This window comes from Melospiza georgiana, chromosome 1 (assembly GCF_028018845.1).
Source record: "Melospiza georgiana isolate bMelGeo1 chromosome 1, bMelGeo1.pri, whole genome shotgun sequence".
NCBI lineage: Eukaryota > Metazoa > Chordata > Aves > Passeriformes > Passerellidae > Melospiza > Melospiza georgiana.
This window is the reverse complement of record NC_080430.1, coordinates 107002613-107130876: the sequence shown is the minus strand read 5'-3', so window position 1 is coordinate 107130876 and position 128264 is coordinate 107002613. Positions and strand designations below refer to the sequence as shown.

The 128264-nt window shown below is 41.6% G+C and overlaps 1 protein-coding gene across 1 annotated transcript; it reads right to left on the bottom strand.

Annotated features, from left to right (window-relative positions):
- Nucleotides 1–17534: 17534 nt before the first annotated feature.
- COLEC12 (collectin subfamily member 12) lies at nucleotides 17535–109211 on the bottom strand. Its single transcript, XM_058027465.1, has 10 exons — nucleotides 109126–109211; nucleotides 97701–97751; nucleotides 33432–33554; nucleotides 27188–27286; nucleotides 23669–24715; nucleotides 21768–22256; nucleotides 21521–21657; nucleotides 20691–20800; nucleotides 18861–19006; nucleotides 17535–17673 (listed from the first exon to the last, which is right to left on the bottom strand). Exons 1-10 carry the CDS (start codon nucleotides 109130–109132, stop codon nucleotides 17654–17656), a joined length of 2229 nt encoding a protein of 742 aa, XP_057883448.1. The 5' UTR covers nucleotides 109133–109211; the 3' UTR covers nucleotides 17535–17653.
- Nucleotides 109212–128264: the final 19053 nt, after the last annotated feature.

The window sequence follows — 128264 nt, the reverse complement described above, 5'->3', positions numbered from 1 at the left end:
ATGTGGCTGTAGTTAGCTTTTGTACCGGGAGAGGGAAGTGTTTGCCCAGAAAAGGAAGGTGCGGCGGGAGGGGCAGCCTGAGCCGCGCTTGGGGAGCTGGTTCCCGGGGAGGTGGAGGCGCCCTGCCAGCCCAGCGTTTGTCACCTCCTCTATAGCTGAAACCATTGTTTGACACGGCCTGGAAAATGTGGGCTATGCCAGAGCCGTGCCAGTTCATGTCAGACCATGGGGAAAGGGGGCTCCATAACATTGGAAACGGGCTCCACACGATCTGTCTGTCTGTCTGTCTGAATGAGTCACCTGCGTGTGCTGTGAGACTTGCTGAATGTCGATCATTCAGGCTTGGGAGAAAGTTGACTTCCCCCCACCACCCCATTTCTCATCTCTTACTTTATATAAATTAGATCGTATTATCAGCTGAATAAAGGGACACTCTGAATAATTTGAGATTATTCTAGCCCCCATCTCTTGCTGTAAGAAAGAGAACCAAAGAAGAGCTCTCTGAATTGATTTTAAAAAAAGCTTTAAAAAGATGGTAGAAAGTGAAAGCAGAAGTGTTCTAAGGAGATACTGCTAAAGCAAATTGAGTCTCTCTTTGACTGGAAATATTCCTTAAGCCAAAACTAATGTTTTAGATGAACAGAGAGAACTGCCAACATACTGAAAAAAGCAGTGCAGTATGTTTGTTAATGAGTACAACACGACTGAGGAGTTGTTTTTTCTTGGTGTAGGAACAGATAAAGAGTAAGAACAGTGTGATTTAAGAGTGATTTATATTTTTCTATACCGAATTTTTCCTGTTTGGAATGGTGTTTGATGCTTTCTCACAGAGAGGGGATGAACGCTGAGCTGTTAGTGCCCGTGTTGGTTTGTGGGCAGATGAGGCTGCGGCGCCTGAAGAAGTTCTCGCCCCAGCAGCTGCTGCACAATCCGGGCAGGGACCGCCCCTTCCACTGCAATTTTTAGTCAGAGCAGCTCAGCAGCGTGGCACCTCTGCTTGCCACGTGGTGGAGTCACCGTGCAGCATCTGACAGCATCGCTTGGGGCCGTCCTCATCACCTCCTTAACAGAGGTGCCAAACCCTGCTCTGGGCTGCCGGGCAAAATCTGGCTCTGGGGGTCAGAAACTCAATCAGAGGAGTAGTGCTGTGTACCTGTAAATTAAAATGCCGCAATTATCCTGGATACAAAGAGGAGCCAGTGATATTATCAATGGAGCTAATTATAAATTAGATAGCAGTATGTTAGAAAAAGCTGTGTCTTCTAGTATGTGCTAGGTGGGAAGCTAAGGGGGGAAAAATGAAGTAAATATTGCTTTCTGTAAAAGTATTATAAGCAAAATAATTTTTCAGCCCAGATTTAAAGCTATCAGCAACTGAAAGCTCAGATGGATGAAAGCAATCAACAGCAGCAGTATCTCAGGACACCTCTGTACTCAGAGGTCAGTTGATAGAACAGGTGTTCTATCATCTTATGTCAAGAGGCTGGGTAGATTGAATTACAAATCTTCACCCAGATGCTGTCTTTTGGAGTAAAATCCTGTTCCAAGACCAATCTGAGTTTCCATTTTAATTTCTGTTACCATTCCTGCAGAGTGGAGACTCTGAAGCCTCCCACCTCTGAGGGCACTGGGGCTTAGTGCTTTGTTCTCACTCCTTGGTGCCAACCCTCGTGTTTAAGTGCTTTTCTTCTCAACCCACTTCCTTCCCCACCACCTTGCACACCCTCCAGTGTAGAACTACAGGCATGAAAGGTGGATAAATTGCCTTAGGAACCTGGTTTAAATAGCTTACCTGTTATTTCCACAGCAGTCATGGGAAGTTGCACAAGGCAGTTTTATCTTTTAAACATTGATGAATACAAGGTGTCCCACCTTAGGCACTTAATTTTAAGGTGGCATCCTGCCAGCCACTGTATCTTGTTACTGACTGTGAGATACAATTAATAATGTGTGGACTGATGAGGGAGAAGCTAGATTAACACAAAGCACAGCCCCTCAGGAAAATTTAAATAACATTTTAATAAAGTGAATAATAGAGAATCTTTCTGCATTTTATTAGTGTATTACACTTTTCACCAGAATATACATATAAGTTTTATGTTTGTTGAATCTCATGGTGATTTTCTGGTGCATTTAATACTTTCAGGATTTTCTCTTGATTTATTGAATGAATTGCTGGGGATTATATACCATATGATCCCATTCTCTCATACCAGTTACAGCAGAAATATTTTACTGATATATTTTGTATTTTGGTGTCATTTTTCAAATAATTTGATAAGAGTGCCTAAGAAGGGTTCATTTATCTGGTTTCACCTAGAAGACTGCTTCACATGTGAATCTGAGAATGGCTGATTTTTCTGCTGCTCATCTTTTATCTGGGACATGGGACTTGCTGGCATACAACACCTGGAATATTGCCAGCTATTATACTTTATTTATATCAATTTATAACTGCAGATAGGTGGAAGTATGGTCACAAACAGCAATGATTGTCAAATGGCCCACTAAGGACTTAAAGGACCAAGACCAGGGATTTGACCTTAGAGACAAAAACTTGCATAAGTGTTTACTGTATATTGTTTTTTTTTTATCCCAGTGCAGAGAATGTTGGGGGGGGGGGATTGCCAAAAGAATTTACTAAAATTCCTATCTGTGTGCTACCAGGACAATGGAAATCTGGCATTTTTTCAAGAGCAAGGTCTCACAATATAGATGCTACTCACAAAAACCAGGCTATCAACAACTCTTCCCATCATATAGCAATATTTTTTGGATTCTAACCTAACTGTACTACTGTGATTTCAGCAGAGAATTTGGATTAGTTGGACATTTTTAAGCTAGAATTTCCTTACAATGTGCCTCTCATTTTGAGCATAATCTGACATGGAACCCCTTTAATTGAATTCATGAGTGCATTATAATGTCAAACTTGGTTAATAAAGAATGCAGGAAGACATCTTCTGGACCAGATATCGATGCTTCTATACCACAAGTGCCTGGGGTTGCTTTCACATCTGCCAGTGGTATGAATTCTGAATGAATTCTGGTATGAATATTGTTGTTTTGTGATTATGCTACTGAAAAATGATACCATTTTTGCAAATTCAGTTCCTGTGGATCGCCCTACTGAAGCTCATTCCTTTTTCCTTGTCATCTTCTTTTTGACCTTCCTTGTTAATATTCAGAAAAAATACAGCTCTGCCCCAAAGAACTTCTAGTTCAAACATACACATAAAAAAACATACAAAAGCCAGTGGAAGAGGTAGGCAACTAATTCTGATCATAAACTTTTGAAAACAAGCTTTTCTTTGACTATACATTTGAAAAGAAAGAGCAAAGATACCCAGCAATCCAGGACTGGGGTAATAAGGAGGAAGTCAAGAAAGTAAGAATAAGAAGAAAAGAGAGGGAGAATCCCGGAAAGATAGGTGAATGGAGGGAGTGTGATGACCCACTCTTAAGGGGAAGGAAGTGGGAGTAAGGGGTAAGAAGGGGTCAGAGTTATGAGTGCTGGAGGGTGAGCTCAGTGGAGAGGGAGAGAAGGAACCCTTGGAGGAATGAAATAAGCTAAAGCAGGGAGAGCCCATCTTAACTCAAATGTTCAGCCTGCTTTGGAAGAAATCCACCATGCTGCAAACGTTTTAATTTGGGTGCCCAATAGTTCTCTGTGTGGGGCTTGGTTTATGAGGAAATGGTCCCCACCAGTGTTTAGTCCAGTCCAAATAACCTCTGACATGCATAGGCAAGAGGAAAAGAAGGAATCAACTCTTGTATTTCAAGCTACAGAGGTGCAATCAGGAAAAGCCCTGCTGAGGCTGCATAGCAGGAATTCATCCAAAAATCTCCCCAGACGAGGAAAACTTTCTGGGTGAAGTTTTTATATCAGAAGTTTTTGCACTCTGCTGTATCTCTTCTGTAGTTCAGCACAGGGTATAATTTACAAGAGGGGATCCTCTAGAGCAGTTGCTGCATGATCACTATGCGCTGTTCTCATATGTTGGATCTCCTTGACAAAGAATAAAGAAAGAACGGGAAAATGTTTTAAAAATGTAGTGAAATTCAGTATAGTATCTTAAAATATGTAAGGTCAACAGGTAACAATTTTATTAAGATACTTGAAAAAACCCCGAAAAGCATAGGGAGGACCAGCAGCAAATTGCACACGTTACATCTCCCAGCTCACTTTATGAATATGTTCCTTTTTAGTAAATCTGTGTTTGGGTTTTGCTTTGGGTTGGTTTTTTTCAACACTGCAAAACCCATAAGCTCTCCATACCCAAATGGAAGTTTGCAAAGTACCTTGCTCTTTGGGACCTGTGTTTCACCTCAGCCTCCTGCTCTCTAAATGTCATTTTAGATTGTCCATGCATGGGGGTTTTGTGTCCCCCTCTCAGATGGATTGTGGCTGGAAACTGCCAGCCTACAGCAACTGATGACATTCTTTAAGAGCCATCTGAAAACAAAGTGAAAAAATCCAGCCATGTCCATGTGTAAATTCTAACTAAGGCATGTGTCATTGATAAACTTTGCTATTGGGGCTCTCTGTTATACTTTATTTATGTCAACTTAAAGCCTGAAAGAATGTTGCTTTGGCTGCCTTTCAAAACCTGAGAACTGAGCATATGTGGATTCATTGAAAGTGAAATTAGTCACTCTTATTGCTTTAGAGAAACCAGTCACTTCAAAATCCCTGCAATATCAATATGCCTCCCCATGATATAAATGCCCCAGAGGTTTTCCTGTTTTGAACATTCCCTTACTGCAACTATCTAACTACAAAAACACAGTTCACCTACCGAAGTATGGAAAGGCATTTGGAAGTATAGCTTGTTCAATCAAAACATCTGAACGGACTTGGAATCAGTGGAGTGTTTACATTTTTGTCAGTTATCTCCAAGTGCTTGCTGCTATTAGAAGCTGTCTTTTTCCAGGCAGCCTTGCTTGTCATTCATTACTGGAGAAAGCTCATGGAGAGATCCAGTGTTCTTGAACATTGCAATTTGTAGAAAACCTAAAGCTGTTTACCCTCACTCTCACATGCATATTCATCCACACCTTTGCCAAGGTGAGCTGTTTCTCTAGGTGCAAGAAGACAGTGCAAGTCCAGAAGATCAAGTGTTATTACCATGGTGCAACCCACTATGGTGATGCAACCAAACTCCTTTCCAAGGGCTCCTCGTATCCTGTGTGACCATAACGTGTGGCAAGCAGGTTGCTGTAACTCTGTCATGGAAAGTCTTCTCTAGTCTCCCAGGAAGAGAATCAACCCAAGTGACAACAAACAAAAAAAAGGGAATGCTAATACCCATGATGGCAAAATGGTAATGGTTGATAGCAGAGCCCTCTTAGGCTCTGAGACTGCTCAAAAGATGTCCCTAGTCATTGCTGGGCAGAATGGTACTGCTGCTTTTTTTCTTGGGTCCCTCCTGGATGAAGAGCCTTGAAGCTAAGCTCTGGAACATCACTCCTGCAAAAGATGTAGGAATGGCAGACTCCAATGCGTTGAGATGAAAGGTGAGGGGTAGAAGACCTACTAATTTGTATTCAAATTTAGGTCTCATAAATAGTATTCATTTGTATTCAATTTTTAGGTCTCATAGATAGCTCTGTTCCTTCAACAAAGCCAGATCCCTATCATGTGTGGAACTAAGTGAGGATCCCAGTCTTCATAAACTCATCTTCTGATAAAATAAAGGGCTCTTTCAGGATTTAGGCGAGAAAGTGACACTGTGGTGGTCTGTTGCCCTTACAGGGGGCCTAGGACAAGTATGCTTATCTCTTAGGCACTCACTTAAGTACCATAAATTAGATGGGATGGATCTCAATGACAGAAATAACTTAATGATCTCCTCTACTTCACTTGTGCTGTGTTCTGGCAAGTGGAGCAGACCAGCACACTGGCAGGATGCTTGCACACACCCACCCTTCAGCAGGCTGCAGCCTAGGAGTAATGGCTAAATTGAATTGCTCAAGATAATCTCAGATCTGTTGCTTTTCCAGATGTCTGCTGACCTTAGATGCTTCTTACAAAACTGAAGAAAAATTTGATCAACCTTCTCGCTTTTTCTGGGACTTGGTTATGGTCCTGAGACAGAGAACCATGAAACCTGATTGCAAACTGCATGTATCAAGAGATACATCTAACACTGTAGTACCTGCAATGTCACTGTGATTCCTCTCCTTAGTTGGCTGGTTCCTCATACTCTCACAAGTCTGGATTCTTTCACAATCATTATATTAAAAATTTCAGTTTCTTCACTACATTTGGTATTGAATTCTTCATAATGAGACTTAAATTCTCTAACTATTTTAATAGTTTGGCATAGTTACTGGCCACTGGCCTTTTTATTGTTGAGGAATTTCACAATTATGTGATTAAAACAAGAATGTTTGTATGGCAGCGTAAGAAACTGAGCCCCTGAGCTATGGTTTTGGATTTTAGACCAGTGGTTGGAGCTTGTGCTCAGAGGTGTGACAGCAACAGATTTGTAAAAACAATTCAGGAACAAGATTTCACTAGATCATTGTTAATAATACAGTCTGCTAGCATATACTTTAAGCATGGAGGTAACTCCTAAGAAAAATTCCTAGACAAGTTCCTGTGCTTTCCTGAACTTTGGGATCTGGGCAAACAGCTGAAGGAGAGCATTCGCTACCACACAGAATTTCCCCTGACTCTTGGGGAAGAAGTTGAAGGGGAAGGAGACTCTGGAATTAGTTTCAATTTCTTTACTTTCCCTTGACTCTAAGTGCCAGTTTAAGTGACATTGTGGTACATTTTCTCCTTGTTTTCATGTTGTTTTGCACTCCTTAAGAGAAGGTGGGAGAAAAAAAAAGAGAACTCATTGCATGGAGAAATATGTGCAAAGAGTTGCCTAACATACAAAGTCAGTCCACCAAACAAAATATATTTCCCCCTGAATTTTTAGGTAGGATTGGTAATCTGAGGTGCCCCTGTACTTCACAGCAGTAGGGATGCTCAGGTAACAGTGTGGTTTCTAACCTGAAAATAAAATACCCAAATGACAAAATATAACACCTGACTACAGCTTTCTATCAATCACATTGTTTCATGTTATATATAACTCACCTACTTAAGTTTCACATATAAATTACTTCCCTGGGTTACCCAAGGGAACAGTAATAATTTTCCAAAGTACTCACCTGAAAGTTCCTAGGATTATTCAGATATCTATTAGACTCTAGAGAAACTAAATATAACCACATGGAGTCTTCCTTTAAAATCCATGTCTGGAAGATTAATTTCTGTTTCAACAGCAGGCAGCAGGGCCATATTCTTGGTGAAGCTGTAGATCTAAAAAATGTTTTAAAACTTCTGTGCCTTCTTCACATGAGAAAAGTGTAAATCAGAGAAAGATGTGTTGCAAGAAAGCCATCTGAAGCAGAGCAAGCAGTACACACAAATCTTATCCCAGCTTTTTGAGTTGGAGGCATTTGGCAGAGGGGAAATTGGGAGGTGCTGCTGGTGGGATCCCATCTTCCTGGAGCAGTGGTGATGCTGTCTGCAGCCAGTCAGTGTTGCCATATCTCACTACCCGTGCCCTTGTTCTCACAGGTAGGGGCTGATAGACCACAGTTTTGCAGTATGTATGGCAACAATGCAAGCTCATATTTTTCTCTACGGATGCAGCACAACATTTTTGCTGCTTTTACAAAAGGAGGCATAGAGTCGACCTCAGAGAGTCCTATTCTTAAATCTACCCCCTAAATTCTGTCTACCTACTCAGTATAGGCCTTTCATGTAAGGAGAAGCAGTAATTGCTTTGGCCAGCTGCTGTCTGTTTTGTAAATGAGGCAAAGGGTTGTTTTCCTTAGTCAGTTACAAATACCTTGTGAACTAGTGCACCTTTTCTGTGTGTTTATATTTCTACTTCATCTTTCAGCCAACTTTCTTAAAACATTTTGCAGGTGTTTCTGTGGGAATACTCACAAACCTGTTCTTTGGTTGAAAAAATTCACCAGCATCTGTAGTGAATAGTGAGGGAAACTGGAGTGAAGAGTCTTTTAGACATTGATGAATAGGACCAATGATCTGTTTAAAGCCAAGCAAAAATTTAAGTGATTTACCACACCAGGTCTTTAGATTTTTGCCAAATGTCATCAAGAAAACTGATGGTAGTACTCATATCTCCTACAACTCTGCCAGCCTCAGGCTTTATGGCAAACTACTGTTTTATTTAGTAAAAAAGAAATCTGATAAGCAAGAAAGAAAAATGAACTGTTTTTGTGACAGACTGCTGTACATAGAAATCTTGTGTGACAGTGGCAGGATTTAATCTGGTTGACTGCCCTGGAGAAAGGACTCTATAGCCTGAGTGTGTTTGCAGAGAATCTGGGAATAGAGGGATGGACATCTGCTGGGTAAATCCTCTGTTGCCAGGCTATAAGAGTTTTTAAAACACAGGGCAAATTCCACCTGATTTCCTGGAAAAACATTGAGATACCTCTAATTTCTGTCGCCTAAACTACAATGGCATTCAGATAGGGGCATGAGACAGTCTATTTTAAATCTCACAGCCATGGTATGAGCACTACTAGAAAAAACTGCTGCTCCATTAAATTCAAATTCTGAAGTTAAGTGTTATACTCACCACAATGCTCTCCAAGATTTTTCCTTCTCTCTCTGGATGGTGTGTAAATGACAATTTACATGAGAATTTGCTCTGATATATATATTTGCTATGCAACTATATATAGTAGCAGGATTAGAAGGCAACTCAAAATATCCTTTAGCTGATGCTTCAATTAATATACAATTTCAAGTGCACACACTTCATGCTCTAGAATTTCATGTTTGTGCCATTATATAGTTGTTATTATATGAACCACACCAAATGACATCCAGGCTGTACCATGCCCTTGGCAGTGGGAGAAGATAGCCCTGAGCAGTAAAGCACCAAGGAGTAAATGTCTGAATAAATCCCTTCCTGTTGGTTTTTCATTCTCAGGCAGCAATGCCTTTTGAACAGAAGCAATGGGTCTGATTCTGTCCTCCCACAGGTATTATACTTGGTGTCTTCTCCGGTGTGTCATCTCATGTGAAGGAGAAGCATGTGGTGTGCACTCCCTCCCAGTGCCTGACAGCCCAGGTCACACTGACAATAAATTGCAACAAATACTTTGTTTTCTCTAATCTCTACTTATCACATATTTTAGCTAATGATAAAACAATTTACCTGTTCTAGGTTTGGTGTAGTTTCTATTTTTGTTTTTGTTTTCCCAGCAGAACTTCATCTTCACCTGATTTCTTCAACTTCTTTTTCAAAACGTTCAAAATTAGGGCTGTACCTTGCAAGATGCTGTATGTGCATTGGAAAGAAGCTGACCCAGTGTTATCTGGGGTCCTTGAGCATGGGAACACCTCTGGCTGCAGCATCAGCAGTGAAGGGGGAGAGCTGCCTCCATCCACTGTGGTACAAGAGCCATGTACTTCTCAAATGGTGACTGAAGTGTCAAAACAAGGCTTGCCTGGGCTCCAGGAAGCTCGTTCTCCATGTGGAAGCACTGTCATTCCTCCTCCCATACTCATGGCGTGAGTAGCCCAGAGCATGGCCAGAGTGCTGTGGGAGCCAGTTCCAGATGGATTTGTGCAGCCCATTACATGGTGTACACTCATTTTCACTGTCTATCTGTGCTTGGAAAGAGAGCAGTATTCCTGGCTCTTTTTCCTGCTTTCACAGCCGCATATTCATACAAAGTTTTTACCCTGGCTGGTATGATCACAAAGGAAATAGTGCAGTAGCCTCTCAGATTAAGGGAAAAAAGCAAATCAAAACACACCAGTCTCCTGAGCCAGAGTCCCAACTACCAGAGGGTTGGGAAAAATGCCATGCACGTGATTTTGCTGCATGCTAAAATAAAGGGAAGGGAAATGAAAAAATATATCACCATGTCCTTTAAAAAATTGTACCTACAGAGTTGAAGCAACCACAAACTATGCTGTACAGATGGTTTTTCTCTTGCCAGGGAGAAGTGCAGTGAGGCCAGAGTCTTTTAATCTGTCATATATATAACTGAAGATTTGCAGTTGGAATCAGACTTGAAAATGTAAATGGCTTTTCAATTGCAGAGTCTGGTCCTTCATAATGGCTTTAATTCAAAGCTTTGTCTGGGTAGAACAACAGCTGTTCTGCCTGTGGTTTTCCTTGCCTTATTTTATTTTTAGAATTTCCTCATATGTAAGATGCCACAAAATGGATGCAGACTGGGAGACCTCCTAAGACCTGAAAGAAATAAAGTGCTCTCCTTCTCCACAAAAAGAGTTAATTCACCTAGTGGAGAGTCGTGAACTGGACTTTTGACCACCTTCCCTCTCCTAACATGGCTAATCTGGATAAAATGATTAGGCAGAGATCCAATCTGCCTTTGAAATTAGGGTTTTTTTCCATTAAATCATCAGCCAGTGACTGCTGAGAGTCCCCAACTTTTGCATCTTAAATTTAAAAATTGGGGAAAGTCAGTGATTGGTCATTTAAAAATGCTACCATTAAAGCAAATTCAAGGGTATTTAGAATTGAAGTGTCTCTGGTGTTCAAATTCAGCAACTGTCTGTTTTTAAAAATGAAGGTACCTCCTCTTTGTATCCCCTTTTTCAGCATGTGTACATTTCTGCAGCTCTTGTTTATTAAAGATCCATGTTTGATTTCATAAAGTGCACCTGTTCAAATGTTGATACCAATGAGAATTTAGTATAAAAATGGGAGCTGCAAGTCCAAATACTGCTGTGGACATATTTTCCACTGCAGACAGTGTTTTGTTGCTTGGAGACCTACTGTAGGTTCTTGCTTTTGTTCTTTCTTCCAAAGTTGAGTTTTGTACTTCTAATACAGATGGAAAACTAGAAAATATTCTGTGTTTCAAGACTTGTGTAGGAGGAAAAGGACACGTAGGAAAAACCAACCAACCACCAAAACAAAAGCCTCAACCCAGCTCCCAGAAGACCTGGAGCCACCAGGAATTTTTGTTTGTGCTGGGAAAGTATGACATGACTTCAGGCACCAACTGAATGACATGCCTCTCTTGCAAGGCAGGGATGTGTTCTTTTCACAGCTGAGAATGGGAATTACGAGAACCATGACACTGCCCCTGTTATGTTGTTTCTGAGAAGAGAGCTCCTCTGTGGCTGATCTTACTAGAAACCACAATCAGGGCTCATTATGCTCCTCAATCATTCTCTGTTTTTTTTTTCTTCCACTCCCTGAGCTGTCCCTTTCTATTTTTCTCTGTTCCCCTTCTGTCGTCAGCTCTTCTCAATTGACCTTTTCTCTTTCTTATCTCCTGCAGTTTCTTTGAAGCACAGCAGGAAAGCAGGGTTGCCCCAGTCTGTCAGATGATGGACCAGTGACAAGGCTGTGCCTGTAGGTAAGTTTGCTTCTGCCAGCAGATAGCATGAAGCTGTCTGTTGTTCAGATAGCAGTTTGTGCTGTTCTCACAGGCAATAATCCAGGAACATTATTTGCCTGCTACAGTGGGATACTGCAGTGCCAAGGATGCTTTGTCTGATTTTAATTTCCAGGCTTTTATTTTGGCATAATAAACCAAAGTGGATAAAAATACATTGTTGCCATTCAGAAAAATGATTCATCATCTGTTTTATATGAGTGTGGGTAATAGAGATGGAATTAAAGAAATGTCATCTTTGCAATATGCCCAGACTTCTGAATGAGAAGGATTCCTAAACAAAATCCTTCCAAAGTCACATTTCAGAATTGTAGCTTCCATCAGCAGGACCTCTGGCAGGGCTGACAGGAGCATGACTGCAAACATGGGAAGTTTGGAAGCAATCCTTTGAGCCTGACACTGATGCCTGAGCTGGGGATTTGTGCCTTGGCAGGACAGATAGAAAAAGTAGAAGTCACACGCTAATCTCTGAATTGGAGATTTTAATCTGTTGAAGAACAAGGACCTAGGTATCACTTGAACTTAGATTCTGCTCTGGTGTAAACCCAGAATAAGTGTGCTTAAGCTCAGATACACAGACTGATCTTTCAAATGCCTTATAAAATGTGTTACTGCCTTATAAAAAGCCAGGCACTTGTAACCTGCTCTAATTCAGTGGGAAACCACCCTTTATACCCGTGTTGTTTCTCTCTGCTCTCCTGCAACGCTAACAAAAATGAGTATGGAAACTTCCCCCATTCATCAAGATGCCCAGAGTGTCCTCAGATAATCCCTTGTGGGGCTGGATGGTGGGATCAGAGCCAGGCTCTGTCATCAGGGCTCCCCAGCTGGTCAGAGGGACGGGTTTGTTCCCAACCACCCCTTACTGTGTCTCCAGATGAATGGCTCCACACTGACCACTACAATTACTTGACAGTCCCAGGAGAGATGCTGTTTAAGCTGAAGGACAGCACTGGAACCAGAACAAATGTGTCTAAACTGGACATAATTGCATTCACACTGGTTATTAAAAGAAGATTCCTAATAAAGTTTTTGGAGAGCAGACAAAATTATTAAAGGGATAAAGCAACCCATAATTATTTTTAAAATATAAGTTGGTATGATTTTGGGAAGATTTATTGAAGTTGCAGAGGAGTCAGAGGTCTCAGCAGTCCTTTAACCTTCTTGTTTCTGACTAAGGGGTCTCTTGGTAATTTAGTGTCTGGTATTAACTCTTACCCACACAGGACATTGCTCTGCTCTGTTGCTATTCTTCTGCTGTGATCACACTGAGCTCTGCTCTCCAAAACAGCCCCAGAAATTGCTGCCTCCCGTGTGCAGGGTGGTGGGGGAACGACAACCCTCTGTTTAATTTAGCATTGAAAAGCCCACTCCCCTTACTAAGGTGTATGAAAAATAATTTGCTGTGTGTCAATGTTGGTTTCACTGGAAAAAGTCACTTCTAAAAACCACCTACCTGATAAACAAAACCAAAATCTCTAAAATGAGACCTCAAAATGAATCACATTCTTGAAAATCTCCTTGTTCTTCCAGTCACAAAATGGGGCTGGCAATACTTACATGCCTCTGGGAAGTTCCCTGGGTAAGAAAATCATCATGGCATGCAAGATCTTCTCCAAAAAGGGCATTATTTGCCTGGTAATTTGCTTTTATTGTTTTGGTCTAAAAAAATCCCAAAACATCTCCACACAAACTTCATAGTGTTACACTGAGTTTATTTTGAAAAAGAAATCAAAGAATGTTTTTCCATCTCTGAGCCAGATGGGAAGAGAAAACAAACGTATTCCACCATATGAAAGAAAACAGATGAGAACTTCCAAAAAAAAATTTAGCCAAGTTTTTTTAGAATTTTTTTTCCAGTAAACAACATGGAAAAAATGCAGTGGAGATGGTGAATGAACAAATAGGCTCTGGTTTTAGGAAGGCCTGGTTTCTGGCGAGCAAGGGTTTTGTCTGTAAGGCAGTTTACTCTCCCATTTATAGGTGCCCAAGGTATCTCTGAGTGTGGGTAAGCACTGGGAGCTTCCTCCTCCAGCTCCTGCCCAAGCCCAGGGGAGCCCATGGTGTCCCAGCTGGGGGCAGTGCCAGGCATGGGCAGCTGTCCCACTGCTGGCCTCTCACCTGGGTGAGCCCCAGCACCTGCACAGGGCAGTGCAGAGCCTGCTCTGGGGACCGCTCATGGAAGAGCCATGGAAGAGCTCTGGGGAACACAGGCACCCACAGAAGTGAGGGAGGAAAAGCAAAGCAAGGCTGGAGACTGCGTGTTCCCTTTGGATGCTACAGATGTGTGAGCTGCTGTGCTCTTGGGCAAGGAGCCTGCACTGGGGAAAAGTGGTTTTGTTTTCTCACATGTGAATGGACTCAGCCACCCTGCTCCTTGCAGATCAGTTTGTTGCCACAGCCAGTGGCTGCCCTCTGACCAGCTCCTTGCCTTGCCACTGACCAGACACCAGTTCCTGCTACTTGCTAAAAGCAGGGTAGCTACTTGCCAGGAACAGAAAATTAAAAGAGGAGGTCAGCTGTCTGAGAGAGAGAGGAATAGCAAGACCAGATCAGCCATTATAAACAGATAATTTAAGCCATCATAATGGCTAATGTGGGGGCTGATGTGACTTAGTTCAGGACATCCCTCACCTGGAGGCTCATATGAGGTGTTTGGTGTGCTAGGACAGTAAGTAGCAAAGGGCTTCAGCCCTTCTTAAAGGTCTTGTTCAGATTAGACCTTTCAAACCATGTTCCTATCCCCTATGTGCTGCAAGAACAAGGCAGTAAACCTGCAATTGCAGGATAAGATAGCCCCAGACATGCTCAGAACCAGGGTGATGTAAGTGAAAAAGAAGGCTTTAATGGAAAAAAGCTTCATCAGTTTGATTTTTAATACCTGTGAATGCTCTGGGTCCACATCCCTCTGATTTCCACATCCCTCTTGGTAACACACACATGCACAGAGTTAACAACATTAATTTCTGTGTTTTCATTTAGTGATTCCTTTATTGGAACATTTGCAAGTATTAATTATAGACAACAAAGGAAATGAGACTTGAGATTTATAAGCTCTAATCAGCTGAAGGCATTTCCAAATAAATTAATGAAACAAGTCAGAAATGACATTAAGAAATCCAGAACTTAATGTAAATCACAATGACTTTGTACCTTCTCTGACTTTCCCTCTTTTTCTTCCAACAGTCCAGTGCTTGCCAGGGTATATGAACTTGTATTTAATTTTTATGTAAAACAAGAAGGATGATGGGAATGTGTGCTCAGTATGACAAGTTACAATACTTATGTATAAGAAGGAAAGCAAAACTCAAGCTGGGGCATAATAATTTGCTATCACTCAAAAATTTCTATAAAATCTGCATTATTACTGAAACCATACAGAAAGATTTGATGAAGATGTTTTCCTATTAAGGAGTGGCAGTGGCTTTCATGACAATTTCTTGGCCCATTCTGGTGTCCTGCTTGTGCTCCTGCCAATCTGTCCTTTCTGTGACGTGTTTCTGAGCTGTCTTAATACTCTTGGTCCTCTCAGTGATTTCAGTTCTTGCTGCCATTGGACACCTCTGTTTCCTTCCTGCAGGAATACTAGGTCAAAAGAATGGTCTGTCTCAGCACGTCTGGCTGCTCAGGCCATGTTTTAAGGATGACTGGCCACGTCAGGCACGCAACTGCAGCATCCCTCTTGATCCAATTTTGTCTAACAGCTGCAGTGTTTGATTCAAGTGTGTGAACAGAGGGTGTGAGCCCAGTCACGTCTCATTTCTCAGTGTCCTCAGCTTGTCATTCCTCTGGCTGGGGAACACTAGATAACTCTTGGATAATCTGATCTCGTGTATGTACCATCACTGCTGTTGCTGAAGGAAGAGAAGGATGAAATCTGGGCAAGGAAGCAATACAGCTTGGGCTTAAACAGACATTTCTCATTCACTTCTTTTGGTGACAGAAGTCTGTGACATCAATAGAAAGCATAAGGAATGTAATTTAATGTGGTAGATGCTCAAAACAGGCTTATTTCACCCAAATAAGACAACATTCAGAACAAAGGTAGCAGTCCTTCCACTTCAGTGTGGCTCTTCAAGGCTCCATTCACCAGGGTTTGTGAGGCTCTCTGGGCACACAAAATACTAGTTTTGTACCCCATTATCCAAAAATAGCAGTTTAACATTATCTCCACAGACAATGTGTAAATATATATGTAAACACTGCAGCATGTATCTACACACAACTCCTTGGTACAGCATGACAGTGCATAGCAGAATCAAGTTGTATTCAAAACCTTGTGAAAAAGAAAAGGGTCACAAAATCCAGACAAGCCCTGCCTCCACGATGGTGACACAGGGTTTCTGCAGCTGCAATACATAAACCTTTTTATGTAATACATATACCAATTTTCGTGTTGTTCTTGTCTCATATCTAATTTGTAGTCACAGGACAGTTTCCCAAATGTATCATTTTGTGTATTTTGAAAAAAAATTATAATTGAAATTTAAAACACTTGAGGGAGTGAGAGATGTAGGGAAACAGCAGTCTTTAATTGATTGATCTTAGGAGCAGTATTTGAAAATCTGAAGTACGGAATCTTGTCTCTATTTCCAACAGAGCTGGAGTATTTCAACAAACATATCTGCATTCAGCCAAGGTAAATGGCAGATCAGGAGGCAATGGAAAAACAGCTCTCCTTCCCAAGAAGCCAAAACAACTTCCTTCATTGTAGAGCATGTGGCCATGAGAAGGGTATAAAAATTGGAAACCAATACCAAGGTTTCTGCTAATGAATTAACCCACTAATTTTTAAAATTCCTGATAAGCTGCCTAGACAATGGCTCATGGGACTGTGGAAAAAACTGTCTGGGTAATGGTATAATCTCTTTCTGCTTTGCAGCATATTTTCTGTTTTGTTTGGGAGAGAAGTACCAGTCCAAAAAAACAGACAGATTGATTTACAAAGCACTTTGGAGAAGTGCAAGTTTATTAGATTTTTCTGAGTATGGCATGTTTTTCTCACCAAATCTTGAAATCTGTCTTAAAAACAAACATATTTCAGTGTGTGCATGTTCTTTGTTTCTCTTTTCATAAAGTCTTTCATCTGGGCTTGACCTGCAGTATGTGTGGCAACTACTGGGGTAGAATTCCTTACAAGAAGGGAGAAGGAATGAAAACATTTCAAAATGATTATTAAAAATTGGAGATTTACTTCCATGGATTTTTCTCCTAAGAGGGAGGGAGGGAGGGAGGGAGAGAGGGAGGGCGGGAGGGCGGAAGGAAGGAAGGAAGGAAGGAAGGAAGGAAGGAAGGAAGGAAGGAAGGAAGGAAGGAAGGAAGGAAGGAAGGAAGGAAGGAAGGAAGGAAGGGCAGGCTTTTATTAAAATGGTCTTTCCATAGTACCCCAATGAAACACTGGCTGTGATCAGAGCTATAATGAGTATCTAGTCCTTAGTCAACTTAATTGTTACACATGCAGACTAGACTGCTTACAGTAAGGAAAACACTATCTAAAATCTGCTTTAAAAGTTATTTAACCAGAACAAATCATCTGGGAAAGTAAAAATATTTCTAGCTGGAAAAATATTTCTCTATAGCTGAGCTAGGCCTGATAGCAAACCTTAATGAATTATTAGTACCTTTATTGTTTTCTTTGGCCCCTGTGCACTATATTTGTAAAAAAAGTCAGTAAAAAAGAGAACAACTGTAAAAAGCAAATATTTTGTACAAAAATACAAAGTTTTAAAAGCTCTTAAAAGTATATTCCATATTACTGATAAGAGTTGGACTATATATATATATTTATATAAAATCTATATATTCGTGTATCTGTATAATTTTCCTACATTTGGGATTTTAGCAAATTAAGCAACTGTTTACACAGTTGCTTTATATGTTTTTCTATGTGAGTGACCAACAGTCTTACTCAGATTTATAGAATGTCTTTTCTCAGAAGACACAAGCTGGTTATGGATGTGGTTACTGGTTGAGAAGAAAATCTAAAACAGAATTAGTCCAACAGTATTTCCTGATGCTGAGGGTCGAAAGGCCTTAAATAATTACAGGATGCTGGAGAAGAGTTATTGCTGCATTCCTTGATGCTTTTAAATCAGTTTTCAGTGCTTGCCTTTTTTCTGTTTTCTTTTTTTTTTTTTAATTTTGGAAGTCAGTGTTGCTCTTTCCCAGGATTTTCTTCTTCTTTACATAAATTTCCTTAATATGAAGGTATCTGTAAAGTTACAGCCTATTACACTCCAAGAATTTGCCCTATAGTATGAGAGAAAACAAGAAAAACAAAGAGAAAATGAAACGCTGTAAAAAGCCTGTGAAGATTAAACAAATTTCAAAAGAGAAAACTTACAGAGATCAAGGTATGGAAAAAATTTGAGCGGACTCATACTCAGATCCTGAAAGTCCTGGAGGATAAATATTTGTAAACCTTTAAGTTTTCTTAAAATAACAAATGTATGTAGGAAAACCAGGGTAAATCTTATTGTTACTTACACATGGTCCTTCACTCTGGACATCTAAACAGAATTATACATACAAAGCTTGTTCAGCACTTAGTTGTGTCTTAGGGGACCATGGATGGGATGTAATTTTGGCTCTGGCTGACATTTATGTCTGCCTTCACTGAAATCCAACCAACACGTTTCCAGTCGGAGGAGCCAGGCACCCTTGGCAGAGCAATGTTTAAACAGGTTGTATGGAGGAGATAATGTTTCAGGCAGAGCCCCAGCATGAACACAAACACTTTTGTGCCACGTTTGACCACATTCTGTGGCGATGGGGCCGGGCTCTAAGCGGCCATGGGAACCACCTGCCCTCTGCTCCTGCAGAAATGCCTGTGTCAACAGAGAGAGATGCCCTGTGGCAAACACCTGGCTGTCTGCTGGCCACACCAGCAGCTTATGAGCCCTTCACTCCAGCTGCAACGGATGAGCTGCTGATGGCCTATGGACCCAGCTTCTCAGTCCCATGGGACATCTCCTGGCAGTGACGGGAATTTTAAGATCTCCTCAGCAGTCACCAAGTTTGTGCCTCCTATTGCACAAACTTTCAAAAGAAATATTTTCTGGTTTTTGAAGACTGACTCCTGAGCCACTCTAAGGCCAGCTTTCCCTGTTGTGTGGCCACTGAGCCTATAAAGGCAGCTTCCAGCATGGGTAGGATCTGGAGCATGTGCCAAATCATGCCCAAAATTTTAGGCATGTGTAAAGCCTACAGGAAATGGTCAAGATTCTGGGCATTCCATGGCTATAGCCAGCTTCGAGGCTGCTTTTTCCAAGTGCAATAAATCCAGCACTTGCATCTGGATCTGAGTAGAAGTGCCTCACATGTGATTCCCCCTCTTCCTCAACAAGGCACTGTAGCATTTGGTGAAGATCTCACCTCTAGCTGCGGGACATTTATTACAGGCAAGATGGAATAATCAAACCAAGGGCCTTGCTTACCTTTGTCCATGTCTTTTTCACAAATGAAATTGTTAGCATCTTCACAGTGGAAGTCATTCCAGAGCCCAGCATAGATCAACCCAGCACAATCTTCCCCTGGCCCGTGATTGTGATCCCAGTTATCAGGCTGCCCAGGTTTCCAGTTTCTTTCCACAAAAAAGCAAGAGATATGATTGCACAACACAGCACACATGGCAGGTTTTCACCACAAGAAATTAACGAAAACATCATGAGATCTGTTCTGAACGGGAAACACACATTGAAACAAACAATACATGACTCTTGCTGAAAATGGAAAACAGATGTATTACAGAGAAGGGAATCTATTCGGCCTCAGGCTGCCAAAACTCAGAGACCTAAATTTAGACCAATGAACTTTATTTTAGTTTCTGAGCATACATGCACACACAGTGGGAGTGCTCCGTGCTCCAAGTGCATTGCTTCAAGCCTGTGAAACCTGCACAGCACATTCCCGCTGGCAGATGGGGCTCAGAAGAGCCCACGGGCTCAGAGGTAATGCCAAGATGGCATCAGCCTGCCCTCACTCACTGCAAAGCTCTCTGACTGCACCAAAGGTGGGCATCTTGGGAGGAACAGCAAAGATCCATGTGTTTTAGGGACACGTGCTCAGATGGGAAGGGAATTCTATTGAGTTTTAAGAAATCCACACACAGTATATTTACACACATCTTTTGAGATCGTTAGCTTTGATGGTGAAATTGAAGGTAGCAAGTAAAAAATCTTGCAGCAAGTGTTTCCTCATCCTGTTTTTGTTTAACAAGTGAGAAATGCTTCCAAACTCAGGATTTAAAAGCTCAGTTTTCCTGCAGAAACAGGTTGCTGAAGGGAGCTTGTGATTGCTGGCTGACACAGTCCATGCTCAGCTAAAAAACATGCCTGCCTGACATAGAACGTCCAACCAGGCACCTGGGAGGACACACAGCTTTCCAGAAGTAATGAAATACTCCAAAAACCTGTAACCAACAGCTCTGAGGTTATAACAGAACACCTAAAACCATGGTGCAGTGGAAATCTACTAAAAGCAGCACCTTAAGTAGGATCAGTCACAGTGCTGCCATGAAGAGGAAGAAAGATGAAAATGGGAAAGGAGAAAAAGGGGAAAATATTACGGCTCATTTGAAATGAATGTGACTTTTTCCATGTTTTTCATCTAAATGAACACCAATGAGATCATAGCTAATCATTTCATAACATCTGACTGACTGTGTAGCCTGTTTTTCTGAAGCACAGCATGTTAACATCTATAAACTCTTTAGTCTACTTCTCAGTATTAAAAATTTGGGTGGTTGCAATCTGTTCCATTTAGGACAAATTAGGTGTAGCCCTAGGATTCCTGGAAAGCTGCCAATTCAGTTCTCAGCTGGCCAAAGCATAGACACCCTCATTTCATGCATTTTCCTTATGCTGAATGCTTTCCACTTGGATTTGGGCTTTATCTAAAGACTGGTCATTTTTTATTAGAATGAGTACTCTATTTATAGCCACTTGTAATGCAAATAAGGAAAATTCAAACCAAAACAGTAAAACTGTGCTTTCCATCTCAACTTTGTAATAAAAGTCAGAAGCAAAAGTTTTGGCAAGAAACACTGGGCTGCATAGTTATGTGATTCTTTCATTCAACATTCAGTTTTCTTTCTGGCAAGGAAAGGAATCCTTGTGCATGGAGAAGGCAGAGAGAAAAAACCCCAGCATTGTCAGTAACAAATTAAATTATTGGCATCTACAACCATCTGGATTCATTAGATAATGTCTAGATGCTGCTTTTAGAAGTATCAGCAAGAGCGACAGCATTGCTTTCTATTTACGTACGTGTAAACTGGTAAAGATCCATCCAACCATCTCCATTCATTTTCCTTCTCTGTATCTGTTAGTCCAATCCAGAAGCTGCCTTTCCCAATAATCTGCCTTTTTATCCATTGCTGTGAAAGAAAGAGCTTAGTCCATAACAAGGACAATGGTTTTTGGCACCAATAAACTACACTGGTTTCATAAGCCTCTTGTTATGACAATACAGTGGGCCAGAGAAATTTTTCTTAGCTGAAGATATGTTTCAGGAGTTGGCCTTGAGACCCCTTGCCCAGATTAGAATCCCTTTCATTGTTTGCAATGAGGTAGAGAGAACTAGGCATGAAAATTGGGTTGACATAAAGCCACAGCTAATATCTTACAGACACAAATTGAAAAAAACCATAAGAGTAAGGAATTGTATCTTGACATCTCCACTGCCATGTTGAATAGTATTTTAAATATAGTTAGATTAAAGATACTTTTGGGTCATACTAGTCTTAGGCTGCATGTATTAAATCAGATAATTTAAAATTACATTATATTCACTGCTGTGAAAAATACTTTGATAGTACACAAGGCATAATGGATTCCATCTTCAAAGGTTCAAAACTCCTACAGTTCTCAGCAGCTTTTCTGACTGCTCTGTCCCCACCACCTTCTGCTCACACTACCCTTCTGCACAGGGAGAAGCTGCTGATCAGGCACAAGAGGGTGGACTAAAATTCTGAGTCCATGTGTTTATTTCTACTATATGAATTCATGGTGCTCTCAGCTTCCCACTATCTTGTGGTTTCTGCATGTTAAACAGCTTCAAACTTCCTCCTTGAAAACCTGCAAGAGAGGGTAATTACTTGCTCTTCTTTGTCATTGATGATAACCAAGCGTGATGCTTTCTCTTCACAGAATAACTTTGCGTCTTCAAAAATTTCTCTTTCCGTTGAAAAGTAGTAGCACTTTTCTGTATAGTTCTTCCAACGGGGGGAACAACCTGTGATGTGAATTTTTTTTGTGTTAAGCCTGTTATTGGTAACTCAAGGGAGCAGTGATAAATGGAGGAACCCATGCCCCTGCACAGCATGCAGTGTGGTGATGGCTTACCATTAGCCTCGGGCACGGGCGTAGGCTGGCTCTGTAGCGCCATTGGCATCCCTGGGCCTGGCGGCCCCGGTGGGCCAGGCGGGCCCTTCGGACCAGGCAGCCCAGGGACCCCAGGGAGCCCAGTTATTCCTCGTGGTCCTGGTAACCCTGGGCTTCCCACCGTTCCTTGCAGGCCTTGAAATCCAGGTGGGCCTTGGGGCCCCGGTGGACCATCCTTGCCTGGTGGCCCTGGTGGCCCTGGGTCTCCATTTGGTCCAGGCAGACCGGTCTTGCCAGGAGAACCTCTCTGACCTTTGGAGCCAGGCGATCCTCTTGAACCTTTCCCTCCTTTTTCTCCTGGTGGCCCGGCTGGCCCAGGTGGGCCCTTCTCACCTGCAGGTCCTGGTGGTCCAGGCTCTCCTTTCTCTCCTTTTTGTCCTTTTAGGCCAGCGGGGCCAAGAGGACCAGGAGGGCCTCTGTCACCTTTAGGTCCCCTTGGACCAGGAGGGCCTGAAACAATGCAAGTGTACAAAGTGGGGATATGCACATAAAACAAAACAAAAAGCCCACGTGGGGTGGGCTTGTTTAATACATCTCAGACCAGCGCCACTGGATATTTAAAAAAACAGAAACTGGGCTAACAGCTGCTTTCATCAGTGCTTGTAATAGTGCAGCTGCTTTCCAGGTCCTGTATGCTGTTGTCCTTTCCTTGACCTCCACAAAATACAAGATACAGAAAATACTCTGATACACCCAGCCATGTGAACTGGACAGTGACACCGCGCCCCGGGTGACCAGGCAAGGTGCCAGTCTCTGCAAAACTCTGTGCACTTGTCTATACTGGTTTATGCACTAATGCTGTGTGTTGTTGGTCCTGTTCCCTCACTCTGCCATGCTCCCTTCTCCTTCTAGTCTCATCACTCTGCTCTTAGTGCGAGGACTCTTCCTCCTGATCCTCGTTGTTTGTCTGTCAATAACAGGGTGTCAAAAAGAGACAAAATGATGGATAGTGAGCAAAAGGCCAACTATGGGAAAGACTGGAAGTTGCAAATTGGCCAGCTCTAACAAGACAGGGGACGATAACTCACAACAGGAAATGGCAATACTGTGACAGCAATAAACAACAAAACAGTTTGGGATTCTGTTCATGGATGAGCAAACCCCTTGTCACTACCTTCCCACCCCCGGCACTAATGTACATAATTCAAACTCCTCCAGAGATAGATCACCAAGCTGGAATCATTTAGGCCTGGTTGAAATGAGAATGGTTAAGGTTACTGACATGTAATTTTGGCTCTAATGCAGCCTTAGTTTATTTGGAGCAATGGATTTATATTTGTGATTAGAGGTTTAGGCTGATTCACATCTGATTGGAAATATGAGTGTTGTTTTCATTTGGGATAATATTTGGCTGGGAGAAACCTTTTAAACCTGATGCTATTTATTTCTGGAGAAAATAAAGTATCCCAGAATTAAAAACTAAGCAAAGTAGGATGTTTTCTGGCAGACTAACAACTGGCTTAAAGTGAAATAGTAACTTGTTTTTCAGTAAGGGTGGACCTTTCTGGGAATAGTCCAACATATAATTTTTTTTAGCCATTTCCTCCTTACTGAGGATTGGTTTCTTGATGTTCCACACCTTCACACACTTATTTTAGAAACTAAATCAAAAGCAGATCCAGTCAGTCAGTCAGTCAGACAGAATAAAATTCTGCAAAGTCAGAACCTTCTTTCATAACATCCCCATTTTAGCTAGAAAAATTAGTACGGAAAATTCAAGCTACATGTTCATTTCCAAAGTTTAGGATTAGATAATGGAAAACCTCAGGACTCTGTACCAGCACACACTAACTTCCACAGAACTAAAGAAGTAATGCAAGCAGGAATTCAGCACACACACCATCATTAGGGAAGCTGCATACCTTGTAGGATAGTGAAGTTCTTGATGAGCTGGCCATGTCTGGAATCCACCAGCTTCATTTCTTCCATGATTACTGACAAATTAGCGACTTCAACATCTAATCTTGACCTCATCAAATCCTGTTGCACCTTGAGAGATGCAGAGTCTATGCGAATATTGGCTAGTGTGCTGTTCATAAAAATCAGCTCATCCGAGTGTTTACTTAAGGTGTCCGTACAAGTTGTCCTGACCTCATTGAGATTGCTCGTCAGTGTCCGTAGGTGATGAGCAGTGTAGCTGATGTTGTTGATGATATTGACTATATCAGTCTCAAAGACCTGGAACCTTTCTTCTAGATTGGTGAATTTGGCAGCAGTTCTGTTTTCATCTCCTTTATGCTGTTCCTGGAGATCCTTTAGACTTTGTTCATTGGCTTGGGCAATTGTGGTGATGTTCTCCATTTGCCCGCTGAAGGAGCTGAGCTGACTGTTCATGTCTTCAAGTGTATCATTGTTGGCTTTTGCCATTGCTGAGTTGTTGGCAGCCAAGGCCTGTAAATTGTGCACTTTCTCCTTAAGCCAGTCAGTGTCCTTCCGAGCCTGAAGGACAACCTGCTGCAGATTTTGAAAGTCATTCTTGATTCTTAGAATAGCTGAGCTTGTATCTTCCATTGACTTCTGTAAGACACTGATAAGATTTCTTTGCTGTATTTGAGTCAGGTTTAAGTTGTTAAGGCTCATGATGACCACACTGTGAGAATGCTCTTGGCTTTGCAGGGTTGCTTGTATATTACTTGTGTCTTGTTGGAGATTGTTGATATAGCCAGTATATGCCTGAAGTGTCTTATTGACACTGATGATCGTGAAAGTGTTACTATCTAAGGCACTTTTCATTTGGTTCTGCCTATCATCTAATACATTTCCAGACTCTTGCAGCTTCTCCAGTGTGTCTTTGTTTCTGCTAGTTTTCTCTGCAATGTCATGAAGTTGCTGACGAAGAGCCAGAATGTCAGATCTGAAGCTGGACAGTTCAGTGTTAGTATTCAAGGCTTTTTGTCCAGCTTGATCATCTGTTGTACAGGAAAAAAGAAAAAAAAAAAAAAAGGAAAGGCTTTAGGTTTTTTCTTTAACACAGTATGAAACAACACAGTGTATTTTAAGAACAGTCAGGTTGTCAAACTATTCAGTAGGATTTTTATGCTATCTTTTCCAGAAAAGAGAAACGACTAAACAAAGTTCTGCCGCTAGACAGAGAAAACAAGCAAAGAGGAATTGATGGAGACCTTGTGTCTTGCTGAGGAGAACAAAATGGTGATTCTGTCATCACAAATGGGAAAAACTATGGTTGGAAACTGATGAGTATATGCAGTGTTCTGAATGAAAACTGAATTGGAAACAGAATTCAAAACATTAAACAGGTACCAGCAAGTGTAGGTTTTGAAGTTACAACTGGATTTTGCTGAAAGACCAGAAGTTTATTTTATCTGTTCATGTTTTCTTCTTTCTTTTCATTGCAAGTGGAATACCTTCATTGTGATTTAGTACATAGAATTCTAATTTTTAAAATCTTGGGTTTAGTTTTCACTAAGTTCTCATACTTATTTTAAAGCAATCTGGATTAGAGACAAAACTTTGCCAGCAGGCTACTTCAGATATGTCAGGATAAGATATATTTCTGGTTTTCTCTCTAATACATTACTATTGCTTTTAATGACATTTATTTTGCCATTATTGTTGCCTCATGTTCTGAGTTTGAGGAAGGCAAAACCTTTAATCTTTGAGGAACATCTCTGCCTGTGCTTACATTGCCCTATGGAATACTTCTGGAAGCTTGTCCAAGTATGATGAAGCATTTGAGACTGCACAGCCTATCATCCAGGACATAGAAACCAAGGAAATATAGCAGTCAACACTTGCTCTCAGGGAAGACTCCCTTGCTTGACCTCAATCACTTCACTATCCTGCTCACAGTCCATATATTTTTGTCTTCATCTACGTGTAGCTATATTTATGAATTAGATAGTCTCAAGTCCATTATTTCAGATGATGCCAAGAGAAAGCAGTATGGTTTTCATAAATTGCAGTGAATACAGCCGTGTATGGTGCTTTTGTCTGGTGTGATTGAATGTCATGATGCAAACGTCAAAGGATGGCTTGTGAGACTTCAGCCTGAAGTGTTTATGGAGTCTTTTGTGGATGGATATCTTCCTGAGCACAGTTCCTCTCCCTGCCATTTCTCTCACTCCCAGATCTTCTCAGCTCTGACTCCATGTTTACCTCTTGGCTATAGCTCAAATTATACAGTGTTCCTCACACAGCTCTGACAACTGCCAGGTCCTCATACAGCTAATCCCTGAAGGCCTGTCTTCCATTCACCACACGCTTTTATCCTTCTGGCCCTACAGCACTTCTCTTACTTTTATGTCTCCTACTCAAACTGCTCCAGAACTTTCCTAACTTCCTCCATGGCAAGGCCACCTAAATGGGAATGGATGATCCTGAGCATCTCACTGAGCATCCATCCAGCAGTGTGCAAAAATATGTGGCCATGAAAGAAGCAAAGGTGCTCCAAGTCATGAAAATTTAATCAGCATAATATAATAACCCAAATAGAATCCAGAAGGTTGCACAAGCAACATTTACAGAAGTGTAACATTTACTTCTGTAGGTGTGTCAGTAAAAGAACATCTCACTGAATTACCCCATGTTTTTGAACTAAATGTAGTGTACAAATACTTTAGAAGCCAGCTCCTTTTTGAGAGAAAAAAGTTGTAAAAATTTACAATCAAGCTGCAAGCAAAGAAGTTTTCCTAGAAATACATGTCTCAATATATGATTTACAAAACTAGACCAAATTTATCTCAAGAATCACATGCATGTATATGTATATTAATACTTCTACAATAAAAACTGTATGTATATGAAGAAAAGTAAAAATGTACACTTAGAGAGTAGAATCTTTATCCATGATTTTTTTTTGCATCTTCCTGAAAATTGAGAACTTTGATAGTGCTTGGGATACCCAAACACATAACAATCTTACCTCCTGTATTCCCTGAGATGATCAAGAAATAATTTATGGAAGTAATACACTTGCCTCAGACATAAGAATTTTGAATAGCTGATTATTGTGTACCTTGCAAAATGAATCTTAATTGCTAAGCAGCTTCAAGATGACTGGGTGACAGGTGCTCATTTTATGTAGAAGCTTTTGTGCTGTAGAACAACTTCTGTTATGTTTTAGATCTCTACCTCAGAGAAGATTCTCTCCTGAGGACAACATTTAAGTGTTTATTTAAATATAAATGCTTTCAGAGTGACTTCAGTGGGAACTGTAAATTTTGAAGTATTCTTAAAATGCTTTTCTAAGTAGAGCTGATCTGAACTATTTCTAAGTACTTTCCCAAGTACTTGAGAAACTGGAATGGAAGTGCTGTATCTTGTCATAGGCAGAGATTTTTCAGACAAATTTCCTGTCTCAATCTGCCAGGAGAACACCCCAGGTCCATAATACAAAGGGGCTTTGCTTGTGGGTAGATTACCTAATTTCTTCAGATCACTCTCCACTTCTGTGAGCTTTTCTGTGTATCTTCTGTGGGATGTTTCCAGGCCACCTGTCACATTGTCCATTTTTTCTACAACTAGGGGAGAGAGAACAGTGTGTTATGAAAAGAAGAAAAGGCAAATTATGAAAAAAGACTAGTAAACAATAAAGCAAACAAAACCCCATACCATTATCACCAAACAGTAAAAAAAGAAAACATCTTAAAATTGCCTTGCTTGCCATTACACACTGCTGTTGCTCTGTGAAATCTTGGAAGGATGAGCTCCTATTTGCTGGTGGACCCAGAATTCTTCTACTTCTTCAGTCTGCCAGCACTCCCTAATGATTTTTTTTTGCCCATGAGAAATCTCTCTCCTGAATGAGGAAATCCCTCTCTGTGGGTTTTCCTCACAAACAAAGTAATTTTCTTTTAACAGTATTTCCATGCTTCCAGCACAGTGCTGTGTAGCAAAGGAAAATTGATTGCTAAAGGCTCAGATGTATGAATGAAACTTCCTTTAATTTTGCTACGAGCCATTTCTCCTTAAAAAGAATTCTTTTTTTTCCTTCTGCCTTTTCATCAGTAAAAGGCACCACCTGGATAGTAAACTTAGGACTGAGATAGGAATTACTAAATGTTTTGGGGGGTTTAAACATATTGATAATGGTACAGATCACTCAAAGCAGTCTTGAAATGATTCTGCCTCATTAAGATTGAAAGGATGGTCATTCAGGAAGTGCAGATTTATGACTGATGTGCCCTTTATTTTGTAATGCCAGAGTACTTTTATTGTCACTGAGATATTCAATTATTTGATGAAATTAATATGGCAATGGAAAAAGCAGAGCAACAAATAAACAGCCCGGGGTGGCTTCCAGTGGCAAAAATGTGAAATTCTTGCAAGGCTGGAGGTAGCCAACAGATTTCACAGTAGACTTTGTCTAACAGCCTTTTGCATTCAAGCCACAACTAGGAGTAGAAATTGCTTCTCATCATGAGATTATTTAGTCCTTTTGCTACACTGGGAGCAGAATGGGTCTGTAATAACCCTGGGAGAGGCTACACAAGTTATTGTGCCAGCTCCTTTTTTTCAAACATGAGAAATAAAGTGTTTCGCATTTTTTGAGGTTCTGCAAACGTGTGGGATAGAGGTACCTCTAACTCTCTCTATCTGTGAAATGATCTGCAGCTAGGAAAGAGTCTCATAAAAATGTTGCTATGTAAAGGTTTGGGTTTTCCCAAGAAGCGAAATTTAGGAATCTTTTGCTGCTCATGAGCAACCACACGAATCCCAGACCTTTAAAGTGTAGTCCATCAGATGCTCCTTCTTTATTAGCATTTACATTTGTTTTTCTGATTCTGGGTACCACAGTTACACTGGAGGCTTTTACTGCTTCCCCAAAACCAACATAAGAAAAACAGACCAAGACTATCTGATGGAACATCACTGAGGAGTTACAACAGAGAAAAAGTCTCAGGGTCTTCAGAGAGACCATACAGCCTTTGGTGAATTACCTGCCTGCTCCTTTCTAGGCTGCTAAAAAGCCAGTAAAAGAAAGACTCTGCTGCTTGTGCAGAGTGTGGCTTTCTGTATTTGAGATGATGACAGATTGCTTGCTAAACACCAGACCCAGACTACAATAAAGGCTTTGCTTTTTCAGAGAGACAGTTGCTCAATATCTTCAGCTTTAGAAAGCATTTTTCTCCCCATTTATAGCACTAATTTTTCACTGGTTCTTCTGCCCAATTAAGTTGTCAAAATGCTATATGCCATTTTTCCTAAATGAAACCAGAGTTGATTCTCTGTTTGTCCTGCCCTGCTGTCTTCCAGGCTGGAGCCCAGATCAACAAAGGTCCTTCAGCTACTTCTGACACTGATGCATGTATATGCCTATGCATCACATACAGAGGGAGTGAGGAATTGGCTCTTCCTTCTGGCTCCTTGTTCAGTCTGTGGTGTTCTCCTTTGTCTACAGAGAGTCACTGCCAGGGCATGGCTCACTCTGGGCACTTAGAGGGACCTTATGAAATCATCTGTATTTAAAAAGCAGGCCTAATTCAAGTGTTTCTGCTGAACCTGTGCCTTGACTAGCAATGTCACATCGCCTATGGTTCTTGTTAATTCAGTTTTAGTGTAATACTCAACTGTTTCCCCAGTTATACAACACACTTGGAGTTGGAAAATGAAGATATATTATCTGTAATTAAAAGAAAAATGTAATTTCTTCCTTTTGTTGTCCAAATGAATGCTAGTTTTGATGTAGAAAAATGTAATTTCTTCTTTTTGCTGTTCAAATGAATGCTAGATCTGAAGTTTGTAAAACTAAACTATCATATAACACGTATGTTTTCATGGCTGAATGAAATCTAACACTGGAAGCTTGAGTTAAAATTTAACCCTGAAGAGTCCAAAGCAAATGTAAACAAAACAGTAGCAATCCTATCAATAAGTAGTTGTCTGGCAGTTAAATGAGACTGAACAGAAGTAATTATACAACAGCATATGCTATTTTCATTGTTCAAAGTGAAAAAACCCGAAGCCACTGAACTCCAACAGCAGAAACAAACCTGCTGGTCTCTGCAAATCTGACTGCAGGGCTGGCTCAAGGGCTAAGCTGCCATCCCATAGATAAACCAATGCATGTATTTGCTTTATATTGGGGTGGGGTCAAATAAATCATGGGTTTGGGGAACTTGATCCCCTGCCCAAACTCCTTCCCAAAGCAAGTTGTAGCTTATTTGCTTTTCTTGCTATTGCCCTGCAAGCGGAAAGGATGAATTTGGGAGAGTAGTGAGTAGCGAGAGGCCAGTGTTGTGTTTTTTGTTCTTGGTGTCAAAAGGGGTCATGTGGACTAAAGGTCCTGTTACTGGGAATGTCTTTCCTTCCCTGGTAGTAACTCCCACTATCATCTCTGGATGGAGCCTTCAGTGATATGTGTGTGTGGAACACTCTTAGAAGTGGAAGTCAGCCTCTAGTGAGTGTCCCAGACTTGAACAGCCACTTTCCACCTTCTCCAGAAAAAGGCAAACAGGAAGAACAGCCGTAATATCCCACACAAAAGGCCACTCTGCTGCTCCCAACAATCTGCCCGCTCTTAAAAAGGCAAAGCTGTGTATGTCTTAACTTGCTTTTGGTTAACTTCACCTTAATTCACAGCTTGGTTTCTCTGCATTGTCATCTCAATTCCTGACAAGATCACAGTGGAAAATGTGGCAAAGATCCTCTAAAGGAAGCCAAAATTTCAAGTAGTTGCTGACCAGAACAGTGAGGAGTGTCTGCATCTAAGCCACCATGACAAAATGTGCCATTTCACCAGGATGTGTTGGCCCCAGGTAATGGCAGGCAAACTATGTCTGGGAGACAGATAAAAGAAGCAGATGAAAGTCATGGTGGGCGTTACTCAAGAAACTTAAAAACAAGGACTGACTAGAGAATAAAAACTACCAGAAATTCAGCCTGCAAGCATTCCCTTACCGGAACGAGCCACAGGAAGGTCATTCATCTTCAATAGACTAATCTGACACCAGCTGGTGCCAGAAAAATTATAACTTTGTATTTTTAATTTAATTTAATAAAGTATGTGCAAAAATTGCAGATTGCTTTATTAGTGTTTTAAACAACAATTTGTCTTCTCAAAGCAGAAGAATACTAAACTTGACTAGTTATTCCTTCATGTTTTGTTTCCTTGTTATTCATTCATGTTTTGGTTTCAGGGTTCTCCAACATACTATATAATTTTTACCACTAGTTTGGAGGTTTGTTCTGTGTTGACTTTGCCTCCCATTGAGTTATTTTTTTGCTTGCCATATTTAATCCACTGATTAGTAGTTTTAACATTTTAAATCACAAAGGATATTTAAATGCAATGTAGGAAATGAAAGTTTTAAAAGTAGTTTTGGGCTTTATAAACATAAGTGTGGGAGGCAAATTTAATGGAAACTTAGCTAAGAGACTGAAAGAATCCCTGATGCCAGCAGAATTCCTTCTTCCAGTGTAATGTTGCAGTAAAAAAGAGAAGCCAAATTCTGATACAGAGAGGAGAGTTCAAGAACAATATACTTTTATTCTGAATTTTGTTCTTCCTTTAAGGCCTAATCCCTTCTCAACAATAAAAACTGTTGCAGTAATTAATTTGAATGTGTACTTTCAGCTGGGGTTTTATCTACCTTATGTTTATCTAACTTACGTTTTCTGCAAATTAGCATGTAGGTACACTGAAGACAAAGCTCTGAAACTGCAGGGACAAAGGGCAGAATTAATGTCTGACATATGACCATTTGCTGCATGGTGTTACAGAAGGAATACTTGGATTCAACAAGACTTTTGTCTCTTTTTCTCTTTTCCTTGGCATTCAAATGTTGCAATCACCAAGCTGGTGAGCAGTGGTCACCAAAATGTCTTAGGGTCTGCGAGCAAGATATGCATTATCCACCCTCCTACAATCCCTTTTCCATTTATTTTTTGAAGAGGGAATTCTTTTGTCCTTGTCCTGGATAGCTGTGATTTGGTACTGCTGTGGCAGAAAGACTCATCCCTGATGAGTGACTGCTCATTCAAAGAAGGAAGTTTAGAAATGAGTGAAGCAAAGTTTGGGCCTCAAGCAAAGAGCAAAGCCTGGGGAAAAGATGGTGCTAGCAGCCCCCACAGATAAATAAGCTTGAAAACTAGATTGAAATGAGGAAGACAAAATCTTTCTCCCAAAGTCTGCTGGACAGTTTCCTTATTGATTCTGCCTCCTCCACACATGTAAATCATTTGCCAAAGCAAGATAAAGAACAGTAGTCTCTCCAACTGGATAGGCTGCATCTGATGCTGAGTGAGGGCTCTGAGAAGCCCCAGAAATGATAGTTTTATGTAAAACTCTTGAGGGAAATTCTGCTAAATTCCAGTCGTTTAGTGGCTGGGTTAAGTTGGGAGAGACCCCATTCTCATCTGATGTAAGCAGATTTCTGCAGATTTATATCTGCAAAAGGCCTCCCCTAATCCATTTGACCAAATCATCTTAGATCAATAATAAATTTTTGAATCCTGGAAGGCTTTTTGTCCCTCAAAATCTGACTTCCAGAGACCAGTTACTTCAGGAGATGTATCCACATAGATGTACTGCATTTTTTTTTTTTACATTTAATGTTAATTTGCCACCTTTTGTCTGGTTTATCATGAAACAAGATTACCTAAGTCTCTCTATCTGTTCCTCACATTCTCTCTTTTCCCTGGATAAATCTTCCATCTAAACAAAACAGTTTTAATTTTCTCCCACTCAAAACTGTGCCAAATCCTCTTAAATAATTATTTATCCTTTCTATTTCTACAATTTCCTTTTCTTTCCCTGGCAAAGGACCAGAGGTGATGTCAGCTCTGCTATGAGTGCAGCTGTTGGCAGCACAGGACACACTGCATGCTAATCACATGAACATTTACTCAGCTCCTTGGAGGGGTTTTGAAGCTACTCTCAGAGCCATGCTCAGACAGGTAATTTAGAACTAGCTTGGTTTTCTCTGCAACAAGCTGTGAAGCCCTGTTATAATGCTCACAATGATGTTGTTCACTTTCCTTTCCATGCCAGAAATTCACATCTTATTTATTTAACTTATTAGAGATGTAACTGCACAGTAAGCAGGTGTTTACATCAAAACATTTTTATAAATGCCCAAGTGGCTACAGTTAATTCGTGATGAGGATTTATGGGAATTTTAAGCCATGTTTCCCAGAGTGCCCAACCAATGACTTGCATGAATGAAATTCTCTCCATTACTGGGTTGCTCAACTACCAGAATCTTTGAAATTACTGTTAAAAGCATCTAAGTGTCTTTGTTCATCACAATTATTGTGAATAGTCAATACACTGGTACCTCCTGGTTTAATTTTTCTTCTTCTAGATATTTCAAATTAATATTGATACTACATTTTGTTCCTGTGATAAATATTATATTAGTAAGATATTCCTGGCTGTTGCACATGTTACACAGCTTTGTGTCTTCCAGTACTCCTTCTTGGTGGAGGAATGATCATTTTGTTTCAACTTCCCTTTCAAATGTCTAATCTGGTTTCAAAAATTCATAGTTATTTGAAAGTCAAATTCTAATGTTGCAGTTTGTTGTTATGTACATACAAAAAGCCAACACTGCCCAAGTACTGATATTTAGGCTAAAATGTGAGAAATTGCCTGGCTAGCTAATAAGTGACAACGTGTTTGGACACTTGTCTGAAAGTGAAGTGTTGGTCTCAATGCATACATACCTTTGTATCCCAGAATGGCTACTGTGATTGTTAACAGGGCACACAAAATGTATAATAAGATGATGGAGAACTTCAGTGCCCAGTTATTTTTACACTTGGTACATTGGCTCCCCTCCTGAATACCTGCAACAGAAAATTTAAAGAAATTTAAAACAATGGCAAAGAACACATTGCTGGGTTTGTCTCCTCATCTCCTTTCCTCTGTTTTCTAAAGAGCAAATTATTTATCTCAGCAGGTGATGTTTACATATGGGGTACCTATTTGCCTGTGCTGCCAGGATAAAAATTCACAGTGGTTAGAACATCTGCTCTGTGAAACAATCACTTTGGGATTTTAGCATGTGTAAGAAAAGTAGGTTCTGCTTCACTGGACAACCTCTGGCTTTCCTGTGAAGGTGGCTATTTTCTGATTGTGCTAACAAGATTCTGGTGAGTTTTGGAAATAAAACCTTTATTAGCATCTCCTTTGTCAGGCATCACACTGCAGCAGCTCTTTCTTAGCATTTGGTATCCCTATGGGGGCAATAGGACACAACAAATGTTCTGGCAGAAAAAAACACAGGAAAAAAAGAGCATTGTGAAAGACTGGTAGGAGTAGTTCTGCTTTGTGACAATCACCACAGACAGTTACCATGCAAACACTTTCTTTCCACAATGAGACTTCTTGCATATTTTTGGAGGGTTTTGGAGAACACTATTTCCACAGAAAGAAGAGATGCTTTACTGATACAGTGATCTGTTCATCCACAGAAAAAGTGCTGGTGAATTTCTCTTTGTGGACAAGTTAAGAAAAATGGCCTCAAACTGATGAAAGAAAACAGAGCTATACTAGTCTATATTTAAACTTTTTTCCAGAACAGCTTGGTATCTTTGAGTCTATTATGGAAGCAATTTTCCTATTTTCCTCTTTTGTGCTCCTTGGGAATAGCTCAAGAGTGTTGGGAGCATGGGTTATTAATCAGAAGCACAAATGTGTAAAAACCTGAAAACTGGAGCGATGTGCTGGAAGAAACAGACGGGATTTATCCATCTTTCCAAGGTGCACTAAGCAGGCCAGGATTAACCTAACGTTCTGTGTCTGTCAGAAAATGCATTTCTTTGATATTCACTCTATTTGTGTACTATTAGGGGAGTCCCACAGGAAAGCTTTAAGCTCTAATAAATTCTATGTACCAGATTACTTAACTAATCAAAACTTGCTCTGCAGCTTTTTATGAATAACTTATATTTCCCCCGAGGCCTAACACACAGATGATTTTACTTTTCCAAACTCATAACCTTCTACAGAGTGTTTCTTTTATTTTTCTTTTCTTTTTTTTTTTTTTTTTTTTTTTTTTTTAAGAGAAAAGCACAGGCCTCTTCCCCTGGGTTCAAGCAGGATGGGTGACCAACATAATGAGTTAAGTCAACTGCATTTCTCTCTCCAATGACATTTTCCAATGGCTTCCTTTAAAGCTAAGGTACTTGAAGAAGGAAGGATTACCATATTGGAGCAACTGAGGAAGAGGATTTACACAAATTTATTTGACAAGGCATTTTCTTCAATCTTCTCTGCACTTATATACTCGCTGTGGTTAAGGTGGAAATGCATCTTTTTCAGGTCTTTTCCAGATTACATCATCACATGTTTTTTCTAAACTTTTCAGGTGTGACATCACATTCTGTTGCCATATGATGAAAGTGATGCCATGATTTGGGTTCCTTGTGGTTTAGGCATAAGACCAGCTGGGAATATCTGGTTCTTTTTTCAGGAACATTATGGGAAAATGAGACAAAGGCTTGTAAGCATAAACTCAAGAACAGAAATTCCAGAGGGTTAAGGCTTCTCTTCTGCGCATGGGGTGAGAAGGGAGGGAGCTGGCACAGAGACAGGCAGCTCCATGGCCCACTTATTGGTGACTTGGATTTGGAAGGGGGGTAACTCCTGCACCACAAAAGAAAAGGTGAAGGGTCCATATTTCGGTAGTCAGGTTTGCTTATGGATCCTGATGCATGGGCTGACTTGCTTGCTTTGGTCTCAAGGAGTTTGCCGGTGAGGAAGCTCTAACTGCTGAAAAAGCAGGAAAGGGAAAGTGCAGTTTTCTAAAGGTTTGCAATAGGTATTTAGAGACTGAAATGATCTCACAGTGGGAACTTGGTGGTGTCTGGAGCACCATATTGCTGGTCTTAGCCAGTACTAATGGGCTCATTGAACCCCTGTGCCCTAAATGCAACACACCTTCTCATGGAAGGATTTAAAATTCCAATCTAGTTGTCTTTAAGAGTCCACATATCCAAAAACAAGTTTGGGGCAAAACTCACATCACATTCACTTTCTAAATACACAGACAAACGGAAAGCTTGATCCTCCTTATTTTAATGTTAATTGAACAGGCCTAGATCCTAATCTGGGAAAAATGATGGACTGCAGAGGTACAAAACACAGAGAAAGGCAGAAGTAAAAACAAAGCCTTTGGCAGCAATTGCCAATGAAAAGTTTCACTTGATAAGTGTCTCATAGTCAGATGACTCATTTTATGACATGACCTGCTTTCTGTCATTGTACTCCGGCTTCCTGGGTAGTGTAATGAGCTGAAACTTCACCGATGTCACTGGGTGTATTGCAGTTCAGCATCAAGCATCATCTATGTTCCAGTGCTTCACAGGGATCCAGTTTCACTTGTCTCAACCCACTCTACCTCTGGTTCAATAAAACAGCACTTCAGCTTTTCAGAACTTTTTTTTTCTGTGTGTTTCAAACTGACACCAGAACAGCACCACAACAAAAGCCAGACCTCTCCATCCTTTTACAGCCCAGCACGGTTGGTATCAATAACACAGGCACATCATACTAAAACAATCATACAGGCTGGAGTGATTCCATTAACTAACTGGCCTGGAACTCTGCACTGCATTCCTTACTGGGGCTTTCTGCCTGTCAGCCTAAAACTACTTCTGATTGCCAATGAACCCCTGCTACCCTCATCTAACATGACCCAGCTCCAGGGCTGGAGTGAAAAGCCAGGGAGCTCTAACAGGCTCTTTTGTTTTCTTTTACCTGGGATACAGTAAAGTCTTTCAGAGCAATTATATTTGCTCTTTATTACAAACATGTAGTGCTTAACTCTGCTGCTAGTTTACTAAACATATAAAACTACCGCAAAAATACCAGATATAGGTACCCCTTGAAGAAGAGATTTGGAAGACTCATTCTGATGTCTTTCTGAGCAATTAAATACATCAGGCTACATGCAAAAGCCGTGAATGCAACCCTCTCTGTGTAGGGATGAACTCCAGTATAATCAGACCTCCCCAAATTCCCAAGCACACACCCTGACTTCAGCTTGCCCTGTTATTTATCCCCACTACCTCACTTAAGAATCATGCCCAAATAAGATTGTTTTGATATAGGAGATGCATTTAGTTCATGTTGTGAAGACACATTTTTATTCAAAGGTGGTTCTCAAAAGATGTAATAGCCAAAATATTAAGCAACAACAAATGTGAGTCAATTAAAAATGCTTACTGTGATTACACAAAACCCAGCAGGCTGGCATAACATCATGCAGGTTTACCACAAAAGCTGTGAGTTGAGCCTTGAAGGATCCCATGCTTGGGCTTTTATTTGGCAGAAGTTCCCCTGTTTTATCCACTAGACTGCTTGCTGTTATGACTGACAGATAAAAATGCAGAATTCTTCCAGGAGACGTATCACATTCCATCTAGAAAGCTGCAGACTAAAATGGAAAGGGAAAGGCCCTACACACACATCCCATTGACAGAACAAATGTAAACCTGCAAAAGGGCCTTCTCAGCTCAAGTGAGCTCTTCTCCATCTGTTAGTGATGCTCCTAGTGCATCACACTCTTCTCTGTGTCCTGCACACGTGTTTTCAATGCTGCTCTGCTCCCAGACATTTGTCACTGCCTTCCAAACCCAGGGAGCTGGGGTCACTTCCGCATGACGTGCATTTCTCACTGCTGATTTGATCAATGTTTAATAAATATCAGATGAGACAAAATGTTCCTCGTTTCACTGGACATATGCTTTTTTCCATTCCTTTCTCTGACTTATTTTAATAAGAGCTCTGGTTTTTCTGCCTCACTGTTGGGAAGACATCTGGCCAAACAGACAGCAACCTAGTACAAAGAGATCCTGCTGGCTCACATGCTTTGGGGACCCCCTTCTCTGCAAACCAAAATGCTCACAAAAAAATATGCAAGTGAGACATCCCCCTGTTACCAGGCTTTGTAGTATTTGTTTTTATAGCATTGCATTCCAGTGACTGAAGACTTTGTTCTCACACAGGGGGTATACATCTGCAGATTCCTTTTGGGCTCCAAGAAGAGGTTTTGCTGAAGGAGGACCTGGGTTTTTTGGGTTTTATTTGTTTGGGGGATTTTTGTTGTTGTTGTTCTTGTTGTTGCTGTTTTGTTCCATGGTTTCAATGGGACACTAGATAGCTTTGCTCTTTGTAACCACCTTACAAAACACCTGACTCCTCAACTGTATTACACTTCAGGAGCACATCTTTGAACACTGGAATGAGACATGCACAAACTTTTAAAAAAATTTTCTGAATAATTCTCTTACAAGTATTTGCCTCTCTGTTCTTTTCTTGGCTCTGGCTGCAGGATCATAGGTGGCCTCATAATATTTCTGCTAGCAAATCAATTTTGACAAAGATGCAAGGTTTTCTTCATAACCTCGACAAGAAATGAGAATAATAATGATAAGATAAAGAAATGCAGTGCAGGAAATGAAAATACATTAGTTTGGAGGGGGCTTCCCCAGTGTGATTCACTGAAAAGAGATAACAAAAGGAAGACTGCAAGCCTACTTTGCAGCCTTCAAATGATTGTTTTCTCAAAGTTAATGTTTTCAAAACAGCAGTGGATCTAATACCTATATTTAAGGGGACCTGAGCAAACTATATACATCTAATTCAGGACTCCTGCCCTAGAAGGTGGCACTGCTCATGGCAGGGAGGCTGAAACTACATGATTTTGGGTTACCTTCCAGCATGAACCATTCTGTGCTTCAGTGTGTAACTAGGAGTCAAATACTGAGATGTAATTAACGTTGCAGAGTTGCAACATGCTCCCAGTGGTGTCTATCTCATAGCAAAAAGTAGGTGATCCCACGAGGAATCCATCTCTAGGTTTACATACCTAAATGTTTTGAAAAACCTGGTTTAAAGTGCTTAAATTCAGGCACCCAAGTGTAAAATGGTAGGTGTTTACTAATATGCATGACTAGCAATTATGAAAGGAGATTTGTCTCACAGGACAGAGAGGATTTTAAGTTCAGGCATATAAGTGTTTTCATATTTACATACACATAAACACAATTATGTTCAAATATATGGAAAAGTGAGTGTATTATTTTTACAGAGAAGCTTTGGTAATGATAAAACCCCAGCATATTATATCAGCACACTAAGAAAAAGCAGGCAACAGCATCTTTGACAATAATAACTTTGTATAGGTTTGAGACTACGGGATCCAGCCAGCCACAAAATTCACAGTGAGATTTTTGTCTTCTCTTTTGTACTGTGTCACAGGTTATTAACCTATCCCTCACAAAAACAATTCCCGTGATCCTTCAGGAATGGTTTTGTTGGAGTGAACAAAACTGATGGTTTGATAGTTCCATATGCTGGCCTACTTCAGAAAGCAATTGTTCTTTATAATGGCAAAAATTGAAACTGCTTCATGCCTTTTAAAATTATTGCTTTGAGATAAAACTAATTTCTTCAGTTTAGAGTCTATTCTCACACTGTAAAAGCTGTAATTTGAGCTACATGTAAATAGATGCCCTACATATTTCCTAGCTAATGTGTAAAGATCCACACCTCCTCCTGTTCCACAGTTTTGGCAAGCCCTGTCTCCACAATGGCAGTGGTCCTGCTCACCCAAATAGTGCAGCGCTGGCTTGTGGGCAGGTGGATTGCAACAGCCTGCTTAACTTAATCATCAGATTTTTACAATGCCATTGGAAAAAATATCTAGCACAAACATGCTGTCATTTGTTCCGGAATTTGCTAGTTTTGCTTCTGGTTTTATAATCAAATAGGGATAAATGCAAGCATGCTTGCTTTGAAAAAGTTTCTGGTTATTTATTAGGAAGCAATTAAAGCAGCTAAACTTGAAATCCAAGCAGTGGGTATGTCCCCACCTAACTCGTGCCAGTTTTCCTATGCCAGCTGGAAAATTATGAAGCATGGCAGCAAGACACAGGCTGGAACAGCCACTCTATATTCCAAGTAAACACTGCAAGACACCGAGCTTCTTTCTTCCAAAATGAATAAATAAATGGACCCAACCCAAACCACTCCATCTCCACAGGTTTCTACAGCATTCAGCATAATCTGATTGCCCTGCTACACAGCTGGCAGCTGTGCCAATAACCTCTGGAGAGAAGAAAGCACACCTCAAAAGCCCGGTCTGAGAATTTGTGCCCTGTGAGGCTGTACAACCCCTGCCACAGACAGTGGTACCAGTTCCTATGATTATATCCTGAACTTCACATTCGAGATTTCCTATTCACCTGGTGTCCCTTTCTTTCCAAGTACAAGGTTGGGGCAATCCCTGGTATCACTATAGGTTGGGGCATGATCAGATCAAGAGCAGCACTGCCAAGAAGGACTTGGGGATGCTGGTGTACAAAAGCTGGACATAGGTTGGCAATGTGCTCTTGCAGCCCAGAAAGCCAAACACATCCTGGGCTGTGTCAAAAGCAGTGTGGCCAGCAGAGGAAGGAGGCAATCTGCCCCTCTATTCTGCTCTGGTGAGACCCCACCTGTGTACAGTTCTGGGGTCCCCAGCACAGAAAAGACATGGACCTGCTGGGGTGGGTCCAGGGGAGGAACATGAAAATCAGAAGTGCTGGAGCATCTCTTCTATGAAGACAGGATGACTGAGTTGGGACTGTTCAACGTGGAGAAGAGAAGGCTTCAAAGGAACTTTATTGTGGCCTTTCAGTACTTAAAGGGGGCTGCTAAGAAAGATGAGGACAAACTTTTTAGCAGGCTTCTTGTCCTAACAAGAGGAAATGGCTTTAAACCAAAAGAAGGTAGATTCAGATTAAATAAAATGAAGATTTTTACAATGAGTGTGGTGAAACAGGAACAGGTTGCTCAGAGAGGTGATAGATACTCTATCCCTGGTAACATTCAAGGTCAGGGTGAGCAGGGCTCTGAGCAAACTGATCTTGATGAACATGTCCTTGATCACGGCAGAGCATTTGGACTAGATTACTAACTTTTAGGGTCCCTTGCAACCCAAACTGTTCTATGATTCTTGTAGCTATGTAATTATGTGGGACTTTCAGGTTGCATTCTAGGAGAACAGATTCCCAGACTCCTAAAAAATAGAAGTGGGGAGGAGTTGTTCATTAATGCTTAACAGAATCAAAGACTCCACCAGGACTTTCATAATTCCACCTCTTCAGAGGAACTCTCAACACTGAGGGGGCAATGCTGGGTCTGGGGCTGGCAGGGCTCACCCTGTCCCTGCACCCCCTGAAGTGGAAGGGGTGCATTTTTCCCAAAAGCCCAGGGTATTTCAGTAAACATGAGGGATTTCCTTCTCTGGGACACTTTGGGAAAACCCAGCCCTTAATGATCAGCACACTGCAGCCCAAAGCTCTGCACAAAGGGGCCATCAAGCAAATTCTCCTCCACACAGCAGACTGAGCCTGTTGGAGGCAGTGGCCACTTCCCATAAATCAGAATCCCACATCTGACATAACAAAGAGTCTCAGAGGGCCAACACTATTATCTCTGGAAAGCTTTCAGCCTAAGAAATACTTTATTCTATGTAATGTACACAAACCCTTTCATTAAAGGAGGGGAGAACCCTCATTTTCAGCCTGACCATCATCTCTCACTTATTTATATAACCCAGGCAGCATTTTCTCTCTGGCTTTGTTCTTCTTTGCAGCAGTCCAGAGAATCACAATGAATTGTCAGAAATCCTAATTATACACTTCAACAACCACCACCATTTAATTATATAGTATTACCAAACAATGTCCTACTGTGATTAAACACTAAATATTTTAATTGAAAGGATACAAAAAGCCCAACCACAACACAGGGTAAGCAAAGACTGCTGCGTATCCGAACTGTATGTTAGGCAAATATTACAAACAGAGCTGAAGAACCAGTGTGGTAAATTTTATGAAAAATCACGGATTTGCAATAGCTTAAGGTCCAGCCATAACAATGTGGTAAGAATATCACACCAGCAGAGGGTCCAGCATCCCTCAGGCTATTAGATTTAAAGACAAACTCAAACCAGAACAAACCTCAGAAAGTGCTGGTGCTTTTAAATAACTGTCTGGAATAATAGAGATGTGTCTGTCCTCAGTTACGGAAAATCAAGTAACGGATCACTCAGTGCATGTCTCTGGAACTAAACCCAGAAATCTAATTAGGCTGTTCACAAGATGAGAGAAAAACTAGAACAGTTAAAGGAAGATAAAAATTATGTATGAATTAAAGACCTGTTCAATGACAGGCAAGACAGCCATGATACATGACAATAAAGAGCCTCTCTCAAACTCTGTCTCAATACAGGAGAATGTAGACTGACTGGCAAGAAGAAATATAGCCAGACCTATTAGGAGATTAAAGCCAGGTTTTTTGTTTGTGAAGCAGTTTCCTAAGACAACCTGAAGATATTCCATTCAATGATTTAAATAAAACCAGAGGTAACAAAGCATTAGCAAAGTCAAGGACGGGATCCCTCCCTCAGAGTTGTGCCAGATGGTACAGTAACGCCATTTTTGTCAAAGTCCAAGCCTTCCATTCTGAAATAAATATGCTTCCTAATGAAACATAGATCCTAATTAAGATTATATAATTTGATGACTAATGTAACTGATTTTCCACCCTAATTCAATTTACATTCAACTGAAAGATGAAAAGAAGTAACATATAATATACACCCAAAGTGTGTATTTTCCCTAAGATTCTCTAATTTTATAACACAGTATTTAGGTGTTAGTGACCCTAGTAATGGTGCTAAATGGTAGGCAGAAAAGTGGTTAATCCCACGCTTTGTGGCTTTTAATACATTTCTTGAGGAGGGCAACATGATCCCCTCCATGGCTGGCTGTGGTAGGTACCAAAACCACGGCAGTGCCACCTGTGCTGCAGGGCCACTCACCAAGGACATGATGAAGTCATCCAGGGCACAGATGCAAAGATGATGCTCTTCACAGAAAGCTTTCACCTGTTCTTTTACCAGTTCTGCAACTTCTAAATTTAAGGGCAATGCTAAAAACATTGGATCGCTGTTATAAAGAACAAGAAACAATGGGAACTCCAGCCATGCACAACAAAGCAACATTTCTGTATCCACTGATGTTGCCACAAAAGCTATTCCATTTAACTACAGAAATTAAATTTTTTATGTGCCTACACAAGTTAAGTGGAAGTATTTGGCAGCCATCTGTTCCATGTAAGTTTCTGTGCACACACACACCCGTGACATGGCTGAGGCAGGTCATTCATTTAAGAGCATTGTAAAATACCATGTGTTATAGCAAAGTGTGTTTTAAACTCTTGCAGCTCATACGAATCTAAACCAATTTTCACTCAGTAGTCAGAAGAACAACCAGCATGCCCTCCTCATCAGGATGTTTTCTCTCATCTACTACCTGGTGGAACTGAACAAAACCATATTTGAGTTTCAACCATATTTGACAGCATAAAACTCATATTTACATTTTTCTGTTAGGGAAAAATGCAGATATACTTTTGATGAGGTTTTCAGCGGGGAAAAAATTGTTGCCTGAGACTGAACAAGTATACCCAGAAAATCTAACCTGCAGATGTATCTGTAACTACAGGTTTTGTTATGTTCCATCTGAAATGTTGCAATAAATGCTGACATTAACAGGATTGAAAAAAATTAACCAAGATTTGATGCCTCAAATTAATATATATACCTTTATACACTCTTTTCTGGATTTAGTGGTAATGGTCCTGTTGCCTTCATTAAGAACAATTCTAATATAAAAATCACCTCTTTTCCAAATGAAAAGTTTCTCTGAGGACATTATTTGGAATTTATAAGATTCATGTGCATGAAAAAAGAAGAGGTAAAAGTTTTTCTGTCCATGCTGGGTACTTAGCAGTTTCATAGAACTGTTACTTGGAAGGTGACCCCAAAAATGAAGAGGGCCACAAGAAAGAATGCAGTAGGACCCCCCCCCAAAAAAAAAAAAGTGAGTTCAGAAAACAGTAGGTATAAAGAAGCCTGCTCTACTCTTTTAATTATGCAAATTGCCACTTCTGATTAGCCTTTTCCCTGTGATATCCAGAATCCTTGGCTGAGGTACCAATACTGAATTGAGAAGAAAGGATCCCCATAGGCACTGCACTGAACATAGCTCATGGTCACAAATCTACTGGCTGTAAATTCATTCCTAATCTCCTGAGGCTACATGCTCAACTACAGGAGAGAAATTATGTCGAGGCATAAGCACTGTTCCTCTAGAAGTGTGCTGCCTTACTCCCCTCAGCTGAATTGAGACTCTGCATTAAATCACCTCCAAAGGAGAGGAGCTGTCAGGGCCTGGATTTATTTTCCACCTCACTGCCCTTCTAAAACCACTTTCTAAAGGTAGGGCTTTTTCTACAGAAATATTGCAGGCTTGATGGCAGACACAATAAATCTTGTTTCCACCCTCCAATATAACCAACCTCCCCCTCTGCCTCCTTTTCCAGAATCTTATATTTTCAAAGTGGAAGTTTTCCCCTGTGAAGCTGGATCTCTAAGTTAAGGAATGATTATTTCTCAATGCAGCTCCCATCTTTCAGTTTTCTCTCTCTGTTCTTCCCTTTTCCCCCTCTCCTGTCTCCTTGTGTCCTGTAGCATCTCCGATATCTGAGGTCTCCCTAACCCTGGTTCATTCACACCTCACTAGCATCCAATTTCCTGGATAAAAAGCAGACTTAGAATGAATTCCTCAGGCAACCAGAACAGTTTTTTAAAACGCCTGTGCCAATGTGTAATGACTGTGCAATGAAAGGAACAAACAGCCCTGATAAATGGATTTTTTCCACCTAATATCATCACAATTTCTGGGATTTTTCCCTGGTTAATATTCACTCTTATCTAGAGAGGAAATTTTTATTCTCTAAACTACTACAAGAAATTTTCTGTACAGAGGTGGGGGCGTGGTTGAACAGAATTTGTGTTTTCCCTCCTAATAAAACACTAAGCAAATCTGCACTTTCTTGACAAATGCTGGGAAATGATGCATTAAATCCGCTTGTTACAAGTGAGGAAAAGCCCTGCAGAAGGACATCCAGAGCACTGCAGTCAGAAAGATAACGAATTAGCCAACAATTAGACAACAAGCATATTACCTGCCTACATAGCACCCACCCTGCTGTGAATGCAATCACTGTGGTAAGGAGGTGAAAATTCTACTGCAATCACGAAAATACAGAAGTTGACAAATCCATTAAACATGAAAAATTTGCTACACTTTCAACAGCAACAACAACAATAATACTTGCAAAAGTAATCATCTTCCTGAAACATACATTCCTTGCTATAATCCTTTCCCTGATAGCTTCTGAAATCATGGAGAACCAAGTCTTTGCAGAATATTTTTTAACAAAGCCTGGCAGTTTTAGGATCCCTGTCTTCAGAGCAGTACAAGGGGAAGGCTGTTGCCATGAGGCCAGGTTCTCCTGAGATTCCACATCTGCAGATGGAGGACTAAGAATCTCAGAATCACAGAATCATTTTGGTTAGAAAAAACCTCCAAATTCATTAAGTCCAGCCTTTGACCATCTCCACTTTGTCACCTACACCATGGCACTGAGTGCCACATCCAGTTGTTTCTTGAGGACCTCCAGGGATGGTGACTCCACCACCTCCCTTGGCCGTTCATTCCAATACTTGGCAACCCTTTCCATGTAGAAATTTCTCCTGATGTCCAGCCTAAACCTTCCTTGGCAGGGGACATATCTTGAAGCTGTGTCTTCTTTTCCTGTCACTTCTTGCCAGTCAGAAAAGGCCAACCCCCAGCAGGCTCCAGCTACTTTCAGGTGGTTTTAGAGAGCGATAAGGTCACCCCTGAGCCTCCTTTTCTCCAGGATAAACAACTCCAGCTCCCTCAGCCATGCCTCATAGGACTTACAAGTCTTTTAAGTTTGATTTAAAGTCTGACTTAAGTCAAGGCTTAAGTACAACTTGCTAGTCTTCAGTTTGGTAAGACTCAAATCTCACCATGCATTTCAGGCTCATTGCTACAAGCTTTATCAGGGGATTTAGGCTGACAGTAAAAGGCTTAAATTGAACAAAATAATTTTCTTACCCAAAAGACTAAATGAAAAACTTAGAACTTTTCACTATAAAATATGTGTTCTTTAATGGAGAGAAAATCCCAGACCACTTTAATTAAGAGGCAGAAGGCATAATATAAATCTATAGTTACAAGTGGGAATTGGCAAATTTTAATTCAGACAAAAAATTGTAAAAGAGACCTTGGGGTTTTTTTCCCTAGTTGACAAATAAATATATTATTAAAAGTTCTTGTGAAACCCTGTGCAATAAAAACCCCCAACCCAAATATTAGCTTGTGTTTCAGTGAAAGCAATCCCAAGGTAACTAAAACTTCGGAGGACAGCTATTCAGGGAAGAGGGAAGAAGAAAGCTGAGTTAACTCAGTCAAGATGTCTAAGCTCATTTTGAAAAATTATTCTGCCTGAAGTTAATGCCAAAGACTTTTGGACTGCAAACCTACATATCTGCTTAAATCCGATGTTCCTCTAGACTTGTAACTTTACCACACTTTTAACTCTCTGAGGAATGCTGAAGTTCTCAAATAATGGCTGTAATAATCAGTTTCCTTGTTCTGATATGATATACCACTAAAAATACAAAGAAAATAGTCCCTTTCTGTACTTTCTGTAAAAGATGGCAAGAACTTAGAAAGCTAATAGAATTGATCATATTTGTGTCCAACCTGAATTTGCATTTCCATTCTTGGGTTTTTTTTGCCAAATACCAAGATTTATTGATCCTTGAAGAGAAAAAAAAAAAAGACTGAAACAAATCTGGGGTCAATATTTGACTTCAGGGTCAATATATCTTGCCTTTTCACTCTCAAAGAGGTCAGTATCTGCTGTTATTTGTGCCATACTCTGCAGCTGCTCTTTTGAACTCCAGCAGAGAAATACATCACACCCTTGACCCACAGCCTTTCCAACTAAGTGTGGAGACACTGTAATTTATTTGTTCAAAGCAAGTGTCAAATGTTTTTAGCACTAAACTGCACTAAACACTCTTGTTCCTTATCACAGCTCCAGTTACACAAGTGCAACCTCTCTGGCTTCCACAGACTTACATGCAATTTCCACCAGTGCAGGTGTATCACTCAGCCAGGGAGCTGGAAGATGGTTTTTGTTCCAGGACAAGCTAAAAGCATAAAACAGAAGAGCAGGTGAAGCAGCCAAATTGGCAGCTCAGTAGAAGCTCTGCATTAAAAAAATTAACTCACGGTACTGTAACCTATTTAGGAAAAATCCAATAAAATACAAAATAACTCTTCCTTGTGTCTTTGGAATCCACAGGCACCAAGTCCCAGTAGTGCTCTGAGGTTTATATGTAATAGGCTGAAGAATAATTTTCACGTATTAAGAGTAAAAATATTTTCTAAAAATTCTGTTTCTCCACAGTTTTATTTGACTTGGTACATTTATTTCTTGGCTAGTTCCTACTACAGTAAGTTTCAGTCCAGTACAAATTTTTTCCATGGCTGAACTATATCCTCCTGAAAAGCAGAGGCGGAAATGTTGAAAACCATAAACTATAGCTAAAGGCACACATCACAGAAAGCAGAGTTCTCAGTGTGAGCAGAACTTCATTTTTCAATGAAATACAGACTTTGTTAAGCACACTTCGTACCTCCTCATACTTTGAATCTTACTCCAGTCTCCAAAAGGAAGAATTATTTGAACATATTTGCTGTAGCTTTTTCACTTAAGAGACTAAGAGTTTTCACTACTTTTCATGTTCCTCTTGTTCTGCACTTCTTTCCTGATCCACAAGAAAAGATGGCATCTTGTTTGCCATCTCATTTGAACAATGCATCATTCTATTTAAATAGCTCAGACAGACCTCAAAGCTGTTAAAACTAAGAGCTCCAATAATATTTTTAAGGAGAATTAATGTATTCAGTTTCTTCATACCCTACTATATGAATACTATTTTTTACTGGTGAGATCAATGTCTGTAAATTTTTAGATGAACTGTGTTGCACAGTTAAAATAGATTAAACTGCTTGATAAATGTTCTGGTAGTTCTTGTGCCAAAAGATGAGAGAGGATATGCCCAGCAAAAAGTGTTACACTCCTGCAGAAATTGGGTAGTACAATTTGTTATGCAGCTTCTTCTCTCTTCCACTCCTTGTTTTACTGAGTGCTTTGTTAAAAAAATTTAAATGAACTCACAGAAATTTCCTCTAAGTGTTCTGCCAAGGTGCATGAGCAAACTCAGGTCAAATTTTTACTGTACATGGACAGAAGCCAGAGGACAGAAGAGCACTTAATTTTTAATCATTATTTCATTAGTTAGTAAACTGCTTAGCTGCTCCATAATATTTTGGATTGTCTGAAAATGGCACACAGCTTTGCAGGAAATCCTTCTTTGGCCACTCTCAGTCGCAGACACAAACCTTACAGGTTTCCCAAGGGAGCACAAAACTTAGTGCATAACTAAAACATAATGATGAGTACAGGGCAGCCATTCAAGCAAGATGAGTCACAGGATAAGCTGGGACCACATACAGGAAAGTGAACATCAGGGTATTTGGGAGAATGGTGGAAACAAAATCACGAATCCTGTGAGCTGTGTGTGGAGAGCAGTGGCTCCAAAGAAGATAACGAGTGAGATGACAAGAAGGCCACTGTGATGTTGAGGACAAAAGGGCAGAGCCAGCTCCTTGGCTTGCTGCAGTGAGCTGGCAGCTGGACCAGCCTTGGGCATGACAGCACTGATGAGAACTCAGCTCAACACAGGGACTGGGAAAGCCCAACTCACTGCTGCAGCTTCCAGGTTCTCGTGCTGGAGACAGCACTTGGAGGCTGGACAACCTTGGACCAGCTCTACAGCTCCAGGGCCACACCAGTCACTCAAAGGCTGAGAGAAAAGGTCTCCTGGAGCTGGTGGCCAAGGGCAGCTTCTAACGGGGTCAGGAGAGAGCCACTGGCTCCAAGGCAGCCCACACTGGAGGGAGCTGCCACTGAGCTCATGACCCTGGTGTCCCTTTGTGGGGAGGCTGCAAGCCACACCAGGTGTTTCCACCACTATGAGTCTTACCAGGAGTCTGGGGTTTACAGTGAGAGCCTTAAATTGAGCCAGATGCTTTTCATACTTGGAAGAAAACAGTAATTAAAAGAAAACCAGAGGACTTGGCTGCAAACTTGGGTTCTTTAATGGAGCACTGTCACTAAAGGGCACTCTGATGTAGAGGTAGGAGTAACATATGTTCCTGGCTACAAGCTGGAGGTAGAGACTCTTCTTGGAAAAAAAGCAGAAATTGAAGCAGTGAGGGTGATTACAACTGGAACAAATTACCATCACAGGGGATTCCCTGTACTTTAATGCCTTTAGATCAAGCTTGACTCCTCATTTAAAAGATATGCTTCAGCCAAAAACAAAGTCATTGGACTTTGTACAGGAGTAACTGGCTAGAAGTGCACAGCCTATCGCACACAAGAGGTCAGAGTAGTTAAGTGCCTTGGCTCTAATCCCTACAGATGGAAATACGTGTGGCTGTGCTCTGGCCTGCTGCACAGAAAATACGTGTCTCTAGGGGAAGTTCATGGTGATGACAAGATGCCTCACTGCCCCAAGGGGGATGTGTCTTTCAGATCCAGCTGAGCTCAGAATTAAAACAGATAACCCTCCCAGATGTTTTATGGCACTGGATGGAGACAGCAGGTGATAAGGTTTAGTGTATGCTGGAACACAAGGGGGTTTAGTTTTTTTCTTACAAATCCGGCAATAAGTCTGTTCAAGAAACAAAATAAAATTAATCCAAAGGTATAAAGACTGGAAGCTAATTAGAAGCCTACTTGTATTAATAGAGGGGGAGAAACTGCTCCAGAATAGTTCATTATGTTGAATAATGGCCCTCTAATACTGCCAGAAAATGCTAAAAGCTTTGGTGAGTTATCTTTGACCTGGTTTGTTAGACAAAACTACCCTGTTGTAGCTTTTCTCCAGAGAGGGCACAGATATCCACATTGGGAGGCAACAACCAAGTCAAGTATATGTCTCTCATGTAGGGGTGAAAGGACACATTTCCCATCTTGACCTTTTTTTTTTTTTTCCTTTAAAGCTGGTTCTTCCAGTCTGACAGACTTTCTTCAGAGCTCTCAGCCAAATTCTGGAGGAAAACTCTTTTTGCGGAAGTCCAACTTTTTCCTTGAAGAGCACAGAAGTGAGTATGGAAAAGTACAAGTATTTCAGTCAATTAATACAGCTTTGGAAAACATAATTATACTAAATTTTTACTACTTTTTAGTATGAGTTACTATTTAAACCAGTGAAAATTTGCTGATAATGCTAGTGACTACTAAAAAAAGACAGTATGGAAAGTAAGGATTTAGGACTAGGATATGAAACAGAACAATTAGGACAGGCTTGTAGAAGCTGTTTACTGAAGTACTACATAAGATGAAACTCACTTGACATTCACAGAAAACTTCTGAGATGCAGCTGGTCCCTGCCGTCTCCATCCTGAGCATCCCTTCTGTTGTATTTGCCCCATTACTTCAAGAAAGAAATTAAATGCTGCATTTTGGGACAATTTAGTTACAACCAAAAAAGGATGATGAATGACACAATAAATCAAACCCTGGAAGATTTGTAGAAGTACTGGACAACCGTGCACAAAAGCTTAAGCATTAAAACTTGTTTTCTTGCAAACTTTCCTTAATCCACACGTGCTGGGAAGGCTCCCGAACTTGCAGGAGAACAGAGACAGAAACGGGGGACTTTTGTCAGCTTTTCATGGCATTACAGGCAATCAACACATCAGCCTTTCACAGCCAAGAAAACTGCCTCCCTGTGTGCTGAGCCTTGAATCATTCCCTGTGTAAGTCACAGCTGGGGGCGGCTTTGCTCTGCTTCCAGCCACGGCTGCTGCACTGGGGGAAAGGGTGAGGGAATCTCTAGGGAAGCTTTTGGGAACTGCAGTGACTCTGTCACGGAAGGGGGACAGCCATTGCAGGGAATGTGTGGCCACCTTCGCGTCAGGGCACTGCTTCAGGGATGTTCACAGTCACGCTGGGTTTCTCTGCAGCCTGGAGGTGTGTTTGTTTTTTAGCACCTTTTTCCAGCAGGCAGCAAACTGTGGAAGGCTGAGCCCCCAGATATCCTATATTGTCCAGTCTGACACTTATTAACAGGGAAAATGCCACTGTAATACTGAGGGTGCTTCTTAAATGAGCACTGTTAAACTTCAACAAGGATGCTTAATGTATTGCAAAAAGGAAGAATGAGGGCCTGTGTCTTCTTAATTCATCTGAACAGTACCTGGCAATCTTACAAAGTGAAAAAAAAAACACATTGCCTTGAATTTTCATTAAGGCTCAGTGTTTGGATTCAGTGCCAGTTGTCATTGACTCACCCCGTCTTCAAGATAAGTTGCAGACTAATCTATTTTACTTTCATACAGCACTGAGGCCAAATTACCCTTGTACTTTCTCTGGTGGAGCCTCAGAGTTACTGTCATCACACAGATAAAACTCAGCCCAAAATCTGCTGAGCTGAATGATGTCCATTCCCTGGTTTTCCACCCTTTATAGCAAAGGAAAACAGCTCATCCTTCAGCTGTGTGTGAAAACTAGCAAAGACACAAGTTCCAAAATTTGTATTTTTTATTTAGCTTGACTGGAGACTCTTTAGTGAATGTACATTTATTTTAACTGATTGAATTTGCTTAGCAGCTATTACAGACTGAAATTCAGCTCTAAAAGACTATTACCATAAATTGATACAATTTTCTGTAGTGGAAATTCACCTCATAAATCAAATCTGGTATTCATATGGCAGCACAGATGCGCCAACTCAACTTGCAGCTGCAGGCACTCAGAAAGCAGCAGAATTTGTCCCTAAATCTGCACTTGTTTGATGACAAAATGAATATATTTTGACTTTCAAGTGAACAGACTATTGGAAGATGTTTTCTAATACAGAATTTCAGGATATCTAGTCCAAAACACCACTGCTGGTAAAAACGAGGAGACTGGAGATTAAAGGGTTTTCCCAGTTCTGTCTGTACTGCAGTTTTTCAAATATATGTTCCTCTGCCTCCAACGTGCTGGTCAGCAGGACAAGCATTTCTTCAGTATTGACACACCATCCAGCTCTATGTCAAACATGGAAAAGGGTTGGTTTTGCCCCACAGGAATGCAAAGCACTTCCAGGTCCAGGGGAGTTACTAAATAAACAGCTTACATTTCAGAATTACCTGGGAACTCCTGCTGAAATTGGGACCATTCATCAAAGAGAGAGTTCAAAATTAAATACCTGGGTAGGAGGTTAACTGAAGTTGCTGGTGGTTCAGCTCTTCTGAAATTTGGTTTATTATTACTATAAAGCCAAAGGTCCCTGTTTTGAAGACTCTAGACTAATCCCACTTGCTTACTTATTTTTTGTTAATCAAAAAGTGCCTGAGATCCTGATTTTGGCTGACCAGACAGAATAAAAACCAAAAACTCTAGAAAATGAAGTTTGTCCCCTACATGTCTGGGACAAAAACAGAACTCACAACAAAAAAAAAAAATCTGTGATTCAGCAAGCACAGAAAACAGAAGTATTTTTTCTATAATTATGACATTTTTTTTCCCAACTGAAAATTCTTTATTCACAATAACTTTTTTCCTCAGATTTAGATTTTTAGCATAATCCAATTTTCAGCCATAAAATATGCCACATTGGCTATTCTTTTAAGCTCGGTGGTGAAATTTTGATGATAATATTTTGTATTTACACCCTTGTCCTTAAATACAGACAGCCAGTCCTGCTGTCCATCTTAAATAGCATGAAACCAAAATTTTACTCCCATCAGGTACTAGTTTGAAATACATGGTCCCTCCAGTGCTGAGATACACTAAAAAAAAGGTTTGCAGGTTTTCATGGAACTTGCTGTCTTTCTGAGCAATTTTTTTTTATTTCTTAACCAAAATTTCAACTCTTACACCAGTGTAAATCCAGGATAAGTTCAGTGTAGTAACTCTAGGTCTAAATTAGTACAAATGAAAACAGAACAGCCCTAGAATATGATACTGCAATTAAAATGTTACTTGTTGAAATAGACTGTAGAAGCCATGACCAAAATTTCTGGTTTTGTTGCTTTAATATATTTCGTGGAATATTCAAAAGGACTTTAAAAAAGGGGTCACCAACTCAGAACAAGAACTGTGTTAAAAATCAGCTTATATCTTCCCAGAACCCAGTCTTTCTGTAGCCCTTCTTGTTCCCTGTCAAGGCAGTGCTTCCAGGAACACCCTAAGAAACTCTGAAAACATCAATATAAAGCCTGGGCTGTGGGGAAAAACATCATTAGGAGAAACTAAAGGAAAAAGGCATCTTTTTGCAAATTCAACACACACAACTGGAATATCTCCTGTACATAAAATTCCTGCTTTAGGAAAGTGGTATATGAGGAAAATCTAAAAGCTCATTTAACAGTTTAGGATGTGATCTGCATTCAGAACATCTCCTCATTAACACCACATAATTTACCCCCATGAGGTTTAAGAATAATGGGATTCTGGCTCACATGCCTCCATCCTGACTTAGCTTCCCTGCTTCTCCTGTCCCAGGCCTCTCTTCTAATTCAGCTAGTCAGCTTGGTAGATACCAGACACTTAGGAACCAGGCTGGGATAAATCAGCCCTCTGAAACCAATTTAAATTTTAGCCAGACGAGGTAAAACCGCGTGACTCGTGTTGCGCAATAACTCACTATTCAGTTATCTCCAGCCTTCTCCACACATCCCTATCTCCCCTCTCACAAACACCTTGAGATATTTGCAGGCCTCACTTTACCTGCCGTGCCTATCACACACCAAAGCTCCCCTGGATGAACACATACACAGCTAGATATTACCCAGTTCCTGCTGGTATCCCACCTGCTCAGCAGCTCCAGCTGTCCCTGTGAAAACTTATGGAATGTGAGGTTAAAACTGCCAGAAAGCCTTCCTATAGGCACTTAAACAAAGTCTTAATTTCCCACATTGTTTCAAAAGGGTGCATATCAAGAGTTCATTCCTTGCTGGTTTATAAATACATCTCAGATTTGTAACTCAGGCTGAAGCTGTCATTAAGTCACACAGGTTCTTTCTTTAGAAGTTTCTACAGTTAGCTTTCTCCACATTTTTACTGCCGAAATTTTGAACCCAAGGTTGGCCACCCCTAGACTCAATGATTAAAATCCCTTTGCCCCTGGATTCCTTACATTTTTTTTCTGACCTCTTCCAGAAGAGCTCCACAGCAGCTGCTACCTCCCTTTCCCCCACACGACTCCTTCATATTTCCTGCATCCCTCTGCTATGTCCCACTTCCCCACGCCACAGCACACACATGGGTCTGTCAGTAACACCAGATGTCCTGGGGAGTCATCCTCCCCTAATGTCTCTCTTTTCACACCCTGGCCTTCCCTTCCCTCCTCTCACTTGTAAAACTTCTTATGCACAAGGGAATCTCCATTTCTCAAGAGCCAAGCAGCACCTGGTCCTTGTGCAAAGAGCCCAGACCTGCTCCATCACATTCTTCTCCTTCTGACTCCTCTGCAGAAATCCCTGGTGGCCTCAGGATTCAGTGGCTGCACTGCACATGAGTCTGCCACCTGGTTGCCTGATGGGTCAGCTTATGTCCTTACAGCCCTGTCCTTAACCTGGAAGTGATTTTGGACAGGGACTGCACTGAATATGTTACTGTTTGAATGCTGTGACCTAAAATGTATTACAAATGACTTGGTGGTCCAATATTTATAGCTACTTTGCCTGGAGTCTGCCAGTGAGGGCTGTTGAAACATTACAGATCAAAGTTTGCGACAAACCCACCCCTCTAAACTTCCTCCTCTCTCAATCTCCCCAAAAAAGCAGGAGATACAGTTAATCCACCCATTTTCATGGCAATACCACTTCATCAAAGGTTCAGAGGAGTAACTGCCTTCCCCATATAGCATCATGTCTTGTAAGGAGGCTCTGACAGAAACAGATGTTGACTGTATATCAGAAGGAGGTTGCCACCATGCTGATTCACTTGTTATCTGAGGGCTGCAGCTGTCAGAAGTTTTGTGCAGAGTGCAAGCCCACCTGGCCTTTGAATGAGGACACATCAAAGAGGTGCCGAGCCAGAAACAGCCTGACATGATGCCCTTATTCAGCACCACATCCTTGCAAATGGCAATATAATCTCCAGAAAGATGCATGAGGATATGGAGAGTATGTGTGTACAGCATAAAATGTCTGGCAATTGTAGTGCATTCACCAGTCTGTGGATCATGGCTGAAAGCCCCACCAGAGGACACAAACTTTGGAAAACACAGCGGGGTCAGAACTACAAAGCAGTTGTGAGGCAATTGGATTTGCTTATGCAATACTGTCTTCTTTTAAAATATTGCAAGCTAAATATAAAAGGCAAGAGCCCAGCCCCGTAGGAGGGATAGGTGACTGTGTTTTAGCAAGCAGGGAAGGCTGACTGCCTTCAGTGTGGGTAACCACCAGAGCCTGACAGTAGGAAACCCTGTAACTGAGGAGAGAGCAAATGAGGAGAGAGAAAATGCAATGCCTAAATCTGTAAGCAAAATTAGAGGTGTGGTGTGTCTGGTGATGGTACTGGAATCTGGTAACTGTGTCTGGTGATGGTACTGGAATAGTTTATGCTGTTTCTGCATCCATTTATTCAGCAACTGAGATGCAATAAAGAATTGGACAGTGCAGATGAAAGGATGATAAGAAGTTTCCTTAAAATGAGGGGTTAAAGAAAACATAATTTTACTGAGTTTAGCAAAGATGAGACTAAGCTGACTTATTCATGTTTTGCTCATAAATGAAACCCTTTCTGACAATACAAGGCTTTCAAATAAACAAAACATGATAAAAGCCAATGTGGTGGACAGTGAAGTTAAACATATTCCAGGTAGACACAAGCTGATAGTTCTTGTGAGAGATGATGATTAACAATGGGAAACAGTGAAAAATACATAAAAGGGATTTTATGAAATGTTAAAATTAGGTCTCATGTCTTTTATTAAGAAATGCTTTAGCTACAGGAAAAAAGAATGATGGGAATTGTTCAGCAATTCTGCTGTCTTGTATTTTGTAAAAGGTCAGGTTTCATTATCATGATGGTCCCCTCTAATTGTAAAGTTCTGAGCCTATGCATTTTTAAAGCATTCTATGCTCCTGAAAACCATTAATTGCACCAAACTATATGACCATAAAAAGGAATTTTGATGGACAGGCTGAAGAGGGTAGCTCACAACAGCCAGTAACTGTGCTTGTGCTTATGGAAACCAACTCAACAGCAAAGAGCAAACATACAGATGCCCCATGGATAACTTTCTGAGTACACAGAGGCTGCCCAAGATCCCATGCTGGAATCTTCTCTGTGTAGAAGATCAGAGAGGAAAGCAGTAATAATATGCCATGCTTGTTCCCTTACTGCATTTGAAGAGATGTTTATCAGAATTCAGTTTTCCTGTTGCACCAGGAAAGTCACCCCAGGTACCTCTCTCTTGCTTGTAGTACCTGTGCTTCAGCTGGGACGTGTGCCTGTGAAATGAGGGGTGTCAGGCCAGCCATGTCCAAACTGTGCCCCACAGTGCCTGAAGACCTGGCTCCTTCCACGCTCAGACACGGCCTGAGCTCCCACACAGGCATGTGCATCCCCAGGGAGCACCTTTGGCTTGGGAGCTCATACCACAGGAGGAACAAGTGCATTTCTGCTGGGAAACCTGGGACACAGCAGAAACTGAACACGACACCAGACATGTATGGCAAGTGATGAGCCCCAGTAGGCTTTGGTGATCTCTTTCCATTTCTCTCCCTCTCTGGCCCCTCAAGAAGGGTAGGAACAAACTTTTCCTCTTCTGCTGCTGTTTCAGGAAAAAACAAGGGGTTTTAAAGAATTGTGAGCCATTTAAAAGGAAACTCCTAAACATACAGAAAAAAATGTTTTTTAAAAAAATCCATCCCCACAACTATTCCAACATGTTTCAAAGAAGTCACTGTGGATTAATGATGTCTGCAAACACTTTTCTAACTAAATAGTTCACTGTCTCCTTGAACACTGAAACAGCTTTCATCTCACCTTTCAGTTTGCTGTGAACTCTTGCAATTAAGGAAAGAATATTGACATGGTCTTTGGCTTTTTAAATAATGCCAAGAGAGGCAATTTCTTCATATTACTCCACTTGTGCAGAATTAGCAAAACTCCAAACCTCCCTGGGAAAGAATGGAGAACCTGACTGGGGACACTGACAGATTTCCTTTGATGCCTCACAAATGTGCTGTTCTAGTGCTTGTGTATCACTGCTGGTGATGTGAAACACAGGGCTGGGAGCCCCAGGTTAGCACTGAACCTCTCCCTGCACTCCCAGCACCACAGCATTACTGCACCTGTCCCACTGAGTACAGCCACATCAGCTCAGCACCTTTCTTTTGTGTCCTCCTGCCTGGAATGATGAAATACATCCTTCAACACCTGGGCACCCTCAAATAAAAACCAAACCAAACCAAAGAAAAGACTTATCCATATGCAAGTTTTGAAAAAGCTTTCAGAAAGGCACTGGCAAAATGTAAAATAGATTTTGAAATTATACAACATTCCTAATCCTGAAAGGTGAGGCGCCACTTTTGTCTTTGGGTTTAAATTCAGAGAAAGCTTTGTCTACAGCTATCCCACTAGCCCTGACAAGATCTGGTTTAAAACAGCATTACCTTCATCAGATACAACTGAGTTCCTCCTCTGAGAAAAAAAAAAAGACTTTAATGATGTTCAAATATCAGGCTTTCTGAGGTCCATAAGCCAAAATCTATTTGACTTTCCCCCTCAGCCTCCCTGTCTTGAAAAGCAAATTTCACATCTGCTTGTTATCAGTAGTTATCTCACAGCATGCCTCTGAATCATTTAGAAAACTCAAAGCACATGTTTATCCCTGCTGAGGAACCAGTCATTATGATGCTATTTACAGGCCCTTGGTGACCCAAGCTCACTACATGGTGTAGAAAACTGCCAAAGATTTTGTCTCAGGGGTTCTCACTGCTGCTAGGTTTAATTACTTACCATCAGCTTTCAGCCAGGAGGCTGCACTCCCTCCTTTCAAGCTGCATTGAGGCATGCCTGTGTGAGGGCATGTGGGAAAGCTGAGATAAATCAATTAGACATATGAAGCACGTTGCATGTGACTTAAAGCACGTTAAGTCCTCATGTGGTTATTCTTATTCAGAAGAATAAAAAGGCTTTCACTTTCCTGTGCAGGCAACTTCAAAGCTGCACCATTTTACAGTTGTGGAGTGTAGTTAAAAGCAATGAGGGACTAGGAAGAGATGCCAACAGTCTGGGCAAATGCATTTAAATCTGAAAATGCAAACACTGATTGTTTAGTAATGTGGAAGGATGATATGTCCTTCTGAGACCAAATGTGCTTCTTCCAAGATGTTGTGCACGCAAACCTCTCCAGAGCCTTTCTGCTTAGATGGCCAGACAAACCTTACATTTGTCTTAGCACAAGGATAAAACTATTTCACTACAAGATACTCAAAATAAGCCTACTTTTTTGTGGGACATGAAGGTTCATGCAAGTCTGCACTTCCCCTGTCTGTTGAGGGTCAGCGGTTTTTCTCAGTATTTTCAAAATTCAAGAAAACCATTTAAAGGTCTGATCCTACAGCCAGTGTCCAGTTTGCAAGTGCTCCTTAAAACACCATAGGGGAAATCTGCAACATCAAACCCAGACCTTTGCCACTCTGGTACAAAAGGCTAAGAATAGTGGTTCCTCCTTGTGCAAAGAGCAGAAATCTCTTCATGATTCTTCTCAACCCTCTTGAAAATCTGTGCAGGGCTAGCCTCAAATGTCATTTTTCACAATTTTGAATGAAAACAGAGCCCTATGTTTTTTGCTTTTCATTTAGTAATTTCAGCAGTGAGCCATATTTTAATTTTTTTTTGGCTACAGCTGTTTCAACAAGTTAAAAAAGTTCTTTCTAAAGCCTTCACAGCACTTCAGAAACAGAAGAATCCCAATATGGCGTCCTCGTCTCATCTTGCTAAAGAATCTTTTGGAAAGGTAACAACATCAGACACGGATGTTGCAGCTTTGGCTGCTTTCAGAGAATGTCTCTGTGAGGGGACATACACAGAAGTGACCTACAATGCCAAACTCCAAGTTCTACTTGTGACAACTTGTCTGAAGCTACTTGCTGTGGCATATCTGTGTGAAGTACCAAGTACAGACAGAGCCATCCATTATAAATTCTGTGCAGAAGTTGTACGGTGTCTGTCATCTTCTTAATTAAACTAAACCCAAAACCAATAATAAAATATCCCAACCCCAAACAAAAATACCTCAGCAGACCAAAACCAGCTGAATGTCACCAGTATTTCCATTCCTGCATGTGGGTAAGTATCTGCAGCTGACAACTTCAACCACACGTTCTGCAGGCTGCCTTGTTCCACGCTCTTGGGGGCATGTTTATATATCCACTCACATGCCTTATGCTCTTTAATAACATAATATACAGAATGGGGAAAATTTAAAGAGAAAGCACTTGGCTACAGCTAGGTCCAAACCAAAGCTATGTCTAACCTAACTATGCCTCAATTCCTTGTGTTGCTGTCACCAAACTAGCATAAAATTTGATTAGACTTAACATTTCTGGCTTTATCTTGAGAAAACCATGGAAACTTGGGGTTGAAAAAAAAAAGGCTTCAAATGCACTGCAATGTGACCCTGAAAAAAAATCTAGAGGCTATAAGGGTATACAAAACATCTGTTCTGCCCTCTAAATAGATATTAAAAGCTTAATTAACATTTCACAGTGGTATGACAGAATCTTTGAAGAAATCAAGTCAGAAATGAAAAATACGTATGCCATTTATTTTGAACATCCTAGTGCCATAGGTCCAGTTCACTAAGTGTGAAGAGCCTGCTACATTACTCAGAGGTGAAATGTGTATTTCAACTCTGCCTTCATTTAAGCAGTGCAGCTCAGTTTCCTCTGCTTCTCCAGTTTCTGGCTCACATTTGGACTGGACTGACACTTTTTGCTGAAGCGTAGCTTGACTTGGGACTCAACTCCAGATGTCTACATCACTGACACTCAGGAGGGAAAGGCAGTGATACATTGGAAGGGGGTGTTTCTGCTGTTGTTGAAGACTGCCATTCTCTTCTCGTGCAAAAACTCATGATTCTGAGGTGACACTAATCTCCTGAATAGGTCCCAACACAGCACTTGCTTCACTGAAGGCTTTAGAACCTTTTGTTCAGGCCTGGCACAGTTAGCCAAAGCTTTCCACTTCCATTTAATTTTTCTTCAAGATGTAATTACTGCAATGCTCTCAGGCTTGGAGCTACCCTTGAAGATCAGTCAGAGGCAACAGCTGCCACACACTGTGGCTTCCCACTTGCTAGGAATTGCTCACCACAGGCAACGTGTCACAACAACTCTTTCAACACACTGTACAGATTTTCATTTCTCATGTTCAAAGTTGCATTCATCTGGATTAGCAGAGACATGGGGAAGCTGGCACCACTGTGCTAGCTTGCTGAGGCTGGGAAACCAAGGGCTTGGCTCACACAAAGATTAGGCACTTTTAGGTCCAATATATTTCCAGGCCTTTTAAAGATGGACCTCACTGCTTTTTTCCAGTCCTTTGCTGGTTCTTTACTCCAGGATCATCTTGGTGTCACCTCATCAGCAATCTCCTCCGGGATCCTGTGCCTTGCCCCTGTGGGCCTTGCTGTATCCCTGCCACACCAGGAGGAACTACAAGCGAATGCTCCTGCAGAGCTGGCTATCTGTGCAGTGCTCTGCTTGCTGCTGTGTCTCCTTGGACTGGGCAGGAGCTGGCAGCCTGTAACTCAGGCTGGGCATGTTACTCACCTTGGGAAACCAGGATACAGCTCAGAGAAGGCACTGGACTAAGCAGAGCCTCAGGTATTCAGTTACCACCTCAAGAGGTGGGATGTGGTTTATCTGTAAGGTGCTGTGCCAGAACCAGAGAGCCAAAGCAGCCACAGCTTCCCAGGGCTGCACTCTAACCTCCAGGTCACCTTAACTGCAGCTCCCAACAGTAAACACCATAATGGAGAGGCTGGCATAGCCATGCAGGGATAGGGTCATTCAGACTACAAACCAACCTCTTTTGCATGAGAATGCAACCATAACTGAATTTAGCTAGCCCTTGTTTTGATCAGGACACAGCCTGTTTATACTGCTTAATTGTAGTCATTCCTGTGGCTTTGTTTATTTGTTTACAGCAGTACTCCAAAGTTTGGGAAAATGTTGCAAAAGTTTCAAATAGCAAACATGGCAGTCATTCTTTAAACTAGTGTTTATAGTTTCTAGGAGGACTTCAACATGCGTTATAATATTGCAAAACCCCAGCATGTCTTTGCATAGTTTGTCAGTACAAATCTGGGGACAATTTATGCAGTGCTGAGAAACAGCTACTTCTGGTACAGCTGCAAGTTTTTGCAGACACACAAGATAAATCACCTACTCAAAGATGATGGAAACACTCCCAGGAGTTTCAAACGAGTTCACAATTAATTAATATCTACTGTCATCAAAAATCCATAAAAACAATTCTGAAAATAAAAAAAAAGGGATATGACACCACCCTCCTGTTATGTCCCCACATATTTATTTGCATAAATAAAGGACTTACAGCAGCATTACATTCTCTTTTTTTCCCCAACACAAATGGGCTTTCTGAAAATATGTTGTGTTTCTCATGCTTTAGTACATATATTCCAAAAGTGTTCCTTTTCCCAGGATTTGTCAGTCTTACTGATAAATCAAGATAAAGAATCTCAACCTTTTCATAGTCTGGTTGGAGCTAGACCTGTTCACTTGAAGAAGCAAGGGTCTGGCACCTAATTTAGCAAGAATCAGTAGGACAGTTTAGGAACAGGGAGTTTGAAGAGCTCTATGAGAGTCAGGAACTCCAGTCCAGCAGAATTTGAAGAGGGTATTTTGCTTCTACACTCACTAGGTACATAAACTTGAAAATTTTCCTTCCCTTCTGATGCAGGGCCTTAAAGGTACAATTCTGGTACCATGAAACTGGGACAATTCTTTAAGTGGGACATGTTTCTTTTAACAGCAGATAAGTGCTCTGAGACATATCAAACCTCAGGATCTTTCAAAATAACCTCCTTGTGAATTCTTTTAGGTGATATGCTCTCTCCATACTCTTTGATCCAGCCTAAATTTTATATTTACACAGCACAGACAACTTTTTGCTGTGACATGGATGACATTAACTTAGTGTGCATGGTGTATTTTTTACAAGGCATGAATATTTAATTTATGATATCTGTTCTCTGTTGCCTGAACCTGGAATTTTAACTCAGAATTGCACAGGGTTTTGCCTTGCTTCCTTTTGCCCTTTATTTTGTGGAACCTCAGTGTGCTGAGATTTGCAGCTTCATGTTCCCCCTCAGTATCGAGGACTTCACTGGCTTGTGGGGAAATATCCATCTTATACTTTCTTTCCTCTCTGTTCACATCTGGAGCGAGGCATGATGTCATCAGTATAGCATGTCATCTGCCTCATCTCCCCTGGTAAAAATAAGAAAATTTGCTTGATTTTCAAGCGTTCATTGAGGAATCTGAATGCAACATGAAGCTGCTCGGAGTGGCCTACTAATTCTGGCCAGTCTGATTAATCTGCACCATCACACAGCTCTCTGGGAGCATCTGAACAGCCATTGCCTTGTTCTGAGGAAAAAAATAACTCACAAATTCTTATTCCTCTCTGCCCTTCCCCTGGCCTCGAATCCCATTTCTGTGCCTTTAAAGGTGAATTATTTTTCTGTTTCCCTTTCATTCCAGCAGAAAGATGGCCCCTTTTCTGTTTCAATGGGACCCGGGCCTTCCTGCCGCAGCTGCTCCCTCCTGGCCAGCGGCCGACTGCCTCATCTGAGCTCAATCTTAATGTAGTTTATTTTTCTCTGTCTTAGTTGTTTTGTTCTTTGCCTTTTCTTCGGGTTGGACCTCTCTTAATCAATCTCAGTCTTAGCCCTTTTCCCTTTCAATTCAGCCTTTCTTGCTCTGCTGGGTTTGGGGTAAAAGAAACAAGGCTTCCTTAGAGTGATTTGCTTACTCTCTTTTTTCCTGATTTCCTTACCCTTCTCTTCCTCTGCCAGGGAGGTCAGGTGGGCTCTGACCTTGGGTAACAGCGCAAACTGGAACATTTGTGATTGCAACAGAAACACTTTTTAAATCAATTTAACAATCCAGCAGTTGCAGAGGGAAGCCAGCAGGGTTCTCCTGCCTGCTGGGCCCTGCTACACGATGTCTTAGATTGCCTTCCATGCTGAAGTTCACTCTCACGGAATGAAGTCATGACTCTGATACATCCCTCCTTGTCAGTCAGCAGCAATACAAGTCAAACATCTTTATTTATGTATATTTGTTTTTACCTCTAAAAAAAATTCACTAAAATTACCACTTAAAAGTCAAGTTGTGTCATTGTGAACTCTTACTTTGCTTCATGTGGCTTTTGTTTATACAGCTGAAGAGTCACAAAGTCGATGAACTTGAAATATCTGAAGAATTCTGTAAGAAGTTATTATATGAAATCCTAATTGGAGAGAAGCCGTGTGTTTGCTTGCTGCTATGGATGGATGGCAGCAGGGCACGTACCATTGAGTCCTATGAAACAGAATGCAACCCTACAGTTTCCAACTGGAATGTTTAAAACCATATAGGCCTGAATGGGTTCTGCAAATTTCTCCTATGCATAAGAGAAGGAAATTGTCTTTAGGAGGCTTTTTCATCTGTTTAACAGATGTTCATAGAGATCAAGCCATGCTTTCTAGGAGGGTCAGGGCCACTGAACCAAGTAAATGTGGGGATATGGGGAAAATACAGGACAATGTCAAAACACCATTTCATTATGGCGGAGGGTTATCTCACCAGCTCTCAAGCATCTAAGCCAAAATTTTCAGCAATGCCAGCTGACATAAAATTTAGGGCTGAACATTGATATAAAAACATATTGACTGGAAATCGCAAATAATCCATGGAGAAATCCATGGTCCTTAACTTATAATCACATTGCTTTAGATCCTCAAGTTTGCCATGTGGTGTTCGGTAGTCTCCTTTTATGAGTAGCCACACTTCATCATGCCATCTGCAGAAGAAAATAACTGCATTTAACAGAAGCCTCTCTTTATTTAGAGCTGCAGGGGGAACTAATTAAAGGTAACTGAAACCACAGCTGCTAAAATAATTATATGGCATGTAAACTATTTTGGAAAGCTCTCATTGCTTCTCAGTGTGACAAAGTGGAGTACGATTGAAAACCTACCATCACCTTAAGCAATACATTTGTGGTAAATTATGTACGTAGAACTCCATAGGATACTCCCTAACACAGGCAAGTGAAACAGCCATGCATGTTTTAAGTGTATGTATACACAAACACACACACATATTCGATAAATTGACCTTTTTTAGCGCTCTTACTAGCTGCATATAGTCTTCAAGACTTAGGAAAGAAACATGTACTGTCATTATAGAACTGTAATAAAGAGATGCCCACATTATTTTGGAAAGAAAAGCATTTTATAATCACACATGGAACTGATTGTTTGGAATTAAACACACTAAACATTATTCAACCAGTCATCAGTGAAAAAAGCATTTCTTTCAATCATTTTCATGTAAGAAAAAGACTTGAACTTCATATATATACGTATACACACACAGAGAGGATGGCAGTACTGAAGTTTGGATAAAGAGTTTCAGATGAGGTTTGAATTATTCCAAACTCAGGGCTCAGTGGGGAGCTCAGATTTTACATTTGCACAGGGATGCAGCTGTCAAAAAGAAGTAAAATCAATTGACAAAGAGCACCAGCAAACAAATCTGATTGATTGTGTAATTTGGAACTTATTCATAAGAAGTTCTTTAAAATGAAGAAGAGGAAGGATGTGCATTTGAACTCCCTTCTACTTTAATTTGTTTCTCTCCAAATGATGTTCATCATCACGGCATTTCAGCCTCTTTTGAAACTGATTAATGCAAGCAAGCCTGAAAAAGGCAAGCATTGTCATAGAGTGACTCAAAGCTGGACCTGGCTTTAATTTTACAAGCACACTCTTCTAACACCCTTTCCAATGTTTATTACAGATCACACTAAATGTTTTGGGACAACAGTGTTTCCCCAAAAAAGCCACAACCAAGTGCAAAGCAGGGTGCACTCCCCTGATAGTGCACGCACTCCCTGGCCCTGCTAAAACCCAGATCCTTGGCTCTTCCTAGAGCAAAATCCCTGTATCCATCTCCATTTGTTGACTTGTACTCAGTTTCTAGGAAAGAGAAATGTGGTGGTCTACCATAAAGTTACCACAAAGTTTATCACCAGTTAAGCTGAGTTTGCTGATAGTCTTTCTCTTTTAAGTGACAGCCCAGCCAGTATGCAAGTGAAGCATTCAGCTTCACAAAACCAAAGTACTAATAGTCTGTCACAAAAAAACCCCAACAAAGTAAAGTTATCCTCAGTGACATTTTAGTGCCAATACTGCTTGGAAATAAGCACGAATACCAGATATTAAATAATTTCCATACCTTGGAAACAACATATTATCCTCCTGGAGATGCAGAAAAGGAGATGATGCCAACTTCTTTGACAGGATATCAATTGACAGGGCAACAGCCACATTTACCATCTCAAATAATATTTGGTCAGCAAACATCTATTACTAAAAGACCAGAATACAAATCTCCAACTCAGACATTACTTTTGTCATCACATGCGGATGTGCAAGAGGGAAATCTATCAAAATCATAGACAGACTCTGAATGATTTAAAGAAAAATGCTTCAACAAATACTAGGCAATAAATGGATTTCAAGGATAATATATAACAAGATATACCAGAGCATCCAACAACTGGTTATGTCTTGAGTGAACTAGAAAAAGCCCCTTATGAACAATGACGAGGAAATATGTAAAGAATGAAGCTGATTTGTTTGCCATAACAGACATTGCATAGGTCAATGGGTAAACCCTCAGAAGGCCTCACTGAAAGAATTCCCTCCTTCAAGCCTCCTGAAGGAAGGGTATTGCACTTAGGAACATGCTCAGCATGAAAGCAGGAATTGCAGTTAGTCAGGGGCTGACATGACTCTTAAGTGCCCTAAGAAAAGTTGGGTGGCTTAAGGAAAGATTGAGACCCAGGTGTGACAATTTTCATAAATTCATTTGCCTCATTAATTTTTTTTCATAGAAAGTTTAAGTTGTCCCATTGACCTCCTGTACCCTACCTATCTTCCTTGACATAGTCAAGGAAAAAGAGCCCAGGAGCCAGGATCTTGGTCTGGAATGGACAATGTCCTTTCATTGGCTGTTACTGGGGCTCAGAGCAAGTCATGCAGGCATAGGCTACTTTAGGGCACAATATCATCTAAAGATGCAGGTGCAAACCTCCTGTGACTTTAAAAAGGGCCTTAGCAACTAAATCTTGTTGAACTCAAAGAGGGACTAAAGGGCAAACAAAACCCATCACCCTGTGACTCTGAAAGCAAGCATGAATTAAAAATGAAAAATTTCTTCAGAGTCCTCTAGTCAAATAGTCTGTCAAAGCAAAATGTATTCTGCACATTTTCTTTATTTTTCCCCAAACTTCTCTCTTGTTGCTATTCTAATGGACCCTGTGTGAAAGCAGGAAGCACACAGGTCTAAAAGTATATGAAAGCTATAGATAAACTGCATGAGGCTGCTCTCAATTACAGCCAAGCTGGAAAGAGCACAAATGAAAACCAGACTGACAGTCTGGCTATTTTATGTCTCAATGAGACCTGAAAATTTAGATACTTTCAAGAATATCCCATATAAAGAATATCATATATTTGATTGATAAACAGCTCAGGGACTGAATGGTCCCAGCTTGTAGTCATCTTCATTTTGACCTGATTGAAAACATCCTTCCCTGTCTTGGATGGTATGTGGGTCACATCAGTGGAAGGATATTAAGTTCACCCTGTTGGTGCCCTTTCACATCTAATGTGTTAAGAATGACCCTGACGTGCCAGAAGTGTTGACTGACAGTTGTTTTCGTGCAGATGCTGGAGAGGTTATGCAAATCGTGGTGTTTATGAGCTGCTACACAAGACCCGAGCCAAGTTTGGTAGAAACCACCCCTTCATTTTGCTGGCTCGTGAGCCCACCCAGAGTAGCTGAAAACCTCAGACAGTGTTCCTTTCTTATGGAATGAGAAAATGCCGCACTGAACTGAGAAACTAAGATTGACTTGGGCTTCTGCGCCAAGATCTTTATGTTTGTTTCAATTGCTTTTTTAATGGAACAGCAGATAGTTTCCATTTTCCTCCAGGCCATTTGCAAACAGGAGAAAGGGTCTGAAGAGTGAGTTACAGCCTGTGCCAGCAGAGAAGATTAAAGTTGTCAAGATACTATGATAAAAATTATGTTACTTTTACACTAGGATTTGGGATTTAAAGTATTAAAAGAAGGCCCTTACAGAGAAACTTGGGGCCTCCCCTCATTTTCCCTGCTACACACTGTTCACAGCTGCCCCACTTTGTAATACAATAATGATTAGAATAGAGAAGCTGTTGGTTTTAGTTTGGAAACCAAACAAATATCAACAAAATACCAAGAAGATGTAGTTGAATAAATTCTCTAAAGTCCTAAATGTGGAGAAAAATTTCCAGTAAGAGTGATAGCACTGAAATGAATGAATCCCACTTGTGCAGAGGTAAGGACTGGCACCGCTCAGAAAATGTCTGTCAGAGGACACACGTTTGTTGTACAAAATATTTCATCACTCAGCGCTGTGCTCTCTTCATCTCATTTCATCTCCTCTCATCTGATCATCTAATCTCATCCATCTTTGCTTGTATTTCAGCTACAGCCATACCAATGCTGATCATTGTAAATTCTCACTTCAAGTGATAGAGTGATAGCAATCAGTCCTATTTATGTGTCACTATGTGAGAGTGACATGGAACTATCTGAATATTCTCCATGCTACATTAGCCATGCCCACAGGCTAATGGACAAACAAACTGAGGCACTGGAACAGACTCTGGCCTCAGCCAAACTCAGACCCTATGAATCACTGTAAGTGAGAATGATGCTTCTAATCTATCTAAATGACAAAATAATTTTGAAGTCTTTAGAAAATCATCTACCAACAAAAAAGTTTCTTCCTTTTGAATATCACACTATGAAGCTTGGATCCTGCATGTGTGGGTAAATTATTAAAACAATCAAAAGGAACTGAACAATTCAATTATGGAGTCAATCATACATGTTGAGTAACAAATGCCTTCAGAGAGAAATATTTCTGAATAAGGAGTAAAAATATTTTCAATATTTCTGAGTAGAGAATCTTTAATAAATAACTTCACCTGTAAATTAATTCCATCAAAAAAGTGACTTGGCCAAGCTTGGAAATCAAAGGAAGTAAAAGAAGGACACAGAAGTTCGACATTTAAGCAGATTCATAAATGGAAGATATGTGGCCTTAGATGAACAACAAACTCCCTTAACATGCTGGTTTTCTAAAGAGAAAATGGCTGCAAGTATTTTAGATGATTTCGGGACAGGCTGCTATGGTTAGGGTCTTCATTTTTGCAAAGTATTAAAAAAAAGCAAGATATTGAACATAAACACGGCATTTTGCAAATAAAGCAGATTAAGGAGTGAAAATTCCTCTTGCTATTAAAGCTATTAGTGTCTTGAACACCAAGGAGAATATAATAATCAAAAATGCAAAAGGTACAAAACAGCTGGCAGGATGTGCCAGGTTTATTTGCCCCACTGGGCTCCCCACCCCACGCCCTCACCCTCAGGCCAGAAGCAGCAATAAGCCAAATCCTGGGCCCCTCATGATGGCATCACCTCACAGCCAGCCCTGCACTGATGACTTCCAGGCTGGCCCTTCCCAGTGGCTGTCTGTAGCCATGGGCTTGCTGGGGGATACAGTCAGAGCCTGCACGTGTGCTGAGCCCCAGGGGCCCAAGGAAGATGGGTCTTGCCCAGCCACATGAGCAGTAGGGCTAGAACAGGAATCTTGAAAACTTGGCCCTTCCCAGCTTAAATAAGAGAGCTAATGAAGAAAGCAACAGTGGCTCTAATGTATGGTAATAATTAAGACATATTCAGATGGTGGCAAATGAAAAGGGTAGTTGAAGAATAAAGAAGTAAAATCGTAATTGTAAGTAGCTGGGCTTCCACTTCATAAAAAAACAAGAGAGACACTATGAAGGATGCCATATTGCACTTGGCTCCCATCCTAAAATAATTCCACATTATAAATATTTGACACAGCACTTAAGACTATTGCCTCTACAGGATTTAATGCAGTATAATCTAACACATCTGTTAGCTACCCACATGGCATGAAAAGAGTGAATGGGGAAGATAGGAACAAAAAGTTCAAAAACATATTGTACACTATTACTTCTGTGTTGGTGCTGATCATGCTGCATTCATTAATTAGTGAGCTAGGATGACACAAAATGTTTCACAATACCTAAACAGCACAATCTTGTCCATTGCTTTTTTGATCTGTGAGACTACATCAACCCAGTTTCTGACTTAACTTTCTGTACCTGGAAAGTACCATGAGAAGTCATGGTATGGATACTAGATAGAATGTATGGATACTAGATATAATGTGAAAGATTGGAGTACCTGTATGAAAATGCAGCAGCATAAGCCACTACTTGTAAGGTCAAGTAACCTGGGGAAATGCACCTGCTTTTTATGTCTTCAATTTACGTACTAAAAATCTATTGTCATCAGTTTATACTACCTAAAAATTGGTAAATGGAAGAGATGTGTTAACCAAGTTAATAAATCCTTTTGTCAACCACATGGTAGCTGAGTAACACTTTCTTGCTCTACTTTGAAGAGTTGCAGGATTGCCATTTGACAGCTATCTCCTGTGTGAGTTCCTCTGCTCAGCATCCTTCCTGCTTGCAGGGAAACTTTTCTTAAGGGTATCTTTCTCAGGAGAAACTCACAGAGTATCTTTCTTAAACTGTAAGTGCTGTAGTCAAAGAAAAATGTTAAAAGCCACAGGTCATGCTAACAAGCAACCAAACTAATGTACAAACAACACTTAAGGGTTGGCATGCACTTTCATCACTGCAGGTCTACCAGTCTGCGGGTAACAAACTCCACACCAGCTTTTTGTTCTCCTGAGAGCAGCTTAGATTGATTTTGGAGTGACCATGCACTGGAACAGAGTGCCTTGAAAGGCTGTGGAGTCTCCCTAACTGAATATATTCAAGAACCGAATGGATGCAATCGTGTGCCTTGTGCTCTAGCATGGCCCTGCTTGAGCAGGGAGGTTGGACCAGATGTGGTGCTCTCCAATCTTACCCATCCTGTAATTCTGTGAAAAGAAAGCTACACTGAAAAAGTAATTACAGAACAAACCTTTGGTTTTCTCATGGTTCCATAATAGAAGTGCCAATCTCTGCTCTGTTCCCAAATTTAACAGTGAAAAAACGAAGCAGAACAAAACAAACAAAAACCCCCAACAAACAAACAAAAAAACCCAAAGAAAGTCTTACTGTGGGATAGAGTTTAAAATCTTTCCAGAGGATGGAGTCCTGCCTTTATTCAGGTTTTATTTTCATCAAAGCATTTTCATGTGGTCCTAGAACCAACCAGGATTTTCAAAGCTGCAAACCAGCTTAACTGTCCTTTGCTCATTTGAAAAGGTCAGTGTTGATCTGCAGAGAGACCACGCACAGCCTGGGCACTGCTCTATGTGCCTGTGGCCCAGCACACAGCAGAAAGCAGGAGGTGGCCAGGAGATGGTTCAGCCAGGAGCTACAACAGTGCCAGGTGCCACCAACACCGAGTGACCTCTTTCTGAGGGCTCTGAGAACTCATAGTGGGTGCGCTTTGGTTAGCTCAGTATCTCTGTGATACTCTCTGATCTCTTATTCCCCATGTCTGAACCACAACATTTTGTTTTCTCTGAAAGCTGCTGATGAAGCAAACATTAGCTTTTTTGGGAAATTGCTTTGGCGTTTGTCAGACTATCAAAATGAGTAAATCATTTAGCAGAGAAAAACAAATCTAGGCACAACTTTGCATACCATTATCTTGACTCCTCTACTGTATAACTTTTCATAACTGTGCCTCATCTGGGAAAAGTCACAAATCTGTTGTTTGTGGGAAGCTAGATAATTAGACACTCTAAATGACAACTGACAAACTATAGCTAAAAGCTAACCAGCCTGGTAAACAGGAAACGCAAGACTGATTTTTTGCTTCTTTACTCAGAGATTCACACAGATTAAATAAATGCTTAATTCAGCCCTTCTCTAGCAGCAGTTCACAAATCAGGGGTGGTTTGTGAAACCACAGAGGCTGCTTGTGGAGCCATGTTAAATTCGTAACACTTCCCAGTTTTGATTGCCTGCAATAGTCATTCCTCCCAGAAACTTGTTACGTGCTGGTTCATTCATCCACAGCTTGGAGATCCCTAGGTTTCAGTCAGGTCTAATGACCAGAAATTTAGCCAGTTATTCATAAACAATTTCCCACTCAAAAGCACAAGAGCCTCACTAGGCAGCCCCTAGAGATAACAGCAAAACTCCTAAAAGAGCTAAGAAATCAAGGTAACAGCATCTTGAATAAAGTATTAATTTTTTTACACTGGTAAATGTTCACATTTTCCACAAATAACCCATGCATACGTACTTGGCTATGAATTTCTGATTCAACAAACACTGTGGGCAAACCCTGTGGTCAGAGGTTGCTAGGAGCATAAATGTGTATAGCTGTTTGTCATCACGTCCTCCTGCCTCTGCAGAGGACAAAATTAAGAGTATATCATTCATCTCTTTTGTTTGAACTATGGAAGGACCTGGCTGAGAGCAGCAGGAATGAACTCAAAACTTGGGTCACGAATGTGAATGATTAGAAGAAGGATCTCAGCTAGCATATTTGATCTCCTGAGCTTGGAGGACAATTAGAGCAAAACTGAACAGCTTAAGTTTTCTTTAATTAGCCTCCAGTCTGCAGTGAATGGAGGTTCAGAGCTTAAATAAATTCTTACATAACTCAAGGTCCTCTTTTCTTTTTCCATCAATATTACTATTTCCATTGAAAAATATTTAGGTTTTAGAAGGAGGGAAATGTGATAGTCATTTATTGCCCCCACACTGCTAAGAAATTCCATGCTTTTATGTGCAGGAAGCATTGTGTTGATGTTGGCTTCCCCATGAGTTAAAAATCTTGTTTAAATGTTGCAGAATCTAAATGCTCTTTGAGGTTTTTCTGTGTTGTTTTATGGAAAGGCTTCTGCCTGATTATTTACAGATGCTGTCTCTGAGAAAGCCAAAAATAGTTATTTACTAATTCAAATTTTAAACTAGCATTTTTATTATTTTATTGTGTAACCAAGGAACTCTGCTCCGGGGTCCTGAGTTCAAAGAGGAGAACGAGCCCTCGGGCTCTGCGTTGGCATCACAGGCAGCGACATTCCCGCTCAGCCAACAGCAGTGCCAAGCCTTGGCAGACCCCAGGGTCCTCCCCAGCAGAAATGCAGCCTCCAGAACATTTTGCAGCACAGGCTCCCTAGGTAACATGACCATGAGGGACTCACATTATTTCGAAAGTTGCTTCTCCCACAGTAGCACAGGGTGTTTAAAGCAAATTTAGGAATTACGACAGCCCTTCAAGCCATGCTGCTTTTCCATGGCCACCTTGGCTGAGCATCAGTAAGGGATTTTTTTTCAATAGTTCATGAAGTGCTAAGATGTATCTTGAGCTTAACAAGCAAGAAATATTGCTCAGCCAGCTCAGCGAGCAAGCATTTAGTCAGATGGAACACTCATTCAAAGTCCTCTTCACTTCTCCAAGGCTAAGGAGAATTGTGAACACCAAGAGTACCCTTGTTAAAGAGAAGCCAAGGAGCTTGGATCTCATCCTTGCCAGTCTAAAGACAGATTTTACTCTATATTCTCTCAGCAACCAGGGCCAGATTGAAAAGCCTGAATCTATGGCTTTTCAATCGTGTATATATCTTGTTGGTGGGTGGTTTCACTGATCTGATGTGTTAGACTACTCCCATCCTATGGATATGGCAGTCTCAGCAGTCCTGGGAAGGGACTGGGGATCAGCACAAACTAGCAAAATGAGAGAGAGGTGGGTTACCAGACATCATTTCTGCCTCACCAAGAGCATGGCTCAAAATAGCTTTCCTGACCCGTGTGAACTCAGCTTCTCCAAATCCATGAATCGTGATATGGTTAGGAGGGAGGATGATGTATCAAAAACTCAGCATTGCAGTAAACAAGTATTACAGCATATTACTGTTTTCATTGCAAAAGGTTCTACATAAAATATTGTTGATAAAACATTTGCAAATGTAATTTTCTGCCTGTCAGCAGGTACTCATACCAGGTGAAAGCTGCCCCTAACTCAGTTTGCACAAACACTTGCCTACCGCAATGTGGCTTTGAAACAAAACAGGAGCTGTTTGTGAGCCACTACTTGTCTCAACCCCCAAGTAAAATACCACACAGATACAGGACAAATCTGTGGGTTTCCATCATAGATTTGCCTTCTAACAGACTGACTTTCAATTTGGATATCTCTCAAATACATGGCTTGGGAGGTTTGTGTTTATTTCCTATAGTTCAACTTCTTATATAAAAATAGCATTATAGATTTTGTGAAAACAACAGCAAACACCCCTCGGGTGATTTCTTTACAGACTTCTGTAGTTGGTGTAGCATTTGTATTTAGTTGTTCTGCAGTTTCCTTAAAAAAAAAAAAAGAAAAGCAAAAGATGAGTCAGCTACATTTGCTTCCTCCAGTAGAAAATTTCCTTCATTTCAGAGCTACCAGTGGAGATTGGAAAACTTGACATTGTGACAAATAAATTAGGTTCTTATTTACATGATCCAAAATATTCTCATTTGCTTTGAATGGAAGAAACCTCCTGACCACAATTACCATTTTAAGGTGTTAACTTTTTACAAACTATAGATTTCTCCCAGACATTAAACCGCTTGAGAACCAAGATCACATAGTCAAATTTGACCTAAAATTCAATTCTCATCTTTCTTTCCTGAAACATATTGGAGCTTGCATTCTTACTGGTTCTGGCTGGATGCAACTCATCTCTGGCACTGATAATAACATCTGCTCTTTCTAAATGTGGAATTCTTCTACAGGAAAGGCTGTATGATTCGTTTAGTTATGTCAAGTTTCTTAGCCCTACCACTACCTGGCAACATAGTTACTTCTCTCATTCCTTACATCTACACGTGGAAAGAGAATTTATATGACCGATAATTTGTGCTTGCAACTGAGTTTGCATGGCCTTGCTACTTTTTATCCAATAATTTTAGGTGCTCTAGAAACGTCTATAAATTTTCCTAACAGTGCCACTTCCTACCATTGGTGCAATTTAGGAATCTCCCACAGTAACACTAAACTTTTAAGAAGTGTCAAAAAAATTTTTGGCACTTACGTCTTTGGTAATAAATCACTTGTTCAATGTATTTTGCATTTTATTTCCATGCTAGGATCATGGATCTGAAATGCATTTGGGTAAAGTTACCTGGGTGCCCCCCACCAGCCCTGCTTTGTCTCCAGCTCCCTCGCTTTCTCCTGATGTCTGTGCTCTGCTCTTCTCAGAGGCAAAGAACCACACCATCTGTGAAGCATGTTTTCTCCTTCTCCATCTCCATTTTTCAAATGGAGAACATGTGAATTTTCCAGCACAACACAGGCATTTGCACTAGAGCTGGAAGACCATTAGGACTTTCCTCCTGTCTTGTATCAAAGCACAAATTAATTGCTAATTTCTCTACATGTTCCTCAGAAATGCTGATCTGCATGACCACAAGCAAATTTCTTACCTTGGTTTCAGCCTCACCTCCTGTACCAAAAGGATGATGACACATCTTTACCTTGTTGAAAAGATCAGTGATGACTGAGAAGTGACCAGTGAATTCCTACTGTTGTTAAGGAAAATACTTTCTTTAAAACTCTTCACCTCTCCTCACTTTATTGATGAGTATGCAGCTTATCCATGACATGATACACAAGAAACCAACATAATTGTTCTGAAGAGAGTGTGATTTCTCTTTTTCTAATAAAAAGAGAAGTGACTAGCAAAATTTTTCTTTGGCCTCAGATGTCTTTAGTAAATCAAATGGATGTACAAGATGTAACTGAGTATCTTCCTCTGGTGAGAATTTTCTGAAATATGGTTGGATAAAGAAAATTTCTTAATCAGTTTTGAAATCCAATTTTGAAAGAAAAGTTGTAGGATAATGGCCTCTGATGAAACAGTAATAACAAAATTAATAATAATCCATGTATTTCCCTAATTCTACCAGTATTATTTCCATCATCATCACATTCAATACTAGTGTCTGTTGGTCTTAATTCCTACAACATTTTGCTGTGTTGGAACACATGAGGTACAAACTAAAGTCCACAGCTGTTTCTTGCTTATTGTGCTGGTTTGCAACGGGCTAGAGTTAATTTTCTTCCCAGTAGCTGATACGGGGCTATGCTGTGGATTTGTGCTGGAGACAGTGCTGATAACACAGGGACATTTCATTATTGCTGAACAGCTCTTATGCAGAGTCGAGGCCTTTTCTGCTCCTCACATCCCCCCACCAGTGAGCAGGCTGGGGGTGCACAAGGAGCTGGGAGAGAACACAGCTCAGGAGAGCTGAGCCCAACTGATCACTGGGATATTCCATAACATATGGCATCATGCTCAGCATACAGAGCTGGGGAAGATGGGGGCATTTAGAGTGATGGTGCTTGTCTTCCCATCACTGTTAAAAGTGATGGTGCTAAGCTTTTCTGGAGATGGTTGAACACTTGCCTGACCAGGGACCAGGGGAATTAAATTATCTCCCAGATATTTCACAGAATATTCTGAATTGGAAGACACCTGCAAGGATCATTGAGTCCAACTCTCAAGGGAATGGCCTGGATAATGATCAAACATGCAACACTGGTGTTATCAGCACCACGCTGTAACCTACTGAGCTAGTATCAGGTGGTGCATGATTCCTCGTTTTGCTTTGCTTGTGCACAGCTTCTCCTTTCCCTATTAAACTGTCTTTATCTCCGCCCATAAGTCTTCTCACTTTTACTTTTCTGATTCTCTACCTGGTCCTGCTAGTGGGGAAGTGAATGAGTGGCTGTGTGGGGTTTAGCTGCCACCTGGGTTAAGCCACGACATTTACTAAAAAGAACAGGAAGCTTCTTTTAACAACCATATCAACAAGGAAAGCTCACACAATTGACTGAAAGAAACCTGAAAACTGCATCCTTTTCATCATTATTATGGTGGAATAAAACTGCTACATTTCACCCAGTGTGTTGCACTGATATCAAGAACATTAAGTGCCAAATGTAGTGCTGAGTTTCTGAGGTATTTTCTCTCTCTGGATTTCAGCTTACACATTTAAAGGTTTCCAGGTGCTAAGAGGAAATCTGTCTAAAATTAAGTACTTGAGCATGGTTACGTTGGCAAGACTCATACCTAGCTAGAGCCTAAAAACTGATCCCTTATTAGAGCACCGCAGTGGACTGAATTTATTGGCAATCTGAGCCAGAGCGCAAGCCATGCACTGAATGCAAGTCAGTCAGAACATAGGCTTGTTGCTTGGTAGGTTTAGGGATTACTCAGGCTGCAGAAATGGAGCATCTCTCCCCTGGATGCTGATGGTATTGTTCACCATGTGCTCATGTGTATCTGCTCTGCACCACAGTTACACAAGCAGACTTGTGAGCGCAGCATCAGCCACCTGTAGCCCAAGGAGATCCTACTGGGGTCTGCTAATAGTGGTCTGTCTGGCTCGTGTTGTTTTGTTACACAGGGTCAGCAGATTCCCCAGGACTTCACATCCATTCCTGTGACAAAGCAGAAGCACCACCCTGAAATATTTTCTGTCTTCTCTTATATTGGGCATATGCTCACTATAGACTACAAAAATCTGTTCTTCCGTGCCAGGCCAGGTTTTATTTGTCATTAGTAAATGCCTGCATAGCCTCAGCACTTCCCTCTCATATCTGGAGAATGTTAAGCCAGAATTAATGACACATGGCTAACAGGCACTGTGGCTAATATGTCACCAAGGCTATATCTCCCAGAGCAGCAGTCTCTGCTGAGCATCAGTCCTTGCCTTCGTGACTCTGCTGTACTCCTCCATGTAGTTTACTAATTCAGATTACGTGGAACATCTTTTGTTATTTAACACTAATAGGAGTCAGTTGAACAATGCTTAATTACATCCAGGTCTCCTTCAATGGATGGCTTGTTCCCCCTGTCAATGATCCAATAAGTACTGAGACATACCACAAAATGCAGAATGAGTAATGCATGCGGAGGTGATTATCATGCTGTGGTGCTCATGATAACAGCTGGAACAGATCACTGGATTACTGAAGCTACATGGACTTTGGGGTAGCCCCTGCAAAAAATTTCAAGAATCTAGAGTTTCTCTCAGTGCCCAGGTTAACATACCCATCCAGGCTGCTCTATCCTTCTTTCCAAAAGACTGTTTCCTTTACACCATTTACTGCATCCTGATTTAATCTCATCATGGATTTATCCTCATGAAAACTGGGGAAGACAGGATGAAGTTTGCAGCTCACTGTTATTCTTAAGTAATAGTTGATGGTAGATCCAGGACACCAAATTCTCTTCCATCAACACCTATACAGTTTGGTTAGCCATGACAGAAGTTGTCAATAGGCATAAAAAGTGTGATACCTTTTAGATTGGTGAGATGGACCAAGTGAAAATTCCCCAGTTTGATAGAGCTAGGGTCAAATGTGGGGGCAGCCCCAAAAGCACAGCTTCAAGGCCACTGCTGTTGAACCCAGGCATGGCAGACAGCAGTCTGCTGCCCACCCTGTCACCTCACTGTCCTGGGCAGAGGACAGTGGGCCATAAGTCAGGATGCCTGAGGTATACTGGGTGTAAGTCTCTGAAGTGCTGTGGCCACCCCAAAAACGCTCTGGATAGAAAAGGAAATGGTGCATACCGCCCACCCAAACCCATGAGGTGTCAACAAGGGCTTAATTTACACAGAATTGGACCATGGGCTACATAACTCAGTGTCACCCCTCGGCATGCACAGCCAAGGACAGCTTCGCCTCATTAGTGCTCAGCAGTGAGCACACACTAAACTCCACTATCCTGCCTTATGATTCAACCCCTTGAGAATCCTTGGTGATTCTCTAGCTCCTCTAAGTCATCCAAAATATTTTGGAGAGGAGCACAACAGGCCAGCCAGACTCTTTCCACACTTGACCAGAAAAAGCAAAACACTCATCCTGTTTACATCACATGTTTTGGGAGCTGGGGTGCACACCACCTCAGCCAGAACAATGCAGCTCATGGACAGTTTGCAGCCAATCCCTGGACCATTTTCTAATGTGGAGCCCTCATGCTGAGAGAAAGTGAACACAGTCAGCTTCCATCTGGAAACACCCAGCAGGGTGGGCTGCAATTCTCAAAAACCCTTCTGAATAACAGTATGAAAAATTCTGCATCATACATGAGCATGATCTTTCCAGTGGGCTGTCTTATATCCCTCCACATCACATTCAACCTAACTCAGACAAAAAACACCCCAAACTAGGCAGAGCTGATGGATTCAGTTGCCAGAATAATCCAAGGGAAAACTTTCATCAGACTGAGTGGGCAGCCTGCCTTTCTCCACAGTGACAAGACAAAGATTTAATTGCTTATCAAGGATTTCTGTCAGGAAAAATCTCTTGCTCCTTCAGTTTGCTTATTTCTGCTGAAAAGTGTCTAATTATATGAGACTTGGTAAATGTACTACAGTAATAAAAGAGGGTCTGTGCCATCATTTCAGATGACAAACAGAATAAGTTAAATATCAGAAAACACTATAACTTCAAGGTTGTTTTTCATCAAAAATACGTTTTCAGCAGATTCCATCTTCCTTGCCTTTAGAGTGTTTCAGGAAGAAACAGTCTCCCTCTGTTCCAGACACGTGACACTCCTGTTTTGTCACAGCTGTGAGCACTGGTTCCACCCCTGGAATTTGTACAACCTGAACTGGTCTGTTTATATTTGCTTATAAGGAACTGAGTTAACTCTCACAAATGCTGATGTGGAAGCACAGTGGTACCACAGAAGCCTCAAACTTGCCCAACTCCTGCCAGAGACATGTTGAATTAGCTGCAATACCTTCCGTGATGCTGCTGCAGCAAGGAGTCTGCCAACAAGTCCTTTTTCAGCACAGAACACTCCAGGCAAATACAGCCCTGATCTGTGTGGGACACTGAGCAGTTTTATAGCCACAACACATCACTCGGCGATAAACCTCTGCTGAACTGAGCAGAAGAATGGGAGTGCTACATCCCTCCCATCCTTCATCTCTGTGCCCTATTCTGCAAGTTTCAGAGAGGTTTTTATTCTCTAAAGCATAATGTGGATGCATCTAGAAATTGTAATTTGAGCTCTGCTACATATTCTCTTGGTGATTTTTTAGACTGTGTTCATTAAACTCACATTGCATTCTGATACTCAAAGTGAAAAAAAACCCAAACAACTGGAAATCCCTTAGTAAAATGTTCCTGTGGTAGTTCCAGATTAAGAAGTTAAAATGAGATAAAGATGATTGACATATAAAGACTCTCCCTGCCCTGTACCAAAAGATCCAGAGATGTTAAGATGAGATAACTTAAAAAAGGAAAAAGCAGCATTTATGAATTGGAGAAGAGTGCAGCCTCATGTTTACTAGCTGGTTATAAACAGGGCTAGAAACCCTTGCCTGTTCTCAATAATTTTTGTGGAAGGCAATATAGATGAAAATATGCTTTTACATGACAGCAAACAGATGAACTAATTTATTTATTGCTCATAAAGACTTGAGGACTTAGTCATCCAGTGGGGAAGGTTCTCCTGGAATCACGGACGCTCCTAAAATGCTACTGCTATCTATTATTTTTACTCTTTGGATCTCAAGTCTAGAACAGAGCAGATGTGTGAATTCCTGCTGTCACATCCTTCCCTTGGCCTGCAGGTTGTTACCCACTCTTTGCTCATCTCACCTGCTGAGACCACAAGATCTTGCACGATTCTTACTATGAATGTTTTTGTTGATGAATTTCAGATGCTATGAAATAAGCACCATGAGTAACAGCAGCAGCCCATCATTTAGACGCTGGAAAGGGAACAGTTGGTCACTGATTTTAGTCAGATCTTCTCAGATTTTCTGCAGATAATAAATGGAGGAGTAGTCTGCAATATATTTTTGAGTAGGGCACTGCTGAAGAAACCACAGTGAAGAATGTGACACTTTTTTTTGGAAATTAAACACAGCAGAAATTTTTACTAGATTAATGTGTCTCTGGAAGAAGGCAGTTCCATTTGAAAGATTTAATATTTACAAACACTTTCAGATTTTTCTTTAATGAAAGCTAAAATAAACTGTGGGTAGTGTTTAGATTCTGGATAAAGCATAATGAACAAGCATCAAAACATTCTGCAAAAGTGAAAAATTGCACTACTCAATTGAAATGTGTTTATTTTGAGGTAGCAAAAAGGAAACACTGGACAGTATTCCTAAATAAACCACTGTGATACCTGATGCATCTCTGGCTTGGGAGTCCAGCCTCCTAGTGAAAACTAATTTATCTGATCTATTTTTCCCATAAAACAAAAGAACAAAATTTAAAATCACACAAGAATAAAGTAGAATAGCTCAGTTGCTCAGGAATTCTGAAGCTGCCCTTCAGCTGAAGACCTCAAAATAAAGCTGTATAAGCTTTTCCAAGATGATCCTTTCTGCAACTGTCCCATGTTGGGAGGGGAAGGTGGGTGGGAATCATATGGTGCCTTTATTCAGAGCAAGAAAACAAAAAAATGAAATGCCAGCACTTTTTTCTGGGACAAAAGAGTCAAAAGTTTTTGACAAGTTCTAATATTAGAGCAATACATCAGCACTGCACTAATTCTGAACAGAGGTATTTCCGTATAAAAACAAACTTATATACTTGGAATTTAACACCAAATTCAGCCTCATGCAATGCAGCTGTATTTGCAGTATGCAATCCCACATGTGAAATCTAAATGAAAGAAGCATTTCATGTTTTGAAACTTCCATATCACAAATAGATGGGCCATGAATCATGGTGACAACAGACAGAAAAAATATATTTGCTGCCCAGTCTTTCAATAAACTCCTAATTCACTGCTAGATGTGATTACCAACCAGTCAGCCTCCCCTCCATGCCTGGTGAGAACTGATCATCCTGGAAGTTACATTGAAATATAAGGAAGAGAGGGAGGTGATTAGAGACAACCAGCATGCCTTCACCAAGGGCAAATCATGCCTGATAATCTGGTGGAATTCTATGATGGAATGCCTGCATTGGTGGTCCCTCATCATAGGGAAGGGACGCCATCCAGGGGGACCTTGCCAAAGACTAAGGAACAGACCCACGTCTGATTCTGTCTGCTCTCTCTAGAACATGTCATAAATATGTGCATTTTGTTTACAGATAGTCTGAGAGCATAGAGACCCTCCAAAACAAGACCTGAGTTGCCTGATGGGTGTCTGATGAAGACATCAGCCTACATGCCTTCATTTGTGAAGCCCTGATGACAAGAAGGTAAAAAATGCAAATCTCCTTGGAGAAACTGGGGTGAACGGAAAGAATTTACCAGCAGTTGCCTCTGAAAAGCTTATGCATTTACAAGCACAGTTTTCCCATTTGTTACAGCACTCTCTACCACAGTTTGCTGACCCCAAGTTATGCTCGGATGGCCTGATTGTAAAAAATGAGTGGTGTTTATAAGAAAAACTTGGTGGAGGATTCACCCTTTCAGTAGCATGCTATGAATAGAGGCTATTGAGGACCCAAATTGGTAGGCATGCACGAACATGGAGGTGTCTTCCCACAAGTACGGTGTGGCAAGGGCATCCACAGAGCAGTGGGCATGAGGATGAATGGGCATCCTGCTGTGTATGCAGCAGGATGAGCAGCTGACACCGAATCTTCTTTGCCCCATTCTCACCAACCATTTGCAGGTTGTGCTCTGGGGTCGTGAATTTGGACCAAAACAAACGTGAAGAAAAAAAAGCAATCCACATTTTGGGATGGGGGATAAGGGAGATAAAATTTCCCTAGACATTTTCTCTTTTCATTGGCAGGCACAGGACACTGCTCACAAGTTTGGTGTGTCAGACATGATCCCAGCAAAGACTGCCCAGTCCAGAGGCTGCAGGTGAGGCAACTGTTTCAGCCAGGGCTGTTGCCACTACAAACATGCTGCTCTTTTGCAATCTATTTGGTACTTGTCCTCGTCTCACCAAGCACAGGAAATATTACCAAAAAAACCCTAACAAAATCATAGTATTATTATTATATTTTCTAAACCCAGTGATTTATTGTGACAAAGATTCTATTTGGCCAGTCCTGTCTTCATAGTTTCTTTAATTGCAGTTTCACTAGAGGAAGGCACATCACACTTCCTGTATTCTTCTTACATAATAGAGGAAAACAAGCTCAGGCTCAAAATAACCCAAGAACCCCATACCAGAGGAAAGAAACCAACAGAAAAATTAACATTCCACATGTTTCAAGAATGTAAACAACGTCATGACACAGACATGCAGAAAACTGGTGTTACTCAAACCAGGCACTGCCAATTCTCCATCTAATGAGTTGTTGAATCCTGAGACAATCAGAAACCACTCATGAGAGCTTAGTGGACAACAGCATTTGTTTCCCCTTCTAATTTCTCCTTATTAAAAGTTACAGGGAAAGCACTGGGCTAGAAAGACTACCTCAATTACTCTTCATTGCTGTCCATAATGATTAGTTCAGGCCACAGTGATGCTGCAGCAGCCAGGAGAGGATACAAAGCAGGTGCTCTGTCTCCTCCTGGTCACTCCCTCTGCCTGGAGTGGAAATGCCATTGAGAGAATGAGTATGAGCTCACCCTCCACAGAGGCTGGTGATACCCATGACTGAATTTCGTGATAAAAGGAACGCTTGGCCTTCCTCTTTTGCTCAACTGTCTTTTTCTTTTTTCTTTTTTCTTTTTTTTTTTTTTTTTTTTTTTTTTTGTCTCTGTGTTTTAGGCATTGTTCCAAGTAATCTCCTGAATGAAACCCCACCTCTCAGAGCAAGAAGGCTGCTTCTGCTTGGATGGGAGGGTGAAGGACATGGATGTGGCAGGCAGCTGATCTACAGAGCAGGGACATGTGTATGGCCCAGTGGGCCAGATACATAAAACCAGCAAGAAACACTTTTCCAGAATCAAGATGAGGACAGAGGACTGCCTCAAGGGAGCTGAAGGAACATTGAAGCTTTTTTGAACAAAACAGAGGAAGTAAGATATTGCTTATTCCTGGTCCTTGCTATTTCTCCTTTGGCATGAATCTGCAGGACAGTTGTGGCACGACTCTGAGTTTTCAGTCTGCTTCTGACAAGGTTTTCCCCCTTAAAAGATAAGAAAATACCAGAAACATAGATACTGGGATAATATATATTCTATATATGGAGGAGGTGGATATGGCTTCAGAACATAAATTATGATAAAATCAATTTAACTGTTAGCTGTTTTATCAACCAGTCATCTAGAACCCCATTCAACATCTCTGTGGTTCACTAAAAAATTAAGAATACAGCAATGAGAATGTTAGAATGTCCATCTCTAATCAACCTGTAGTAAAGACCAACTTACAAGTTTGGTAGAAGGAAACTAAGAGTCTTTTAATACTGTCAGTGAGTGAGGAGACCCAGTACTGAACAAAATGTTATTTTTATAAATCCCATACCAACCTGATGCAAAACTTCATGGCAGGACTAACTTTACTACTGCAAAACTTTAAAAACTCCACAGTGAGATGCAATAATTCTTTGATGTTAACAAACTTCCTTATGCTCCTCTGACAAGTGTTAAGGAACTGCATCGTGCAAGCAACTACAGAGGAAACTAGTCTTGCTCACTGAGATCCTGGCTCTAATTCACTAAATACAATGAAAATAAATTATGGATTTCATTGTGATTTAAAGCAATATACTTATTTAGGCCTTTCAGCTGCCTGCACAAGTATTGTTTAACTCTCTGTCTTTTAACAGTGGGATGACACAAATCTACCCAAATAATTTCACACTTCAACACTCTCAGGGACAACACTGCTTTAATCAGTGGAACTGTACTTATTTGCAACAGAATTGTCTGTGACCTAAGAATGTAACTCCAGAGAGATAGTCACAAAATTCTCCACTCTCCTCAGATTTCTAAAAGACATATAAAATTATTAGGAGAAAATTATGTTACAGATAGCTTCCATGAATTTCAAAAAGAGCCTGAAGCAAGAAATCCCAGAAAAAATGCACAATGTTTTGCTTACTGTACTACAAAATGAATAATCAGAATTTTAAGGCCTGGGAAATCAGCAGAGATAATCCCAAATCCTTGTAACAAACCATAATCTGATGAGAATGACAGTCTGCTGTGAGTATCTCATCTGCACCAGGTAACGCTGCAGACAAATTACAGATCATCCTCCTCCCAGCTCTGTCTTTAACCTAAGCTTTCCCCATGCCACTGCTCAAATATTTCTAATAAGCCACTTTGACTTAAATGTCTAATTTACTGGAAATCTGCTGGCAACATCTTATGAGTTGGCTGAAAAGCAAGCAAAGTAATCTGCAAATCTTTAAAACCAGCACAGTTTTAAATGGGGATGTTTGCTGATTGCCTATTCTCTCTCTCAGTAGTGGTCAGCTCTGGCAGTGAAATGCTTCGAAAAACATACAGCCCGTGCTAGAAAAAGATCAAAAGCGGATCAGATGTCAGCTCCAGCTCATGCCAGTCGTGCAAGAAAGAGGAAAAAACAAAGTGAGAAGATTTTTTCTTGCCATGCATCACTCTATGTTCCTCATCTGCACACAAGGGCTCCTGGGCACAACACAGCATTTCTGCCAGGAGACCTGGACCCACAGCATGACTGGGATCATGCTTTCCAGCACTGCCCCACCCCTGTCCCCAAAGAATTGATCAGCCTTTATCCTGGCAGCACCAGCACTTTCCTCCCAGTGCTCCTCCTCACTGGGCTGGCAGTCCTGGAGAAGGCAAGGAGTCCTGGGTGCTGGTTTGACTTGACAGCAAACAGTGAAAGGGTTCAGGGTGAGGGCAGCCCTGCTCACAGGCAGGCAGTGTTGCCCACGCAGGGCCTGGCTCTCTCTGGGAGTGGGAGGTGAAACTCCCTGGATTTGTGAGCAGTGCCAGGCCATGGCACCATCTCCTTCCCTGCCCTCGCTACACTACATCCCATTTCACCTGCTTGCATTTGCAAGATTACACACACTGTGCTGGGCTAAAAATGTGCAGATAATGCTCTATTTTCTTTAAGAACATAAAGTCTTTTAAACATTTTGGAGGTCGACATCAAAGAAGAGTGCCCACCCAAGAGTCTTAAATGCCATACCCTTTTCTGTGGGATTTTCCTAAAGGGCTGTGTTGGGACCCATATAAGAGCAGTGGGTTGGGTTCATAGCCCTGGATATCCCTTCTGGACAGGCACACAATGGCAGCTGACTGGGGACCACTGCCTACACCCTGCCTGCCTCCTCTGTGGTCTGTTTGATGCTTGGGGGTGAAGGTGGTGAGCACCCATTGATTTTGGGGCAGGATTAACCTGAAAACCTGCCAGGGATTTTGGAGGCTGGCTGTGCTGACGTGAGGGGAGCAGCAGCAGCCCATGCCCTGCTGACTCAGCTGGCCGGGCTCACTCAGGCTGCTTGGTGGGCGAGATTGGGTTACATGGCAGAAATCATAACAAAGGCAGGAAACAGATCAGGACTCCCTGGGTTTAACTCCCTCTCTGGGGACCCTGCTGATTTCCAGACTGCAGATTGTTTTAACCCTGTCCTGAAACCTGCCTGTGTGGCATCTCTGCTCTGGTGAATGGCACAGAAATATGAACCCTGCTGAGCAGTGGTCATATCAGAGTAACCAGACTGCAACAACAGAGTCCCTTGGCAGAGTTTTGGGATGACCCCCTCCCTGCTGAGCCCTGCCAGCTCTGTGTGGCTTTGCCTCCCCACAGCCACAGAGCACCTCTGTCATCTTGAGCCTGGCTCTCCTGCTCTTGTTCTCAGAGAGCACTTCCAGCACAGGACAGGAGGAAAACCCCATCTGACTTCATGCAGCTTTAGTAATTCCAGTGCCAAAATAGCTGTGCCAACAACTGCATAGTTTTGGTGGCTGAGTTGATGTAATGTGTCCATTGGAAAGGGGATGTCTTTCATAAAACCAGTCAACTATGCAGGATTGTATTTTGTTTTAAGAAGCTCAAAGGAAATTATACAAACACATTTCTGATTCTCTCAAGTACTGATCTGATTTCAGGTGGTGTTTTTTTCACTTTGAGGCAGGATGCTTAGGAACAAGTCCTACCTGTGAATGTGAAGTGGGGAAGTGTTGCTCAGAGCAGAAGAACAGGAAATCAAGCTTTGCAATCTCCAAACTGAAAGTGTTTGGGGGAAAAGAAGAAATTTCTCATGAGATCATAATGACCACAGCACTACCTTCAATTCCCTCTTGGAACTCTGATGTTCTAGAAACAGCAATTTTGAAAGGTGAAACATGGCCACCTGGAGGCTATGAAACCTTTTCATATACAGATCTGATAGCAAAAGGAGAAATAAGTGACCACCAAAAAATTCCTTGCTGGGAATTTGCCTGAGAGAAGGTTGCAGGACTAGGGTGGTATCATGGCTTCCCTCCATCAGGACTTCAAAGAGGGTAATAGTCCCATAACACATCGTCCTGCAAAGCTCCCAAAACTGGTGGAATAAGGAAGTTTCTCAATTTAGTTGCCCCTGTATTAAAAGCTTATGAAAACTATTAAAAAAATAACCACATAGGGGTAGTGTAATACAAAAACCCAAACAAACCTCAAAACACTCCCACCCTGGAAATGTCTCCCATTCACAGCTTCACCAAGTATTTTCTTTTAACTCACCACAAGACTTCCCAGAAGAACAACTGAAAAGACATTAGACATTATTTATTTTTCTTTTAAAAATATTGTTTTAGAAACCTCCCAGAAGGGAGAAAAATAAAGTAAATTATTATAGTGCCACATCAGCACAATTGCCAAGCTCAAAATGAAGAAGGCTACAGTGATCTAAGTATCCCTTTGACGTAAAATGCTTTTTAATTTCACAGTCAGCTGTTCTGCTTCCTTTTACAAAGACACTTCCACTTAATGTCTTCTAAGTCACCTTGAATACCCACATATACAAATTCTTGGTAGCTCTTTCACTTATTTGGTGGGTTTGTTTTGGTAATCTGGTTTCATGCATGGGAAAGTTCATTCTTTGTAGTAAATGAAAGGCTTTCATAAGGGGTCTTCTTTCCATTTGAGACATGATTAGAGGCCAATTGCTATTCAAACCAGCTGTAATAAAAAGGGCTTGTTGTGAAGAACACAGCTCTATTTCTTTTTATTAAAGCACAGAACTACTCACAGTAACCTTTTGCAAGACAACTGAGAATAAAAACAGCTTCACCACGTTGTATTTCACACAGCAGCTTGCCAAGAGCACGAGTTTCTCAGGAGTCAGAGCCGCAGCAGAGGAGCAGATGTGGCTATTGCTGCAGAGGTGGGCCCCTGCCAGCACCCTCCTGTCCTGTGGGTCAGCACGCACGGTGGTCACAAAGGGGCAAAGGGGCTCAAAGTCACGCTGAGCCTCATCTGCTCCTGGCCCAGAGTCAAGGCCTGCTGGAGCAAGAGGCAGCTGTGAAGTTTATGGGGTTTATGGAGTGCCAATCACCCTCTGACAAGGGCAGGCATTTCCTGCAGCTACCAAACTTCCCTCCTGCATCCTCTCCATGGGCTCAGTACTGAAATGAGCTTTCTACCTTCTGGTGGACGGCTCCAGACCTAACTGATATGGGCAGGGGGAATAATGGACAGAGTTTCAGCTAAACATGGAAAGGGCAGGAGCCACATATGCCTTGCTCCTATCACCTCTTAAAAAGCCAAAGCAGACCACAGCACCACAAACCAGCATCTCCACAGAGCCTGCAGTTTTCTGAAGCATGATGAACTTGAGCGATGAACACCACATAAAGCACAGAGATCTTTCACAGATGTGGCTTCTCATGCTGCTTTGGACCTTTGCAGAAAGGATGGTTCTGATCTGAGACCAGCAGAGATGGTCTCCGAGGGTTGAATGACAGGTCTCTGAAAAATGACCTTTACTTTAGATCTCTTTGATGAGGCAAGAGAAAGACAATGAAGACATGTTTAGTCTTCTTCCTCCTCCTGCAGTATTTCAGCTGATTCAGACCCTCACACATACCAAACTCATTACTTTGAGTCCCCCAAGTTTTCTCCTAATTTTAGCTACCCTTGATTAACTATTTAAACCCACATTAGTATTAAAACTGTCAATATTATGGAAAGTTTTTATGGCTCCTGTGTAATGAGCAGAAGAACACAATGTTGGTTTATTTGCCTTCCCTTAAAACTGAGCTATGCTGCTGCTTTCTGCAAGGCGCCTTGAGTAAAGAAATATTATAAAAATTGGAAATCTGCACATGGTTATTTTTATAAATTTGCTAAAGAAGTTAACATGTAGTATCATTAAACAAGAAGAAGCCTGTTTTCTTAAGGAGACAAGTTACTTTGTTTGAGGCAGCCAGAATACTCATGAATGGAGCCTTGGAATACAGCGAGCACAAGAGCCACCTCTCAGATTTTTGGCTTTCCAGACCCAGGAAACAATGTTTGGAGCACAAATTTCCACATGGAACCTACATGCAATCTAGTCCTACAGGTCTGTGTCTGAAGTTGTGCTGTTAGGTAGCCCTACACAAGCCTGAGCCAAATCCAGCTTGGATGTATTCACACAAAGCACACAGGTTTAAATATAAACATCTGCGCATGCAAGAAGGGACAGGTGGTAACTTCTGGGGACAAATGAGTTTAGCTGTGCACAGCTGCTGTGCTGAAACCTGGACAGTGTGTGTCTGGATTAACTGGCTTCAGACTGTGCAGTCTTAATTAAAGACAAGATCTCTCCCACTCCCAACTCAAGACTCACAGGTTAGATTTAAAATTAAATCACCAGTTTTGTGGGGAATTATACATCAGATTTCCACCTGAAGCAAATAACTTCTAGAAACAAATGAAGAAGGAAGAAAAATATATTTTGGCTCTATGTATTATTATTTCTTGTAACCAGACTGTCCCCTATCATATGACAAAGCAGAAATATATGTAATGAATCTTTCAGGCAATGGTTGTCACTACAAACACAGATGGTTTGAAATCAAACTTCACCCACTAACAAAACACAAAAGGGAAGGTTTTTTTCTGCTATTGAACATGACCAAATGTAGGGTATATTGATCATAACAAGCCTAGTAAAATCTTCCAGGTCCATTCCTGGACTAATTAAAAATACAAAATTTGGTGGAATTCTCCATCTTCCCTGACCAAGACCTTGAAAAACAAGCTCACAGATATATGCTATGTAATGCAAATCAATAAGCATATTCTAAATATTTAAAATTTCAGGTTTTGAAAAATATGCAGTGAAGCCCTGTTAAGCAGACCCTCATGCTCAGATATCCTTAAGGGAAAACAATTCTGCTCTGCCCCTTTGTGGCATTATGAAACAGCTGCCAGAGAAAACATAAAGTCCTGCTATGCTAGGTGTGAATGTCTGCACACAACTTCAAATACAAAATCTCCATACAAGCCTCAGCTGGGCTGAAGCAAAGTGGATCCCTGAGTCTCACACTCCACGTATTACAGAGAGTTCAGCTGCTTCTATCAAGAGTCACAAGCTGAATCACAAAAACATATTCACATCTTATTTATTTAAGGCATCAATCTCTCTCTCTGGCTGAGTGGGTGGATTTTCCAGATGCATTCCTGACTGAGCTGGAGTGTCTGCAGGACACAAACCTCTCCGCACCCCCACTGCACAACTCCTGTCCGGGCACCGAGCAAGACTCCTTCCCACTCACGCCTCTCTCCCAACCTCTCTCCGCTTTCCAGAGTCTCAGCCCACTCACTTAACCCAGGCTGCAACAGGAGAAATGGAAATTTTTTTGGCTCTTGGCTGCTTCACCTAAGATTTACCCATAGAAGGCTAATTGAGACTGGGTAAAATTTTAATCCAAGCTTTATTTTGGCTAATATTCTGTAGTGCAGAACTGTGGAATTTGGATTGGTTTTGACTTAGCAAAGCAGCATACTGTTTCCTTGTTAGTGTCTGCAACAGGAAAAATCATCCTTCAACACTTACCCTGTTCTTCATTTGTGCTATCCCTTATATTGTTCTCTCTCACAGGCTTCTTTAGGCTTTTCCCAGCCTTTATATAAGACATATTACAGAGGTATGGAGTTGACAATATTATCTGTGTCGTAACTCAAAATTATCAGGATGGTGATGCTCTTGCTCAGCATGGAAATCCTTCATGCATCATTGGCCTCTCCTTGCTATTGCTAGTTTAAGGACAGGTATCTTCAAAGAGGTAGTTGCCACAGATCCCTAAAAGTAGATGACATAACTCCTACCCTAAATCCTGTATTCAGATTTTATATGGAAGTCAATCTTCAGGCAGAAAATTTTCTCTCTGAAAATTATCAAGAAATTTGTCAAGTGCAGCAATGTCACATAGCTGCATTCAGTGTTACCTTGCCAGGACACTGGCCAGGCTCGGGGATGCTGAGTGTGATGGTAGAGGACAGCAGAGATATTTAGGTCTGGGTCTAGGTCCAGGTCCCACATTCGGGTCTGGGTGAAGCTGTTTAATTTTCACACCTTCCCTGCTGTGGCTCCCACAGGAGCATGGAAAACCCAGCACCAACCACGCACAGAGCTACAGTACAAGTTGAAGAAATTCCTAAGAAATAAAAAGAATCCAGGATATCAAAGTAAGCAGCACGTGACAGGTATGTGATTAATTTGTGTGTGTTGTTAGGTTGACCCAAAAAAATAGCCTCAAGGGAATACAGCACTCCCTTTCTCATGGAAAGCCCAGTGTCCCTTTCAGATATAATCATTATGAAGAAGGTACAGAAAAGCCAAAGATCAACTGCAGACATGTGAGCACTTGAAAGCTAAAGTTCAGCTGGCTGTAGTAGCAGCTGGCTACAAATACAGATTTGTATTTGGAATAAAGCTTAAGAGGAGCTCAAGAGTAGTGCTGGTGCATTCTACAATCCCACGGCAGTACTGGGAGAGTCCACTAATGTGTATTTTCCATTATTGTCTCCTTCCATCTCGTGATGGCTTCATATCTGAAGTTTTCATTTCTGCCAGTTTTCCTGTGATACTCCTCTGCATGGAAACATAATGGTACCAAGCACTGAAAACACAGCGCAGAGTTTCCTTCCAAGACAGTAATTTCACAGGTAATTTTGCTACAAAGTTGAACAGCCCAAAATGCAGCCTAGGTGTTCTGGCAGCAAGCTGATGTTACCAAACATCATTATTTGTCCAGCTAGTTTACAGGGAAATAAAAACAAAATCCCCAGGTGTCGCTTACAGTGTAGCCAATGTTTTTCATTCCTCCCGTAAATACAACGTGCTGTTCAGCCCACACACCTATTTTACAGCTCTAATGAAAAAGACAGAGCAAAATTCACACATGATGGTGACCACACTGCCTTTCAATTTACCCCTTTAAAAGACAGAGATTGATCAAACAGGTATTGCTGCAAGCATGCGAATGCAATATATGAAGAAGCATGTCAAGAATTTTAATTGTACTAAATAGGAAAAACCCGTAACTAAGAGAAAATAGATTGCCTACATAACAACACACAGCTGGAATGACTTTAGTCCCCACAGCACTGCTAAGAGGCCTCTTTATGGGCTTGGATTAGAAGAGAAGTGCCTTTAGCTAGGCACAGCAGGACAGGTTGGATGGGGCAGCCCCAAACCCACAGACCTGAACATCTCGGCTCTTTCAGCCCCTGACTAAGTTAGCACAGGGCACATAGACCCGATAACTTTTTGGATCTTGCTATTACTGCCGGACACTGATGGATTTCTCAGGGTCCACCAACTATTCTCTATCTTTATGAAGACAGGTGGTTTCAGATTTGTTGTTTGGATATCCCATCCATCACATGTGCCACGACACTGCAAAAGGCAGAAGGTACTGACAGAGGAGGGACACACACTGGTGGCACAGGGGCACCTTGACAGTTCCTGAGCACATTCCTCTGCAGTGGAAATACATGTCAGCATTCTTTATTTATTTATTGAGACTTCAATTCCCTGACAACTGTTCCAGGGAGCAGTACTGGGAGTATCTACTGGAAAAGAAAAGAAAGGCAAAGAAACTGTATATAGGTGATCCCTCTCCATGCAGCCCCTGATGCTGGGATTGAAGCTCCAGCACAAACCAGGACCCCTGAGGGTGCTGGATTCTCTCATCTGCTCAGGGCTCACCCTAGGAGAGGGCAGGCTTGACCCCCTTCCACCTTACTGGCCATGGCAATTAAAAGGGTCATTTCAAATGAAATTTCTTGGCCTGAAATGAACAGCCACACGGGCACCACCATTCAGTGGGGATTTCATACCCCAGGACACACGCAGGCAAAATCCTCATCTGTCAAATATGGCCAGATCAGTGAACTGGAAGCAACAGTGCCTGACTTTCCTCTGCCTTTGTGAGTGTGAGTGACCCTGTGACTTTTTATTAAGCCATATGATTACACACTGCAGGCACACAAGTGAAAGAATGCCCAGGGAGGTATGTGATTGTGGCACCTGAAATCCCTCACTGGTCGTTTACAAACCATAAAGAAAAGTCGACAAATTCCTAAAGCTTAGAATTTACTTTTTTTTTTCATAGGGGCTTAAGGTTTGTGTGCATATAGCAAACCACCAGGCTGATGCCAGACATTGTTTTGGTGCTTGTTATTAGAGATATGAACAATGGCCTGGATTTATTCAGAGACAAGGACTAAAATTATTCCATCTGTGCAGTGTTAATGAATAAATGCTGTTCTTGAACTATCACAAAATTCTGAGCCATGAATTTTGATCATGTTTGAGCAGTTATTTATAGGCACAAATTCCTCTGTATGTTTTAAAATCCTTTTCAGAAAAAGCTTTGTATCTCAAAGTTTTCAGTTTTGCTGTAACCCATTCGCAATGCTTTTGTCAGTTGTACACTCCTAAAACTCCATAGTTATATGTTATCAAAGGTGAAGAAAGAATATATAACTTCTTACCATACAAAATTCTATAAAAAGTGCACAGCAAGAAAACAGTTAAATGGATCTTGTTCAGCTGTTCCCAGGCCACTCATCAAGGGGAAAAAAACCCCTATTTTACAAATATGTTTTTAAACATATTTTCCCCCTCACCTTTTTTTTTAGTATGGCAGATTTCATTACTGCATGGCAGGATGATTCATCCATTCCTGGTCCACAAATTCCTAGACTTTATTCTTACACCTGGAATCATGCTTAGGAGCTACATGGTTGTAACTGCATGGAAGAGGTATCCTAACCCAGTCATATCTTATACGCTCTAAAGAAGTACCTGCCTTCCTTGAGAGAGCCCCATGGTAATTTTTATCTCTCCTTCCCTGGCAGCTCTTGACCTAGGGGGGTGTGGGGAAGGTTGGAGGATCAGTGCCTTGGTGTGCACTGGACCTCCCTGGGGACATGAGAGCCTGTCCCCTCCTGACAGCTCAGCAGGGAAGAGGAGAGGGGATGGTGAGGAGTACCCTGACTCACCATCTAGAGCATGGAGGTGGCCAAGATGGGTGTTTCTGTGGAGAACAGGCTCACAGTCTGTAATTCTGGCTGTGTTTGTCAAGGGCAAAGGGTAATTATCTTGCACAAGCTATTTAGTCTTCCACTTATCTATAGTGTACTGGTCCTATCTTCTGATTCCATGGGAAGCTTCTCTTCAGCAGGGCTTTCAGCTCATTTATTTGAAGCCTGTTTTCTAAAATACTACAGTGTGCTTTGCAACAGGTCAAAGACCATCTTCTCTGCTTCCAGCAATCCCATATTGTACCGTAGCTTCGTATTATGCAATCAGTAATTTGACAGGAAATTTCTACTTCAAATATTCTATTTATTAAAGCAGAGATATTAAGTTCTTAAACATTACCATAAAGGAAAAAAAAAAAAAAAACAAAAGCACAACGAATTCTACATCTATTACCTCAGAATGCCATGAGTTAGGAAGATCAGATCTTCTACCTTGGAGTCCATTTGATCCCTTCAATTCCCTTGCCTAGGGAGATGTCCAAAGCCCAAATCTCAGAGGAAAGAGTCAAACCCTGCCAGAAAGAGGTCTCATCCTTCTGTCTACATTTCAAAACTAGTCTTAGCTCTCATGCTTGAGATTTAGCATCCCCAAAGTGTATCATTTTGGAAAGGAAGTTTTGCCCTTTCCTTATTCATTGTTTCCCAAAGTGAGTTGCATGAGGTGGTACAAACCAGTGACACTGATTGACCAGTTAATATTGGTGGCAATCTGGTAGAGGAAAGCCAGTGGAGAGGCTTAGCTTCCATCTGGAGCAGATAACTTTAAGACAGCCTGAGAAATGGGATTGAAGATGAAGTAACTGGAATAAGAAACACACTTCCTCCCTTTTTCAGTGCAGCAATCTGGAGGCATTGCAGCTGAGCGACTTCTGGCACCATCCCTGCACATCTGTAGCATTCATTGAAAAGAAGTAAACAGCATCAGTGAGCTGGAAAGACTGTTTTTCTTACTGACCCCCTGCAGCAAATCTATCCCAACCTCAAAGGAGAAAAAAATCTGATGTGTATTTTCCTAGGAGTTGTCTGCATCTGTATTCATTACTCTTTAATATGTTAGTGTGTTATGCTTAGTATGTTTGGCTTACTATGACCAGCTAATGTTCTATTGACTAAAAATACAGTAGCTTGACAAATTCTCACAAATTAACTTATTTGAGAAGGAAGGACAGAATGATTCAGAAAAAGGGGAAGTGGTGCAAGACAGTGCGTATTCCATCCTCTTTTCAAAAACTTCTTCCCCAAAATGAGAATTGCTGGAGAATGCCTCCCTCCTTCCCTCCTTCTGCTGATCTCTTCCTTCCTTGAACCAAACTACAGGCTCTGGGAACAAGGCAGCTAATAATAAACTCCTCAGCTGAACTCTAGGAAAGGAGCTTGGTCAAGGCTTTGCCTGCCAAATGCTGACCAACACATGTTCCCAGCTGCCAGCAGTGACTGACTGCTAGCCACGTTTTTTAAAACAGTTATACTTTAGCCTTCTGCCCCTCAGAGCACATTTTGCTCCAAACAAGACCTCCCAATTCCAAATGATGGAGTCAAAGGTACTTGACTCATGGTCCACCTACCATGCCTCATGTCCATGGAGCATACAGGGAGTTCTCCAATCATAATATATTAACACAACTGCTCTTGCACTATGACTCCTGAAACAAAAACCCCACTGCTGTTTTTATCCCTGCCCACACCAACAGGCTGTAACAGCAACAGGGCTGGCATTTCTACAGTGCCAGCCAGCAGACAGACAGCACTTCTTTCAAAATTACCTTTTATCAAGGTTTGTGTAATAAAACTCGGTTCTTGCCTCGAGATTCCCCCTTATTGCCTTCTTTTACCAGAAAGGACACAGGGCCAAGAGGGAACACCAAGACAGCAGGAGTAACATCTCCTACTGGTCAGGCAGGAGCTCAGCTGCATTTTGGCCCCAAGAGCAACCTCTGGTGCTTCACTTGAAATGCTGACCCAGCTGTCCACCGAGTCTGGAGTCTTTAAAAGTCGTGCAGGTCCCATTTCTGTCTGGAGGAGCCCAGTGCCAGGAGAGGAAGCATCCAGCACTGCTGAAGGTATGAGGCTCCCACTCTCTCCAGAGGCTGCTCAGAGGCTGCTTGGAAACGCAGCAGAGACTGTAGAGGTGGGAACTCACTGAGTCAGGTTTTCTGAAGAAGGGGAAATAAACCCTTTAAGGCACACAAAAGCATGAGCACCTATATTCAAACAGCATGGATGCTGGTTCAGGGGAATGTGGAAACCAGGCCAGCCTAGCTCCTCCCTGAGCTGTCTCCTGATGCTGGGAAAGATGAGGAGGGTATAGGAGGAAGTCTGGGCTCCAAAATAGTATGGACAAAGGCAGCTCCTTGGGTTGGGACCCTACTGAATTACACAGCTCTCACCAGTGTCAATGCTATGGCTTCATTATCCCATCTCCCCTTTAGTCAAAGCTCTTCCATACTGTCGATATTTGGGATACCTTCCTGACTACAGCAATGTTGTTTTCCCGAGGCATAAGGCACTTAGGGTTGGTCCCTAAGGGTGGAACTACCCTGACTCCTCCTCTTGTGGTGAAATCTCCTCCTACCACTTCCAGGCTGTAAGTCCTCTCCTCCCTCCATGCTGCCCCACCAAGCACCACAGCACAAGCATTTCTGGAAATGGTCTGTATTTCTAAGGGGAGAAATGACTCACCTTGGTAGCATCACAATACCCAGGAGAAAGAAAGAAATGTCAGCAAGTTAGTAGGCAAAAATCCCATCCCGTCACAACAGTGCACTTATTGTTGGGACAGTAAGGATAATTAAGTGCCCACTCCTCCCTAAAATCTTGTTCACTGCAAAAGTGCTGATCAGGGGTAGCCAGGTAGAGGATATCACCAAAGGAACCTATATTTATAGCTGTTAATGAATAGCAATATTTTTTACTCATTTGGAGGTGACAGAAATGAACAATTAGCATTTCTTCCTATTTCTCAAGATTTGTTTTGCTTTTTTGCTATTCCAGGGCTTAATGCAGAACAACAAGAACAACAAATGGAAACAAACAAAAGGAAAACAACAAACAAGAAAGGAAAAAACCCTATGTGCAGCCTTATGGAGGACTTTCCAAGCCACAGATGCTGGCTCTGTGGTTGGCTGGTCTATCCAAAATAAAGCTCAGCAGCAGGGAGCAATGGAGTGGTTCAGGGGGTAGAAAAGGTCATGCGAATGTGATCCCCACCTCCCAAACTCCACATCTCCCTACGCTGCCTCCCCCTGCTCCTTTTGGGATGGAAGGAATTTTTTACTTACTTTTCATTTTTATTTTCAGCCTGCCTTTTTTATCCATTTGCCAACTGGGGTCACTGAAAGTGACTCTTGCTGCAGCTACTTTCCCAGGACAGAAAAAAATGAGGTGAACTTTTCTGATGCCTTATAGGTGAAAAGGCACCAGCAGCTTTGATGATGAGCCCCTTTGGCTGTGCCAAGACAGAGCTGGCACTGTGGGAGCTCAGAGGCCACCATGTCACCTTCCCCTTGCCACAGGGACAGGCATTCTCCTGCCCTGGGTGAAACTGTTGACCGCAGAGACTGTTTTCCCAACAGAAAGAGATCACAAGAGCCTTGAAAACAGGGGCCCTGAAGGCTGCTCACCCCTGTGCACAGATGCGTGGTACTACCCTCCTCACAGGAGAAGGCCATTTTGGGTGAACAAACATAAAAAAAAAGAGGAAAGTGGAAAAAGGAAAGAAAGTGAGCGACCTCATTTTAATAATTTATGACATCAGAATGCATTCATACCATATACCTTTCCTTTGAGAGGAGTGCACAGCCTGTGTCGTGGCTCAGGTATCAGTACAACTGAGCCATGTCTACAGGAGATGCCATGAAACCACTCTGGGGAACACCAACAAACCTACAAACTCTGCTGCACATCAGTCTGGGGACTGAAGCAATGCCCAGCTGGGCAGAGAACATGTAAGAGGCATGGCCCCTTTTCACAGCCAGCACATTCATTTCTCTTCAGGTGTGGGCTTCAATTCCCGAATGAAAGAACTGTTTCAGAAGCCTTATGCTGGCCAAGAAAATAAACCGAGTCTAAACATCACACCTTCCTCTGGGAGGACATTGGATGTGGATAATGGGACTGTACCTGTATGTTTCAATGCTGCCAACAGGAAAGTTTTTCATAGCAAGTGTTTGATTTACCCTAAGCAAGCTGAAAGGCTGCTTTTGGTCAGGTCACTTACCAAACCTCTTGTAGCCGAAGGACTGCACCTCCTCCTCCTCTGCAAAGTCGTCTGGAGAAAGAAAGACACAGCAGCAGATTATTACTACTACCACTAGAAAAAGATGAGAAAAAGGTTTTACAGGTGCATGTTCAAATAATATAAGTTTACTTGGTTTGTTAGGCATGCTACTGCTCTTCCCCTCTGCTACTCCTATCCCACCTCTGTCTCCAAGTGCAGAAGGCAGTTCAGAGCCTTTCCTCCAATGAGAATCCCCAGCAGAACTCTGGATTACAAACTGTGCAGATTTATCACCTGGCAGCCATCCTGAGGCCTGCTTGGCCACCTAAGAGCAGACCAGAGCAGAAATGTCCCTCATCACAATGACAGCCACAATTGTCACCAGTGTGCCACTTGATCAAGCTTGCCACAGGAGTCTGAGGGGATGGTTGTCCATCCATCCATCCATCCATCCATCCATCCATCCATCCATCCATCCATCCATCCATCCATCACCTCCCATGCACACTAGCTTGGCCTGAAAATGTCAGATCCCATAAAACATGGGAAACAGAACTGGGAAACTCAGGTGAGAAAAATAAAAACTGAGATGGTGAAGATTGTGAAAGGTCTAGAGGGGAATGGCTGAGATCACTTGGTTTGTTCAGCCTGGAGAAGAGGAGACTGCAGGGACACCTCACAACAGTCTACAACTTCCTCATGAGGGGAAGTGGAGGGGCAAACCCTGATGATGGGACTTGAGGGAAGGGAAGTTGTAGGGAGGTTCCACAGGGAAGGGGTCACAGCACCCTTCTGCCTGAGTTCTGGAAGTGTTAGGACAATGCGTTCACACACAGAGTGTGATTCTTGGGGCTGGCCTGTGCAGGGACAGGAGTTGGATTTGATGATCCTTGAGGGTCCCTTCCAACTCAGGATATTTTATCATTCCATCATGCCCTTTGTTCTCATCTTTACAGTAAGCAAGCAGTAATATGCTAATAATCACAAGGTTATTTTGTCGGAAGCTGAATTTCTCTCCATTTCCTTCCGTCAGCAAAGGAAAAGGCTTGCATCAGCAAAAAAGAAATACACTCATGACTCTTTATTAAAAAAAGAATATGTTTGTGTTCATGTGTTCAGCCTCCTTCCACCTAGACAACCCCTTGTTAGTCCAGTTTCCTGCTGAGCCAGGAAAGGCAAAAGCTCTGCCTTGTCACCAGCCCCAGCCCAGGCTGTTCTTCTCCCACCTCTGTTTTTCCCAGAGGGAACATTTAATGACTGGTGGAGGAAAAGCAAGCTCAAAGCAGATAAACACGTGTGATGGTGTGAGAAGTCTGTGTTTAGTTAGATCTTTTTTGCCCACAGACTTGCTGCACGTGATTGGGCTGCTCTGCATCATGAAATTGGGCTAACTGATGCCACAGCTACCTTGGGACAGCACACAGCCTTGGGGGGATGAATTCAAAGGCAAAGATACAGTCTGCATCCAGCTTCAACAAAGCCTAAACTATTTGTGTGCATGTCTCCAGCAGGAAATCCGACTTGTTCTTCCTTCTGACCTGTGAGGTGCCACACACGGAAGTCTCTGAAGGACACTTTGCCTGAAGCAGCAGCAGGGTCCATGAAATGCATCATTTTGCAGAACATCACCCTTTACTCAGACAGAACGATTGATTAAACAGCTAAAAACATATTCTTCACCAGGTAAGACATTTTGCTTACTGCCAGCAGTGCTCCTGTCCATATGTTTAACTAGACCCCCAATTCAGATGTGCATTTAAGAAGTGGAAGAGCCAGTGGATGCTCCTTAGGCAAAACAAACACATCCTGGTTTTGAAGACAGAAAGAAACCTTTAAAAGACCAAGCCAAACAAACCCTCACAGTTGTCCCAAATGTTATCTGAAGACAAGGCCCCCCAGCTAAACATGACAAATACTAATAAACCGTAAACAGTCAGCAGCCAACTTCTCATCCCAGCAGTGAGCTACTCAGGAAAGATCTTCCCCTCTTGCACGAAAGATAAAATGCTGCACAAAATAAGATTACAGCTCCAGAGACCTTAGCTTCCTGCCCTCTCCTGCTATCAGGCTGCAACACAATTGCCTCCTTTGTTTCTCAGGAGTGTAACCTGGCTTATCTGATCCACAGCTGATCTCTACAGCCAGGCCACCTTTAAATCCTGCAGCTTCATCCCACACCACATCTCCACATCCTTCCTCCCAGGCTGACAGCCCCTTCCCTAGTTTTCTTGTTTTTCATGCTTAGACCAACAGCATTGCCTTTTACAACTTTAATTACATTTTTGTTTCTTTGGGCATTTCAGTATATGCAACATGTTTATATATGTACATATTATACATTTCTATACACACATATACTTTTAAATATATATATATATATGGTTTTCAGTATTTGCAATGCTGCGTGTTATTCTTTCTGGGGATGGGCTTTTTCCTTGAGCTTTGGATACATTATAATTATTTATTCACCTCCTAATTTTGAAGAGCACTTGTGATATTTGAAACAAAGAGGTGGAGATGAGCAAGGATGGTTATGTCAAATGGTGACTCATCTCCCTGATCAGTAAAATCTCAAACATCATCTCTGTGAGTTGATCCTGCAAGGGGAAGTCAATGTAATTTTAGCGGAAATCTTTAAAAATTATTTAACAGACAAAGCTCAATGTTCTTTCAGTCACAACTGCAACTTTGCTGAAATCATGTGCAAATACAGCACTTTAAAATATTAACTGTAATGTAAAAAGGTTTAAGGAAGAAAAAAAGATGGAGGAAATTAATAAAGCAAGCTTGGACTAAACATTCAGAAATTACAGCACTTTGGAAAAAGAGACTAAGATGGGTTGAAAGTCCTACCTCAGAAGAAGTCTATGCTTGAAATATTAAAAATGAAGTTGACAAACAAGCCTATAAATTTAAGTCCCAAGGCAAAGCCCTGCACCCAGCCTGTTCCTCCCATGTCTGTTGGGCAGTATTGTCCTCACTGGAGGCAGCAGAAACGATCCTCAGCTCCCTGTTACAGTGCTGGAAATATTAAAATTTTGTCACAAGTTCTACAAAAATCTCAAAGCTTCCTGATATCTTCAAATCAGCAGAATACAGGAGAACCTAAGTTTTCATTTAAAAGGTAACAGGTTTTCTAGTGAAAACTATGAAAATGTGATCTGTTATGAATTACAGAGGTTAAGAAAATATACACCAAGTAAGAAGTCAAATACTAGGAACACCTCTAGTATGTTTTAATGACTTATGGTTTTAAAGGCAGTATCAGAAATTGTTGTGGCAGAAATTCATGAGCTTTAAACACCAGTGACTGATCTTAGAAATGGAAATTCTGCATTTTCACATCAGCGGTGCCCACACTTGAGTGAGGCTGCAACTGGTGCAGGAGGGGTTTGCTGGACATTGTGAAAGCCTTAAGTTAGAAATAGTTTACTTTAGTTTAAATCCAGTCCTCAGTTACAAAGAGGACTGGAATGAACACAGTGTTTCTGTTACATACACATGCATTAATATGCAGGCAAGGCTTATTTTCATAGGTGAAAAATATCAAGGGCAGACTCCTCTTTGAAGCAGACAATCAAGTAGAATTTGTTGCTATGTCCTGGTCACAAGAATTAACTCTTTAGTAGGGGGAAGACCAGCCTTAACTCAGTTATAAGACACTTAACTGAGCTCTCAGCTGTGAACCAAAAATCCAGAATAAGAAAGATGAAGAAACATGAAAAGCTGGTCTCCTATTTCCCTGACTTGTACAGAACTCTGGCAGCAGGAAGGTCCATAAAAAAGGTGAACTTTGGGCAGAACAGAAACATATGTGAGCAACCAATTGTATTTAACCATGTAAGGGAAGGGCCACCAGAGATCTGTTTTATTGGGTTTACAAGAGACTCCTTGGATGCTAGAACAGATTGTCATGGGGAGATTACAGCAAACTGCTACAAATCACTGTCTCACTGAGGCTGAGCAGCAATACATCAAATATTCTACGGAGTCAGTGCAAAGTAAGAGTTCTGGTCCAAAAAAGTAAAAAAAAAAACCCTCTGAGATATTTTGGCAATATCCATGCCCAATTGAGTAGCAATGCCAAATTCCACTTGCCCTCCAGTTATAAGCTATTACTGCAACACCTCTAGTAAATACAGTTGTAGAGTTAAATAAGTTACAGTACAATGCTTCAAGGGAGTGGGAATTATGAAAAGGCAGTTCAGCTGGGGATTAGCACAGCGAACAGAGGGAATTCATTTAATCTAAAACAAATTAGACTCTCATTTGATTAATTTGCCAGTGGCAAAGCAAATCTGTGGAGTAGAACTGTTTAATTTCTTGTTCTTAAACCTTAAATAAATTAATCATGGATCACTTATGAGTCACTCTGAGGTCAAGAAAGAAAGAGCTGGCCTGGAGCCAAAATGGATGCTAAATCTGCCCCTGAGACAATACAGGGCATAAAAGCACAGCACCAGATCTGAGGAGCCTTTGGTGCAAGGTGATTTTAGGGAAGTTGTTTCCATTTTAGCCCCTTCCTTTCATGGGTATCATTGTTGGCGTATGGAAGGTGTTAAAGAGAGCTGCTAATGTACGTGTCCAGCTGTCTCCTTTTAACAGTACACCTTGCTCAGCCATTTAAACCTAATTAACTAACGAGGCAAACAAGACCTCAGAACCATTAGAGATGCTGGGTCATTTGGTGGCTGCAGACACGTGGTATCCAATAATTTCCAGAGCACTTGTGTGCTGCAAACATGGATACAAAGTCCTTGTTTAAGGTCCTCGTCTGAAGTCTTAAATAAAGAAAACAAACCAATATTCTACATTGCATTTCAAAATCTGGGAAAATCTATTCCAGGAGAGAATGAGGCATCTGGGCTGAAAATGGTCATGCCAAGTTTCACCTCAGATTTTAGAAGTTCCTTTAAAATCCCCTGAAAACTCAAATTACAGTACATTAGAAGTACCAGGCTGGGAACTCAGACTGTAAGATTAATTTATAGTAAAAATGACATCCAGTGTAAGAGTTTCCTCTAAAATAAATCTCTCTTTCAAAGGGCTTTAATGGTTAGAGCCCTGCCTTTCCTGCTGACTTAATGGGAACTATAGAGCTGTATCTCAGTGCAACTCAGTAAAGCTCATTCTAATATTATCAGGGAGAGATTTTTACTTGTACATTTTGGAAAGAAGGTGTGCCTATTAGCTGAAAATCACAGTATTCCACTCTTTAACCCGTCAGCATGGATGAAGAACTCTACTCAGAACTGTGGAACAAGTGCCTCTCCTTCATGAGAGACTGCCTGCAGTGTCAAAAAGCTGCTTCTGCCTGCTCTCTCCCTCTCAGCACTTTCACTGAAAGGCAAAACCCATCCACTTGTGAGGTTTCTGTAATATTAACAACTGTTCAGGCAGACAAGAACAGCGACACCAATATCTTTCTCATATCACATTTCAAAAGCTTTTTGAGCTGCCACCAGCTCAATGCCAGATTTATATGCATTTCTGCTCACTATTAACGGGGTCTACATTCAAACTGCTGACCTAGAGGTGAAATGGAGCCAGCAGAAGCACAGCAAGCAGCTGTGGCCTTCAGATGTTGATGACTTCATCAGTCTAATTGGTTTCCACTGGTTTTCATAGCTTTTATTCTGGACAGTCTCCTGCTTGTGCTAATGGGCTGCTCATTCCCAGGTCTCTTCACAGATGCTTTATTTCACTTGTCCTCTTGTTCGGCCTTTCTCCACTACTTTTTCTTTATAGGTCCTTTTCATAGTCAAGTCTCTCTCTCAGCCTCTATTTTGATAAGCCCTCCCTCACAAAATCCTACCCCCCACTTGAAGCACTTCCTGACTGAGAGGATCCCGAGCTGACATGTCACACTAACAGTCACTTTGGACAGGGATGACACGGATTCTGCACTTGCAGAGTACCTGGTCTTTAGGGCAGCCATGGCTGAAGTTCAGCTGAGGCTGTCCTGGAAGAGAGACCACCTCCCTGCATTGCAAAGCATCCTTTGGGATGTTGTTTGAGCTTGGATTCTGGCAGCAAAACTGAGGCTTTTCCTCAGCTCTGTCCAACCGAGACTGCTGATCTGGGAATTTTTCTGCTTATCTCAGTGACTGAACAAGGCAATGTCCTAGATCAGAGATCCTCCCTTGGTACTATCCTGTGACTCGGTTAGTGTCTACCATCACTTAACACATGCATAAAACAAACAAAACCAGTAATCGTGACAAATGGGTGCACTTTAATGTCTTGGTCTTCATCTGTTCCCCTACTGCTGTGCCCAAAAAATGTGAGCACTTGCATTAGGAACACACACAAAATGATAGAAGACTGTGAAATTTAGAGGTATAAGAACAATCACTCTAGTTTTGCTTTTTAGGCACAAGAGGAAGACAGTAAATAGGGAGTTTTGAACAAAACTTGTTTGCACATAAGTGCCACATTACCGTGCTGGGGTCAGGAGCAGCTGCATGGTGTGGAGGATCGACCTTAGAAGTTAAAAGTTTAAATCATATCATATTTCAGAATAATGATTTAAGGGCAAACAGATATGTTCTCATTAGTGCACTGAAAAATCGTGCCTCCCTGTCTGTATGTCAGAGGAGGCAATTAACAGCGGTATTAAAATGGCATACACATTCCTAACAACACATGTCTCTATTACCTCCCATAACTCATTCACTTTGTTCCCCAGTGATGTCCCAGTCTGCACCTCAAATTTATGCACCAAAAGGGATTGCAGTTTTAGGTGGAAGCGGTCAAACTCCAAAGACAATTCATCTTAGGTTGCTCCCTCGCTCTCACAGACCACACTCACATTATGAGGAGGATCAGGTTCACTTTCCATGCCTTGTAAAAAGTGTCTTTATTTTGCTTTCCAAGGGGGAGGGCTGGAAGGAGAGATTCTCTGTTCTGACATACAGAACCTCAGGATAAGGAAGGTTTTGTGAAGCTGAAGATAACTGGGTATGCATCTTTTGCAGTACTGAGCTGCTTTCATCCTTGACATTTGTCCCAGCTCTCTTTATTTTACTCTGTTTTATCTCTGCAAGGCCTGATCAGCTCTATCTCTCTGCAAGATTACCTTTCCCTCCTTATCCTAGCAGTCAGAAGTGTCTGAACCTCTGGGCACAACAGTCTTTCAGTGTGGATCTAAGTAAACTGTTTAGTGGTTGTGACAAAAAAAGGGCTCTCTTCAGCCCTCAGCTGTAGCAAAATCAATCTAAAATGAATCTACGTTATCCAAAGTAAAAGAAAAAGGATACTTTATACAACTCCCTTCTTCATAGGGAGGTTTGTCTGCGCTATTCTTAGTTGCTGGTCTTAGTCCTGTGTGGCTGGGAAAAGTAGAATTGAAGCAATAAGAAACAATTACAAGTTCTTCCTGAAAATGCTCCTGTCATAAATCGGTTATATGCTAATTCTTCTCAATATCCTTTGCAGTTGTATAGTAATATTTCTATCTGTGCAAGAACAGATTTCTCTTATAATTTCATAGCTCTGTTGTCCTCTGTATTAGTAAGACCATGCTTTGACACACACTTGCATCTTTCTCATCCATATGTTTAAAATCCTCTGTGCTACCAATCAATTCAGGACACACACTGACTGTATAGTAGCGTTGCTCAGGATTTGTTCTGTGTTTTATCACACATTTATTATAACTGCTTGTGCCTTTGAACTTCTGCTGTAGGGTCCTGTGACATGTCCAACACACACCACTCAGACCTCCTGCATATGTTTCATGTTTATGTCACTATATTCATATAAGCTCTGTTATAAATGGACTAAGGAAAGGTTACTGGATCACTCCACTTCTAATCCTTGGTTTTCAGATGCTTTCTGGCTTCTGCAAAATGCTCTGGACTGGATTTAAAAAAAAAAATTCTTGGTTTGAAGTTTCTATCCAGGAAAGACCTATTTGCAGATGACTCTTCATTTGATTTTGTGCACACAAAAAAAAAAAAGAGAGAGAGAGAGTCTTTTCTGCAGTGCTACAAAATTATAACTTTTATTCCTTTATTCTTTAAAATTAGCAGTGGCATCAAAACTGAGAGAAAGACAAAACCTGTCAAGAAGGTAACCATCATATAAATAAATTTTTAAAAATTTTTCAAGGTAGTCAAGAAAGAAGTGAGCTTGCATAAACAGTCAGCTTTTGCTACTGTAAGCATAATTTGCAATTACCTCCCGGCTCTAAGTCCCACAGAAGGGACAATTTTAGCAACACAGGCTGGTATGGTAATTAATTGTCTGCTAAAGTGCTCACTGTGTAAGGCAAACTTGTGGCCAGCTGAACTGGCACATCCCAAGGGAGCTGGGTGTGCTCTCCTCTCCTGCGCACGGAGCGCCCAGAGCGCCTCTGAGGCAAAGGACTCAAGGCTAAGCAGGACAGGAATTCAGGCCAGGCTGGTCCCCAGGCACCAAGGGCTTCACTGCTCCAGTGGAACACAACCAAGGCCACACCTGCTTCTCCCCCATGCTTCCTCTTGTATAGAATGAGAGAAACAGCACAAAACAGAATATTTGGCCCACAGGATCCCAGATGATTTGTCCTCCAGCAGCGCTATACGAGTACATTGCTCCTTCTGCATTGCTATACAAGTGGTACACAGCAAGGTGCTTGTGGTGGCAGAGAGGGAGGAGGAGAAGGAATGAAAAGAAGCAGCTAAGCTACTTTAAGCATCTCTAATTAAGAGCTTCTCTGTCATCCTGGAGCAGCAGTCCCAAAATGACCACTTTGGCTTTGAAGCCAAATGACCACATTGCCTGATTTTGGGCATTAGTATTGAGTGGTTATCCAAACAGTATCCATATTTCAGAGGGAAACACTTATCACCAGCACTGCCATTGACAATAGTGATTACAGGTAGAGTTTAAAGTAGCAGTTACAAAATATATTGCAGCTATATGGGAAGAAGCTCTCAGTTTTAAAAATGCTTGTCCCTGTCTTAAATTAGGGCCAATGTTTTTGACCATGTGGTGATGTTTGATATGAGGAAGTTGTTTTCATTTGTTTCCCAGGCAGCAAGTGCTCCTTCATACCCCAAGAAATAACTACAACTTAGAAGTATAATTTGATAAAGATATATCTGACCCTAAAGCAGACAAATCCCTATATAAATCACATAATTATTGTTAAAAAATATGACAAAGTTTGTGAGCTCAGTATTGTTTGCTGGAAATAAAACTGCCAGCATATTGAACATAAACTTCAATTTATTTTACTGATTTAAAACATAACACATTACAAATACCAGCAATGGAAATATAATTTATTCCTTACAGATATTTAGTGATGTAATTATTTAGATATTCCTCCATTCTCTAGAGAGGGTAGATACAGAGACAGCTGCAATCAACAGATCTTTTTGTTTTTATTGAGAACAAAAACAAGTATGAAACTATAAAAAACTATACTACAGTCCTACTATTATCACTACTATCAAGTTTAAAGAGAAAACATGAAAATCCAAGTCCATACCCAGAAAAGGAAATCACTGAGTCAAAATCTGATTTGACTCTCTGACTTCTCTAACACTGGCAGAAGCACTTGATGTGATGTTTTGTTTGACTCTTTTCTTTTGCTATTAGCACAGTCCTTCAAGTGTTCTTCTTTGCATGTTTTATGACTGATTTCTGTAACTCTCTGGGGGAAAGAAATAAGATGGCTGCTATCACTCTTCGGGAAGCCAAATGGTCAGGACTAGCACTCCCTCTTGATGGAGTGTGGGGCAGCAGGGAGTGCTCCCAGGAGCAGGAATTACATCCTCCCTTTGAACACCACTGCTCTGCTTTGCAAAGAGTGATGTAAGTGGAATGGAAGGAGACACAAACTGCATTATATATTATTCCCATCCTTGTTCCTTTGCATCCCACCTCTCCCCAAAACCCCAAAGAATGGAGTGTAAGGCTCTCAGCGGTAACAGGTTTGTTCTATCTACTGTCAGATCCCATTATTTTGGTTTGTTCCTGCCCTTACACTTATGCTGATAATGATGAACTGATGACAAAATTTTTGGTATGATCAGCCTATAAATAAAGAACATTATAAATACTAATAATACAAATAATAAATTATTTGTCGTATGTTGCATGGCTCTGGAGAGGCACCATGCCACAGTGTCCGAAGTAACTTAAATAGTGTGTGTGTGGGCTTGCAAAATAAATGCCCCCTAAAAGTTTTTCCTCCCTTCAGGCAGCTACTCTGGCAAGTGAATAAATAATCACATCATTTGGTATCCCAGACTCTGGAAACTCAGTGTAACTATCATGATGTTTGCTGGCCTCCTGGCATCTGGAATAAAACTCTGCATTCCAAGAACAGGCACAGTGGTGCCCAAAAGCAATTTTCACGTATGTATGTCTTTTCCTTAAGCTTATTTTTGCCTCTGAAGAAAAACTGAATTCAACTCTCACAACGTCCCAACTAACTCCTAAACTTTCCATAATGTCCTTTGATGTTTTCATTGTAAGTATTCCCCAGTGTGTAAAGCCTCTGCCTTTTGCTGTAAGGCTATCAATTTTCATAAACAGAAGGCTTTCTTGCACCTCCCATACATCTTTACTAGGTTGCAGAGTAGCAATTCGGCAATCTGCTTCATTATTTCAATTTAAAGTATGTGATACCTCTCTGTCACGGCTATGCAGGACAGGGACATTCCACTCATTTAAAACAGAGGAGGAAGGGAGCAAAAGAGAGAAAAAGGAAAAGAAACAAAGTTTTAGTTTGAACAGATGCAAAGTAAAGACCAAAAATTTTCCAGGCGGTGGATGCAGAGAAGAAATACGCCAAATACATTTCACAAGCCAGTTAGGCTTCTACTGGCACCTAATCACTGCCAGATGTTTAGAAGCAACACCAAGAACATCGCAAAACGCTGGCAAAAAATAAACAAATCCTCCAGGGAGAAACACAACTCTTCTTCTCGGGGTACTGGCGAGGGAGAAGATAAAAGTTGGGTGCCGAGAGAGACCGTGCCGGGGGCAGAGCACACATGCCGGGACACACTCACTCCCACACTCGCAGGGACAGCCCGCTCCCGGAGCGGGACTGACGGACCCACGGCGCAGACCCCGCACCCGGGGTGGCGGTCAGACCCCGCTCTGCCTCTCCCGACACCGGCCGCCCGTGCCCGGCCCGCCACCTGTGTCCCGCCGCCATTGTCCCCAAGACCGCCCTGCCCGCAGCGTCCCCTTGCTGAGACTGTCCGCGCTCCCGCCCCGGTCCCGCACGGCGTTCCCGCACGGCGTTCCCTCACGGCGTTCCCTCACGGCATTCCCGCACGGCGTTCCCGCACGGCATTCCCGCACGGCATTCCCGCACGGCGTTCCCGCACGGCGTTCCCGCACGGCATTCCCGCACGCCGCCGGTCCATCCGCGCTGCCCGGTGCCCGGTGCACGTGTGCGGGCTCCCCGCTCCGTGCCTACCTTTCATCTTGGCGCCGGGCGGCTCGCATAGGACGGTCGGGGCGCGGCGGGGCTGCCGCCGGAGCGGCGGGCGGCGGGGCGCTCCCTGCCTACTGCCGGGCCATGACCGCCGCGGGCCCCGTGCGCAGCCCCGGCCGCTCGCCTCGCTGCTCGGCCGCCGCCGGCACCCAGCCCTCGCCGCCAGCCCCGCCGAGCCCGCCCGGCCCCGCCTCCCTCCCTCCGCCCCGGGGAAGGGGCCGCGGCCGGGGCCGGGCGGCGGGGGCGGGCTCGGGGTCCCGCCGCGGGATGGGACAGCGGGTGTCGCGCCCCGGGGCTGTCACAGCCCGCCCGCCGCGTCCTAAGGGACCGCGGGGCTCCCGGGATGCCCGTGGGGAGCAGCCCCGGGCGGGAGGTACAGGGCACCCGTCAGGGACCGGGGAGCTCAAGCGGGATGTGATGCTCCCGGCAGGAGAACGGTCCCGGCTCTGCGCTCCCCACGGCCCTGCAGGCACCCGGGGATTCCTCGCGAGTGTGATGCCTCCAGGCTCCCCGCAGCAGCGTGCCTCGCTCGCGGCACGCCGATGGAGGGACCCTGGAGCGGGGGTGCATAGCTGACTGCTGCAGGGTGTGCCGAATTCACCCTGGTGCTGAATGAAGGGCCACGAGTAGTCCTGTTGGATTCAATGGGACTGCGTGCACTACAATGCATACATGCGCTACTGCGTGCACTTCAGTGGCACTGGAGAGTGTGTGTAAATATTTGTGGGATTAGGGATATACCGGCCAGTCATCTTTTATTTTTCTAGTTCTGGATGTTGCCAGGAATAAGGGATCGTTTCCAGGCTCCTGTTTTCATGAAAGGCATGGTTTGTTTTCCTGCAAAGCTACCAGTTTTTAGGCAATTGAAGACGGTGATAAATGTTTATGATCCAGCTTTTGGTGTTAACATCAGTGCTGATGAGGCAGGGCAGGTGCAATGTGTCCCAGTTCGTTCTGGGGATGAACAAAGTAGTGGAGGCAGAGAGGAGTGGAGGCACCAGAGTTACTCCTGATGCAGTGGGAAGATGCACATGATTTTGCCTTTGCAGTTAGAGGTAGCACAGCCTGTGGGATGTGGGGATTCCCAAAGAAATGATTATACTACATGGTCTTTCCAGAGGGTCTATAGCTTCATTAAGGACCACAGTGTACCAGAAAGGTCATGGCTCAGAGTCACTGCATTAATTTAACACCAGGTCAAAAAGCACTGGAAACCTATCAAGTAGGATCTCATATCAGCAAGGATTGGAGGATTAAATCCGGCAAAAGTAGTCATTCTAGAGGAAAAATGGAAGAACATATTCAGAAATCTGAATTCCTTCAGTTGGTCTGATTACTTGAGTTGACATCAGCTTGAGCAAGTTTCACTGACTTGGAGGCAGTACCTTTAGTTTGGGACTGATGAAAATATTGGAATACCAGCTGCAGTAGCCATTTGCTGCTTTAAAGCAGGGCTCAGATATCAAAGAGACTTGACTCAGCTTTTAGTTTACACTCTAGCAGTTGGAATATCAGGAGTAAAACACTTAAATCTGAATACAGTCATCAGGTAATTACAGGGTCCCTGTAGTGCTGTGTTGGCTTAGGACTGCAGTGTATATGAGACACACTTGTGCTTACTTGGTGGTGTGAGGCTCCTAAGTTAATTTACAATTTTTATTTTAAAGAATCAATAAAATTCTGTCTTCAAAACTGAAAGCCATCAAAACTCTGATCCAAAGCCCATGAGTATGTTTCCAAAAAGAAACCTTTCCATCACTTTTCATTGACTGTATGAAAGCAGTGAATGAAGCCCCATTTCTCCATAAGAGGGTACCTCTGTTTGAAAACACTGTGCAGAAGGAGTGCTTTAAAAAAAGATGGGGAAAGAAGAATATGACCTTAAACCTGTGTCATCAGGTGATGTGCAAGGAGCAGGACTGTGCAGGAATTTAGAAAATTCCTCAAAAGCAGTAAAAGATAACACTTTTCTAATTTTTTATACAGTAACCTTAATGAACTGAAAAGTAGCAACGAAAGCTGCAGAGCCTGATGAGTTAACTTCTGCATCTGAGGAAAATATGTTCCTTATTAATTGAAAGAAAAATTATTAGTATTTTTAATTCATACAGAGCTTATGATTGATTTAGTAGGCCTGGGGTCTACCTTCATTCTTGTGACTTGAAAATATTTATTAATTTGTGAACACAGTGGGACACTTCATATTTCTGGAGTAAGCTTCCATATGGGCTTTTAATCATGTAAGTTGTATTCCATACTGGATTTCCTATACATATGTTAGGAATGTGTGAGAAAGTATAGGTAAAAATACCTTAATTTAAATGGCTGATGAGCTCCTGCTAACACTGCTATAAAAATCTAGTTTTAGTAAAGAATTGCAGGAAACTCATGAACTGTTTTACATGTCAAATCTTTCCTTTAAACCCAAGTATTTTATGTTTTAGTTTCTAAAGTGATCATTCTTCTCTCCTTCTCACCAATCCATGTCTGTCCGCCAGAGGAGGTGCAGGTGTTAGACACTATCACCGCCCTTAGCAATCCTGGGGCTAACAGAGGGGAAGACAGATTGTTGATGGATCATGGAGATGGGGTAATTGATCAAGCACACTTAACAAACATCAGTGGATAATTGATATTATGGAGCATATTCATTATTGTATATGTTCAGCTGCATACATTCATATTTAGGGTGCAGTACACTGCATAATACAGGTTTGTATTATGCTAGGAAACATAATACTGTGTTGCTCAGTCACAGGCCTTCACAAACTTTAGCTTTTTATACACTCTTTCATATTTTTCAAGTTTCATTTAAATCTATGGTGAAATTTGCCAAACACAGTTGCTTTGCTTTTCCGCAGAAAACCACGGATCTTCTCAGAAAAAGTTTCAAGTATATTTTCATATTCTTTTATTTTTAGGAAACTTTAGACCACATTCTAGGGAAACTAATTTCACAGAAATGCTTCATTTTAGGGGCTTCTTTGTTACTCTAGTTCAGGACATAAATTATGAAGCCTGTTTTTTCATCCAACAATAACAATATAACAGCAGCTTACTGCCACAACGGGCTGCCTGTCACAAAGCCATGCCATGTTGCAGCCAGATTCAGACTCAGAGAAGGGCTAAAGGATCTAAACAAATCATCCTTCTTCAGAAATGTTTACATATTGCCTTAATATGGCCTGTTTATATGGAACTATTACAATTTATTCATCAAATGCTGAAATAAGGTACCCATGTGAGTGCTTTGCAGATGCTGTGGCACGGTGTGACTTTAAGCACTTACCAACCACATGTGCATTGTTTATTTTTTTTTTTTCTTGCTACAGTCTCCTCTTGAATATAAAGGAAGTTTGTTTATAATGGGTCTCAATCACTTTTGCTTAGCAAAATATGTTGAAATTCAGCAGTAATCCAAAAGAGAAAGATGTCAGTGTTTAATTTCCCCGTGTGCACTTTAGAATAAATTGTGCAGGCTGTGCTAAAGTGATTGAGCCAAGGTAATGGGCTCAGTTCTTGTTCACTTTGATTCCACTTCATAACGGACCATTACCCTCACCTGGCTCATTCCCAGAGCCTAATCTACAAAATTTGTGCTCTTTGGCAAATCTTGGAGACCCTGGAAGCCTTGGTCCTTGCACATGGAGGCATGTGTGGCATTCTCTTTTGATCAGCAGCTTTCTCATAGCCCGAACTCACATACAATACAAAGAGCAGCAATTGAATTTAAAAATGTCTCAAAAAATAATTGCATGCATCATTGAGGAGAACTGCATGTGACACGGGAACCATATGCGGAGGATCATTTGTCTGAAGTAAGTACCATTTGGGTTCCATACAAAATGTTCATTTGAAAAGTAAGAGTTGAGTATTATAACATATTTTAATGATAAATCTTTTTCTGCGCAACAATTTCATATTGTTGTTAATGACCATTTTGGAGCTGTGCCCAGAGTGAAGACATTATCCTTGGATCTGGGTAATGAGTTTGTAAATGATCCTGAACAAATGGTGAAGCTATTTGCTAAAATTTTTTGTTAAATCTACAGATGAGCCTTTTCTTAATCTGGGTAATTAGCATCATAATTTGAAAGTATTTAGTTATCTAGACTTGTCCCTGGCAAGTGAGGTTGATTTTTGTTTTTCCTTTCCTATTTTTTGATTAACTGTGAGACTGAGGGGGATTCTGAAAGCAGCAAAACACCTGGTTGTCTTTTCAGTATGCCAGAATTACTCAGAGTTACAGACTTGTTGTAGCTATGGTTTGGATGTTGATCCCGCAAAGGCTCATGTGCCAGTTCTCTTGTCTTTCAATTCCTGTGAACTTTTTATCTTGGAAGGAAAAAAAAGGAAGATAACTCTAGAATAGGCTGGACAGTCACATTGCACTAAATTTAAATAAAAGCAAAATGCGAGTAAAAGTACAGCTATTACGCTAATGTGCGGGTGAGATTGAAGGACCACTGTTTAATATTTTTGATATTTGGTAAAACACATCATTGTGGCGTTTTTTCATATTTTGCATGAAGAGAGATTGTTTACAGTTCAGAAAGTTTGTGAAATTTTATTCTGGCAATTTACAGACCAATTTCCTTGCACAGTTTTTTGTCAAAGTTGTCTAAAACAATTGTAGCTGTTGTTTCTGCTGAATATCCAAACCAATGAAATATTTGACATTTGCACTCCAAAATTTCCATAATGAAAAGTAATTCCATTACTGCTAGAGTGCTAAAATGCTGAAGACACTAAAACCAAGACCAAATAATTTGTGCCAATTTTATTAGGATCCTTGCAGAAGCAGATTTTTATACATTACTTATGACATTTTGTTTGCTCATAGAATGTGTTTCTTTCAACACACAGAAAAATAATTCTGATTGCCTCAGGAATAGATTGTTATTGCCTGAGGTCTAACCAGGTCAGCTGTCTCTTCAGCTGGAGTATATAAAATTGATACTGGCCAGAGTTTGATTTATGTGGAAAGAAAGCAGCAAAGGTCTCTCCATGTTTTGAGACTGTCCAAATGCCAATGACATTCAGTTTACGGCTATCTTTAGTGGGAGCAAGCCAGCAGGAACCCAGAATTGGGCTGTGTCAGCCCAGAGAAGCATCAGTGTGCTGTCATTACATGCCACACATCTGGGCTTGAGCTGGGTGTGTTCTGCATGCCCCAGTCTGGCTGTGCAACTTCTCCCAAAGTGGTGCACAGAGCTGTCTCTGTAAGGGCACCTGGCACTAGAGGGAGTGGAAGCTGGTGTAAATTACTTACAGACACCAACACAGCGTGGTTCAGCTCTGTCCACTCCCCAGATTTGCTGGTTATGTCAATAGAGACTCACATGGTAAGTGCAAATGCATGATACAATCATACAATCATAGAATGGCCTGGGTTGGGAGGAACTTCCAAGATCATCTAGTTCCACCCCCCTCCTGTGGACCAGAACATCTTCCACTGGACCAGGTTGCTCAGAGCTCTGACCAACATGGCCTTAAACACTTCCAGGGATGGGACATCCACAACTTCTCTGGGAAATCTGATGCAGTGCCTCACCACCCTCACAGTAAGGAATTATTTCCTATTATCTAATCTAAACCTTTTGTCTTTCAGTTTGAACCCCTTCCTACTTGTCCTGTCACTGTGTGCTCCTGTGAAAAGTCCCTCTCCATCTTTCTAGTAGGATCTCTTCAGGTACTGGAATACCATATGTCTTCCTGATCCCTTGCCTGGCAGTGCAGATCTCAGAGTCAAACAGGGACTAAATGTGGCTTGTATATTGCTTGGTCACAAGAGAGGATCCTAGCAAGAAAAAGCAAATAAAAATACAGTGAATCCTCCCTATTATTGCAATGTATTTTGGCTCCTCAGCCTGTGAGTTCCACCCATTAGGACTCCCTGACGCTTCAACAAGTGGGTGTAAGTAGGTCCAGGGGAATATTAAATTACAACTCTTCAGCTCTGACTTTGGCCCAAAAAGAAGAGAAAAAACCCCTTTGAAAATCAGGGAACATCATGACTGCAATTGTAAAGTATTTTGCACGCTATGTAGAACATATCTGTAAATTATGTAAATTAATATTTATGGAGAGTGTTGAACCTTTGAAGTTTTGCTTTTTGGAACATACTGAAAATAAAAGATGGCCACTCTGATTAGTATTTTTAGTAGAATTTACCAGGTTTACATAGATTTTTTTTTTACAGCAAGTGGACTTCAAAAGGAACAAATGTACCAAAAGATAGGAAGTGATTGCTTCTGAGACCATATTATCAACAATTGCTTCTGGTGGAACTGGTGTTCTGCTTCTGTCTTCTTTCAGGTAGATTACAGAGCATGAGAAACTCACTGGAAATATTAATGAAGGCTATAAAGAGATACCATGGCTTTTTCATTTTGTAAGGCATGCACAAATAATTGTGGTCAAAAAACATTATTGAGGTGGTGAAATTGAGCGCTCACAATAGGAAATGCCAGGAGAAAGATTTCCCATGGGACTTCAGCTCACTTGCCTATGTTTGGAATTATTGGCAAGACATACATTCCTACTGACAAAAGGTATCAATATGAATACTAGTTTATAATGGTGTGTTATTTTCTTCTCTCCTAATTCCATTTATCTGGTACAGAGGAGGGACTGAACCCATTCGAGGAGCATCCCTTCAGTATTTTATCTTTTCTTCATTGTTCATATAGGTCCCATTCACTGCAATGTTCATGCTCCTCTCTGAAGCTAAAATTATTGATTTCCTCTGTCTGTCATCAGGGTAGCATTGCCCAAATCTTAATTCAACTTTGCAAGCAATAAGTAGTATTAATACCTCTGTTTTATAGGACTGAGTCACAGTAAGATTAAAGCCATTCTCTCCTAAGAAGTGAATCCCTAGAAGTGCAATGATTTCTTGAGCTACCCAATGTTGTTGTCGATGTTTACACTATACACCTGAGAACACCTTCCACTTTCCGAGCCTGGCTGAAAGACCCAGTGACAGCCCCACAAGGCTCAGCTACACACAGTGCTGCCTCTGACCTTTCTCTCCCATCTTTCCATGCATGTGAAACCTGCAAAGAGCAGCCCTGGCAGTCTCTGATTGAATCCCCACAAGTGGATCACTGGGACATGAGGGGTGCTGCTGATTGCAGAGGACCAGCAATCCAGCTACAGTCATGCCCAGTGTTTCCATGCTTGAAGGCTACATCCCATTGTCTTCCATGTCAGGGGGCAGTGCTCAGCCCTTCTGCAAATGAAGCCATAGGCTCCTGTCAGGATTGTTGAGAAAAACATGGGAAGTGACAGACAGGGCTGAGCTGGATGTTGTTGAGTGGCTGGGATGGGCGAAGGCCAGCTGGTGGCAGCTCAGCCCCCACCCTGTTGCTCACTCACTTTCCCCCAGAGAGACGGGGGAGAGAGCTGGAAAGCCAAAAGTGAGAGAAACTCGTGGGTCAAGATGAAAGCAGTTTAATAAATGCATGGGGAAAAGAAGATCCCAGCTGATGCAAAGGCAATCACTCATCACCTCCCACCAGCAGTCCTGTGCCCAGTCAGTCTTCAAGCAGCAGCTGAGCACAAAAAGTCCCAGTTTTATTGATGAGCATGCTGTATCTGGTGTGAAACATCCCTGGGCAGTTTGGGTCAGCTGTCCCCTTCCAGCCTCTTGCCTACTCCCAGCCTACTCAGACTAGAAACAGAGGCGGCCTTGGTGCTGTGAAAGCACAGCAACAGCAAAAACATGGATGTCTTACCTGCTCTCTTTTGGTCACAAATCTAAACCACAGCACTGGGCTGGCCACTTGAAGAAAGTCACCTCCACCCCACCCAGACCCAGCGTAGCTGCTCCCATCACATGGGCACTGCCTGGCAGAGTCAGAGTCCTGTTCTCTAGTTTCAGCTTTGAAAATCAGAAATTTCTTTTTCCCTGCCTCTTCTCTGACCTTTACAATTAGTGAGGAAGAACCCTTAAAAGACTTAAAGTTTTCCTCACTCTACAAACCTGGGGTTGACATCTTGCTTCTATGCTGTGCAGACTCCCACAGGGAAAGAGAAAATGTTATTCCAGGCACAAAGATCACCTACCCACCAGATTTCAGGATTTTGATGCAAAGCCTGGGAAATGAGAGTTTTTAAAGGAAAACATCCACAGGCTTTTGACACAGACAACAATATATACATTTTCCCTTAGGTTCTTTCTTGGAAATGACTGAAAATTTTCCAAAAAAATTATCAAAAGAAGTCCAAACAAAATCAGCCAGAGGCATCCAGCCAGCAGGAGAAATTACAGCTAGGATGACTGAATTTTGGCAAGGCTATAAGGTCCTTATAATGGAAAGTATTGGGTAACTTTAAAGAAAGGCCAAAACCAGTTCAGGAATGAAGAAAGAATGGCCATGGTGGCCAGTGATTTTAATCTTTCATCTACCATGTAACCTTATAAAGGGAAGACATAACCCAAAATGTGTTTGGAGGTATCTGTGGAGAGGACACAGGGGAACAAGCTGATTTTGATCTTTCTTGTGTCAATCCAGGCTGTCAGATCTTTTGAAAGTTCTACAAAGCTTTCTCCCACAATAGAAAAGTCAATTTCTCTACTTGAGATATTTGTGAGGAATGAAACACATGCATCCATGCCTCTCTCAGATCCACATAAAACTACCTACAAGCCCAGCTGAGCAATGAGTTACAGCCCTTGGCTTCCAGACTCAGCATCAGCCACTCACACACCCTCAGGTAGAGCATAGACCTCTTTTCTCGACTGCTCAGCACGCAGCTGGCTTCCAGAGTATTGTGTAAAGGGTATTCCAAACATTTCAGGTTAAAGTTCAGGAAAGAAGTGCTGTTATTAGCTCATTTCGTGCAGGTGCTAGGGCAGAGTATGGAGACTGGGAAAATCTCCCTTCTGCTCTGGCAGAAACTCATCTGCTGTGGCTGACAGAGCTCAGTGAGGTTTCCAGCTCTGCCTCCCAGGAAGGGAGCAGCACAGAGATCAGGAACAAAGCTCTGCACTATTCACCAGCTTTGTTGTTCCTGCAGGGGCACTTGGGATGGAGAGGAAAGAGTTCTGTCACACATTTATAAAATAACCCTTGAAGTGCAGAGTTTTCATGCTGTAACTTGTCATGCTGTTTTCTTCATGGAAAGAGACCAGGCATGCCTGCTGACAGTCAAAATCTGTCAAAATCAGCATGAACTGCAGAACAATTATATACATACACCTGTTTGTTCAAACTGTTCCCCTAGGACCTGGAGATCTCTGGGGTTTCTTGGGCAATGGATGACTGCAAGGGCAGGGAGAGCTGTGAAGCATGGAGCAGCACTGTGTTCAGTCCGTGTGCCACTTGCAATACATGCAAAAAACATTTTCATGGGGAATGAAAATGAAGCAAGGCACCAGAGGCACCACCTGACCATTGTTCCTGGGGGATGTTCATAAGTTCAAGTAGGGAAGAGTTTGTTTCTTCTGTTACCATGTATTTTTCTGAGTTTTGGAGTGTTACTGGTTTTGCTTTGTATTAGATTTCAGAAAATAGACTTCAAAATTGGTAACAGGCAGCTAGTCTGCTCGTAATGTTCCTTTTTTTCCCCCCTTGAGATATTTGCCTGTGTAATAAATTCCTCTTTTTTTAATTTATTAAATGAACATAGTTAAGGTACTTGCAAAGAAATGAATATCCAAATATATGCAGAAGTATCAGAGAACAAAATTCACTGGAATAGCAAAATTGCAACATGGAGTCATTTATACTGGAGGGAACCATGAGAAGGTGTCTGGTCCAGCCTCCTGTTCCAAGTAGGGTCAGCTGTGAGACCAGACCAGGTTGCTCAGTGCTTTTCCCCTTTGGATCTTGGAAGCTCCAAAGGCAGAGACTGCACAGCCTCTCTGGGCAGCCTGCACCCCTGCTGGGTGGGACTGATCACTCAGGCTGAGCAAGTTTCTTCTTGTGTCTTGTCTGAACCTCCCTTGTGTCAATGCGTGCTTGTCTCTCATCCTCCCAGCGTGGAGCGCTGTGTGGAGCCCAGCTCCATCTCGCCAGCCTCCCAGCAGGAAGCTGCTGTCACCTGCTGGGCTGCACCTCTGCTTCATGCTCAGCTTGCTGTCCTTCCTGTGGAGCTGCTCCCCATGCTCCCAGCTTTTCCCATTCCAGTAAGCTGGTCCATCCCAGGAGCAGAAAATTGAACTTGCTCTTCAATTCAAAACGTTTCTGTTGGCCCAGTCCTCCAGCCTGCCTAGATCCAGGGCTGCTTCCTAGCCCAGTGAATGCACTCCCCAATTTTGTTTCATCTGCAGATTTAATAAAGTGCACCCCATCCCCTCCTTCAAAGCAGGAATACAGGTGTAAGACAGGACAGATCTCATTTGTAACTAGTCACCAGACAAGGTGGCAGGAATCATTAACCACTATCCTTTGAACCTTTTGGAAGCCTTGCACAAACCCTATCTAGTTCCATCGACATAGATCAAAGTTTCCCAAGGAACCTCTGACTCCGTTCTTTCGTTCTTTTTCCTTTTTTTTTTTTTTTTTTTAGTTTCTCTCTCCCTGACCATCACTTCTAGGCAAAAAGGTCTGAGACACCTTGTTGCTGAAGACCAAGGCGCAGAAGCCATTGCTCAGCCTTGCAGCTGCTGGTGCTGCTGCATTCACCAATGGAGAGTACAAGCTGCTCCTGGCAGTGGTCTTCTCTCCCTTCTCTCAACCTTTCCAGACAAGTCCCAAGAAGAACCTGCTGGAGATATGGCCAGGAATGGGGTGTTTGTGGCAAGCAAGGATGCTTTGAGGCAGTTTACCTTGGCCCAGCTCATAGGAGCAGTAGTGTATGTTGTCCTAAAGGCAGGACATCTGGAGCCACTTTCTGTCCACCCCTGCAAGCCTCCATAGACCCAAGAAAGCAGCCTAACTTTATGTTATTATCTTTCATTTTACATACTTGCAATATTTGTGCTTACAATTAAAGAAACCTGAACTTGTAACCAATTTTCCTGTTCTTTTGGCCCAGATACTACTTTTTTCACAGAACTAAAATGCAGAGTGCAAAATTTTGCTGCTGGTTGATGTGGCCCCTCGGTCTCACAGGAAAAGGGAGGGAAAAGTTTTGAGTCATTCAGCAACAACCACAGGGAAATATAGTCCCATCCACATTCATTTCCAGAGAGGAATTTGAGGTTTGGATGACACAGAAGAGGAATTACTGTGGGGTAAGGACTTCTCAGGATTTGCTGGTAGAAGGACGTTCCAAAGCGCAGAGGATTTTTATAGTTTCTGTAATTCCTCTAACTCTGTGTTTCTCATTTTATGAGTGTGAGCTGTCTCCATTTCCCTGCCCTTTCCCGTTGGACTCGTTCGCCTTTGTGCATCCCTGATTCAGCAGCAGCAGCAGCTCGGTGCCTCAGGATGAGGGTGAGAACTGGCTGCCTTTGCTGGCTGCAGGAACAAGCATTACCTTGCCTCAGAGAGACTGGCTGAGCTGCTGCCAGAAACCAGACTCGGCTAGCAGAGCCTTGGCCGTGACTGCAGCCACCTCTCACTTCCCCCTCCTACAGGGAATGAGCTCCTTGTGACTAAGAGAGTTTTCTGGTAACTCTTCCTAACCTCTTTGCAGCCTTGGGGTGAAGAAAAGGGATGTGAAAGTGCAGCCTCTAATTTCAGAAAAAGTGTTCAACATAGAGTTATAGAATCACAGAATGGTCTGGGTTGGAGGGGACATCAAAGATGATCCCATTCCAACCCTCCAGTCATGGGCAGGGACATCTTCCACTGGACCAGGCTGCCCAAAGCCCCATCCAACCTGGCCTTGAACACTTCCAGGGATGGGACATGCACAGCTTCTCTGGGCAAGCTGTTCCAGCACCTCACCACCCTCACAGTAAAGAATATAAACTTACCCTCTGTCAGTTTAAAAGCATTCCCTTTGTCCTATCACTACATGTGCATGTAGAAAGTCCCTCTCCATCTCTCCTGTAGCCCCCTTCAGGCACTGGAAGGCTGCCATAAGGTCTTCCCAGAGCCTTCTCTTCTCCAGGCTGAGCAACCCCAGCTCAGCCTGTCTTCATAGCAGAGGTGCTCCAGCTCTGTGGTCTTCCATATCACCCTCCTCTTGTGCCTGTGGTGAATTACTGGGGCTAAGATAAAGCACAAACAAGAATTTTACATAAGTTATTTGGGAAAATATGAAGTCTACAACCCTCATTATGTCTTCTCAAAATGTATTCCAGTCCCAATTCAACTTTGAATCCATGAAATATGAAAATCCTCCACTGATAGGAGGTACAATACATGGTCCTGTGTTAAATGGCATGGCCATGCTCAATCTTCTTTCATCCAGTTGGAAGCAGAGTGCTCCTGTGAGCCCTTCATTTGGAGCTTCTTCTCTGACTTTGGTAGTTGCCCCAGAAAAACAATTGCTGTAGAAGGTGATAAGGCAGGAGATTAATTCATCCACTGCCATAGCTATGTGGGAATCTGGTCACCAGAGAAGAAATCTTGAATTGCATTTCTTTTATGGTGGAGTTGAAATGTGAAGAATGAAACCTTGGGACATGATCTGCTCTGCTAACTAAGTAGGCAGCAGCATTTTATACCGCTGGACGCTTTTTTCAAGGTGGTGGCAGTTGTTGTAATGGATTGCTCTTACCAAAACTTTGAATTTTAAAAGTCATGTGAAATAAGACTGCAACTAATAATTGCAAAGAATGAAGGGGAAAGCTGAAAGTTCTTAACCTGTATGAGTCCAGGTGAGCCCTATTGAGTGGATTGTTTTGTCACATTTTCAACCCAGGGAATTGGTGGAATCTCCATCCCTGAAGGTGTTCAAAAGTTGTGCTGATGTGGCTCTTGGGGACGTGGGTTAGTGGTGGACTTGGCAGTGCTGGGTTAATGGCTGGACTCGATGATCTTGGAGGTCTTTTCCAACATAAGTGATTCTTTTTAAAAGTAAAGTCTAAATTATACATTAGAGTCTCTGTTGCTTGTTTTATGGCAAGTTCATTCTGGTCAGGCAAAACACGGTTACAAAGATAAATTCAGGTGTGGTCACTCAGTTGTAGACCCCTGTATCACCAAGTGTTGCAGGTGAAGAGCCTCGTGCATGGCCCGATGATTTCAGCCTTCTGCAGGCGTTAATTGTTCATGCAGACAACACTTCTGTGAATGTTCTTTTCTTGGCAAGGATGAGCTGAAATGGTTTGAATATAATTGCACAGCTTTACTTGGACTTGTGCTTCCTGGTTATGCTGATGGGCAGCATTTTTGGCTAATAAGAAAACTATATATAATCTTACACTGTACGTGGTGATGATATATGGATTGATATTGGAACAATGACTGAATTCCTTTATGGTTTATGAATACCACTCCAAATTTAAACAGTTTTGATTAAATGCTCGCTCGGGCTCATGCTGTTCTATAACATGTGGCACTTTTTGGAAAGAGGAATTTTCTTTTAACTTGTCAGTCTAAGTATCAGTCCTGATCAAAACATGGGATGCATGTGCTCAGGAAATTTTGCTGTTGAAAATTTGTTTTCATTCTGAATTAAAGGAGAAATGACATTTGAACTTATTTTTCCTACACTCCTCAATGCAAAAAATTTTTTAAAAAATTCTCTCTACTTAGAACACTGTAAATTAGGGGTTGGATTTTGAAATTCTGGGTTAAAGATTTTTAAATGTTTGCTGTATTTATTTTTTTATGTTTTTACATTTTGATATTACTTTATGCCACTTTCATTGCTTTGAAATCAGTTTATGACTTCAGAACAGCTATATTTCATTATATTACTTTAAATAATTTTAAAGTCTGGCTTCTGTTTATTGCACATTAAAGCATTTTATCTTCTCGATGTAGCTGTCTCCAATTTCTGTTGTGTTGAAAGAATTTATCAGACTCTTTAGTTCCAAAACAAACAGGAAATACTTGGATAGGAGTGACATACCAGATCTTCGCAAAAAACAGGAGACACTGTGATCAAGGAAAGAAGTTTCATTCAGTGATAGAAAGCAGCACACAGTAATGATTTTAAAAGATAGTAAAACTCAGGAAGGGAATAAAATATTTCAGCTGTGATGATAGTTTTTATTGTATTGTGCTCTGTCATCTGCTAACTGCAGTATTGTATAAATGGCCGTAAGTTATAAAATTTATTTTAAAATTAACACAAGACAAATAGAAACATAATTTCAGAATGCTGAAATGAAGTTTCATAATGTATGCTGAAATCTACTTTCTTGAAATAGTGCTTTTCTTGAAACATTTGCACTGAAAGACGTTGGGGTGGAGTTGATTTGTATCAACATATTATAAAATTTTTCAAATTTTGATGAAGAGAGCACTTCTGCATTGGCAAATATTTTGATGAAAAAGTCAGCCTGTGTTTTAGGTACTGTTCTAAGACAGTACCTAAAACACAGGTAGTTTTAGGTAGTTTATTAAAATCTGCATTTTGCAGTATGGTAGTTTATTAAAACCTGCATAGGAAGGAAATGAACACATTTCAAGGACATGTGCAGGCGTAGATGTAAATATTGCTGCTTGTTTCCTGAGGGATGGAGCAAGCTGACATTAACCTTAATGGGAAAGATGCTATTTACTTTTCATCTCATACAGAGATCTCATACATAGATTGTTTAGTTCTTTAAAAGCCATTAAATATCTGCTTGAACTTCAAATGATCATTGGATGTGCTCATTTTAGAGTAGTCCTACTGCTTTTGCTCTTTCTGATGGTGCTAGCTCTAGAGAGCCTGGTAAGGAGGAACCTTTACAGATGTCCTTTGCCTTCAGCTTTCACATTCAACAGCTTGGAAGACCAGAAGCCATCGCTGAAAACTTGGCCTTCCTGAAATCAATGGGATCCGTGCCACTGGCTTCAGCAGAGTCAGGATTTCACTGCACGTTGAGAAGATTACCATTTTAATTTATTTATTTTATTGGCAGAAAGGAAAGCTGTGCAAAACCAATCCAGTTAAACAAACTTCTGATGGGTTTGGATGTGTAACTCCTATTTTATGCTATTAGAGGCAAATTGTGCTAGAACCTGCCTGTGCTCTCACTGCAAGCAGGCAGCAGAACAATCGCTGATGATAACAACACACAAAGTTCTTTGAAAGCCAGAATTCCCCATACATCTGTAAGAAATAATGTTGCAACACTACAGTACTTTGATCTATCAAGGATCACTTTAGAGAGGGGAAGGTATTTTATTGGTAAAATGGAGTAAATTTCATTCACACTCTTGTGCCCATATGCTGACAAGCACCAGGAGGGCTATATACCCAAATAAATGCATTCAGGCATCCAGACATGAGTACCCAGCCAGTCTGCCTGGGACTCCTTGGCAGGTAGGACAAGGGATGCCACCTGTAAAGTTCTCCCCACGTGTCCTGGTTTCTCCTTAGCTTGGTGGCAGTGATGTGGGTTTGTATGTGCCTTTCATACCATCTAGAAATCAGATCGTCATTATCCAGCCTGGGCACCTCCGTGTCTCCCAGTCTGGGTGCCCTGGGAAGCTGCACGCAGTCCATGGGCTCTTCATGTGCCACCAATCCAGGCATTGTGAACAGATATTGCACTCATAAACCTTCCCCTGCTGCTTCTTTGGGTGGATGCCCACCTTGACTTTTCCACTGCTGCTCCACTCGTAACACTCCTAAGGTTTTTACTGCAGTTCTCTACATGTTGATGTAAAATTCAACAGACTTATTTTTTGTTTGTCATTTTCTCAAGGTCTGTACAAAATTGAACTTCTTGTGAACAGATACAACCCCCTTTCACTCATTTTACTTTGAAAGTGACTATGTTCTGATGCTAAGAATAACTTTCCCTTTCAGGGAAAAGATCCATCTTTTAATGGGTCGTTTGTCAAGATTGCAAAACCTCTCTGAATAATTCCTGTATTTATATATATTTTTTATATTACATCATATTGAGAGGTCTCAGCAAGACATATTTTTGTGAGTTTATGCTAGAAAGAATCATCTCTCTGAGCCTAAATGCTTGGCTTTGTAATCAAGAGACACTTATTTGATGAGGCCCCTGGTGCTAAGCCCTCCAAGATGAGTAAAAGGCATTACTTTTAGTCAAACTGTAAACATCACATACTTTTAAAAAATATATTGGATAAAGAAACAAGACAGTAAAGAGGTATCCTATATCTGTTGCATGTGAAGAACTGTGTGAAGCTGACCAAATTAAAAACAAAACAGATAGCATTCTATTGCAGGAATGAATGAAGGCTTAAAAATGAAATATAAGAACAACCTTCCACCCACAGGACCCAGTCCAAGAGCAAGACTTTGATTTATTTGATTCTACACATATTTTTGTCATTAAGCTTTGTAGCATATTCTAAACTTTTGCCGTGCTGTTATGCATGCTAAAACACTGATTCCCACATGGTGAGCTAATGGCAAAGAAAACACTTGTGTCACCAGGAAAAAGAGAAAGTCTTCAGCATGGACACAGAAGATTTAAATACTCTCTCAGACACATTCTCCTATGTGAAGATGACACCACACAGGATTTCTGAACTCTTCTCCCTTGGCTTAGGACACCTAAATGAGCTCCTTTCAGTCATAACAGCAGAAAAAAGGACAGATTGTAATGAAACCACATTAAAAGAAGAAAGGAGGGGAAAAAAAAGGAAAAGCAAGCTAAGATCTTTAATTTTAGATAGCTGGGCAGACTTAGCTGCACAGTTTTGGAATAAATGAGTCAAAACTACAGATGGGTATGAAAAAGAAGAAAAGCTGTTGATAGTATCAGCAGAGTTGCATTAGCTGAGCATGTGTGTGTGCATGCAAAGATCAGGACTTTGAGGAAGAGAGCCCATACCCTGCTGCAGAGCCCACTCACATCTGCTGGAGTCCCGCCACTGCTGGTGCCTGCCCCAGCTCCTCTCTTGGAAGGCAAGAGGCTCCTTGGAATTCTTTTTTTTAGAAACAGAAAAAACATAATGCAATTTCCAATGAATATGCCAAACTCTTGTCATCTTTTGAGAGGCTCAAATGATAATTTTTGCGTGCTATATGAAAATTAGGAGTTAATTATATCAATATTTTTTTATTTATTTATTTGTTTGTTTATTTATTTATTTATTTATTTATCTCACTTAAAGCTTGGCCATCCTATGGATTTGCTTACTCAGCTGTGCTTGTCCTGGGCCTGAAGAGGTGCAGAGATCAGGACAGCTGCTCTGCAGGAGCTCTTCTGAGTTTTCTTCTATCTGGCACCTGCAGTTTCCGTCAGTGGTGGGAGAGGAGAGACAAAGGGATCTGCAGCAGCACAAGACCTTGGCCATTGCCCATATTTTCTGTGCCCCCAAGAGGGAGAGTTCCTTGTATAATATACCAGACAGGTACCAGCATCTGGAGGAGAATCCAAGAGAGATGCAATTCCCTCTTACCTAAATAAGTTGCAGCAACAGAGACATCCATCTTCATTTCCAAGCAGAGCTGTTTCATCAAATCTGTCCTACCTCCTTGTGGTGGAAGGGCCAGAGCTGTTGTGTTGGCCTATGGCTTTACAGAAAGGAGCATGAAAGTAAACGCTCCCAAACTGACAGGCTTGTCCATACAAACTCTGTGTCTATTGGTGAGGTTTTTACTGTGAAGTCCTTTTGCTGTGTGAGCACAAACTCCATTCATTGGTGAAATTTGTGTCTTCACTAAAGGTGTTTGCCAGTGTTACCACTCCTCCTTACTGAAGTACCACCTAATGGGGTGGGGGGAGGAAAAAAAATCCAAGGATCACCTTGGCAAGGTAGTTTTCATTATGGTCAAACACTAAGGCTAGACTCCATACAGGATTTTTACTTAGTTTTATATTTTTAGTTTTATTTTCTCCTGCTTTTCCTGCCTGCTTGTTTTAATCTGTGGAAATATGTGTGCGTGTGTGTTTTTAAATTTTTTTTGCAATCATTTCACAGTGTCCCTTCTGATGTCTTGGAGACCACACATTAAGGAAGACTGGGTGTAGACTAATTGTAAGACTTTCCCAGTAGCATGAATCTAAGCTTGAAATCCCTTCTGCTCTTTTCTTTTTCTTCCCACAAGCAATATCAAAATGCCAACAAGCAGGGAGACATTTCTAATAGTTTCATTTTTCATATTTATCTTGCATCATCCAGTACACTCACAAGCAAAAACCCATTATGGGACAAGCCAGTGAGTTACTCTGAAGTGACTTAAGGGCTGAGTCCTGGTGATAACTGCAGTTGCCTTCTATTTTCCCTTTGTGTGTGCCTTCTATTTTCCCTTTGTTGTGTAGTTAATCTGCAGTCCCAGCTGGACATGCTGCCTTCTGCTGGGCTGCAAGGTAGGAGCCCACACCGAGTGGAACAGCAAGATCATGGCTTTGAGAATTTGTTTCTGATTTTTTAAGGTGCACCACAGTGGAGCCAAGATCACTGAAACACAGGCAAAGAAGTAATGAAATGCCACAGAAAAGAAAAAGGAAGATGTATGATTGGTTTAATAAATGCATCTTTGTGTTGTGCTCCCTCAAAGTGCAGTAAATGAACATGGCACAGAAATAGTGCTTCTTGTTTCCTTTAGACATGGGATATTTGTTAACATTGTTAGATGGACACAAAGCCAGATGGCTTCATTTTGAATTGTTATATGGTGTTCTTTTTCCACTGTGCCTAACAAAAAATCATTTTTGAAGCAAAAAAAAAAAATCCCTCCTTATATTACGTAACTGTTAATTCAGCCTCAAAAAGAAGAAAAGAAAAAAAAAAAGAAGCCATTTGGGATCCCAGGGAAATATTATTGGATTGTTGCTGAAAATTTATTGCTTAAGACAAACATTGGATTAAATGACCACTGTTTTAATGGCACCTTCGTGGCCAGTACATGTATTCATGGGAAAGAGGTTAATATTCCCTACATAGCTGCTGAACTTTTCAGAGAGACAAAAAAATGTACAGTTTTTTGGTTTTTTTTCAGAGGCAGTCGATGTTTTCTGAAAATTCACACTGCTGTATGTGCCCAGGCATCCTGTGAACATCTTCTGCTACCAGAGCTTCCCCAATGGTCCCCAGCACCAGGAGCCCAGAGTCCATCAGCCCAGAGTCCATCAGGAACAGCACTGTTGTGTGGGAAATAATGGAAACAAAGCAGAGAGGAGCTGTGCATCC

Excerpts from the sequence above, each read along its gene's own strand:
- COLEC12 (XM_058027465.1), bottom strand. Across the intron at positions 33,555-97,700 it reads CTTCGGCTACAAGAGGTTTG|GTATTCAGGAGGGGAGCCAA; the intron begins GTAAGTGACCTG and ends TTTCTGTTGCAG. Across the intron at positions 24,716-27,187 it reads GAGTGATCTGAAGAAATTAG|ATGATCAAGCTGGACAAAAA; the intron begins GTAATCTACCCA and ends CCTGTACAACAG.